Source organism: Equus asinus, chromosome 14 (genome assembly GCF_041296235.1).
Source record: "Equus asinus isolate D_3611 breed Donkey chromosome 14, EquAss-T2T_v2, whole genome shotgun sequence".
Lineage (NCBI taxonomy): Eukaryota > Metazoa > Chordata > Mammalia > Perissodactyla > Equidae > Equus > Equus asinus.
In genome coordinates this window covers 24813896-24918769 of record NC_091803.1, presented here as the reverse complement: position 1 = coordinate 24918769, position 104874 = coordinate 24813896, and the positions used below count along the sequence as shown (strand labels likewise).

General features: G+C 48.8%; 6 protein-coding genes, 1 long non-coding RNA gene and 1 other non-coding gene across 17 annotated transcripts; 6 read left to right on the top strand and 2 right to left on the bottom strand.

Moving 5' to 3' along the window:
- The first annotated feature begins 3209 nt into the window (after positions 1-3209).
- SRCAP (Snf2 related CREBBP activator protein) lies at positions 3210-35362 on the top strand. 4 transcript variants are annotated; one of them, XM_014842377.3, is made up of 34 exons: positions 3210-3533; positions 4988-5061; positions 5665-5927; positions 7133-7384; positions 9225-9410; positions 9646-9786; positions 10803-11025; positions 11141-11418; positions 12063-12156; positions 12296-12385; positions 12884-13072; positions 13163-13491; positions 13598-13775; positions 14337-14473; positions 14681-14850; positions 14965-15157; positions 16507-16643; positions 16733-16919; positions 18881-19050; positions 19443-19708; positions 19921-20208; positions 20737-20901; positions 21179-21364; positions 21583-21849; positions 22199-23700; positions 27223-27488; positions 27621-27823; positions 29734-29903; positions 30055-30251; positions 30347-30461; positions 30665-30784; positions 31776-31970; positions 32126-32209; positions 32316-35362. In XM_014842377.3, exons 3-34 carry the CDS (start codon positions 5874-5876, stop codon positions 34968-34970), a joined length of 9687 nt encoding a protein of 3228 aa, XP_014697863.2. In that variant the 5' UTR covers positions 3210-3533; positions 4988-5061; positions 5665-5873; the 3' UTR covers positions 34971-35362. The 4 variants fall into 4 exon arrangements, with proteins under 4 accessions (XP_014697863.2, XP_044602294.1, XP_014697864.2 ...); XM_014842378.3 differs by having other exon boundaries at positions 3231-3307; XM_014842376.3 differs by lacking the exon at positions 3210-3533 and adding an exon at positions 3654-3828.
- Positions 11844-11972, top strand: LOC123277052 (small nucleolar RNA SNORA30/SNORA37 family). Its single transcript, XR_006513727.1, has one exon. It is a non-coding gene; the product is annotated as a small nucleolar RNA SNORA30/SNORA37 family (small nucleolar RNA).
- Positions 35363-35365: 3 nt separating the features above from the next.
- Positions 35366-40207, top strand: TMEM265 (transmembrane protein 265). Its single transcript, XM_014842388.3, has 3 exons — positions 35366-35953; positions 37016-37186; positions 38447-40207. The coding sequence occupies exons 2-3, from the start codon at positions 37019-37021 to the stop codon at positions 38606-38608; spliced, it is 330 nt and encodes a 109-aa protein (XP_014697874.1). The 5' UTR covers positions 35366-35953; positions 37016-37018; the 3' UTR covers positions 38609-40207.
- A 3070-nt stretch (positions 40208-43277) lies between these two features.
- On the top strand, positions 43278-53789 carry PHKG2 (phosphorylase kinase catalytic subunit gamma 2). Of its 2 annotated transcripts, none has more exons than XM_014842385.3 (10): positions 43278-43498; positions 43899-44011; positions 48830-49005; positions 49283-49337; positions 50426-50491; positions 50574-50737; positions 52575-52665; positions 52764-52917; positions 52990-53115; positions 53216-53789. In XM_014842385.3, exons 2-10 carry the CDS (start codon positions 43917-43919, stop codon positions 53507-53509), a joined length of 1221 nt encoding a protein of 406 aa, XP_014697871.1. In that variant the 5' UTR covers positions 43278-43498; positions 43899-43916; the 3' UTR covers positions 53510-53789. The 2 variants fall into 2 exon arrangements, with proteins under 2 accessions (XP_014697871.1, XP_014697869.1); XM_014842383.3 differs by having other exon boundaries at positions 43446-43571.
- Positions 53790-53902: 113 nt separating this feature from the next.
- CFAP119 (cilia and flagella associated protein 119) lies at positions 53903-57656 on the bottom strand. 2 transcript variants are annotated; one of them, XM_014842386.3, is made up of 9 exons: positions 57306-57656; positions 56944-56975; positions 56304-56369; positions 55986-56155; positions 55333-55403; positions 55020-55136; positions 54856-54925; positions 54669-54752; positions 53903-54081 (listed from the first exon to the last, which is right to left on the bottom strand). In XM_014842386.3, exons 1-9 carry the CDS (start codon positions 57507-57509, stop codon positions 53903-53905), a joined length of 993 nt encoding a protein of 330 aa, XP_014697872.1. In that variant the 5' UTR covers positions 57510-57656. The 2 variants fall into 2 exon arrangements, with proteins under 2 accessions (XP_014697872.1, XP_014697873.1); XM_014842387.3 differs by lacking the exon at positions 54669-54752 and having other exon boundaries at positions 57306-57637.
- A 274-nt stretch (positions 57657-57930) lies between these two features.
- Positions 57931-70588, top strand: RNF40 (ring finger protein 40). Of its 2 annotated transcripts, XM_014842380.3 has the most exons (20): positions 57931-58070; positions 58199-58395; positions 58814-58981; positions 59115-59256; positions 60164-60370; positions 60927-61048; positions 61172-61318; positions 61418-61492; positions 62259-62378; positions 62476-62655; positions 62848-62983; positions 63842-63963; positions 64052-64479; positions 64566-64683; positions 64806-64955; positions 65124-65336; positions 65427-65552; positions 66793-66933; positions 67055-67156; positions 69327-70588. In XM_014842380.3, the coding sequence occupies exons 2-20, from the start codon at positions 58264-58266 to the stop codon at positions 69501-69503; spliced, it is 3006 nt and encodes a 1001-aa protein (XP_014697866.1). In that variant the 5' UTR covers positions 57931-58070; positions 58199-58263; the 3' UTR covers positions 69504-70588. The 2 variants fall into 2 exon arrangements, with proteins under 2 accessions (XP_014697866.1, XP_070340681.1); XM_070484580.1 differs by lacking the exon at positions 58199-58395 and having other exon boundaries at positions 57942-58070.
- Positions 70589-73890: 3302 nt separating this feature from the next.
- ZNF629 (zinc finger protein 629) lies at positions 73891-104512 on the bottom strand. Of its 3 annotated transcripts, none has more exons than XM_044746360.2 (3): positions 104241-104512; positions 79972-80079; positions 73891-79816 (listed from the first exon to the last, which is right to left on the bottom strand). In XM_044746360.2, exons 2-3 carry the CDS (start codon positions 80042-80044, stop codon positions 77283-77285), a joined length of 2607 nt encoding a protein of 868 aa, XP_044602295.2. In that variant the 5' UTR covers positions 80045-80079; positions 104241-104512; the 3' UTR covers positions 73891-77282. The 3 variants fall into 3 exon arrangements, with proteins under 3 accessions (XP_044602295.2, XP_014697861.2, XP_070340682.1); XM_014842375.3 differs by lacking the exon at positions 104241-104512 and adding an exon at positions 82658-82849; XM_070484581.1 differs by lacking the exon at positions 104241-104512 and adding an exon at positions 80879-80992.
- Positions 81824-90347, top strand: LOC123276678 (uncharacterized). 2 transcript variants are annotated; one of them, XR_006513175.2, is made up of 4 exons: positions 81829-81944; positions 86851-86958; positions 87102-87564; positions 89308-90347. It is a non-coding gene; the product is annotated as an uncharacterized lncRNA (long non-coding RNA). The 2 variants fall into 2 exon arrangements; XR_011494189.1 differs by lacking the exon at positions 89308-90347 and having other exon boundaries at positions 81824-81944; positions 87102-87667.
- Positions 104513-104874: the final 362 nt, after the last annotated feature.

Below are 104874 nucleotides of genomic sequence, written 5' to 3'. Positions count from 1 at the left end.
TCCAGGAGCTTTATAGTTTTGAGCTTTGCATTTAGGTCTGTGATCCATGTTGAATTAAGTTCTGTGAAGGGCGTAAGGTCCGGGTCTAGATTCACTTTTTTGCATGTGGCTGTCCCGTTGTTCCAGCACCATTTGTTGAAAAGACTATCTTTGCTCCATTGTATTGTTTTTGCTCCTTTGTCAAAGACCAGTTGACCATATTTATGTGGGTCTATTTCTGGGCTCTCTATTCTGTTCCATTGATCTCTTTGTCTATTTCAACGGTATCACACTGTCTTGATTACTGCTGCTTTACAGCAAGTCTTAAAGTCAGGTAGCGTCACTTTTCCAATTTTATTCTTCTCCTTCAATATCGTGTTGGCTATCCTGGGTGTTTTGCCTCTCCATATAAACTTTAGCATCAGTTTGTTGATATTCACAAAATAACTTGCTGGGGTTTTGATTGGGATTGCGTTGAATCTACAGATCAACTTGGAAAGAACTGGCATTTTGACGATCTTGAGTTTTCATCCACTTTTCATTCAACCAAAATTTCATTCATAAAATGGAACCAACAATCTCTTCTTCACAGCATTGTTTGAAATGTTTTTCATTCATTCAGTAATTATCTAGAGAGCACTGTGAACCCTGTGACAATGTCCCTACTCTCAGGGAGCTTTTCTTTTAGTAGGGAGGGGGGCAGACAATAAACAAACATACAAATAAATTAATAATTTCAGGTAAGCGTTGCCAGAGAGTGACTGGCAGTGAAAGTGCTCTTTAACGTCAGGGAACTTCTCTGAGGAGGCAATGTTTGAAATAAGACTTTCATGAAAAGGGAGCGTTAGCCATGAGAAAAAATTTCAGACTGAGGGAACAACAAAGATGAAGGCTCTGGAAGCAGAAAGGAACTTGATGCATGGTTTGGAGAAGGGCATGATGGCTATAGTATAGTAAGCAATGGATAAATGAGGTAAAAAAAACTAGACAGGGGTCGTATCCTGTAGGGTTGTTTTGTTTTTAAAATTTAAGTATAAAACACATGCTGTGAGGTAGGTAAAGTGTACAAATTTTAAGTGCACAGCTCAGTGAATGTTTGCATGTTTATATCTATGGTTGTGACCTCATCCAGATCAAGATTTAGAACAGGGATCAGCAAACTTTTTTTTTTTTTGCTGAGGAATATTTGCCCTGAGCTAATATCCACTGCCCATCTTCCTCTTTTTGTATGTGAGCTGCCACCACAGCATGGCCACTGACAGTGGAGTGGTGTAGGTCCATGGCTGGGGACCCAAACCCAGTTGCCAAAGCAGAGTGTGCCAAATTTAACCACTAGGCCACCGGGACTGGCCCAGCAAACTTTTTTGCAAAGTGTCAGACAGAAAATAGTTCAGGCTTTGTGGGCCTATGGACTCTGTTGCAACTACTCAGCTCTGCTCTTGTAGCAGGAAAGCAGCCATAGATGCTATGTAAATGAATGGACATGGTTGGGCGTCAATAAACCTTTAGTTATGGACACTGAAATTTGAATTACATATAATTTTCACATATCACAAAATATTCTTCTTGTTTTGATTTTATGTGTGTGTGGCTCTTGAGCTGGATTTCAAAGGACAAATAGTTGAGAAAGGATGAAAGTGTATATGGAAGGGCCAAGAGGCAAAAGATCTCTTGGGAGCTCAGCGTGGTTCTACGATGGGGTTTTCAGAAATATGTAAGCTTGGCCTGAAAAAAAGCCCTGAACTGGGCCTAAATGGATGGGCATCCATCCACTTATTCAATCAATCTGTCCTGGGAGCTTCTATATGCCTTGAGGCTCCAGCAGAGGCCAGAGGTAGCAAATTGGGAGCTTGTGGGCTGAATCTCACCCTTAGACCTTCCTGTAAGGTGACCACTGGAATAGGGGTTTGAACAGTGGCTGTTCCTTTTGGACAGAGCATATGGCCTCCTGTTCCTCACTCTCCTCACCTGCCCTTTTTGCTTTATTTACATTACCTTCCTAGCCCATTTAGGTTTTTGAGTTTTCAACACCTGGTCGTTGCTGTAAGGAAAACAAGACTTTACATCAATGACACACAGAGACAATGATCAACTCTTGGAGTAGAACAGGGAAGAGCTAAACTGAGTGGATGATGAGAGCTTTATTAGGGCTTTTTTTTTAGGAAGATTAGCCCTGAGCCAACTGCTGCCTATCCTTCTCTTTTTGCTGAGGAAGACTGGCCCTGAGCTAACATCAAGCCCGTCTTCCTCTACTTTATATGTGGGACGCCTACCACAGCATGGCGTGCCAAGGGGTGCCAGGTCCACACCCGGGGATCCAAACCAGCGAACCCTGGGCCACCAAAGTGCAATGTGCGCACTTAACTGCTGCACCACCGAGCTGGCCTATTAGGGCTTTTTAACCTGGCTCCTGGGGTGGGCTGAGGTGGCAAATTTTGTGAGAGTGTGTATCCTTGGGACTTAGACGGCTTTGCTAGGAATCTTGGCTTTGGGTTCTGTCAGTAGCTAATCTATGAGCCTCAATTCATTTGTAAAATGGAGCATTGTTCTGATTAAAAGAGATAACCAGTGCACAAAGTCGCCTCAGTACAGGTGTCTGTTACTCTTATCCTATTCTGGGGTGATGGTATCAGATTCTCAAAGGGTTTTCTTTCTTTCTTTTTTTTCTGAGGAAGATTAGCCCTGAGCTAACATCTGCGCCAATCTTCCTCCACTTTATATGCTGGTCACAGCCACAGCATGGCTGATGAGCAGTGTAGGTCCCTGCCTGGGATCCTGACTGGGAACCCAGGCCTCCAAAGCAAAGCGTGCTCAACTTAACCACTATTCCACAGGGCAGGCCCCTCAAAGGGGTTCTTAACCTAGAAGGTTAGCCAACAGATGGCATAGGTGCTTGGGAGCTATCGAGAATACCACCCTCACGTAAAACGAAGCATCTCTAAGTGGACTGCTGTGGGAATCCAGAGGCCCAGGCTCCAATGCTAATTTGCTGAAAGTATCTAACAAATTTCTTCAGCTCTCTGGGTGATCTACTAAAAGAGGAGGGACTGGTCCGAGTTGGCAGCCGCAACGCAGCCTCAGCGGCAGCTTCTGTGTCGCAGGATAACGATGCTCTGCCTCGGGGCAGCCGCGGAGCCTCCGGCTGACTACATCTCCCAGCCTGCCTTGCCGTTTGGGCAGCGCCCTACGCTAGCACGCGAGCTTTCCCGCTCCCCCAACCTCCAGCTACTGTCTCTCGCGAGAGGACGGGCCGCGCCGGCGGTAGCGATAGTGAGCTGTGGTGGTGGTGGTGCTGGTGGTGGCGGCCGAGACGGCGGCGGCCATTTTGGTGAGGCCTCGGAAGCGGCGGCGGCGGTTCGCTGGGAGTAGCGTCTCTCATTTTTCCCACCCACCGCCCGCATCTCTGTGCCGTGAGAGGAGGCAGTGGAAGCAAGGCGGTGGCAGTAGCCACGGGCCCCAGGGGAATTTAAAGGCCGCGAAGGCGGCAGCCAAGAGGGGGCCCTCCCCGCTCCTCGGCGGGAGGGGGGGTGGTGCCCACGCCCCCGAGGACGCAGGTAAGGAGAGGGAGACAAGATGGCGGACGCTCCACAGTTCCCCCCTCCCCTGACGGGTGACTGCGCGCGCATCTTTCCGCCACCGCCTCCCCTCCCACCTTCCCGGGGTGCTGCGCGCGCACCTTCGGCCGGGGCCCCGGGGCCGGTGCGCGAGGCTGTCGGCGCGCGCCCATAGAGACTGGCTGAGAGGGGCCAGGCCGGCCGGCACTGGGCCCAGGCGCGTCTCCTCTCCCCTCCCGCCCATCTGCGCACGCGTGCCTGAGCGAGCGAGCGAGCCCTGAGAGGACAGACCCAGGTGCGCTCTTGCCCGCCCACCAACCCCAGCACCCCCCCTCCCCCGTCAGGGACGCGCGGGAAGAGGAGTGGGGGGCGTGGGTCAAGTAGTCGGGGCGCGTGCCCACCATATCCAGTCAGGGACCAGGACCTGGCGGCACAAACCCTCCCTTATCTCAGCTTTTCTCGGTCTGGTGGTGGTGGGGGGGCTCCCTGACGGGCAGGCTTTTCAGCCCTGCGACCCTCGTGTGCGTGGGTTTGGGTTCTGGCGGGAGCCCCCAGGCGGTGCGCGCAGCCGGCTCACTCCGCCTCCAGCCGCGCACGCGCGGGCCCCTCCCCCCAGCCTGTCGCACACGTTGGGTGGGGTGGGAGTCTAGGAGGGGGCGGGGCTATCTTAGGGCTGGTGGCAACTTGGGACAGAGGTCAGGGGTCACGCTGGGTCAGTCTGTTGGGAGGAGTTGGGAGACAGTAATGAAGCCTGGGGTCAAGAGTTCAGGCTTCTTGGATTCTGGTTAGCTTGGGTCCTGGGAATCTGTTGTGGAGGAGGGAGTGAATCAAAGGCAGCACCGTGGTTAAGGAATTTCCTTAAACTGAGGAAACACTTCCGGGCCTTGTGTGGATTTACTCTACCTGTTTCCGGGGTCTGGTGCTTGGCTGTGCTCCCTTCCTCATATCTGAGTGCTCCTCTAGTCTCTTGCTGTAGTTCTTGTGCTTGGGGAAGTGTCTTACGGTCCAGGTACAGCAGGCACAGGGCCCTGCCCTGAGGAAGGGTGGATTCTCCTGTGACTGTGTTCAGCTCTCACTGGAAAGGTGAGCAGGCTCCCAGGCAGCCAGCGCCTTTTGAGCTTCTGGATGTGACAGCTTTTTTTGCATTATTTGCCCTCCACTGAGTAGTTGGAGCCTTTTACACTTAAGCTTTTTAAACTTTTTTTTCTTCACTTCCCTCTTCTCCCCCCCAGCCAGAATTTTATGTCCCTAAGGAATTGTGTTTTCACAAAGTGTACTTTGCTTTCGTTTTTCCGAAATGTGAACTTTTCCTACTACTATAACTCTTGTCAGTCTTTAGACTGATTTGGGTATATTTAAAAGCCTTCAAAGCTGGTGTAAAGAAGGCTTTGATGGATGTTGGTAAATATGGATTGGTTCCTCACTGTTGCTGTCTCCCCTTCTGTTTGTTTCAGGCGTGATTCCCCTCAGTACGGCGGCACCGTGGAAGTACAGACTTTCACAGGGAGTGTGGTCTCAGCTCACACAGGTGAGGATGCAGATACCGTTTTGTGTATTGGTGCTAATGGGAGAAGTGTTTGAGGTAATTAGAGAAATTTTAGGTTAATGACTTGTGGTTTGAAAATAGTGGTGCAACAACACAATTGGGACTATGGTTAGAGAAAGATCTGATCATCCTGACTCTACCAAGGAGAGTAGCACCCTCGCCATCATTTTGGCATCAGATCACCTAGGTTTAAGGTCTCTTTCTACCACTTCCTTACTATGTGATCTTATGCAAACCATTTGACCTTTTTATGTTCTGATCTTCTCCCTTATAAAATAAAGGAAATATTAGAGTGTAAGCTCCATTTAGGTCAGGGGTCTTTTCTGTATGGTTCTATCCTCAGTATGTAGAAGGAACTAAATAAACATTTATTATAGCATGAAAAGTATCTGGTTCATAGGGTAGATGTGAGGATTATAGAACACATCAAGTAAGCACTTAGTATTTGACACATAGTAGATGCTCAAGAAATGTAGGGTATAATCACTATGTTCATTTATCTTTATTCTTTATGTGATTCGTAGTTTTTTAAAAGATTCTTTAATCTTTTAAAATCTAATTTCTACTGTTTTTACCTTACTTAAGGTGCTCCAGAGGCCAGTGGACCTGAGCGGAGACTGGGACGCCCTAGTGGGCCCCGGGCCCTGGAAGGCGGGTCCCGGTGGCCGGTGGCCCAGAATGAGGCCAGCTCCCAGCATGCCCTGCAGCCGGACGCCAGCCCCTCGGCCAGCAGCAGTGGTGACAACGACCCAGTCATTCTACAGGCATCCAAAGAGGAGCCTGGGAGTGGGACCATGCAGAGCAGCCCCTCCCCTGCTCACCCTCAGCTCCCAATCCTGCATTCACAGGTTTGAAAGTGGAGAGGGCTCCTCTGTTTCTGCTTCTCTGTTTCTGTTTCAGAGGGCTACTGGCTCTGAGGCAGAAGAAATGTGGCAGGTCTTAGTAATATTGCCATGATCCTGGCTCCCTAGGTAGCTGACTTTGGAGAAAGTTTGCTGTTAAAGTGGGCCGTCAGGCCTGTTGCATGCTCACATTTTACTTGATGGTAGTGGAACATCGATCTCTAAGAGTGTGGGAACTCCTTATTACCTGAAAAAGGTTGAATTAGGCCACATTGGAAATGGAGGTTGGGACAACATGCTTCTAAGACTGTGCTTTGAGAACAGCTCAGTTTGTTTCAGAACTGGAACAAGGTAAGCGTTGTGGATGATGCGTAGTGTTCATTTTTTTCCTCATAGGGAAATAAAGGGGATGGGGAAAAAAATCATGGCTTTTGAAACTGAGTAGACCTCAGTTTGCATTACGTCAGACTTTTGACGGTTATGGATTTTATATTTATAATTTTCCTGAGCAGCTGGGAAATTTTGCAACATGTAGTCTTTTGTTATTTAGCTGAGGTAGGAATTTGACTGGCATACTTTGAGGCTTGTGTGCTAAAGTGAATTTCGTGAGTTCCCTCTCACTGTCCACATTTAAGTAGGATTTTGTTCTCTACTTTTTATTGCTTGTGCAGTACCTTGTAAAGTAGTAGGTGGGTGTTTGAAAACAATGACCAACCCCCTTTCCCACCTCCCACCTCTCTAGTAAAGGAAACTACCAAGGCTTGTCATGATTGTAGAGGTTTAGGTGATTTTGTTTTTTTTGATGCCCTTTGAATTTAGTGGTAGCTCACATTTATTTGCATAGGTGAATCTGCCATGCTTGCTCTGAAAAGGAGGGAAAAATAGGGAGTTGTTTATGTGAGTGAAATCATTGAGGTTCTGAAAGGATCATTAAAAATATGAAATCATACGCTATAGTAGTATTCTTGGATTTGGGAACTGCATAAATGTCAGGCTATAACTTCTCTTGCATGCCAAGCATCTGCCATAAACTTGGCTCTGCCATATTGAGCCCCTTATTAAAACTTTATTCCAAATGTTTGTGTTTATAAAAATAAGGTTGATGTCTTACTCCAGAGGTTTTTTTTGTGAAGATAGAAGGAAATAGTGTACTTAAAACTCGTGGTACAGTGCTAAGGATTCATTTTATCTATCATTTTCCCCTTTTCTAGATGGTGTCGGACGGCATGACAGGCAGCAATCCTGTGTCCCCTGCCTCATCCAGTTCCCCAGCCTCTAGTGGGGCAGGTGGCATCTCCCCCCAGCATATAGCTCAAGATTCCTCTCTGGATGGACCTCCAGGGCCCCCAGATGGTGCCACAGTGCCCCTGGAGGGGCTTAGCTTACCCCAGGCTGCTGACCTGGCTAACAAGGGCCCAAAATGGGAGAAGAGCCATGCTGAGATTGCAGAGCAGGCCAAGCATGTACGTATTGGGAAGACCCGTGAGAATTCTTGGGAGTCTTCTTCCCTGAACTCCTATGTCCCATGGGTATTTTACATTTCTTTCCTGTCGTGGATTTAGAGTATAGGCTCTGCCTTAACTTATATGATCTTGAGCAAGTCACTTGAACTCTGAGCGTCATTTCCTTTTCTATAAAATAGGGATGGTTTAATAGTTTATAGGTTGGTAAGAGGTTTAAATTAAAGGAGAAAATAGACATGCAAGTGCTTTGTAAACTGTAAGGTTCTTAAGATGTACTGGTTTCTACTTCTCATTTCTATCCTGTAGCCTCTTTTACACTTTTCCAGTGGTAAGTGTGGTTTCTAAGCCAGCAGCAGCAGCATCACCTGGCAATTTGTTAGAACTGCAAATTCTTGGTACCCCTCTTCCCCCTACCCATTTAAACTGTAGGGGTGGGGGCCGGCTTGGTGGCGCAGCGGTTAAGTGCACACGTTGTGCTTCTTGGCGGCCCAGCGTTCGCTGGTTCGGATCCTGGGTGAGAACATGGCACTGCTTGGCAAAAGCCATACCGTGGTAGGCGTCCCACATGTAAAGTAGAGGAGGATGGGCACGGATGTTAGCTCAGGGCCAGTCTTCCTCAGCAAAAAGAGGAGGATTGGCAGCAGTTAGCTCAGGGCTAACCTTCCTTAAAAAAAAATAAATAAATAAACTGTAGGGGTGGGCCCCAGCAATCTGTCTGAAAAAGCCCTCCAGATGGTTCTGATGCATACTCAAATTTGAGGGCCATTAGTCTAATACCCATGTCTCTTGATGTTTCCTTCACCATCAGGCCATTTAGTTCCCTGTCTCATTTCTGGCTGTCATTTCCTCTGATTTAGGGTTTGCTTTTTTTTTTGATGTCCACACCCGGGATCCGAACTGACGAACCCCAGGCCGCCGAAGTGGTGATTTAGTTTTTGTCAGGAGAGGACAAGAATATTGAGGGCCGTTGTCCTGAGTTTTTTAGTCACCTCCGTTAAAGAAAATTTCAAATGCTTTCATTTTTTTCCTTATGAAATATAATCAGTGTAGAAACAGTGTTACCTTTTTGTCATACTAACCATTATTAATCTTTTTGTGTGTAACTTTTCAGTATTTTCCAAAGAAAAATAGATTTTTACAAAAATAGCATTTTTTTTAAAGATTTTATTTTTTTCCATTTTCTCCCCAAAGCCCCCTGGCACATGGTTGTATATTGTTCATTGTGGGTCCTTCTAGTTGTGGCATGTGGGACATTGCCTCAGCGTGGTTTGATGAGCAGTGCCATGTCTGTGCCCAGGATTCGAACCAACGAAACACTGGGCCGCCTGCAGCAGAGCGCGTGAACTTAACCACTCGGCCACGGGGCCAGCCCCCAAAAATAGCATTTTTTAAAAACAAAGGATTGTGTAAATTGGGTTGTATAGTGTATTTCTAAGTATCAATATACTGTTGCGTAAGTAGAATTCTACAGTGATGAAGATCCCTTGTATCTAGAATCAGTAAAGAAGCCTGTACTTCTTGTGTCTCTGTGAAACTACCCTTGGGATATGTTTTCCCAAGTCTCATCTATATTCATGGGGCATGGAGATTGTGTGATATAATGGAAAGAGCATGAAGTCTGATGTCTAGAGTCATTAGACCTATTTTTAATTTCTAGCTCTTACACTTCCTGGCTGTGTGATCTCAAGTAAATCACTTAATCTCCCTGATACTCTTACTTACCTGTAGAGAGTAGAATATCTCTCTGCAGAATATCTCTACTCAGAGAGTAGAATATTCAGCCATGGTCATGAAGTGGAGTATATGTCTAGTAAGTTGGTTGACCTAGCTCTCTCCTTAGGAGGCTGAGATTGAGACTCGGATTGCGGAGCTGCGGAAGGAGGGTTTCTGGTCACTGAAGAGGCTGCCTAAAGTACCTGAGCCTCCCCGCCCCAAAGGCCACTGGGACTATCTATGTGAGGAGATGCAGTGGCTCTCTGCTGACTTTGCTCAGGAGCGTCGTTGGAAACGGGGTGTGGCCCGTAAGGTATATCCTCAACTGGGCCTACCTTCCATTTCAGGTTTGCTTTTCCTTAACAGGTGGGTTGGTTGGAAGGGAATCAAACATAACAGTGGTAGGGTGCTTATTAATGCACATAATGTCGAGGCAAGCGCTGACTTCCCAGATTTTTTGGCCTTGATTATTCTCTTTGCTTTTGACTTTGGGAGGGGGCAGGAGTCTGGCCTTGGAGTATTTTCACGTTGGTCCCTCGTTCCCACAGGTGGTGCGCATGGTGATCCGGCACCACGAGGAGCAGCGGCAGAAAGAGGAACGGGCCCGGAGGGAGGAGCAGGCCAAGCTGCGCCGAATTGCCTCCACCATGGCCAAGGATGTCAGGCAGTTCTGGAGCAGCGTGGAGAAGGTAGGCAGCAAGGATTGGGAAAGGGAAACACATTGGGTTTGTTGGGTAGCATGGTAACAGGAATGGTCAAAATTTCTCTTTGAGAAAGTGAATATTACAATTTCAAGCAATTCTGATGACATTGCTGTTGTGCATTGGACCTTTCTAGCATTGAGTGCTTTGAAGAAGAAAGAAGTACAGTGGGAAAATATGGGCCCTGCCTTTGGGGGTTGTTAATAGGTCTTCTGGACCCCACTACGCCATCTGTCCTTTGCAGCACATTAAGCATGCTTTTTTTTTTTTTTTAAAGATTTTATTTTTTTCCTTTTTCTCCCCAAAGCCCCCTGGTACATAGTTGTATATTCTTTGTTGTGGGTCCTTCTAGTTGTGGCATGTGGGACGCTGTCTCAGCGTGGTCTGATGAGCAGTGCCATGTCCGCGCCCAGGATTCAAACCAACGAAACACTGGGCCGCCTGCAGCGGAGCTCGCGAACTTAACCACTTGGCCACGGGGCCAGCCCCTAAGCATGCTTTTTTCTAAAACCTGCCAGTGCCATTTACCTACTTACATACTGTCAAAGTTCTCATTAATTAAGCTGTTGCCGTATATTAAGTTGAATTGTTTCCTAAGTACTATGTGGCTTCTGTCTACATTTTCAGTTTTATCTCTGCCAGTTCCTTTCCTCTCTTTTCCACTTCAGACATACTTTCTTTAGCACGTCCCTGGCTATTTACGCATGCTCTTTCTGTTGCTGAGAATGCCTTTCTCCTCATTTCCACTTAGGGAACACCTACTTAATCTTTTTAAGATTCAGTTCCAAACACGTTTGCAAATCTTTCTCTGCTGCCTAAAGTTAAGCTGGCTCTTTCCCTGTGCCCTCTTTGTGCTTTCCTCAGAAGCACCTTTAAGGTCATTTAACTCTTCCTGAAAAATCAACCCAGAGCCTAGCATACAGGAGGCTTCCCTAAATGTTGAGTGAAAGAGTACATGAATAAAAGATTATCTTGGTGACCTGTCCATTTCATGTTTGTGGCAGGTGGTGCAATTCAAGCAACAGTCCCGACTCGAGGAAAAGCGCAAAAAAGCTCTGGACTTGCACCTGGACTTCATTGTGGGGCAAACTGAAAAGTACTCAGACCTTCTGTCTCAGAGCCTCAACCAGCCACTAGCCTCCAGCAAAGCTGGCTCTTCTCCTTGCCTTGGCTCTTCCTCAGCTGCCTCTAGTCCTCCACCCCCAGTTGCCCGGCTGGATGATGAAGGTTTGTGTCCTCTTTGGCTCTGTTACTCTTCCTCATGTACCCTTTCCAGAGCTGAAAACCCACCCTGTGGCTTGCAGGGCCCCGTGGACTTTGTGACCTTGTTCTCCTGCTATAGATGGGGACTTCCAGCCCCAAGAGGACGAGGAAGAGGATGATGAGGAGACAATTGAGGTTGAAGAACAGCAGGAAGGCAATGATGCAGAGACCCAGAGACGTGAGATTGAGCTGCTTCGACGTGAGGGAGAACTGCCACTGGAAGAGCTGCTCCGTTCCCTCCCCCCTCAGCTGCTAGGAGGGCCTTCCAGCCCCTCGAGAACCCCCTCATCTCGTGATAGTGACACCCGAGATGGGCCTGAAGAAGGTGGTGAAGAAGAGCCTTCTCAGGTGTTGAAGGTATAGGCAGAAAGGGTAGAGGGAAGGCTCAGAGTGGGAGCAGAGGGAGAGGTTAAAGGATTGAGTTCTGGTCTGTAAGATTGGTCCTGCTTTTCAGAAGTCCTCCCTGGTTAAGGGCAATTGAGCTCTCATTTGGGCATGGATAGGGAAGAATCTAGGTTTGGGGCAAGTTATAGTCTGAAATGAACAGAGTTTCTGCTGCTGTACAAGAGTGTACTGTATTAGAATTGCTTTGTGACCTTGAAAAAATTCTTATTCTGGCCCTTGCTACTTCCATGAAATGGAGTACTAATACTAATACTCCGTTACTGCTTTGTAGGTTTGGAGCTGGGATGGTAACCGTGAAGTCTGTTTTGGACCTGAGCTCTCTGTTTCTCCATAAATCTGAGTGCATGCGGATGGTGTTGGGGGCTTGTATTTCTTATCTAGCACTTTCACAGGTCCTCCCCCAGACAGTTGGGCCAGGATTTGGTAGCTCGTGCTGAAAGAAAACCCTTGATTGCATCCTTGCCCTGGGACTGTGCCAGTGGCAGCTGTCACTCAATGGGACAGGGAGATTGTTTTCTGACATCTTACTTAACATTGTGACTTTCTCTTGCTGCTCTAACCTTGGGCCCTTTCCCTTTTCATCCTTTGCCATACAGGTAAAGCCCACACCCTCCTCTGTCACACAGTGCAACAAAAAACCTTGGCATGCAGATGAGGATGACGAAGAGTTTACTGCCAATGAGGATGAAGGTCAGGCCTGTTCTCTTTATCGTGTTGCCCCTTACTCTTGAATTGTCTGGACCTAATGTTTCAGGTTTTCTCACCTCTTCTATTTGGACTGTGTCCTATGCCTCTGTCCCCACTGATCTTGCTTCATTCTCTTTCCTAGCGGAGGATGAAGAGGACACCATCGCAGCTGAGGAGCAGTTGGAAGGGGAGGTGGATCATGCCATGGAGCTGAGCGAGTTGGCTCGAGAAGGTGACACTCGCCTGACCTTTTACTGAGCATCCACTTGGTATCTCCTCTGTGCAGAATGTCAGGGATAAAGCGATGAATAAGACACTTTTTATCCCCCCGGAGGGACTCCAGATCTGAAGACAAAGGTTTAAAAATGAATAATTATAAATACATTATGATGACTGGTTATGATGGAAGTTTGAACAAAGTGATGTGAGAGCTCGGTGGAGAGGAGAGCCGTTGGAAGATGATAGTGGCTATGTTTGACTTGTACCTTAAAAGGGGGGTTCATGAGACTGATACTGTCCTTCCCAGCAGAAGGCAGCACTATCCATGGTTCTAGCCCAGGTTGTAGGGCTTGGCTTTAGTAGCTGGTGCTGAAAGTAAACTCTTAGCTCCCCTCGGACCTGGGCCTAGCAGTGACTACAGAAACCTAGGTAAAATGAACTGGCACCACTTAGACTTCCTCTTCTCCCTTCTCTTCGAAGTACCCAAAAGCTTACTTCGTTTCTCTTCCAGGTGAGCTGTCTGTGGAGGAGCTACTGCAGCAGTATGCAGGAGCCTATGCTTCTGATGCCTCTGCACCAGGTTCTGGGAGTAGTGAAGAGGAAGATGAAGATGAGGTTGAGGCTAACAGCTCTGACTTTGAACCAGAGGGGGCCACAGAAGCTGAAGAGGCTCCTCAAGAGGATAGTAGCAGTCAGTCAGGTGACTGTGTGGTCATAAGGCAGGAGCTGGGGAGGGCAGACACTAGAGAAGCAGGTATGGTGAGCACTAAGCCTTGGTCTTGTGCTTTAGACTCTGCTGAGGAGCAGAGCGAGGATGAGGAAGATGAGCATTCAGAGGAGGAGGAAACAAGTGGAAGTTCAGAATCAGAAGAATCTGAATCTGATGAATCTGAGGAGTCCCAGTCACAGAGCCAAGCAGATGAGGAAGAGGAGGAAGATGATGACTTTGGGGTGGAGTACTTGCTTGCCCGGGATGAAGAACGGAGTGAGGTAGATGGTGGCAGTGGACCTCCCACCCCTGGGCCCACCACCACTCTAGGCCCTAAGAAAGAAATTACTGACATCGCTGCAGCAGCTGAAAGTCTCCAGCCCAAGGGTTACACCTTGGCCACTACCCAGGTATCCCCAAGCCTCAGCTTTTGCTTTCTCATATCTTGACTTTTCTGTTTCTCAGTGATGACAGATGCCTCAGTTCCACAGTGACACGTCTTTTCCTCCCTACCAGGTGAAGACACCCATCCCCCTGCTCTTGCGGGGCCAGCTCCGGGAGTACCAACACATTGGGCTGGACTGGCTGGTTACTATGTATGAGAAGAAGCTTAATGGCATTCTTGCTGATGAGATGGGGCTAGGCAAAACAATCCAGACCATCTCCCTGCTTGCCCACTTGGCTTGTGAGAAAGGTAACTAGGCAGGGCCCTTTCTCTTGGGTCTCCTTGGCCAGCTCCCTGAGAAGCTTGTTTAATGGTGACTCTAGCTGCAGGATGGTGAAACACTCACTCTTTTCTTGCTCTCTTAGTACCTTCATTGACTCTGGACCGTAACTGTAGAGAGAGACCAGCATAGGTGCTAAGATTCTTAGAAAGGGCCATTAGGATAGAGTGGTCAGGGTTAGACCTGGGGAACCAGAACTCCAAGGTTTATATTTCCTTATCTCTCATTCTTTTTTTTTTTTTTTAAATTTCTCTGTTTAAAATCTTTCTGAACCTTATTTTTTTTTAACTGAGGTATAATTGACACACAGCATTATATTGGTTTGAGGCGTACAACGTAATGATTCCAAATTTGTATACATTGCTAAATGATTGGCAAAATAAGTTAATTAACATCATCACCATACACAGTTATAGAAAAATTCTTGTGTTGAGAACTTTTAAGATCTACTCTTAGCAACTTTCCATTGCAATACACTATTATTAACTATAATCACCATGTTGTACATCTCTCATCCTTTTGCTAAACAGGTAACTGGGGTCCCCATTTGATCATTGTTCCCACCAGTGTGATGTTGAACTGGGAAATGGAGCTGAAACGTTGGTGCCCTAGCTTTAAAATCCTCACTTACTATGGAGCCCAGAAAGAGAGGAAGCTCAAGCGGCAGGTTCGTTCCACCATGTGATCCTCCCATCAGTGCCTCTTTTACTGTTAGGCCCTTTCCTCAGATGAGTTCCTTTCCCTCCTGTTTCTGTTGCTCTGTTCTGTACTTGGGACTTTTCTGATTTCTGTCCCTTGAAAACCTTAGCATGTCTTCCTTTGCCGTTTCTTTTCTTTTCACCCCACTATCTCCTGCTTTCTCCTGATACTTCAGGGCTGGACCAAGCCCAATGCCTTCCATGTGTGTATCACGTCTTACAAGCTGGTGCTGCAGGACCACCAGGCCTTCCGCCGCAAGAATTGGCGCTATCTCATTCTGGATGAGGCTCAGAACATCAAGAACTTCAAGTCACAGCGCTGGCAATCACTGCTCAATTTCAACAGGTGGAGATGGAGATGGGAATTTGTGGGAGGGTTGACTAGGCCTGAAAGTTAGGATGCTTGGAAGGTTGGGCCTTGCTGACCATCCTCCCTCTAAATCCCTCTGTCTCTTTGCAGCCAGAGACGCCTGCTCCTGACAGGAACTCCCTTGCAGAACAGTCTTATGGAGCTGTGGTCCTTGATGCACTTTTTGATGCCCCATGTCTTCCAGTCTCATCGGGAGTTCAAAGAATGGTTCTCTAACCCCCTAACTGGCATGATTGAGGGCAGCCAAGAGTACAATGAAGGTCTAGTCAAACGCCTCCACAAGGTAGGGCCTGTGACAGTTTGTCAACAGTATTGGAAATAGTGAGGAACTAAAGGCAATACCCAGAAAACCCTTAGGGAGAGAGAAGTCAGTGCTAGGCTTATTTCACCAATTGTCATGCTGCGGTGTTCTAGTGACTAACCCTGGAAATTGAGTGACCTCAACTTAGTCATCATTCTACTTGTCTCTCCTTATTCTCTGAGTAGAATAATACTGTTGCTTGGTCCCTGCTTAGATTTCTCTTTACCTGGCTTTCCTCAGCTTCATATTTTTGTTTTGTTCTCTTTTCTTGTTTGTTTGTTTTCTCTGGCTCCTTTTCTTTTGTCCAGCTTTTAAATAACATCTCTCAGCATTCTGATCTTTACTTTTTTTTTGAAGAAGAAGATTAGCCCTGAGCTAACATCTGCTGCCAATCGTCCTCTTTTTTATATATGGGGCACCTACCACAGCATAGCTTGCCAAGCGGTGCGATGTCCACACCCGGGATCCGAACCAGCCAACCCCGGGCCCGCCAAAGCGGAAGGTGCACACTTAACTGCTGTGCCACCGGGCTGGCCCCTGATCTTTACTTTTTTGTTTCCCAATTTACATATCTTACAGGTTTACTCATTCATGAGGCTTTAAAGACTCTCCAGTTTGTATTTTTAATCTCTTGACTCTAGATCACTTGACTTGTATTTCAGTTTCTGACTTGATGTCTTTAATTGAAAGTTCCTCTTGAACTCACTCTGTTCTAAGTCAAACATCTCAAGCCTTATAGCCTATTATTTCGACTCCATTTTGGTCAGTCACACCATCATTTTGGTAAATCAAACTAGAAACCAAGAAGTCTTCCTTAACTATACCTCTTCCTTCCTCTTCTCTCCCTTCTTTCACTTCTTCCACGTCAACTTGATCACTGTGTCCTATCAGATTTTACCTCCTGAGATCTCAGATTTGCCTTTTGTTATCTATGCTGCTGTGACTGCCACAATTTTTGTTCTTAGCTTCTATCCTGGATTTGTTTTTGTAATCTCGTAAATTTACACTTACTCCTTGAAATGTAATTTGAGTCATCCCTCTTGCATAGTTAGTTGCTCTGCCCTCAGTGCTTCCTTTTATTGCTTCTTATGTTGTGGTATCATCATCTTTATATCTGTCTCCTTCAGCAGACAGTAAATTCCCCGAGAGGAGGGCTGTCATCTGATTTATCTGTGTGATTGGTTGCTGGCATGCTGCATGGCTCCATGAATGTTTACTGATGGACTAAGCCAGTGCTCAGCCAGTCATGGGGCCAAGACCCAGCTAAAGGGGCTAGGCTGGGTCTCAGTGCCCGCTGATCTCCTGTCAGCCTCCTGCTTATTTGCTTTTAGGTTTTGCGGCCTTTTTTGCTGCGCCGAGTTAAGGTGGATGTTGAGAAGCAGATGCCTAAAAAGTATGAGCATGTTATCCGCTGCCGGCTCTCCAAGCGCCAACGCTGTCTCTATGATGACTTCATGGCACAGACTACGTAAGGGAGGACTGAGGGTGGGCCCTGGGACCCTAGATTAGAGCAGAGGTGACTGTCAGGATGCCTTATTTATTTTCCCTCTCTCCCAGAACTAAGGAGACACTAGCCACGGGCCATTTCATGAGCGTCATCAACATTTTGATGCAGCTGCGAAAAGTCTGCAATCATCCAAACCTGTTTGACCCTCGACCTGTTACCTCCTCTTTCATCACCCCAGGCATCTGCTTCAGCACCGCCTCTCTGGTGCTAAGGGCCACTGATGTCCACCCCCTCCAGGTAAGTAGGTGCCCCCAGGGTTAGGGGCCCTACCTCAACCCTGCCTGCCCCTCTTTTCTTTAGGCTAGAGTCTGACCTTTTGTATCTTTACTTCTCCTGTCTTCTTAGAACTATTCCCCTAGTTTCTTTGTTTTCTAGCTGTGTGTACTTTAGGCAAACTAATTACTAACCTCTAACCCTGAATTTGCTTGGCCTTCAAAACAGGGATTATAAGGCCTATTCTGCAGTGTGTTTTTGAGAGTTGTGTTAATGTTTTTGGAAGTGCCTGGCATATTAATAATACTTAAATATTATTTTGTTTTCCTACTTCTTCTTTTTGGCTACCCCCCCCAATTTTTGTTTTTATTGTGGTAAAATGCACATAACAAATTTTACCATTTTAACCACTTTTAAGCATGTAGTTCGTTGGCATTAAGTACATTCACATTGTTCTGCAACCATCACCACCATCCATCTTCAGAACTTTTTTCATCTTTCCAAACTGAAGCTCCATACCCATTAAATAATAACTCCCCATTCTTGCCTTCCCCTTCAGCCCTTTCTGTCTCTATAAATTTGACTACTCTAGGTACTTCATGTCAATGGATCGTATAGTATTTGTCCTTTTGTGCCTGGCTTATTTTGCTTTGCTGAATGTCTTCAAGGTTCGTCCATGTTGTAGCATTGTATCAGGATCTCCTTTTTAATATTGGGTAATATTCTGTTTTGTGCGTGTGTGTGTGTGTATATGTACATACATACATACGTGCACGTATTTCACATTTTGTTTATCCCTTCGTCTGTCAGTGGACACTTGGGTTGCTTCCACCTTTTGGCTGTCATGAGTAATACCACTGTGAACATAGGTGTACAAATATCTGTTCGAGTCCCTGCTTTAAATTCTTTTGGGTCTGTACTCAGAAGTGGAATTGCTGGATTGTATGGTAATTCTGTGTTTAATTTTTTGAGTAACTGCCATACTGTTTTCTGTAGTGGCTACATCATTTTACATTCCCACCAACAGTTCACAAGGGTTATAATTTCTTTATATCATTGACCACACCTCTTATTTTGTTTTTTGTTTTTTTAAGGATTGCCACCTGGGCTAACAACTGTTGCCAATTTTTTTTTTTTTTCCCTGCTTTATCTCCCCAACTCCCCCTCCCCCCGTATATAGTTGTATATCTTAGTTGCAGGTCCTTTAGTTGTGGGATGTGGGACGCCGCCTCAACGTGGCCTGACAAGCAGTGCCATGTCTGCACCCAGGATCAGAACCCTGGGCCACCGCAGCGGAACGCGCGAACTTAACCACTTGGCCACGGAGCCGGCCCCTTATTTTTTTTTTAGGATTTTATTTTTTTTCCCCAAAGCCCCCCGGTACATAGTTGTATATTCTTTGTTGTGGGTCCTTCTAGTTGTGGCATATGGCATGCTGCCTCAGCGTGGCTTGATGAGCAGTGCCATGTCCGTGCCCAGGATTCGAACCAATGAAACACTGGGCCACCTGCGGCAGAGCGCGCGAACTTAACCACTCAGCCGTGGGGCCAGCCCCTTATTTTGGTTTTCTGCTAATAGCTATCTCGAGTATTAGGTGGTATCTCACTGATTTTGATTTTCGTTTCCCTAATGATTAGTGATATTGAGCATCTTTTCATGTACTTATTATATATTTTCTTCAGAGAAATGACTATTCAAGACTTTTGCTGATTTTTTCATTGGGTTGTTTGTGTTTTTGTTGTTGAGTTGTAGAAGTTCTTTGTATAGTCTGGATGTTAACCCCTTACCGGATACATGATTTGCAAATACTGTCTTGTTCCACTCTGTGGGTTGCCTTTTCACTCTGTACATAGTGTCCTTTAATGCAGCCTAATTTATAGGTTTGTTATTGTTGTTGTTGCCTTTGCTTTTGGTGTCATATCCAAGAAATCATTGCCACACTGGCCCCTTTGACATCATGCTTTTGTGTTCCTTTTTTGTGCCAGCGGATAGACATGGGTCGCTTTGATCTTATTGGCCTGGAGGGTCGTGTCTCTAGATATGAGGCTGACACATTTCTACCCCGACACCGCCTCTCCCGCCGGGCACTGCTCGAGGTTGCTACTGCTCCTGACCCCCCACCCCGGCCCAAGCCAGTCAAGATGAAGGTCAACAGGTACTAGGGCTGAGGAATAAGGGGATGGGTGCCTAGAAAAAGTGGCTACAGCTGCCTGGGGGGAATTGGGGTGAAAAGGAAAGAGTTGGAGCCTAGGCCAGAATGTTTGTATGGAATGGATGCAAAATACTGAGGATGGATTGGGGGAGAGAATAAGTAGAAGTGGGTCCTACGCCTTTGTATTTGTCACTGATTTTTTTTTTTCCCCTCCCTCTGTTTGGTGCTTTTTGGTTATCTTGAATTTCTTTCCCTCTTTCTCCTTTGTGTCTTTTTCCTCTCCTCACTTTGCTTTTATAATCTCTGTCTGTCTGCATCATCTTCCTTATTCCTTTCTTTTCCTAATCCTTATTCTCCCTTTACCCCCTACCCACTCCCTTGTTTTTTGCTCACAGGATGCTGCAGCCAGTGCCCAAGCAAGAAGGCCGGACAGTGGTGGTGGTGAACAGCCCACGGACCCCCCTGGGCCCTGTCCCAGTTCGACCCCCTCCAGGCCCTGAGCTCTCAGCCCCGCCTACCCCTGGCCCGACCCCCCCAGTGCTGCCAGCACCACTGATGGTGTCGGCCTCACCTGCTGGGCCCCCGCTTATTCCAGCATCCCGGCCTCCTGGCCCTGTTCTGTTGCCCCCACTGCAACCAAACAGTGGTCCTCTACCCCAGGGTGAGTTGCAAAGGAGCCAGGATACTGGGGGGGGTGCTTCAGGCGATTGTTCAGATTGGGAAAGAAGTAATGAAATTAGTGTTTGAGCAGCTGGGTTGGAGTCAGGGGTGTGGTGTTTGACGGGCTGGAAAGGAGTATGTATGGAGCCTTCTGGGAGCAGGCTAAGGCTCTAGTCAGGGTATATCTGACAGGTGTTTGCTTTGTGTCTACAGTGTTGCCATCCCCCCTGGGGGTCCTGAGTGGGACCTCACGGCCTCCCACGCCAACCCTGTCCCTGAAGCCGGCCCCACCTGCCCCTGTTCGCCTGAGCCCTGCCCCACCCCCAGGCTCTTCCAGCCTTTTGAAGCCCCTGACAGTACCACCAGGCTATACCTTCCCTTCTGCTGCTGCCACCACCACCTCTACCACCATAGCCACTGCTCCCACCACAGCAGTGCCAGCTCCTACTCCTGCATCACAGCGCCTCATCCTGTCTCCTGATATGCAGGCTCGCCTGCCCTGTAAGTTCCCAGGGCTCTGTGAGGGTGAGAGACTTGAGATGGAGGAAGGCTTATATGCCATGGAGCTGTAGAAGAAAAGCTTGGGAATATGAGAGTATCAAATTCTAGGTAGCTAACATATGTTAGGTATTTTGCCACACATTGGTAACTCATAATCAAGTAAGAGCCCTTGAGGAGTTCACAGTCTAGTGGAGGAGATGACACATGGATAAATAAATAGTGGTAAGCCTAGCAAGAGAAAATTGTTTGGGATAAAAGGGCAGTGTAGAGGAGGGGGTGGTGATTAGCTCAGTATGGTAGCAGGCCATTAGAGGATGTGAAGGAGATGGTTAGGCAGACAAGTGGGATTGGAAGGAGTAAGTAGCATGTCAAAAGTTCAAAGGCTGTAGATTAAGACCAAGTTTGTTGGAATATGGTAAATTGAGGGGATGGGTCGGAGGAACTGGAGACGTGTGCCTCATGAGGGTCTGAGAAGTGGTGTTGAACAGAGTGAGCGCTGTGTACATTAAGCTCCTTCTTTGTTCATAGCAGGTGAAGTGGTCAGCATCGGGCAGTTGGCCTCACTGGCACAACGTCCAGTGGCTAGTGCAGGGGGAAGCAAACCTCTCACCTTCCAAATCCAGGGCAACAAGCTGACTTTGACTGGTGCCCAGGTGCGCCAGCTTGCTGTGGGGCAGCCCCGCCCGCTGCAAAGTAGGTAAAACCCACCCCCGTCCTGCCTTTTTCCTCCTCTTCCTTGTCCCCTTGTTTTTGTGGCTCTTCAGATGTCAGCCTTTATGTTTCTTTCCCTAGCTTTTGGTGGGTGGGGCCAAGGGGAATGGTTGGAGGGGGTCTTTTAATAAAGGTAGGGATGAGGTCATTCTAGAAAAGTTATCTTCTCTCTATTCTTTCTTTCTCCTCTTGCCCTTGCCTCTGTCCTCCTCCAGCTGATGGCTGCTTCTCTCTCTCTTTCTCTCTTCCCTTAACCCAGGGAATGTGGTGCACCTGGTGTCAGCAGGGGGGCAGCACCACCTCATCAGCCAGCCTGCCCATGTGGCCCTCATCCAGGCCGTGGCCCCGACCCCTGGCCCTACCCCTGTCTCTGTGCTGCCTTCTTCGACCCCCAGCACCACCCCTGCCCCTACTGGCCTCAGCCTTCCGCTTGCTGCTAACCAGGGTGAGGCTCCTGGCCTTCCTACTTACTTAGCCCTTGCTGGCCTTGGTCTTTCCAGGCATACCGTGGGCTACTGTCTGTCCAGCCTTCCCTCAGTGTTGCTTTCCCTAGCCAGTATCTTGGATATCTTTCTGCTACCCTTTCCTGCCCCTGGACTACTTCTATCCTTTGGGTCTCTTGTTTCTTTTCTACCTTCCCCTCAATGTAGCTTCCTCTTGCAGTGCCACCAACCATGGTGAATAATACAGGCGTGGTGAAGATTGTAGTGAGACAGGCCCCTCGGGATGGACTGACTCCTGTTCCTCCGTTGGCCCCAGCACCCCGACCTCCAAGCTCTGGGCTTCCAGCTGTGTTGACTCCACGCCCCACATTAACCCCTGGCCGACTACCCACACCTACTCTGGGTACTGCCCGGGCCCCCATACCCACGTCCACTCTGGTGAGGCCCCTTCTCAAGCTGGTCCACAGTCCTTCGCCCGAAGTCAGTGGTGAGTCCAGGTGGCTGAGGCCAGAAATTTTTGTCAGGAATGGAGATAGGCTGGCCCTGAGGGTTTCTTAGTCACAACAGATCTCTTAATTATCAGCATACTGATTCATTTTGCAGTGAGCCCCAGAACTGGGCTGTGGAGCCCTTGCCTAATTCCAAGATACATTTCTTGGATCCTTGGAAAGAAAGGAAATGTTAAGTTGTCAGATTCTTTGGATCTTTGACCTCATGGTGTGGGAGTGAAGGTTTTTTGGGAAACAGGTGAAGCTGGGCGGGTAGGGTAAGGGAAAGGGTGGGACAGGGTAATAGAGGGAGTAACTCTGGGGCTAACTCATCCTCTGTCTCCACAGCTTCAGCACCCGGAGCTGCTCCCTTGGCCATCTCTTCTCCTGTCCCTGTGCCATCCTCACTCCCTGGGCCAGCCTCACTCCCTGGGCCAGCCTCTTCTCCAGTGCCAGTTCCCAACTCCTCTACCCTTGCTAGTCCTGTGTCCTCTACAGTCTCACTTCCAGTGTCATCTTCACTCCCCATCTCTATCTCCTCCACACTTCCTGCCCCAGCCTCCGCTCCAGTCACCATCCCCATATCAACCCCCTTGCCTGTTTCGCCTTCGGGTCCAGCTCTGTTGACCAATGTGACTCCAGCACTGGCACCTGTTGTCTCAGCGGCTCCTGGACCTCCCTCTTTGGCACCAGCTGGGGCTTCCCCGTCAGCGTCAGCCTTGACTCTAGGTTTGGCCACAACTCCATCCCTGTCCCCATCTCAGGCACCGGGTCACCCTCTGTTGTTGGCTCCAACCTCTTCACATGTTCCAGGGTTGAACTCAGCCATGGCCCCAGCATGTTCACCTGTCCTGGTGCCAGCTTCTGCTCTGGCCAATCCTTTTCCGGCAGCACCAAATCCAGCTCCAGCTCAGGCTTCCCTTCTGGCTCCAGCACCTTCTGCATCTCAGGCTCTAGCCACCTCTCTGGCTCCCGTGGTGGCTCCACAGACAGCAATCCTGGCTCCTTCTCCAGCTCCTTCCCTGGCTCCTCTTCCAGTCCTGGCTCCATCGCCAGGTCCCGCTCCTGTACTGGCTCCATCGCAGACTCCAGTTCTGGCTTCATCATCTACTCCGGGAACTCCTTTAGCCTCAGCTTCTTCACTGGTGCCAGCCCCACCTCCTGTGTTGGCTCCATCATCAACTCAAACTATGGTACCAGCCCCAGTTCCGTCACCTCTTCCGAGCCCGGCTTCTACACAGACACTGGCCTTAGCTCCAGCTTTAGCATCCACTCTTGGTGGCTCGTCTCCTTCTCAGACACTCTCTTTGGGAGCAGGGAACTCCCAGGGGCCCTTTCCAGCTCAGACATTGTCATTGACTCCAGCATCATCACTAGTACCAGCTCCAGCCCAGACACTGTCTTTGGCACCAGGACCACCACTGGGTCCATCTCAGACGCTGTCTCTGGCTCCAGCTTCTCCGATGGGCCTGGCCCCAGCTCACACGCTGACTTTGGCTCCAGTATCATCATCTGCTTCACTCCTGGCCCCAGCTTCAGTGCAAACACTGACCTTGAACCCAGCCCCAGTTCCAGTGCCCACCTTGGGCCCAACTGCAGCTCAGACTCTGGCACTGGCCCCAGCCTCAACACAGGCCCCAGCTTCCCAGGCATCCTCCCTTGTGGTTTCAGCATCTGGCGCCGCTCCCTTGCCTGTCACCATGGTATCCCGGCTGCCTGTTTCCAAGGATGAGCCTGAGACACTGACATTGCTCTCTGGTCCCCCCAGCCCTCCCTCCACTGCTACCTCGTTCAGTGGTTCCCGGCCTCGACGCCAACCCCCACCACCACCTCGTTCCCCTTTCTACCTGGTAAGTTTTACTGCCTCACAGGAGAGGGAAAGGAAGTTGAGTTTCTTTGGAGTGTTGGTAGAGTAGATGGAACAGAATGTCACTTTTGTCTTGGTAAATTACAAAGCCTAGTTTTGTGGACCTAATACTTGAGTACCATTGGACAAGTCCCTTCTGTTCCCTGAACCTGTACTCTTACCTGTAAAATGGGAGTAATAATCCATGTTGTATGTTTCTCAGAGGGGAGTTGAGGACCTAATGTGCTTTTATTTTTTGTGAGGAAGATTGTCCCTGAACTAACATCTGTGCCAGTCTTCCTCTACTTTGTGTATGGGACACCGCCACAGGGTGGCTTGATGAGCGGGATACAAACCTGCAAACCCCGGGCTGGTGAAGCGGAGCACATGAACCTAACCAGTACACCACTGGGCTGGCCCCCTAATGTGCTTTTAAAACTATTTATTACTGATGTGTTCAAGGCTTCCTTGTTACTGTTGGCCTCTTTGGTTCTTGCTTACTCTTTTGAGTGTTAGCATCTAATTGCCTCATTTTACAAGTGAAGAAACTAGCCCACTAAATGATGTTACAGAGGTTACGCAACTTTTGAGAACAAAGTTGGGCTGACTCCATTCCCCACGAGGGGCAGTCCTCAGAGACAGGAAGACTTTTCTCAGTTGTTAAAACCACCACTATTGTCAAATATTTTAACTTCTAGGGCGGGGTGACACCATGGACTACAGTTCCCTAAAGATCATGAGCCTCTAACTTTGCCTCTCATCTCTTGTAGTTTTTTACCTCCATGGTGATTAAGTGGGCAGTAAGAACTCTCTTCCCTGTCCCTTGATGAACTGTGAAACATTTTTTTCTGTCATATATATATTCTGTATGTGTTTGGTTAAGTTAAACTTAAAACTCAGAGTAAATAACCCCAGGAACAAATAAGGAGAAGGTCTAGTGAGTCCCTCCAGGCCCTCTTGTCTTTTTCTTACTCTTATTAGAGCTGCTGCTTATTCTTTGCTCAGTCCCTCACACTCCATCGGTGCCACCGACTCTACCTTTGATCTGTTTCTAATGCTGCATGGTTGGTCTGGCTTGTTGGAAGTAGAAGAGAGCCTAGATCTAGCCCAAGGGTGATAACTTCATGGTTTGCTAAATTTTGTTGCTCTGCATGTAGGTAGCAGCTTCTTGAGTTCTTTTTCTTTAAACAGCTTGAGGTATAAATCACATACCATGCAGTTCACCCATCTAAAGTGTGTACAATTCAGTGGCTTTTAGTATTTTTACAGAGTTGTGCAACCATCACCACAATCAACTTTAGAACATTTTCATGGCCCTAAAAAGAAACCCCCACACCCTTAGCCATCATCCCCTAACCCCTCCATCCCTCCTTGCTCTAGGTAACCACTGTCTGCTCTGTCTATAGATTTGCCTGTGGAGTCATATAATACATGGTCTTTTGTGACCGGCTTTTTTCACTTAGCGTAATGTTTCTGAGGTTCATCCATGTTATAGCATACATCAATACTTTATTTCTTTTTATTGCTGAATAATATTCCATTGTATAGATATATACCACATTTTATATATCTATTCCTCAGTTGATGGGGACATCTGGATTATTTTTGGCTGTTATCAATAATGTTACTATGAACATTCATGTATAAGATTTTGTGTCTTTTCATTTGTTTTCAGTTGTATTGGATGTGTACCTAGGTGTGGAATTGCTCAGTCATATGGCAACTATGTTTAACCTTTTGAGGAACTGCCAAACTGTTTTTCCAAAGTGGGTGTACCATTACATTCCCACCAACAGCCTGTAAGGGGTCCAGGTTCTCTACATCTTTGTTAACACTTGTTAATGTCTTTTATTAATTATAGCCATCTTAGTGGGTGTGAATCTTGTGGCTTTGATTTGCATTTTCCTGCTGGCTAATGATGTTGAGGATCTTTTCAGTGGTTGTTGGTCATTTGTCTTCTTTCAAGAAATGCTTGTTCAGATTTTTTTCTCTTTTTAGTTGGGTTATTTTTTGTTATTGAATTGTAAGAGTTCTTTATTCTGGTTACAAGTCCCTTTTGAAATACATGATTTACAAATATTTTCTCCCTTGCCAGTACGTTTTTTTTTAAGTTTTTATTTATTATTTTTTTATTTTTCCTTCTTCTCCCCAAGCCCCCCGGTACACAGTTGCATATTTTTAGTTGTGGATCCTTCTAGTTGTGGCATGTGGGATGCCGCCTCAGCATGGCTTGATGAGCGGTGCAGTGTCCATGCCCAGGATCCGAACTGGCGAAACCCTGGGCCACCTAAGGGAAGTGCGCAAACTTAACCATTCGGCCACGGGGCCAGCCCCTCTTGCTACTACTTTTGAGAGCTGGCCTGTATTGATTTTTCGCTCTGCTAGGATGCTTTTTGGCTTAGATCAACAGGACCCAAGAGGCCAAGTTTAAGGTAGCAGTCAAGAAGGGAGATTTAGGACACTGCTGTTTTTTAGGACTATCTACTGGAGTCCTTCATTATTTGTTCATTCTAATAACAGATATTTATTGAGAGCCTACTTTATGCCAAGTACTGAGCTAGATACTGGTGATTATAGTGAGCAAAATCAGATATGGCTCATGTTACATGGGGCTTATAGTTTAGTAGGTAGAAGACATTAATCAAAGAATTATACAAATGTAACACTACAAGTATTATAAATGCTACAAAAAAAAAGAGTTTGGTGGAGTTTTTTGTTTTTCCTTCGCCCTGAGGCTCCCCCAGTACATAGTTGTAGATTCTGGTTGTAAGTGCCTCTGGTTGTGCTATGTGGAACAACACTTCAGTATGGCTTGATGAGTGGTGCCATGTCTGCCCCCAGGATCTGAACTGGCAACACACTGGGTTTCTGAAGCAGAGCATGCGAACTTAACCACTTGGCCAACGGGCAGGCCCGAGTTTGGTGGTTTTATGGTCTGTGAAACTGGAAGCACAGAGATGGGAATGGATTGGGTCAAAGTCATACAGATTTCCTGTCTGCTAAGGCACCCCCCTTTTCTCTTTGAGGGTGATGATACCTAAATGTCTGGTTAGCTGTTCCCATCTCACCCCATTCCATTCTGGCCCCTGGCAGAAACCTTCCTGCTATGGATTTCATTAGCCCCTCTGTATCCTGGTCAGTGATTTGGGGAAGGCTTTTAATAATTGTTTTGGATCCACTGCAAGAAGAGAAATTAACTTGGGTGTTCTGGAGTTAAGTGTTACATAGGAAAATTCCCACAAATCATGCATTCTATAAGCTTATTGGGTTTGTGAATCCTAATTTTGAATATTTAAGCATTCTGTTTTGGTGGTGTGGAAAGATTAGTTTTCTCTTGCAGAGAAGTTTCATTTGACATTGTGAAAGGAGTAACTCCCATTACTGACAACTTGGGAAAGCACTAAAAGCATAGTGTATTTTTTAGTCTTATGGTTTCCGTATATTATGTTTAACTCTGGGAGGAATTGTCAGGTTTTCTTTGAGGACACTGATTACTTTTTCTGTTTTTTTTCCTTCTCATCCCCAGGACTCTTTGGAGGAAAAGCGGAAGCGGCAGCGGTCTGAACGCCTGGAACGGATTTTCCAACTTAGTGAGGCTCATGGGGCCCTGGCACCAGTGTATGGGACTGAAGTCTTGGATTTCTGTACCCTGCCCCAACCTGTTGCCAGCCCTATCGGCCCTCATTCTCCTGGTCCCAGCCATCCCACCTTTTGGACTTATACCGAGGCTGCCCGCCAGGCTGTACTGTTTCCCCAGCAACGACTAGACCAGCTGTCAGAAATCATTGAGAGGTTGGCAGGGCTAAGTGCTAATGGGAAGAGGGTCTTGGGGCCTCTGAGTGCATGTGTTGATAAGGGCTGGTGAAGGTGATGGGGCCTTTTAGAGTTCCATCTTTTATACTGCTTGCCTTCTTCCTTTCTCAGGTTCATCTTTGTCATGCCTCCTGTGGAGGCACCTCCCCCTTCCCTACATGCCTGCCACCCACCTCCTTGGCTGGCCCCACGTCAGGCAGCCTTCCAGGAGCAGTTGGCCTGTGAGCTCTGGCCCCGGGCTCGTCCTCTGCACCGTATTGTATGTAACATGCGCACCCAGTTCCCTGACTTGAGGCTCATCCAGTATGATTGTGGTGAGTTCATTGGCCAGTGAGGATCCCTTGACCTTTTTTCCTGTCTTAGTAGCAAGACTGTTATATGAGAGGGATGCTATATGTAAGGTCTCTGTGGATTTCACTAAACATTAGAGAGTTTTAGGTTATGCTTATGGACCAGGTAGAGAAATGTAGGCCTTATGGATTCTTGGCATTTATGGATTTGATGAAAGCTGACAATGTGTGCTAACTCATTTATTCATTCAGTGATTTATTTTGTGAACATGTATTATATTTTACTAATCATTTGAGATGCAATGGCGAATGAGATAACAGCATAGAGTTCTTAGATTTATGGAAAAAGGTGTGTGGTATATAAGACTATACATTAAATAGTAAATTTTCTTTTGGGAAAAGACAAGGAATCCTGTCTTTTGGTTAGAATCCTATTGGTTAGAATCCTATTGGTTAGTGGCAGGTAACAGATAACCAACCAACAGTGGCTTAAACTACAGGAGCATTTATTGTTTACTTAATGAGAAATGCTGAGAATAGTGGAGTATGGCCAGTTCAGCAGCTTAGTGGTATCTTCATGGATCTAGGATCTGCTGGTCTTTCTACCTTGTCTACCATCCTTAGCTTTTATCTTTTTATTCTTATGCTTATTTCTGCATGGTCTTAGATGGCTGTCATAACTCCAGGGAGCACACCAGTCCTCCAAGCAGGAAGCAAGGGTTTGAGACAAAACACTCCTAGCAAGTCGTCTTTTTTTTCTGGGAAAGAAAGCACTCCCAGTTGACTTTGCTTCACAGTCCATTGGCTCAAAGTGAGCCACGAGCCCTTCCCTAGACCAGTCACTGACAAAGGGAAATGGCAAAGAAGAACTATGTCTTATTTGGATCAGTCAGGATTCATTTTCTGGGATTGAGTTGGGGCTTGCCTTCCCTGAGATCAAGGGATCTGTGCCAGGTATCCCTCGTGTTAATCAGGTTCTGTTAACCAAGAATGGCTGTTGGACAGTAGCGAATAGTTTCTGTCACAACCCTGCACAGATATTTCTATAGTAACATGTTTGGAGAGTTCCTAAATGTCTTAGGATGTAAGAAAGCAGAATTTTTTTTCTTTTTTTTTTCGAGGAAGATTAGCCCTGAGCTAACTACTGCCAGTCCTCCTCTTTTTTGCTGAGGAAGCCTGGCCCTGAGCTAACATCTGTGCCCATCATCCTCTACTTTTTATATGTGGGATGCCTACCACAGCATGGTGTTCCAAGCGGTGCCCTGTCCACACCTGGGATCCGAACCGGCGAACCCCGGGCCACTGAGAAGCAGAACATGCAAACTTAACCGCTGTGCCACCGGGCCAGCCCTGAAAGCAGAATTTTTATTAATATGTGCTCAATACATATTTTAGTAAAAAAGTAATTTTATAATGTTTGAAACCATTTGGAGTACATGAATTGAAAGTCTTTGTTAAAAGTGTTTGAATCGACTTATCAGAAATGTTACAGAAGTTATTTCTGTGTTTGATGGAAAGTTGAGATCCTGTCTCTATAGTTCTGAGCTCAGTGACCTTCAGTCCTTGTCTGTAAGCCATGCCATCAACAGATCTGTTGATGTCTATCCTATGAATCAGTTCTGTGTTTCAGCTAGTTTAACTCAGTGTGGTACTTAAACATCTCTTGCTCACACACCATTGAGGATTCCTTTTTTCACATTCAGGGTCTGTGTTACCCTATCCCTGGTTCTACTCAGGGAGGTTAGATCTAAGATGAGAACAGACTGAAGAGGGGAGCCCTTCAGGGGAGAAAACGTGAAGTTAAATATTTTTGATCTGCTAGGCTAATCGAAACCCTGGCCTAAAGCTTTGATTATTTTTCGACTACAGCCTTCTAGTGCTGAGCCCCATTCCAGCTTATAGCTAGCTTCCTTTACCCCTTCGTATCTCTTCAGGAAAGTTGCAAACATTGGCAGTGCTCTTGCGACAGCTGAAGGCGGAGGGCCACCGGGTGCTCATATTCACCCAGATGACCCGAATGCTGGATGTATTGGAGCAGTTTCTCACCTACCACGGCCACCTCTACTTGCGTCTGGATGGGTCTACTAGAGTTGAACAGAGACAGGTAACACAGGCATCTGCAGCCCTTAGCGGCTCACCTAAGCTCCGTCTCCCTTTTCCAGGCCTTGGGGGTCCCAGGAGGGGCCCCACTAAGCCTTGGGTCTGTTTTTGGGGATATGTCTCCCAATACTATTCTTTTTTCCCTTTCCCTCTAGGCCTTGATGGAACGATTCAATGCAGACAAACGCATCTTCTGCTTCATCCTTTCAACTCGGAGTGGGGGTGTGGGTGTGAATCTAACAGGAGCAGACACTGTTGTGTTTTATGACAGCGACTGGAATCCCACCATGGATGCTCAGGCCCAGGATCGCTGTCACCGAATTGGCCAGACTCGAGATGTCCACATTTATAGGTATTGCCTAGTCTCCCCTCACCTTGCTTCCCCTTTGATGATAGGGTTTTATTGATGTATTTGGCTGTTTACACATGGCCTTGATCACCCTATAGGCTTATCAGTGAACGGACAGTGGAGGAGAACATCCTAAAAAAGGCAAATCAGAAGAGAATGTTGGGAGACATGGCCATTGAGGGAGGCAACTTCACCACTGCCTATTTTAAACAGGTACTAAGCTCTTCCAGCCTGTGCAGGAGTGAGCTCTTATGCCTGTAGGAGTCACTCTTATTAAAGAGGGTGCTTTGGCCTCCACAGACCTGCCCTTTCAACCACTGGTGCTTCTGATACTTCTAAGAGCTGTCAGCCTCATAGCTGTAGACTTCAGACCGGCATTCCATTGGCTCTGACACTTTTCTCTGTTCTCTCCAAAGCAGACCATCCGAGAGCTGTTTGATATGCCCCTGGAGGAGCCATCTGGCTCATCTCTACCCTCTGCTGCTGAAGAGGAGGAAGAGACTGTGGCTAGCAAGCAGACCCATATCTTGGAGCAGGTGATAAAAGAATGGGCTATCCATAGAGCTAATGGTCACAGTGTGTATTGTCTCAGTCTGTTGAGCTTGTCCAGGGGGAAAGAGCTGTTTCCCAGATTACAGTTGGCCTTTGGTAGTTGTGATTAGGTTGTTTATTTGTTCACATGGTTTCATAGAAAAAAGACAGGATTAGGAGTCCTCAGTTCTAGGTTTAAATTCCAACAGTGCTTCTTGATAATTGTGTTTGTTAAACCAAGTCTGTTTAATCTTCTGAGCCTCTTTTCCACTTTTCTGAAATGCTAATGACAAAGAAGTAACTGAGGATTAAATGGCGTAGGATGTAAGAAGTGCTTTGTACATGGTGAAAAACTCGTATTTTCCAAATGTTGATGCATAATAGAATCACTTGGAAAGCTTTTAAAAGGATTCATTCCTGAGCTCCCTGTTAACTAAATCATGATTTTGGAGGGTGAGATTTAGGCATTGTATTTTTTCAGAAGTAGACAGATGTTTAGGAACTACAGGTGTAGAGTATCACGGGTATGTTTTTCTCGACCAAGTGCCATTCCCTCTTGGCTGAGCATGCTCTAGGCTACTTCTGGAACCCAGTGACTTTGGTGTGAGCTCTCTGGACATTCATCTCAAGGGAAAGATCAGATGTGGTTAGTCTGTCATGAGTCGTCTCAGTGCAGAAAAGACTTAGGGATTTTTTTGTATTCAGAACTTTCTGGGACTGCTTTTCTAAAGAGATCTAAAGGCTAACTCGAACAGAAAGGCAGTAGAGCTAGGGGTCTAAAACAGTTATTTTCTCCCTTGTGGGAATCCTAGTCAAATCCATTCCATCCTATGTGGACCACTGAGTTGCTTTGGTAGCTTTGAGGGCGCAGAAGAGAATTGAGTTCTGTTGTAAACCTGGTTTGGTATAAACTTGGCCTCAGATTTTTGCTGGAATCAAGTCATAAGATGTAAAGTTCTTTAATTTTCATGGTTTTTTTTACCCACACCCTTGCAGGCATTGTGTCGGGCAGAGGATGAAGAGGATATTCGTGCGGCCACCCAGGCCAAGGCTGAACAGGTGGCTGAGCTTGCAGAATTCAATGAGAATGATGTGTTTCCTGCTGGTGATGGAGAGGAGGCTGGTCGGCCTGGGGCTGAGGATGAGGAAATGTCCCGGGCTGAGCAGGAAATTGCTGCCCTTGTAGAACAGGTCAGTGTTGGACCCACTAGTTCTAACCTCACCCTGCGCAACTCCTTCCTCTAGACTCCATGACCCTCCTCTTATTTTCCCTGGTGAATGTAATCAAGGGTGATGGGCCTTGGGCACCAGCTCCCTATGTTCATTACCACTGCTCCTCCCCACAGTTGACCCCCATTGAGCGTTATGCCATGAAATTCCTGGAAGCCTCACTGGAGGAGGTGAGCCGAGAGGAACTCAAGCAGGCAGAAGTGAGTATTTCTAGGGTAGGGATGCAAGTGGGAAGCTGCTCCTTTTTACCTACTCCCCACCCTGCCTGCCTCCCTCTGACCACCCTTTGGGCTCTGTTGTTGGTAGGAGCAAGTGGAAGCTGCCCGCAAGGACCTGGACCAAGCCAAGGAGGAGGTGTTCCGCCTACCCCAAGAGGAGGAGGAGGGGCCAGGGGTTGGGGATGAGGTTTCCTCTGGGACTAGTGGAGGCAGCCACCGGCGCAGTAAGAAAGCCAAGGCCCCTGAAAGGCCAGGGACTCGCGTCAGTGAGCGTCTACGTGGAGCCCGGGCTGAGACTCAAGGGGCAAACCACACTCCTGTCACATCCACCCATCACACCCGCAGCACCTCCACACCTCCCCGCTGCAGTCCTGCCAGGGAGCGAGTTCCCCGGCCAGTGCCTAGGCCTCGACCCACTCCAGCCTCAGCTCCTGCTACAATCCCTGCCCCAATCCCCATTTCAGCCCCAAATCCAATAACCATGCTTCCTGTCCATATCTTGCCTTCTCCCCCACTTCTTCCTTCTCAGATTCCTCCCTCTTGTTCTTCTGCCTGTACCCCTCCTCCTGCCTGTACCCCTCCACCAGCTCATACCCCACCTCCAGCCCAAACCTCTCTCTTAACTCCTTCTTCCCCTCTCCTGCTTGGTTTACCTTCTGTGCCCGTCTCCCCGCCAGTCACCAACCTCCCTTTGGGCTTGGAGCCTGAGGCAGAGCTGTGTGCACAAACATTGGCATCTACTGAGTCCCTGGAGCTGGCTGATATGGCCAGTTCTGAGACGCTTACTCTTGTGCCCGCTAAGGATCTGTTGCCAGTTGCTGTTGAGATCCTGCCTATGTCAGAGAAGAACATTTCTCTCACCTCTACTGCACCTAGCCCAACTCTGGAGGCTGGCAGTGTCCCCAACGGTCAAGAGCAAGAGGTGCCAGAGCCTGCCGAGGGGACCATCCTCACAGTGCTGCCTGATGGTGAGGAGGTGCCTACGTGTCTGAGTGAGAGCAATGGGCTGGAGCTCCCACCCTCAGTGGCATCTGATGAGCTGCTTCAGGAGCCGTTGGAAGCTGACAAGAACTCAGAAGAGCTGGTGGAGTCCCAGACCGCAACCTCCAGCCCTGAGAAGCCACAGGACCGTGTTTCAGCTGAGGTGGCAGCCCCATCAACCTCATCTTCGGCCACCTCCTCACCTGAGGGTTCTTCACCTGTCCGGCCCCCTCGGCGTCGCACCAGTGCCGATGTAGAAATTAGGGGTCAGGGGGCTGGTCGGCCAGGACAGCCTCCAGGCCCCAAAGTGCTTCGCAAGCTGCCAGGACGGCTAGTGACTGTTGTAGAGGAAAAGGAACTGGTGAGGCGACGGCGACAGCAGCGGGGAACTGCCAGCACCCTAGTGCCTGGGGTCTCTGAGACTGGTGCCAGCCCGGGAAGCCCATCTACCCGCAGCATGTCAGGGCCGGAATCCTCACCTTCCACCAGTGGTCCCTGTGAAGCTGCTCCCCCATCCTCACTGTCCACCCCAACTCAGCAGCCCTTCATAGCTCGCCGTCGCATTGAGCTGGGGGTGACTGGTGGGGGCAGCCCAGAGAATGGAGAAGGGGCACTGCTTGCCATCACACCTCCTGCTGTGAAACGTCGGAGGGGGAGGCCCCCCAAGAAGAACAGGTCTCCAGCAGATGCTGGGCGCGGGGTGGATGAGGTGCCTTCATCCATCTCTAAGGGAAAAACCAATGGGGCTGACCCAGACCCTGGGGCTGAAACCCTTATTGTTGCGGAGCCTGTTCTGGGACCCCAGGTTATTCCTGGGCCCCAACCTCTTGGACCCCAGCCAATTCATAGACCCGAGCCCATCCTGTCACCTGTGGAGAAAAGAAGGCGTGGGCGACCCCCTAAGGCACGAGATTTGCCCATTCCTGGGACCATTTCCTCTCCAGGGGATGGCAACTTAGAGAGCCGGACACAGCCACTCCCACTACCACCACCCCTGCCACCACTTCCACCACTCCTAGCCTGTCCCACTGCTACTGTCGCCAACACTGTCTCTACTCTCACCATTTCAACATCCCCCCCCAAGCGGAAGCGGGGCCGACCTCCCAAGAATCCACCATCACCTCGGCCCAGTCAACTGCCTGTCTTGGACCGTGATAGCTCTTCTATCCTTGAGAGCTGTGGCTTGGGGAGGCGGCGGCAACCCCAGGTTCAAGGGGAGAGTGAGGGTAGTTCCTCTGATGAGGATGGAAGCCGCCCCCTCACCCGCCTTGCCCGCTTGCGGCTTGAAGCAGAGGGAATGCGGGGACGAAAGAGTGAAGGGTCCATGGTGGTGGCTGTAATTCAGGATGACCTGGATCTAGATAGTGGGCCTGGTGGGTTAGAATTGACAGCTCCCATGGTCTCATTAGCTCCAAAATTGCGCTCAACCCGGCTGCGTCCAGGGTCTCTAGTCCCCCCGCTAGAGACTGAGAAGGTGCCTCGCAAACGGGCAGGGGCCCCAGTTGGTGGGGGTCCTGCCTTGGCAAAGCGTGGCCGCCTACAGCCCCCAAGTCCCCTGGGGCCTGAGGGTTCAGTAGAGGAGTCTGAGGCCGAAGTCTCAGGTGAGGAAGAGGAAGAGGATGGGACCCTACGCCGCCGACCTGCCCCTCGCCGGCTTGGTGGGGCTACCAACCAAGGGGACCAGCGAATCCTGCGCAGCAGTGCCCCTCCCCACCTGGCTGGCCCTACCATTAGCCACAGAGGCCGCAAGGCCAAGACGTGAATGTGCTGCCCCTCCACCTGGGCTTTCTACCATGGCCCCTCTCCCTCTACAACCAGGCCTGACTCTGTTAACCACTACTTGAAGTCTTTTGAGGAGGAAAGCCTCCAGGGAGACATAGGGGCCTTCTCCCTTCTTTCCACCAAAGTAGGGGGTAGGCAACTGGTTGTCATGAAAATGGGGCTCTTCACATATCCCCTTCCCTTCCACCCCACATGGCTGGGCAGTGTTAAGGGTGGCAAGATAGTCTCTGTCCCCACCCCCTTGTACTTGATTCCCCAGCTATCATTCACAGCCCCCAACCCTTAGGGGAAGGGAGAGGGGCTTCGCTAAATGAGTTTTTTTTTTCTTTTTTTTTTTAAGAAGAAAAAATAATAAACTTAGTTTCTGTATGAGCATCCGCGTAAGGAGGCTTCTGATTTTCTGGTCTGGTGGAGGGTTGGATGGGAAGTTGGGCATCATTTTTCTCCTGTCTCTTGCTGTTGCCAAGACCCTGGTACCTGATCTCTAACCCAGAAATATGTATCTTTGAGGCACAAATCTCAACCCAAGGAGAGGGAAGATTGGCAAGTCCTCTTAGGGTGCCTTTCCCTAAAGTTTCAGTTTTAAGTCCCTCAGACTCGTACTTTTCCTCTCTTCCTTTCTATTCTCTTAGTTCTCTGACTTTGTCTCAGAGCTCTCTGATGCCTCAAGACTTTTCCCCGCTGTTAGCCCTCTTGCTCAGGCGCTTTCATTCCTTTTCCAGAAGGCAGATATCCTACCTCCAGTTGCTCCATCCTTTCCCCTTCCTTGTTTTCCTCCATCTAGCCAAACTGGTTTGAGTCAGCCACACCCCTTCCGAGCTCCTGGGGCTCTTCAGGTGGTGGCTGACCACCCAACCCCACCCCTGGGCTTGGCTTGGAGCCCTGACTCAGCTCCATCTCCACCCAAGCCAAAGCAAACGTGAGGCAGGAGCGAAAACTGAGTCCTTCAAGGCCTATAGCCAGGTAAGAGCCCCTGTTTTTTTTACATTTTCTTTGATCTTAGCTCCCTGGATCCTCTTGTTGTGTTGTGTTCCCCTGATAAATGTATCTGTTTACTTAGCATATGAGTTCTTTGCTCATACTCACTCTGGCAGCTTTGTGGCACATATCATTCTTTGCTGCTTATCTTGCCTCTTTTTCGCCATTTCTGTCCTTTGTTACTTGTGTTCAGACAAGTGCAAATGGTTCTGTTTTGTCTACAATGTAGGAGATTGGTTGGAAATGAGGTTGGAAAGGTGGTGTCATGCCAGAACTCAGAGGACTTGAGAAATAGGGAGATGAGAAATGATTAAGTAGAGCATCATTATGCAGGTTTCCATGTGGGCTATGAGGTCATTTGGACTCGGTATTAATCTGATTTTGTTGTGTGGCCTGGGCTAAAAAGAAGAGAGGAGGTGGCAGGGAGTCAGCTTAGCAAAGGAGGTCCCAATTTGGGGAGGTAAACCTTGTTTTTCTGATGTTCAGTTTTCCTCAGCTATCAAGAGAGCTTAGATGGGTACTTTTCCCCTCCTTTCTCCCATCTCCAGAACCATGTTTTCAGATGAAATGGTTGCTTTGCTTACAGTGGGGTACAGGGCCATACTTTGACCCCTCAATATTTAGGGGCAGCCTCTGAGGAACTCCAGGGAATTTTAGGGCCCTTTGAAATACAGTTTAAAATCACTGACTTGGATAATCTCAGATTCCTAGCAGCTTTTGAGATTCTGTGCTGCTCTCCTGCTTCTCAGCATGCACCTGTTATTTTGCTTTTCCTCACTTGTCAAAACAGTAAGTAATACAGATAATGCTATGTTCACACTGGCTTGCCTTTAAAGACTCAGAATCTTAGGCTGAGGGAAAAGGATTACAGCCACACATTTCCTCTCTTGGTTCATGAGTCACTAGAGGAATTCCCCAGTAAGGCAGCGTTCCTGAGAGTTGGGCTGGGCCACGAGGTTATGATCAGAGAGAGGGGTAGAGTCTGAGAAAGCCAGGCCAAGGGCTCAGTTGCTGGGCTTACAAGTACCTTGACTGTATCGCCCACAGGTGATGGAGGACGAGGAGAAGGCAGTGGACATCTTGGTGAGCAACACGGAAGCTGCTCATTCTCCGTCCCCTATCCGCTGCTGCTGGCTCCGCCTCCGCTACTTGGCAGCTACTAGCATTATCTGTGGCTGCTCTTGCTTGGGAGTCGTGGCCCTTGTGTTTGCCATCAAGGTGAGGAATGCAATTCCTATGGGAGCCAGGGGAGGTGGGTGTAGTAAGGCAGTGGTTTCATATATTTGATCTAGCTACCTTGATGAAACAGTTACTAAGTACTTGCCAGAGCTTGGCTCTGGGCCTGGTGCTAGAAATAAGAATAAGACAGTTCCTGCCATCTAAAGGCCCACAGTCTAATGAAAGAAATGGCTGTGAAAATGGACAATTATTAATGGAACTCAGCTCATCAATACTATGATAGAGGAAGCATAGGGTTTTCTAGGAGCTAGGAAGAATATATGTGTGGTTACATATGTTTGTATAGCAGAGTAGGTAGCAGGAAAGGCAACAAGAAAGTAACCTTAAAAGATGAGTGAATAAGGGTGAAAGGACATTTCCAGGTAAAGGGAGCGGTGTATACAAAGGCCTGGGCTACTAATTCAGCATGACTGGACCAGTGAGGAATAGTGAGAGATGATGTCAGAGGGCTTAGATTCCCAAGGGCCTCCAGTGCTGTGCTTAGGAGTTTTAACTTTATCTTGAAAGTACTGGGGAGCCATTTAAGGGTTTTTGTAGAGGAGAGTGACGTGGTCAGATTTGTGTTTCAGTAAGATTCGTTCTCCAGGCCTACATGGAGGACAAATTGGGAGGGGCAAGACTCGAGGCATCTGAACAGAGATTAGAGCAATCTGTAGGAGTCTGGAAGAAGCTATGGGGTTTTTGAGAGGACCTCACCATTTTAAAACACCTAACAGAAACTCACATGTACCTTTTGAAAGGCCACACAGGCTAACTTAAACTTCCTGCTGGAATTTTCTCAACCCAAGTTTTATTTTAACAATCAGAAACTGTATTCCTATTGTCATAAGAATTTCTGAGATTCATTAGGGCAAAATCATAAGAATCCTTAATAATAAAAAAGATGAGGCCCATTGGGCTAATGAGAATGGGGTATTGTTTTGGCATGAGTAAAATACTCCAAGATAGCTCAGTTTCTTGCCAAGAATTCCAAATTCTGAGTGAATCTGGGATGAGTAGAAAAGGATGGGGAATAGAAAGATTGAAAAGTACTTTCCCAATGGCCACCCTGAAAAGTAGGCAGAGCCAAGTGGGTACCTTTCTTTGCAGGTGAGGCATGAGAGATAGAAACTGGAAAGGGAGGTATAGGGTTTGGGTGTGAGGTTTTAAGCTGTGACAAGGATGGAGGATTGGAGTTGGGCAGTGGGCACTTTGGGGCAGAAGCAGGGGGAGAACCTAACCAAAAACCTGCCCCCACAGGCTGAAGAGCGGCATAAGGCAGGCCGGTCCGAGGAAGCAGTGCACTGGGGGGCCCGGGCCCAGAGGTTCATCCTGGCCAGCTTTGCTGTCTGGCTTGCTGTCCTCGTTCTGGGCCCCCTGCTTCTGTGGCTGCTCTCCTACACCATCGCCCAGGCTGAGTGACCCTGGGTGGCCTCTGCTGAGAGTCAGCCGAGACCTCCTGGATCCTGCAATGCGGTATTGCTAGGGTCCGGTACCAGCACTGGTCCTTCTGGCTGGAAGGATGGTGCCCCTCTCAAAGGGCTTTGGAGGAGCTCTTCTAGCCCTTTCTAAAAGGAGGCAGCAGCTGAGACTGATGAGGGGAGGTCAGCCTGCTCTGTTCTTTCAGTGCCCACCATCCCCTATTCCCTGCAACCTACCCTGTCCAAGGGGCCTCTACCCAGAGGTGGGGTTGAAGACCAGGCCTGGTTTTATTAGAATTTGTTTTGTAATAAAAACCTTTTTTAGTGGTGAAAAGCTCCTGTCTAGTTGTTCTTCCCCTGCTGTTTCCTGGGCCCTTGGTGAGAGCCAGACTGGACATCTGATGATGGCAAAAGTCTGCATCTCCCTTTACCTCCAAGAGAAGGAAAGGATTTTTTTTTTTTTCATTCTTCTGACAGTTTTCCTTCTTGGAAAGACCCCAGCTTCTCCCTTACATATCAACAGAGACCCTGAGGCCAGGGAGGAAGAGTAGTAGCAGCAGCTACTATTCATTGAGTGCTTGCTGTATTCCAGGCTATGTTCTAACCACTTTATATTTCTTAACTCCTCAGTACTCACAGTCAGTCAGTAGTAGATAGCATTGTTTTCATTTTATAGTTGAGGAAACAGGCACAGATTACCCAAGGTCACACAGCTAGTAAGTGGCAGAGCTGGAATTGAACCCTGACAGTTTGGTTTCAGAGTTGAGAAAAGAGCGAAAGGGTTGGATCAGAGCAACCCACCAGCCTATATGTGGAGATTTGTATGATTATAATGAATTTCCATATCCTTTATCTTGGGCCTCATGATAGTATTTTAAACATTTTTTTTAAAGATTTTACTTTTCCTTTTTCTCCCCAAACCACTTCTTGTACATAGTCGTATATTTTTAGTTGCGGGTCCTTCTAGTTGTGGCATGTGGGGTGCCACCTCAGCATGGCTTAGATGAGCAGTGCCATGTCTGCGCCCAGGATCTGAACCGGCAAAACCCTGGGCTGCTGAAGCAGAGCACGCGAACTTAACCACTTGGCCACGGGGCCGGCCCCTTAAACATTTTTTAAATTGTGAAGTATTTCACACATACAGGGAAATAACCAAAACAAGTACACAGCTTAATAAGTTAACACAAAGCAAACATCTGAAAAATCACCATTCAGTCAAGAAATCGAATATTGCCAGCACTCCAAAGCCTCCTTTATACCCCTCCCAATCACTATTCCTCACTTTTTCCCACAGGTAACTACCATACTGACTCCTAACAATGATGCAGTTTAATTTTGCCTGCATTTGAACATTATATAAATGGAATCATATGTATTCTTTTTATGTCTGGTTTCTTTTACTTAACATGGTGAGATTCATCAATATTTGGTGTAGCTGTAGTTTTCATTACTGTATAATATTTCATTATATGAAAACATTACAATTTATTCATTTTCTGTTGGTGGACTTTTTGGATGTTTCCACTTTTGGGATACTATGACTCATGCTGCTGTGGACATTATTGTATGTGTCTCTTGGAATACATGTGGCCTGGGAATGGAATTTTTTGGTTATTTCACCACAATTCAGAGACGAGCAGAACACCTAGAGGAATTAGAGTTGTTGCACACTGAAGAGAGAAGATTAAAGGGGAAGGAGAGGCACATAATGGTTTTCTTCAGTGTTCCAAAGTGCTCCAGGAAGAAAAAGTGAAGAGAACCCATTCTTGGTCCCAGAGGTTAGAATTACAACAATGGGTAGAAGCCATACATAGGGCACTGGTTCTCAACCTTGGCTTCACAACGGAACCACTTGGGCAGCCCTAAAAAGTACTTCTGCCTGGACTTTACCCCTAAAGATGCTGATTTAATTGGTGTGAGGTGCTGCCAGAGCATCAGGATAACACACAGTAGAGAGATTTTTACGGAAACCTTAAAAAAAAAGCTAATATTTGATTAATCAGCTTCAGTTTCTATACTAGAAGAGAAACTGACTAAATGAGGTCTTGCTATTTTTAACTATTTTGAAAAAATTTCAAACCTACAGAACAATAAAAGAATAGTACAATGAACTCATGTATACTCTTCACCTAGATTTAGAATTTTTAACATTTTAAAATAATTTTTAACATTTCACCACATTTACTTTATATCTTTCTAAATATACATATTGTTATTGCTGAACCATTTAAGGTAAGTTTAAGGCCCTTCATCCCTAAATACTTCATGATCTATCTCCTAAGAACAATGATATTCTCACATAACTACACTACAATTATACAATTCTGAGAAGTTAACATCAATACCATATTATCCTCTAATATATAGGCCATATTCAAATTTGCTAGTTGTCCTAATAATGTCTTTTATAGCAATTTCTTTTCTGCTTTAGGGTCCAGTGTGAGAACACTCATTGCATTTAGTTGTTGTATCTGCTTAGTCTCCTTCAATTTTCAGTTTGTCTTCATTCTTTCTTTTTTGTCTCTCATGACTCCCCGCCCCCTGCCCCGAGGAAGAGTCAACCTGAGCTAACATGTGTTACCAATCTTCCTCTTTTTTGCTGAGGAAGATTCTCCCTGTGCTAACATCTGTCGCCAATCTTCCTCTTTTTGTTTGTGAGCTGTCACCACAGCATGGCCACTGACGAGTGGTGTAGGTCTGCACCTGGGAACTGAACCTGGGCTGCTGAAGCGGAGTGCCGAACTTAACCACTAGGCCACCAGGGCTGGCCCTGTCTTGCAGGACATTTTTGAGGCGAGGCCAGTTCATAGTTTGGGTTCTTATGATTGGATTCAGGTTATGCATTTTTGGCAGAAATACTGCATAAGTTGTGTGTCCTCAGTATGTCACATCAAAAGGCATATGATCTCAATTTGCCCTCTTAGTGGTGATGGTAACATCGGCAACTTGGTTAAGGTAGTGTCTATCAGATTTCTGCAAAGTAAAGATACCTTTTTCCTTTGTCATTAATAAGTAATCTGTAATTAATATCCTGTTGCCCAGCAAATTTTCACCAATAATTTTAAGGCCTCTTTTACCCAAGTCAGTTGTTATGTGGCTTACAAAATACTGATGTTTTGCCTTTATCATTCTTTCTACTTTTATTAGTTGGCATTCTACTCTGAAGAAGGTCTTTTTCTCCAATTTATTTACAATTTTTGCTGTTAGTATGGTCTCAGATTGTTTTTTAGTTCAATTTGTTATATCCATTACTGTCATTATCCTTCATAAAATGTTTTGAGGTATAATACAGTAAAGTGCACAGATCATACGTGTGCAGCTTGGTGAATGTTTTTACTTAAACACACTCGTATAATCACCACCTGAGTGAATAGAACATTTCTAGCACATCAGAAGGTTCCCTCATGGCCCTCTCGGTCTCCCTAATTTTGACCCGTGGAAACCCCTTCAAACTGGTTTTTGTGTCCTGATAAGTCCTCATCTTTCTTACTTTCTGGCACAAATTTATTCTAGGCTCACCTTGTACTTCCTCTGCTCCAGCTGGGAATTGGCCATTTCTCCCAAGGAGCCCTGGTTCCTTTTAATGGGGACTATTACTTTGAAATCAGTATCTAGACACTAGTTGTGCTCATTCTACTGGGAGGTTATTGCTAGAAAATACCTAATCTTATCTATTTTAAATGCAATTTTTAAAATGATACCTCCAATTTCAATCAGTCATAAGGTTCTTTCTCTCCTTTCCCTATTCCAAATTCCATATTCCCACAAAAAACCTTGGCTGCCAACTACATCAATATGTTTATTCACTTACCCAATTTCAGAATAACTATCCCATTATCCTACCAAACAAGTTCAAGATTTCTTTGTGATTATTTTGTCTTTAGGTTGATGGTATAAAGTCAAAGGACTCAGTTAAAGTTACTTGGATTCGTCTTTCTCTTATATGGTTATCTCAAAGTGACATTTCTAAGATAGTTGTTAGAAGATTAAATGAATTCATTCTGTACCTCTTTCGCGGGAACATAATCTCTACAAGGCTAGGGACTTTTTTTTTTCCCCTATTGTTGTTAGTCTTGCGCTTAGACACTCAACAAGTGTTTGTTGAATGAGTAAATGAATGCCAGGGTCGAACTGTGCACTGAAAAGGCTTATGAAGTAAGTCGCTCCTGATAGAATCTTACAACTGGTAGACTTAGAACGGAGGGTGATACTCCCCAAGGCCTTTGGGAGGAGATAGCAGAAGACTGGGAAAATGTATGCTCACCCCAGATGGTGAGCACTAGGGCTTGGCGGGTATTCAAGAGGAGTCGGGGCAAGCCACAGGACAAGGAAGCCTCTTCTGGCTGACGGGCCATGGCTCGTCTAAGTCCGCACTAACTGTCCCGCCTAGTGGGTCAAGCTGCGTGTTCCGAACGTTTTAAGGGCTGGAGTCTGCCCCTCAAGGCAGGTGCTTTGGACCAGGCTGCTCATATTAAAAGCCGAATTCAGATTGGGATGCTGGGAGGAGACTGAGGGGCCGTGCCCAAACCCGGGAATCAGAAGAGCAGGGAGTCCCGCGTCTCCGCCACCCAGCGACCACGCTTCCCGATAAACAACTTCCCGGTCCCGTCCCAGGCCCCCCAACCACACTAGTCAACAAGCTCCGCCCTCTGCTGTCCCTAGCAGGTGCCGTGTGCTGACTGGCCGCATCTGGAGCTCCGCCTTAGCGTCGCAGACTCGGGTAACTCGGAGCTCCAATGCCGGTTCCAACTTCGAGACTCTCGGCTTCTTATTGGAGTACCAATTTCCAATCCGAAGAGTTTTTGAAACCCAGTCTTCAGGCGGCGCCAGCCATTGGCAGACAGGATGGGGGCGGGGCCTGAGGTCGTTGCCGGCGCCGCGCGAGAATAAGGTAAGGGACTAGAGGCGAAACCCGCGACCGAACGGCCTCGCGTCGACCCTGGCTTCTCTCTCCGCCCCGACGGGTGAGCCTCCGCTAGACCCCGCGCCCCGTCCCAGGGTCCGCCCAAGTGCGCCTGCGCAGCAACAGCCGCCTGCCCGTGTGCCTCTTCCCTTCTTCCTTCACGCTTCCCCCACCCCCCCCCCCGCCCCGTCCCCTTCCCTGCCACCCTCCCGCCCCCCAGGCCCTTTCGCCGAGTCTCCTTAGTCCCAGTCCTTCCCCCACCCCATCCCCATCCCCCAGGATCCTGGCGCCCCAACCGCAAGGACTGCGCCTCCGCGAGCCGCGATGTGCGTCCTTTCAGAGCCCGTGGGCTTCCCTGCCCTCACTGCCCTCCGTCTCCTCCACACAGGCCCCCACCTCCTTCAGGATGACGCTGGACGTGGGGCCGGAAGATGAGTTGCCTGACTGGGCCGCAGCCAAGGAGTTTTACCAGAAGTATGACCCTAAGGACGTCATTGGCAGGTGAGGCCACTGCCAGGGAAACGGAGATCCAGAGAGGTCGGGTCCTAGCCAGGATACACAGTTCCATCTGAGAGCTGGATAGTTCTAAATGGGAAGGGTCGGTGGTTAGTGGAGGAACATTGATGACTAGACTCTTATTCTGGGTCATCCCCATTTTTACACAGATTTATTCACTTACGTGTTCAGCAAACATCGTTGAAGCACCTACACGTGTGCCAGACACAAAGCTAAACACGTAGAGGGTAGAAAAGATGTTTATTGCCTTGGAGGTTCTCCAAGTGAAGTGACTAAAAGAAACGCATGAACATTCAAAAAAGTATCGGGCTGTGTAAAAAGTGCTATAGGGGCTCAGAAAATCATAGCTTCCCAGAAGAGGTGGTATTTGAGTCTTGAAGGATGAGTAAGAAGTTCAGCATAGGGAGAATAGAAGGAATGCCTCAGCTGTCCAGGCAGTGGCAGATACATTTACTCGTCAAAGGTACAGTGTGCTGGGTGCACTGTGCTAGGCACCGGGGGTACAAGACCCACAAGGTTTCTGTTTTCCTGAAGTTTGTATTTTAGTGGTAGAAACAGACGATAAACATGTAAACAAGGTAAAGCTCAACACAACTGCTAGGGAGAAAATAGGTGATGGAACAAGAGTAATTAATGGAACTGAGACTTGAAGGATGAGAATGAACAGGTCAGGAGCTGAGGAAGGATATATTAGGGGCAGAGGGAGCAGCAAGAGCAAAGGCGTAAGGCAGGAAACGACCTATTCCAGCCATAGCTAGAGGATCATAGTGGCTTGAATGTGTAAGGGTGGGAAGAGGTGGAGGAAATGAAGTTGGAGATGTAAATAGAGGTTAGAATATGTAGAGGCTTAGGCCGTGATAAGGAATTTAAGTTATATTCTAGTGAAACTGGTGGTCTTAAACAGGGTAGTAACATGATCTGATTTACATTTCTGATTTGTGGGCTAGGAACTTAACCTTTCTGTGCATCACTTTCTCCGTTGTAAATTGGGAATAAAAATAGATCCTACCTTGTAGGTTGCTGTGAGGATGGAAAGAGTTAATATGATTCTCTTAGAACACTTCCTGGCACATGGTAAGTGCTCAATACGGGTGTGTTACTACATTTAAAAAAAGATCATTCGACTCTTGTGTAAAGAATGGATTTTGAGAGGGGCAAGAATGGAAGCACAGAGGCCTAATTCATTCAGGTTAGAGATGTTGATGGTTTAGAGTGGTGGTGGTAGAGAGAGAGAGAACTGGATCGATTTAGATGATAGTTTGAAGGGAGACTTGATACAGTTTCCTGAAGGTTTGGATATGGACCACGAGGGAAAGGAAGGAAAACAAGATTAAGTTCTGATGTTTGGATTTGAGTGCTTGAGTAGCCTTTACTGAAAAGAAGAAGACTGAGGGAGGATCAGGTTGGGGATGGGGGGCGCGGGGCAGGCAGCAAGCAAGTCAAGAATTCCATTTTGGAGATGTTAAGTTTGAGGTACCCAACTGGAGCTGTCAAGTGGGTATAAGAGTCTGGAACTCAAGGGAGAGAGCTGGGCTAGAGCTATAAATTTGAGCAGCAGTGGCATATAGATAGTTAGGGAGAGAATATAGACAGAGAAGTGAAAGGGGCCTAGACTCAGGCCCTGGGGCATGTCACCATTAAGGTGTTAGAGAAGGAAGAGACAGCCATGGAGACTAAGGAGCTGCCATCTGTGAATTAGAAAGAAAAACACAAGAAGAATGTGCTTCTGGAAGGTTGGCACGGTCTGCTGCAACAAATCTGCTAAGGCTGGGAAAGCAGTCAGGGGTGTGACCATTAGATTTGTTCAGACTCCTTTTAGATATCACATGGAGATGTCAAAAAGGCAGTTGGAATCAGGAATTCTGGAGAGAAATCAACGCCTGAGACAGTGTAACAGGAGTCATTTGCACATAGTTGGCATTTACAACCCCTGGGCCTGGATGGAGGTCACAGGGAGAGAGAGTATTGGGAAGTGGAGAGAGCTGAGATCCAAGTCCTGAGATGCTGTGGGATTTCGGGACTAGATAAGGGAGGATTCACCAGGGACCCTAAGAACCCTTACGGAAGAACAGTGGTTCCACTGCCGAGGGCCACAGAAAGGCCAGTTTGGGAGAAGGCAGATCAGAGGGTAGGGTCCTTATCTCATTCTGTGATTACTGTGGTAGCATCTTCCCTTGTCTCGCTCGTCTGTCTTTTTCCTGCACAGTACATTACCTGCACGCTCCCACTAAATTATTTTTCCCAGAGTACCAGTTTCTTGTGTCAAGGCCTGAAGCTTTAAAGATTTTTTTTTTTAATTTTTCCTTTTTCTCCTCAAAGACCCCCGGTACACAGTTGCATATTTTTAGTCGTGGGTCCTTCTAGTTGTGGCATGTGGGATGCCACCTCAGCATGGCTTGATGAGCAGTGCCATGTCCACGCCCAGGATTCGAACCGGGGAAACCCTGGGCCATGAAGCAGAGCACACGAACTTAACCACTCACCCACAGGGCTGGCCCCTAGGCCTGAAGCTTTAAAAGAGCTTGGCACATTCTGGAATTTGGTGATAAGTTGTGTGTCACTGAAACAAAAATTGAATAGCAGGGTTATAGCCAGAGATGAGGCTGAAAAAAGACCATTTGGTGAAGGCCTTGAATGATAGGTGAAGAAATTGAGATTTGATTTTTATCCTGTAGGTAATAGGGATGCAGTATGGAAAGAAAACAAAAATTTTGAGTGCATTCCAGTTAACTGTAAGGTTGAAAGTATTAGGTGTCATTTAAAAGTAGACATTTGCTCTAGGGGACCTACTGAGGAATGAGGGAGCACTTAGAACTTAGTAGAGAATTTAAGCTGGAAGTTTTTAAGCAGTAAATGACATGATGGGCACTGTTTGAAGAAGCTAATTCTAGAAGCAGTGTAGTGGATGGGTTGCAGTGACTGAGATTGGCAGCAGGGAGATCAGTGAGGAGGCTATTGTGGTTGTGGGAGTGGAGTAGTAGGAAACACATTTGAGAGGTATAAAGAATGGACTGGACTGGTAGGATGTGGTGGATTGTGAAGGAGAGGGAGAAACCAAAAATGGTACCAAGGTTTCTAGTTTGGGAGTCTGATTGAATGGCATTGCCATTAATTGAGGTTGAGAATATAGATTGCGGAGCTAGTTTCAGGGGAAGAAGAGATGTTCAGTGGTTATGATGAATGTGAGATGTCTCTAGGAACCTCAGGAAATGATTTTCAGTAAGACATGTTGGCCTGACACTTAAGAGAGACATCTGAGCATGAAGTTTGAAGTTATGGAGGTGGATAAGATTACTGAGGGAGAGTATATATAGCCTGAGAACAGGGCCAAGGGTGGGATCCTGGGGAAGTCTTAACATTTAAGGGGTGGTCAGAGAACAATGTACTGGGGTGTATCAGTAGAAAGAATTTGGACTTTGAGTCCAAAGACCTGGGTTTCCCACATAGATAGTCATGATACATAGTAGGAAGGCTTAACTGAGAGTGAATGCTCTTACAGGTAAAATGCTGTGGGACGCCAGAGAAGGGAGTGGCCCCTTCCTGCTGGAGAATAAACAGAGCTGGTGGAGGTAGCATTTACTTTGGGCCTTAAAGCAAGAATTCTTTGCTGGATGGCTTCAAAGGGTCTTTGAACCCCCTGAAATTGTAAAATGTTGTATGCATGTGGCAGAGGTCTCCTGCTTGCAACAGAGTCTCAGGTTTGTTAAAAGATGAGTAATAATTAGACCAGGGGCCTCAAACTGAAATGCCCTTAGTGGTTGGGCAGGAAATTAAAATTGAGAAGTGGCCAAAAGTAGGACAGTAGGAAGTGGTGAGTATCGTGGCAGTTGGAGGGTTCAGATTTGTAAAGAACAATGCACTGACCAAAATGTAACACATCTGTGGGCTGTGTTTGGCCAGAGGGTCAATAGTTTGCATCCCTTGATTGAACCAGAGATGTGGGCTACAGGCATTCCAGAGGGCAAAGAGGCCTCAAGGGCACAGCAGTAAGGTTATGTGAAAGGCAGCCAGGAAACCAGCCTACAAAATGTTGTGTGAAGCCAGATCCGGAAGAGATTTGCACCTTAGCTTGACCTTACTTGTAGGGTCATATAGAGTTGGTGACAGAGTCCAAGCAAGGAAATCCCTGTCTAGGCCTTTCTCTTTATGATGCCAAGTGGGCTTTCCCATGTTTACTTCATTAATGTCTTTCAACATCCCTTCAGGATTTTTTTGACCACATTTCAGAGCTGGCAAAGTGGAAGCCCAGAGACCTTATGTCAGTGGGTCACTTGGAGGTTAATTAGTGGCAAATTTGGCGACTATATCAAGGTCTCCTAATTCTCAACTTTGGTCTTTCAGCCAACGGCTCAGTATTTATTTGGAGCCTTCTACACTTGAGGTATTGTAGGAGAATTTGGGAATTTGGGTGGGGTAATTAGGGAAGCGTGAGTAAATATGCAGGGAGCCTTAGATCACTTCTGCCCACATTCTCCTTGTGGGGTTCCAGGGCAAGGAACAGGTTCTGGGACTCAATGTGGAAAAGACTTGGCTAGGCTTATCTATGGAGGAGGTGGCAGAAACTGGATTTGAATCCTGACCCCTCCCTGCCTTCCCTGTGAGCTTTGTGTTGCACCTTGCTAGATACCCAGGTTGCTTGCTGAGGTTACTGTGAAGCTACTGTAGGCCAGGGTAAGCTCCTTGGAAGGTTGCCTCATTGTCCAGATGGGCCTGGCACAGTGGGTATAAGGATCCTGAGGCTCCACTCTGCATAGAAATGAGAGAGCAGGAGGCCCTGACTCATGTGTTTTCTAACTCTGGCAGAGGAGTGAGCTCTGTGGTCCGCCGTTGTGTTCATCGAGCTACTGGCCATGAGTTTGCAGTGAAGATCATGGAGGTGACAGCTGAGCGACTGAGTCCTGAGCAGCTGGAGGAGGTGCGAGAAGCCACGCGGCGAGAGACGCACATCCTTCGTCAGGTCGCCGGCCACCCCCACATCAGTGAGGCTGCATTCCCTGCTCCTTTTAGCTGACAGCCACCTCCTGCTGGCCCTGCCCACAGCCCATTTCCCCCAACACTGCCTCTGCGACTCTGCTCCCTTCCTCCTGGCTCTGCTCCACCTCAAAGTGTGGTCAGCTTTTGGTAGGAGGCAGTAACTTACTGCCTCCTTTGGTTTTCCTTCCTTCCCAGTAACAGCCCACTGCTGTCTTAGGGTGGAAAGCCCCTTTAATATGCATCTGCTCTTTTCCATCTCTGTCTTTCTGCCTCTTTCCCCAGTCACTCTCATCGATTCCTATGAGTCTTCTAGCTTCATGTTCCTGGTGTTTGACCTGTGAGTATCACCCTGCCCCGATCTGAGAAGACTCCTCCTCACCTCCCTGCATGGCCCCAGCCTTACACCACAGTGGGCTGAAGACCACCTTGCTCACACCTTCCTCTGCTCCAGCTAGGGCCTGCCTGCTAGCCCATGGCTCTGACCCCTCTCACTAGGTGCCCTGATTGAGACAAGTTCTTCAAGAGTAATAGTGACCAGCCAAATACAAAGGGTTTTCGTGACCCAAGGGGTCATTGTCCCAGTTCCCTATGGTTATAAGTTTAACAGGGAAGAAAAGGCTGTTTAAGAGGGAGTGTTCATCCACAAGCTGACCACTTATAACAGATTTTCACTCACCAGTCTCCCATTGTTGAACACCCTATACATGGGTGTCTGTCTCTGCCCATCAATTTTTTTTCTGGCCAGTGTGAACCTGAATGCCATATGTTATACAATAGAATACAAACCAGTTGCAAAGGAACTTCAAAGGAGAATGGGTCAAATACTGAATATTTAAGAGAGGTCCTTGGAAAAAATTCACAAAGTGAATACAGAAATGACCCTCTGCAAAAGTCAGAGAGGAGGGAGGGAGTGTCTGTTACACCATCACACAACTTTGCAGAACAATCATACTCCCTAAAACAACGTGTTATTTCAAGGATTGACTCAGAGTTGCAATCATAACCTCACTTTTTAAAGGCAAGATAAAATAAGCAAAATTCAAAATAAAGTCCTATGCAACGTTTTTGGCCACTATTAACTGCGAAATTTTGGCCCATAGTCTAAGTAGATTCACTTAAAAAGGGCTTTTTTGAGTAGTTATTCTCAGAAAACAAGGACCTCCTGTAAGAAGGCACTTATTCTTGCTAAACTAGCCCCCCTCATGGTACAATGCAGATATTTCAACTACTGAGCCAGTCCACTGGGCAAAACTGCCTCTGGCATCCAGTTCACTCTTGGAGTGCTCTGTCTTGAGACCCTTTAGTTTGTCTACAGAGGAATCTCTCTTTACTGGCCTCTTCCATGGTATTTTCTGCGAGCACTGGCTTATTTTCTCAGCCCCTACTGTGAGGTGCACCTACCTCCCAACCCCTCCTATCCCTTAGGATGCGGAAGGGAGAGCTGTTTGACTATCTCACAGAGAAGGTGGCCCTCTCAGAAAAGGAAACCAGGTAATGGCTGAGCCTGCAGCCCTGGGGTGAGTAGGGAGTGGGGCTGGGCAGGGAGAAGCAGAGAAGACTGCGCCTCCCCCAGGTCCATCATGAGGTCTCTGCTGGAAGCAGTGCGCTTTCTCCATGCCAACAACATTGTGCACCGAGACCTGAAGCCTGAGAATATTCTCCTAGATGACAATATGCAGATCCGACTTTCAGATTTTGGGTTCTCCTGCCACTTGGAACCTGGCGAGAAGCTTCGAGGTGAGGGGACTTGGTGCCCTAAGAGGCTTGGGAGGGAAGGAGACACAGGTCTGAGGCTGGTTGGCTCTGTCTGAGAACTGAGTCCCAGGTACCATGGAAAGGGGAGAAGTCAGTGAGCACTTGCCAAGTACCCTCTGGGTACAAAGCCTTGTGTGCAATTTAGAGTAGGCTTCCTGACCTGGAGAGGATGGCGACAGACAAACGAGCAGTTAGTGGCACACAGCAGGCAAAGAGCCATGCTGGGGAAGCCAGGAGAAAGGAGCGAGCACCTGATTTAACCAGGGGAATCCACAGAGGAGGGGGCTCCAGGGCCTTGGGAATTGGGCTTGTCCCAGGAGGAAAAAGAGGGAGCGGGGGGGATAGCAGGGCTCAGCTGCATGTTTGGGGTCTGGCAGAGAGAGGACCACAGAGAGGACTTACGTGCTATGAGGAGCCTGATGTGGCTAGACAGCACTTCTCACCTGGTGTCCTGGGACTCAGGCTCACCCAATGTTAATACCTTTGTCATGGCAGAAATATTTCTAGTGCAAACTGAAAACTAAACAAAGTTCAACTGTCAGACTCCTCAGAGCCTTTAATATGCTACTTTGTATTTACTAATAGCTAACATTTACTAGGCACTTACTATGAGCTAGCCATCACACTGAGTCTTTACATGGCTTATTTCTCTCAGATCCTTTCAACAGCTCTTTGAGATAGATAGTATTTCTGTGTCCATTTTATAGATGGGCTTAAAGAGGTGGGGTGACTTGCCCAAGGTCATGTAGCTGGGCATTCTGACTCCAGAACTCATGCTCTCAACCTGTGGACTTACACATCTTGTGGATGCTGTGCTTTGTTTCCCTTTGGGCTTCCACATACACTTTTCCCCATTCTGGAATCATCTTTGCCTCTGCCCACTCCACCCTTTCCCATGGCTTAGGTAATTCAAGTTTCACTTTAAAGCTCCAAGTCACATTAGATCCCCTGCTTTTTGTTATTTACTCCCTTTATGACACGTGTCTTACTCTATTTAATTTCTCGTTTGCTTTCTGGTAGACAAGTGAGCTTGGTAAGGGCACATCTAATTCACCACTGTGTCTAGTACACAGTAGGCATTCAATAAATAACTTGCTGTAGGAATGAATTTCCCAAGAGTCATTTTCAATTCAGGCATGTTAAGATCGCCTGGGGAAGTATGCCATGGAACACAGTTGTTTGGGAACTGCTGGGATGGAAGAATCGGTGCCTGAAGTGGCAGAAGAAACTAAAAATAGAGGCTTGGATCAAGTCATGGAGGGCTCTGTGCTATAGGAATCTAGACTTGATCCTGAGGCCACAATCGGGAGCCAGGAAATGGTTTTAAACAAGGGACTTAGTATGTGCTTTAAGAAATCCCATATTCCCACTCATTCCTCTTGGTTTGAGTGGCGGTTCCACTGACCAGAGTAGAGATTATAGGAGGAGGAATAGATTTTGGGCAGAAAGGAATGCAGAAAAGATTTATGTTTTTGTCTTCCATGTGTGTTATGTATGTGAAAATGTTGTAACAAGTTGTGTGAGGAGTGGGTAGGTTGGCTTGGCTGGAGGGTTGGAGAAGGCAAATGATAACAGTTGGGTAGGCTCTTGAAGTCAATCCAAAAATCAGGTTTCCCCAGGAAGGCCACCAGGAGCCTTGGTGGGTATTTGAGTTGTTCAGCAGGGCTAGGGGCTGGTACTGAGACTCAGCCAAGGGCAGGAAGGAGCAGAAAGGGAACCCTTGTGGCCCTGGCAGTGTTGAGGCTCTAGCAGGGGTCTGGTGTTAAGGGTCCTCAAGGGGGCTGGTGGCATCCCATCAATCTCAGCCCTCTCTCCCCAGAGTTGTGTGGGACCCCAGGGTATCTAGCACCAGAGATCCTTAAATGCTCCATGGATGAAACTCACCCAGGCTACGGCAAGGAGGTCGACCTGTGAGTTTCTGGTCTCCCCATGCCCTCCTCCTTTGTGTGCTGTCCTTCAATGCATTTGCCCATTTCCTAGTCCTGCCTGACTCTGGTCTCTTTCCCAGCTGGGCCTGTGGGGTGATCTTGTTCACACTCCTGGCGGGCTCACCACCATTCTGGCACCGACGCCAGATCCTGATGTTACGCATGATCATGGAGGGCCAGTACCAGTTTAGTTCACCCGAGTGGGACGACCGTTCAGACACCGTCAAAGACCTGGTGAGCTGGGCCCATGAGCAGACAAGGAGGGAGGCCCAAGGGCTGCCCCTCACAATCTGGGGTTTGCCCTAGATCTCGAGGCTGCTGCAGGTGGATCCTGAGGAGCGTCTGACAGCTGAGCAAGCCCTCCAGCACCCCTTCTTTGAGCGTTGTGAAGGCAGCCAACCCTGGAACCTCACCCCCCGCCAGCGGTTCCGGGTAAGCCTGACAGCATCAGGGTCTGGGCCCGCTCCTCTGTTTCATGATCTTTTTCCTGTAGTGGATGCTCCACTGGAGCTCATACTGCCCCCCTTCCCAGGTGGCAGTGTGGACAGTGCTGGCTGCTGGACGAGTGGCCTTAAGCACCCAGCGTGTACGGCTGCTGACCAAAAGTGCACTGTTGAGGGACCCTTACGCACTGCGGCCAGTGCGGCGTCTCATTGACAGCTGTGCCTTCCGGCTCTATGGGCACTGGGTGAAGAAGGGTGAGCAGCAGAACCGAGCAGCCCTCTTCCAGCACCAGCCGCCTGGGTCTTTTCCCATCGTGGGCCCTGAAGAAGAGGGGGACTCTGCTCCTATCACCGAGGATGAGGCCACGCTCATGCTGGGCTAGCATCTCAGCCCTGGAGGATCCCAGAAAGCAAGACTCTGCAGGAGCAGGATTTTTATCATTCTAGTCTCTCTAGGCTCTGGCCTCAGGCCCCCCTCCCCAGCCAGGCCCATCACTGATCATACTACCATATGGACCAGTCCTATACACCTCCCCCCGCTGGCCAGGGCTTTTCAGTCAGAGTTGAGGTGGAAAGGAGCCACTCAGAATGCCACGCCTGGCCTTGTCAGGGCTGCCTGTGCTGTATATGCAATAAAATCTGCTACATGCCAGGGAGAGCCAATGCCCTGTGTCTGGTGTCTGGCTTCAGCAGGGAATCCCAGAAGGTGCTCAGGATGGGTGGGGCGGGGATGGGGCCACTCTGGCCCAGGCCTTTATTGGGGAAAACACTGGGGATCACTTGGTCTTGTTCTTGCCTTTGCTTGCAGGTAGCTGGAAAGGCTGCTCCAGTGTGGTCAGCTTGCTGCTGAGCCTTTCCTCGCTGGCCTTGAGCCGTTCCTCCACCAGCTTTTGGAGCTGTCCCAACTCCTTGTTCAGCTGGGTTTTGATGTAGGCTCGGAGGGCGGAGACCTGGCCTGCAGGGGCAGGGAAGAAGGGACAGGTCAGGAGAGGTGCTGGACCTGAGGGATTGTCCCTAACTGGGCAAACATAACTGTCAAGGTGCCCTTGGGGGCTACACAGGTGGCAATGTTGCTTCAATTCAGGAAATGTCTGCCAGCCCTTCTTTGAGAAGAGGGGTGGGCTGGAATTTCTAGATTGCTACTTAGTAGCTGTGGGACCTTAGGCAGGTGATTTAACCTTTCCGTGCCTCAGTGTCCTCCTGTGTAAAATGTAGATAATCATAGCATCTAGCACCTAGGATTGAAGGAAGATTAAATGGGTTAGTATATGTAAAATGCTTAAAGCAGGGCCTGGCAATAGTATTGCTAAGTATGTGCTGGTTATTATTGTCATTGCTTTTATAATCATCCTTTTCTGGAACTCCTGCCTCACCCCAGTGGCTGTGCTTTTATGTTTGTCATCTTGGACTTCTGCATAAGTAATCATGTGGAGAAAGGACACCATGACTAAAACAAAAAGTGTGAAGTCTCGATGTGGTCTAAACCCTTCATTTTACACCTGCCCAAAGTCACAGGGGACCCTAACCCCTTCAGGTCCTCACTTGGCTCTTCCTGGAACACTGTTTTGGGTTCTTCCTCCTGTGGGGTGACTGCCTGCTCCTCCACTTCCTCACCACCTTCTTTCTCTGCAAGCCAGAAGCAGGAAGAGGCTTTGGCCTTGGCCCCGGCCCCAGCCCCAGCCCCAGCCCCAGCCCCAGCCCCAGCCCCAGCCCCAGCCTTCTCCCTTACCCATCTCATCCTCTGGCTGGAGCTTGGGTGGCTCTAGCCCCAAGTAAGTCAAAGATAGATCCAGCCGTACCTGGGAAGAGGAAGAGGGGGACTGAGAGGAGGGCATCTGCACTGAGGGAAAGGGGAAGATGTGGGGTAGCCTTTTGTAGCCCATGGCCCAGTACCTGGGGTGTAAAGACATATTTGTAGAGCTTGAAGTGGCGAAAGTAGGTGTTGACCACATAATCTACCAGGGCCAGCAGCTGTTCCTCCTTAAAGAGGTCGATACTGAAGGGAGGCCGCTGTGGGAATGATTGGGAGTTAGAGGACTGACCGCCTCCTGAAGCCCTGGCCTTTTCTCTGAGTGCCCGGCAATCCAGGAGCAGGGAGAGCCCACTGTGGCCTTCAGAGGAAGATGACGGTGATGAGTGTAAGAGAGGGCAGGAGATTGGGCTAGACTTTGGGGGAGAGTGAAGTTCCTGTTCCAGGGGAACTGACCCTGACTCCATGGCAGAAAAGAACACTGGTAAAGTAGCGGTAACATTCCTCCACGTTGCCCAGGGGGGTTGCTGGGAGGGGAAGCAAGATGTGACAGTGAGTCCCCTCCTTGATAATCAGTCATTCACTTCACTCACTCAACAGCCACTTATTGAGCATGAGCCTTAGAAGTGGACACACCTAGATTTAAGTACTGGCTCAATTTGTTAATTCACTTGAAAAATATTGAGTACCCATTATGTACTGTTCTAGGCACTGAACAAGACAGACATGGTCCTGCCCTTATGAAGCTTATATTTTAGTGGAAATGACATACAATAAACCAACAGTACGTAATTTCAGCTCTTGTTAAACATTCTGAAGATCAGTTCCGAGAAGAAAGCGGGGAACTATTTTATTGAGCGCTGTGCGTATGTTTACCTATATTATATATTTCTCAGAATAGTCTCAAAGTTAGTGCTGTATTCTTATTTTATAGATAAGTAAATGGAGGATTTCAAAGGAGAAATAACTTGTGTGTGATAATAGTGCTAGTAATGACAGAACAAAGATTCCCGGTGGTAATCTCTCTACTTCTGCTTCCCATGGTCATTTGTGCCAGCCCAGCCTGCTCTCCCCTGGGCTTAAATCCTCTGGTAGCCGCCTTGTCTCACCAACACAGGCCTTGTGAAGATCTTGGAGCAGGGCACAAGCTGTTGATGTCTGCTCCAGTGAGAAGCCCTGCTGGCGGCAGAAAATAAGTGCATGGGAGAAGAGGTCCAGGGTGATGGCATCCCGCAGGCTCTGCTCAGGAGCCCCTAGCCTCAATAATTGGGCCAGCACACTTGAGGAGGAGAGAGGGAGGGAGTGAGTGACAACAGGAGCCTCACTTCAGCACCTCACACTAGTGCACCACATGCTTTGGAGCCAAACATTCCTCATGCCTTCCCACCCACACTCAGCCTTCCCATGAGCTCTCCCCCCGCCCATACTCCCTCATCTCCTCAACATTGGCCGTCTTCTCCAGCCTGTTCATGGAATGGATGTCCAGGTACTTCCTATCACAGGAAAAGAGGAAAAAAGGTGTTGGTGGTCATTATACATTAGTCTTATGACCAAGCATTGGGCTGGGAACCAGGAGACCTGAGTTTGAGGTTTGGCCCTTCCGCTAACTTGCTGTGTAACCTTAGGCAATTGTGCCACTTCCCTCTCTGGGTCTCACTTTCTCCATCTTTAAATAAGGGGTATGGCCTAAATGAACTCATGATCCTCTTCATTTATTAAGCTTAGGGTTAGGAAAATTTTCTTGTCTCTGCCTTGCCACTCCCTTGCTGTATGACCTTGGGCAAGTTCCCCCTGTGGGCCTCAGTGTCTGTAGTTGTACAATGCTCCATAGTGGCTATGATATTCCATTTACATCCTCAGTCTTTGGCTCCCTTCTTCCCACACTCCCTCTTTGGAGTGGGGAGGCAGGAGAGCTGGCTTCTAGTCCCTTGGCTAATTGCATCTCTCTGCCTTGGTCTTATCTGTAAAATGGGGATGCCCTGGCTGTCTGACAGGACTGTTGGGGAGGCACTAAAGGAATAATGCAAGTGTGAAGTGTAACTTTCCCCCAGAGTTCTTCACACTCACCACATGCAGATCCGGGGTTGGGGCAGCGGCGGCTGTGGAGAGAAAGCTGATTGGGGAAGGCAGAGCTTTGTTGTCCCTGGCCCCTAGTCCATGGCCCGTCGCGAATCTCCAGCGGCCCTGAGAACGTGCTAACTTGCCTTCTCATCTTAAGGACCATGTATGAGCAAGACTGGCGGGCCGGGCTTCAGCAGGACGTATGTACTACTCATGAACATATTGACAATCGGGGTCACACACCCCTGCCTCTTCACGAAGGCAGCCAGGAAAACGTCTCGAACGTTAGTAAACATAACGACTGGTGACGCCCTGAGGGGAGCCCTTTTACAAACATTCATGAGCGGACCACTCTGTCCCGCCCTCACCGGGAACAAGTTGGCTGCAGGATCATGATCCGCTTCCAGCGAGGCCGCAGTCCCTGACTCGGTCCGCACAATTGTTCCCATCCGCGTAGCCGATTCATCCACTGAGCTGAGGTCCTTGTCGGGTTCCCGCCGCACTTCGGAGGGCTCTTCCAGCTCCGACTGCATTCTGAGTCCCAGGAATTGGCTGGACTTCTGGCGGATCATCTCGTCGCTCCTCCCGCGATCCCGCCTCCGTTCTCGTACAGCCGGTTCTAGAGCAGCGACTGCCGGGGCCTGGCCCTGTAGCGACGCTTCAGCCAATCTACGCTGCCGGGAGGCCGAGGACAAGCCAATCCGCGAGAGGCGTCTTTCCCGTCTCAACGGTGACCGTTGCTAAGGAAGCTCGTGGAGGAAGGTTGAAAGTATAAGGCCCTAGCCAATCAGTGAAAAGAGTGAGCATGCGTAATAAGTTGCAAGCCCCGCCCTGCTGCCCTTTCTTCAAAATGGCTAATAGGAGGCAGACGATGCCGTCAGGGCTAGGGAGAGGAAATGTAGTATCAGTTACCATGGGAACTGTTTACGGGCCAATCACCGAGAGATAGAGGAGGTGTTCCGGAACAAACCAAACGGGACGCGACAGGCGGGACAAAGAGCGACCAATAGAAACCGGAAATGGAGAAGTTTCGCCACTTCCGGCACTGCCTCTGGCGCCTGCGCTCTTTGTTGGGGAAGCCGGTGACGTCCGGTGAAGTCCAAGATGGCGGGGCGAGGCTGATCCTTCTGCAGGTGAGGCCCCAGAGAGGGGGCGGTGGGTTAACGGGGGCGGGATCCAGCATTTGTGTGCGGGGCAGTCTCGGGGCTGCAGAGCACCAGCTGCTTCCACATCTCAGCGCTCTGTTTTCTGCATGTGACAGAAGTGCCGCCTCTGCCTGCCTGACGTCCCTCGGGAGACCCTGAGCCGCTCTTCGCCGCCGCGGCCATGTCTGGGCCGGGCAACAAACGCGCCGCCGGTGACGGGGGCTCGGGGCCCCCAGAGAAGAAGCTGAGCCGTGAGGAGAAGACCACAACCACGCTTATAGAGCCCATTCGTCTTGGGGGCATCTCTTCCACGGTTCGTGGGCTCCTGCCCCAGGCGTCACAACTTGCCAGAGTCCCAATTTCTGTTCTCCGCCCAAGTAGTCCGGAAACTTACTCCCAGTCTTCCAAGCTTAGCAGGGTCCCCTTTACAGAACACTCTGTTGAAGGAAACCAAGGACACGATGTCTGCCTTCCCTTTACAGATAGGAAAACAGGTTCCCCGAGGGCGTGTGACTTGTCAAAGACTTCAGAGTTAGAAAGAGGCAGAAGCAGAACGTGACCCTTCTCACAACCAAGACGCTTTCTCTGTGGGTGTCTGAGCCTCTTTAAATCCTGTTAGCAGTCTGGGGATACTCCCCGCTCCCATCCATTCCATTTGCTTTTCTCTGTCTCTCTGTGGTTGGCTTCTTGGGCCCTACTCGATCCTCTCATTGGCTTTGTTTCCTTGGTAGGAGGAGATGGACCTGAAGGTGCTGCAGTTCAAGAACAAGAAACTAGCAGAGCGATTGGAACAGCGACAGGCTTGTGAAGATGAACTCCGAGAACGAATTGAGAAGCTGGAGAAGCGTCAGGCCACAGATGATGCCACCCTCCTCATTGTCAATCGCTACTGGGCCCAGGTGGATGCCCTTCTGCTTTCCAAGACCTGGCCTTATCCAGCTGCCAATGCTCAGACTCCATTGTTGGGAAAGCAGTGTCATGCTGGGAAGCACCTGAGGGATTCATAACATTTTTGGTGCTTTCTCCCTTCAGTTGGATGAAACTGTGGAAGCCCTTCTCCGACACCATGAGAGCCAAGGGGAGCTGTCTTCAGGGACAGAGGCACCTGGGACCCAGGAGGGGCCAACACGTGATGAGACCCCTCTCACAGAGCCAGGGACGTCGGAGCTGAGGGGTAGGGCCAGAGCCCTAGGGTCTGGGGAGCTTAATTAAGTTCTGGGAAAGGTCCTGGAGAGGAGGGGACTTTGATATTAGGCTCCTGAATTCCCCACCTCCCCGCTCACACACACACAATTGATTTCCTGTTTGGGTGGCAAAGTGCAGTAGGTAAGAACACAGGCTTTGGAATCTGAGTGACTTGGTTCATAGTGCAGTTCATGATTTGGCACTTAGTTCAAAAAAATACTGTTATTGAGTGTTGACCATGTATTTTGCACTATTCTGGACTTGGAGGAGACAAAAATAAGCAACAAGAAATACTACTACTGCCATCAGGGAGGAAGTAATTATAAGCCTTACCTTAAAAGTACAGGGGCCCCGGGGGCTGGCCTGGTGGCTCAGCAGTTAAGTGCGCATGTTCCACTTTGGCGGCCCGGGGTTCACCAGTTCGGATCCCGGGTGCGGACGTGGCACTGCTCGGCAAGCCATGCTGTGGTAGGCATCCCACATATAAAGTAGAGGAAGATGGGCACGATGTTAGCTCAGGGCCAGTCTTCCTCAGCAAAAAGAGGAGGATTGGCAGCAGATGTTAGCTCAGGGCTAATCTTCCTCAAAAAAAAAAAGTATAGGGGCCCCTAAATGGGAATTAGTGTGTGTGCACATGTGTGTGTTTCTCATTTGGATTGGAAAGGCAGAGAAGGCTTCCCTGAGGAAGTGATTTGGGAGTTCTCTGGCATTGAGGAAATTGCTTTACCTCCCTGAACCTCAGTTGTTTCACTTTCAAGATGGGGATAACTGTACTAAAGGCGTTGGTTGTGTGATTCAGTGAGCCATAGGGTGTTAAAGGACTCGGCCTGGAACTTGTTACAGAGTGGTGGTAACTGCTGCTTTTCTCCTTATGAGAGTCTGTCCATCCCTCCCAGAGCCTCTGCTAATGCAGCTGCGGCCCCCTCTCAGTGAGCCAGCCTTGGCTTTTGTGGTGGCACTGGGTGCCAGCAGTAGTGAGGAGGTGGAGCTGCAGCTGCAGGGCCGTATGGAGTTCTCCAAAGCAGCCGTGTCCCGTGTCGTAGAGGCCTCAGACTGCCTACAGCGCCGGGTGGAGGAACTCTGTCAGCGAGCATACAGCCGAGGTTAGTTCTTTGTGCCCCTACCCTAGAGGTGTCCATCCCCATTTGCAGTTTTATGATATCCCATCTTCAATGCTCCTAGCCCAAAAGCAGCCAGAATTCCCTAAAGACTAAATCAGCATGTTCTCAGGGGAAGGGTCAGGTTGTAGATAGGGGCTCTGGCTTTGAATCCTGGAGTTGATCTCTAGGATATGGCTTGGAGGAGCTGGTGCTGGTGGGGCCACTGTTTTCTGGCTAGAAACCTCTTTGGAGCTCTTTACACAAATCTTGGTGGCAGTTGCTGATCACAAGGGATAGCAGCAAGTGTGCACCCTTTGCAGTCAGACAGCTTCTCCCAGCCTTAGTTCTGTCACTCTGGCCTGGGCATTCTGAGCAGATGGCTCTCCTCTCTGAGCTGGTTTCCTCCTTTGTACAGTGGGGATAAAGACTCCTGGCTTTGTCATGAGAAATTGGCAAGACAGCTGGTGGATCACACTGGGCACATAGCAGACTCCAGAATGAGTTAGTACTTTGCCCCATTGCCCTGGACTTCGCTCTTAACTGAGCCCTGACTTCTCAGGGGACAGTGAGCCCCCCGGTGAGGTGGCTCGGGCACGCACCCGGGAACTGGGCCGTGAGAACCGGCGGCTACAGGACTTGGCCACCCAGCTACAGGAGAAGCACCATCGCATCTCTTTGGAGGTGGGAGTTGGGCTTTTGGAGATGGGATTAGAACCAGGGCAGGATTTGGGTTAGATGGGTACCCGAGGATCTCAAGGAGCCAAGTCCCCTCATCTAAGCGTCTGCCCCCTTCATTGTTCCCAGTACTCTGAGCTCCAGGATAAAGTAACATCAGCAGAGACCAAGGTGCTGGAGATGGAGACAACAGTAGAGGACCTGCAGTGGGACATTGAGAAGCTGCGCAAGCGTGAGCAAAAGCTCAATAAACACCTGGCAGAGGCTTTGGAGCAGGTGGGACTCTGGTGCTAGGTCAGCCGGAGACAGGGCTGGTACCTGGGGTCCTTACTTCTCCACTCCACTCCCACCTGTCTGTCTCTCTTCTCTCCACAGCTCAACTCTGGCTACTATGTGTCTGGGAGCTCCTCTGGCTTCCAGGGGGGCCAGATCACACTCAGCATGCAGAAGGTGAGTCGGCTTCATTCTTCCTAATCCCTCCCATAACCTTTAGTCTATCCCACCCTTGAAATTTCCCTTAGAATTAAGGACAGACATTCAACTATAGTCTCTGATGTCCTTCCCTGTCTTTCACACTGCTCTTTGTTTCATGCAGTCATGTTATTCAGTAAGTAATTGCTGATCACTAAGTGCTAGGCACTGTGCCGGGAAGCAGGCGTGTTAGAGAAAAAAATAGACAAAAATCAAAGCATTCATAGAACTTAGGTTCTAGTTGGGGGAACTGACAAGAAGTAAGTATATCAGTTGGTTGTAAGTACCACAAAGAAAAAGCATAGAAAATAGATAAATGGAAGTATGTTGGAGTTCATTGGCATTCTCAGCGGGGTGGCTAAGGAACGGCCTTGCTGAGAAGGTACGGTTAATCACTCTCATGCCTCCTCCTGCCTTTGCCCTCTCACCTGTTGATCATTGCACATTTTCTTGGTGCTGTGGAGGTCACTGTGCCCTGTTTCCCTTTACTTCAGCTTGCTCTTCAGGGCTTCCAGGAATGCTGCCCTAACTCCCTGTCAGTTACAAGCCTTGATTCCCAGCACTGACTATGCAGTGTTGAATTTTCTCCCACTTCCCTGGGAGCCATTAGCAGAGTGGTTGGGTCTGGCTTGTCCCTGGGGCTTCAGAATCCATCATTGCCCTGTCTAGGGGATCTTGGTGGGGATGTGAGGGAACCGGACCTCCTGCTTTGGCCCTGCCTCTTATAGCCCTTCTCAATCCACAGTTTGAGATGCTGAATGCAGAGTTGGAGGAAAACCAGGAATTGGCCAACAGCCGCATGGCAGAGCTAGAGAAGCTACAGGCCGAACTTCAGGGGGCTGTGCGGACCAATGAACGCCTCAAGGTGGGCTGTGTTTGGGGTTGGGAGGGCCTGAGCCTGCAAGGGAGGGACTGAGCCCTGAGTCCTCTTCCTGATCACTTTTGGGCATCCCTGCCCCTAGGTGGCCTTGCGGAGCCTTCCTGAGGAGGTGGTACGTGAGACAGGGGAGTACCGAATGCTGCAGGCCCAATTCTCACTGCTCTACAACGAGTCTCTGCAAGTGAAGACCCAGCTGGACGAGGCCCGGGGGCTGCTGCTGGCCACCAAGAACTCCCACCTGAGACACATTGAGCACATGGAGGTATGGCCATGGAACATGGGTAAGGGCCAGACCCTTAGGGTCAAGGAATTTCTGGGTCAAGGGTGTCAGAGGCTCTGTGTGCCTGCCAGGGGTCCCTAGGGAATAAATTCTTCCTAAGCCACTGAGGCTTGAGGTGGAGGGCTTGCCAGGAGGTTGAGGGGTTGTGCAGGTTTTTAACACCTTAATCCACAGAGTGATGAGCTGGGCCTGCAGAAGAAACTGCGCACAGAGGTTATCCAGCTGGAGGACACGTTGGCCCAGGTACGCAAGGAATACGAGATGCTACGCATCGAGTTTGAACAGAACCTGGCGGCCAACGAGCAGGCGGGTATGTAGTGAGGACAGGGTGGAGGTGGGGCCTTATCTGGAATTGCTGGGCCCTGGTGTGGGGCTTTATCCAGACGCACTAGGTTAAGCCCCTTCCTTTCGCAGAGCTTCATCTCCCTGTGGAAAACAGGGACCACAGGACCTGGCTCAAAGGCGTAGTGAGGATCACAGCCAGCTGAGGTGGCTGATGGAGCAGGCTCAGCCAGAACATGAGCTGTTGGCCCCATCTCTGGTTCTCTGGCCTTATGTTGTCTCCTTGAGATATTCTTTCATAATATGGAGATTTGTTGAATACCACCTATCAGCCAGGCTCTGTTCTTGGCTTTGAGATTATACCAGTGAACAAAAGTCAAAGAATCTCTGCTCTTGTGGAGTAGTGTTGTAGTTGGGGTAGACAGACATCAAAGAAGAAGAAAGTAGAACGTGTATGTTAGAGAGCAACAAATATACCAAGAAAAATAAAGCAGGGAAGGAAGATAAGAAGTATTAGGAGAAAGGGTGTTGCAATTTTGGATAAGGAACTCAGGGAAATGTAACTGAGAAGGTGACATTTGTTTAAAAATCTTAAAGAAGCGGACTAACGTTTCTGTGAATGTTAGTTATATGTTTCTTGGAAGGAAAGTTGGGACTATTAAAAAACTACATTAGCAGAAATACATAGGCAGTGTCAAGTTACTTTTGGGTCAGTTTCTTTCAAGTTTACTTTATTTGCTTTGAGGAAATCACACTGTATAGAAGGCTTCAGTTTTCCTCTTCTCCATAATGGGCATGATGGCTTTAGTTCCACCTCCTCCCCCACTGAGGAGCAGGGCCCCTAACCCAGGGGCCAGTTCAACCTTAGTTCCTGACCCTCCCCCAGGGCCCATCAACCGTGAGATGCGCCACCTGATCAGCAGCCTCCAAAACCACAACCACCAGCTAAAGGGGGATGCACAACGATATAAGCGGAAGCTGCGGGAAGTACAGGCTGAGATTGGCAAGGTGAGAAGGGGGCTGCCTGGGAAAAGCCTTGAGTAGACCCCACTGAGTACTGTCTCACTTCAGCCTTGTTCTCTCTCCATTTTTGCAGCTCCGGGCCCAGGCCAGTGGTTCTACCCACTCCATCCCCAACCTGGGCCACCCAGAGGACTCTGGCCTCAGTGCCCCAGCCCCAGGGAAAGAAGAGTGTGGGCCAGGCCCCGTTGGTGCCCCTGATGGCAGAAAGGAGATGATGTCAGTGCCTGGCAGTGCCACCACTACCACCTCAGTGAAAAAGGAGGAGCTGGTCCCCTCTGAGGAAGATCCCCAGGCTGTAACCCCTGGGTCCCAAGGCCCCTCCTCCCGGGGCCGAGAACCAGAGGCCAGGCCCAAGCGGGAGCTTCGAGAGCGGGAAGGGCCTGGCCTGGGACCCCCATCTGTAGCCTCAGCTCTCTCAAGGGCTGATCGGGAGAAGGCCAAGGTGGAGGAGGCCAAGAGGAAGGAGTCAGAACTTCTCAAAGGTCTCCGAGCAGAGCTCAAGTGAGGCCCTATTCCTGTCTCCTTCCCACCCCTGCCATGTGGCCTCCAGCCCTACTCACCAAGCCTTCCTCCTGTGCCTCCCCCAGGAAGGCCCAGGAAAGCCAGAAGGAGATGAAGCTGCTGCTGGACATGTACAAGTCAGCGCCCAAGGAGCAGCGGGATAAGGTGCAGCTCATGGCAGCCGAACGTAAGGCCAAGGCTGAGGTGAGGGCAGGTAGGGCCTGTGGGGCATGCAGAGAGGCTGCCCCAGAGGGTTCTGACCAAACCAGAACCCTATGTCAGCAGGAAGCAATGACAAGAGGACTCCTTCCTTCTGGTGGCCATAGGTGGATGAACTACGGAGCCGCATCCGGGAATTGGAGGAGAGGGATCGAAGGGAGAGCAAGAAGATTGCGGATGAGGATGCCCTGCGGCGCATTCGGCAGGCAGAGGAGCAGATAGAACATCTGCAGCGCAAGTTGGGTGCCACCAAGCAGGTGCAACCCCGTCGTGGTCCCCTTGATTGTTGGTATTCTGTTAACCCCCTGTGGGTGCTTCTAGCAGATGGCCCAGGTCCACTCTGTCATTCTTTGCTCAGCCATGTTTTCCAGCGGGCATCCTGGCCATCTGCCACTTTCCATCTTGTTCCTGCGCATTTCCTGCAGGAGGAAGAGGCTCTGCTGTCGGAGATGGATGTGACAGGTCAGGCTTTTGAGGACATGCAGGAGCAGAATGGGCGGCTGCTACAGCAGTTGCGGGAAAAGGATGATGCCAACTTTAAACTGATGTCAGAGCGGATCAAAGCCAACCAGATTCACAAGCTACTGCGGGAGGAGAAGGATGAGCTGGGCGAGCAGGTTCTTGGCCTCAAGTCCCAGGTATGGCTGTCCTGGGCCTATAGGGTGAAGCTGGTGAAGCAGAGGCTCCCCACCACTAAGTATCCCACCCCACTCCATCCCATCCCTCAGGTGGATGCCCAGCTGCTGACTGTGCAGAAGCTGGAGGAAAAAGAGCGGGCCTTGCAGGGCAGCCTCGGAGGTGTGGAGAAGGAGCTGACACTGCGCAGCCAGGCCCTGGAGCTCAACAAGAGGAAGGTGAGGCTGGGCTGGAGGGGAAAGCAACGTAGGATGCCAGCTTACAGCTGAAGCCTGGCTCTTTCTCCTCTCGGAGCCCAGCTCATCTCTCAAACACTTACTATATTCCAGACCCTATACTGAGGACTTCCTGTTCTTGGTCACGCTTTAGTCTCACAATAATCTTATGATGGTTTTTTTGTTTTGTTTTGTTTTTATTTTTTCCTTTTTCTCCCCAAAGCCCCCCGGTACATAGTTGTATATTCTTCGTTGTGGGTCCTTCTAGTTGTGGCATGTGAGACGCTGCCTCAGCGTGGTCTGATGAGCAGTGCCATGTCCACGCCCAAGATTCGAACCAACGAAACACTGGGCCGCCTGCAGCGGAGCGCGCGAACTTAACCCCTCGGCCACGGGGCCAGCCCCATGATGGTTTTTATTGTTACCTGCCTTTCATAAGTGAATAAACTGAGGCTCAAGGAGGTCAACTGACTTGCTCAAGAAAGAGTGGAACTGGGATTTGGGCCTGGGTCTCCTTGACTTCAGGACCACTGCATTGATTAGCTGTAAATGTGAGTGGTAGGCCCTGTTATGTAGTTGTATTAAACCTAAGAAATGTTTAGCTCATGGTAAAAGCTTGAGATTAACGTTGATTTTTATCTTCTTTGTCCTACTGGGTTTTTTCTTCTCCAGTTCATTCATTCATTTAAGCAGTATTATTCATGCCCTTGCTATATACTAGCCTATATACTAGGCTCTGCACTGCGGGCTGGGTAGACCGTAGGAACAGAAGGGTCCTACTAGGAGTGGGAACTTCCAGTATTGAGGGGCACATAGCATGCCAATAACCCCACAGATAAAATAATTGTTATTAGAGATCACAGTAAGTCTTATGAAGGAAACCAAGGTGCTGGGAAAGAAAACCAGGAGAATCTCCCTCAGGAGGTGGCATTTGAGCTGAGAAAGTTGCAGGGAAAATGTACATGTGTGTTGGGAAGTTGACAGGAGCAGAAAGAAGAGCCCTGTGAAGCCTCAGAGAGGAGAAAGCATATGCAGGTGAGGAACTGAAAGTGTCGGGAATGAGGGAGAGTAGGCGCTGGTGAGGTTTGAGAGGGCAGGAGGCGGGGTTAGCTCCAGTGAAGATATTGGACTTGATCCCAAGAGCAAGAATCACTGGAACGTTTGACACAAGCATCTGTGGCTCCACATGCCTCACTCCCAAGGCTCAGGTGAATGTTACCCCTCCCTGTCCTGACCACTTCAGGCTGTGGAAGCTGCCCAGCTGGCCGAAGACCTGAAGGTACAGCTGGAGCATGTGCAGACACGGCTGCGAGAGATCCAGCCTTGCCTGGCAGAGAGCCGGGCTGCTCGTGAGAAAGAGAGCTTCAACCTCAAGAGGGCTCAGGTGTGCTTGGGGGTGGCTGGGGGAGGGGAGGCAGTGTGGTCCAGGGTCACTGATGTGGCCTAGGAGTGGGTGGTTCAGGATGAAGACCGTTGCACTTAGCCTAGCCTCTCTCCTGCCCCAGGAGGACATCTCACGGCTGCGTCGCAAGCTGGAGAAGCAGAGGAAGGTGGAGGTTTACGCAGATGCTGACGAAATCCTCCAGGAGGAGATCAAGGAGTACAAGGTGGGGCTGTGGGGCTGAGTTGTACTATGTCAACCTAGGAATCTTAGATGGGGGGTTGATGAGAGCTATAGTGGGTAGTTTGGGGACCCTAGAAATAAGTTAGGATAGCAAAAAGTGGATGGAATCTATTGTGGAGAATCAGACAATTGACCGAGTATTGCACACATACTGCATGTTAGGCAGAGTGCCTGGCTAGGTATGAGAGGGCTAGGAACTAGACCTGGTCTCAGATCTCTTGAAACTAACAGTCCGTTGGAAGAGGCAGCCAAGTAATTCTCCTGTCTGAGTGATGAACAATGTGATGGCAGAGGCCAGAAGGGCTGTGGGAATTCATGGGAGGCCCTGAAACCAGCCCTGGGGGTCAACAGGCTTCCTGCAAAGAATATTATCCGAGAAAAACCTGAAGAATGAGTCAGGGTTGGCTATGAGGAATGAGGACAAGAGGGTTCCAGCAAAGGGAAAGGCAGAGGTGGAGGCCCCTAGCTGAGAGAGGCGTGCTGGAGGTCAGAACGTGGGTTTTGTGGTAAGTGGGAAGCCTGGGGGCGTTGGGCAGTGTTGCTCCCGAAGGGTGTGGTAAGCCAGCTTGAGATGCTTGGCTTATCCTTTAGGCAGCATGGAGACATCAAAGGGTTTTAAACCAGAGAGTGACATGGTCTGATTTCCTGTTGGATTTGGGCTAGAGGAGCTAAAGACTAGAGGGAGGGAAATGCATTAAACTATTGTAGTCACTGAGGCAAAAACTGATAGTGATCTAGCCTATGGTATCAGAGACAAGTCGATGGGTTCTGGAGATGGATAGGAGGCAGAAGCAGTTGGCCTCAGGGATAGATTGAATGCATGGAGTGAGGGAGAGGGAGATACTTAGGAGAACCCCTGAGTTCCTGATTTGAGAAACTGGCTGGATAACAAGTAGCACTTAGGAGGACTGTGGAGGACAGTGTTCAAGGATGTTGAGAACGAGGTGCCTATGGGACCTCTTGGGAGGCTGTCTGGGAAGGCACTCAAAGCAAAAGGGCTGGTCTGCAGAACAGGGATTTGGGGGGCTGGGCGGTGTCAGCAGAGGTGGAAGCCACATATAACTGGTCCCCCACAGAGGGTCTGTGGCATGAGGAAGGACAGGGGTTATTTTTCTCCCTTAGAAACCTCAGAGCTTAAATGATGGAGGAGAAGCCTGTGGTTTGGGAGGAAGGAGAGTGATGTAGAGGGAGTTGATGAGGGAAGAGTTTCAAGGAGGTGAGGGTGAGCTGAGTCAGAGCTGCCAAGAAGCCAAATGAAGCAAGTGATGAGAGATGCCCCTTGGATTTGGCAGTCTGGGTGGGAATGGTTCTTGGGCAAGGGTGGAGGTGGAGGTCAGACCACCTGCACTGGAGTGAGGAGAGGATGGAGGGTGTGTCAGTGAATAGAAACCTTTTGAAGCATTTTGGGCTTGAAGGAGCAGAGGCAGCCGTGGCGGAGAAGGGAAGGGTTTCTTGAGAAGAGACAGACTTTGGAGCCTGTCACATGCTGATGGGTAGGGTTCTGAGAGCTAGGAAAGAGGTGATGCTGGTGGGGGCACTGCTGAGGCAGCAAGCCGGGCTGGGATTTCAAGCAGGGCAGAGGAGGAGTGTTGGGGAATGCTGAGTTGAGGGAATTCCTATCTGGAGTTGGAGTTTAGACCTGGTGGCAGATGGCAGGTTTCAGGATAGGAAAGGAGATTTGTAAAACCTCTGTTGAGAGGAGGCAATCCAGGGACCCATGGCAGGATCTTTGGGCAGCACAAGGGTTCAGCCCAGTTGAGGGTAGAGACAGCAGATTTCCAGTTGCACTGAGAAGGTAGACAGTTGGCCTAAACCAGGATTAGGATTTGGCCGAAGAGGCTGGAGATGAAGCCCCAGGGCAGAGGAGCCCAGGCTGAGCCTGTAGGTCATTGGCCTTGAAAGGGGACACGTGACCACTGGCCATCACTGCCCAGGTTAAAGAGTCCAGACTGCTACTTTCTAGTTTGGAGACCTCGGCCTCTGAGCGTCAGTTTTTTCCTTTGGAGAGTGTTCATCCCCGCCTCCCAGGGTTATGATGAGAGTTAGTTGCAGTTTGCTGTGTGGTAGACTTAGCCTGGACCACCTCCTGCTGTCAGCCTCGGGTGTGGGCACCATCACAACTGTTCCCAAGCTGATGCCTTTACCTGGCCCAGGCGCGGTTGACCTGCCCCTGCTGTAACACCCGCAAGAAGGATGCAGTCCTTACCAAGTGCTTCCACGTTTTCTGCTTCGAGTGCGTGCGGGGCCGCTATGAGGCCCGCCAGAGGAAGTGCCCCAAGTGCAACGCGGCCTTTGGTGCCCACGACTTCCACCGTGTCTACATCAGCTGAACCTGTAGCTCAGGACTTTGGAACACCATGGACCCTGGGGGCTGTGCCCCCAGCCTCCACCCCCCACCCCCCGCATCGAGTGGCCCCCACCCTCCATTCCAGTCCCTGTGGGCCCAGCCCCTCCCCACCTGGTTTGGGGGCCCCAGAGCATGCTAGTGGGTTTGGGATCAGCTAAACTCAGTTCCACCTTTTCCCCAAGGTCAGAGCTGTAGCCTAGGGGGCACCCACCCTGCGGGAAAAGTCTGCTGTGAGAGGCCTGAGGGACCCAGAGCACTCAATTGAGCTTCTTGAAAGCTGGCCCTAACCCTTCTCCAACTGTCTCTGTGGGCTTATCCCAGCCCTAAGGGGGAGATTCCCCAGCTGTGACCTTCCATGCAAGAGGAGGCTCACTACCTGCTTAGACACCCTCAAGTGAGGACCAGGGGTGGGCCAAGTCTCCAGCCCCTTGCTCTGAGACTGGCCCCTGGGGCCCAGGGAGACTTTCTTTACCCCGTTGTCCCCCAGGCCTGGGCAAGGCTTCCCTCCTGTGCAGTTCCCTGGGCTCTTTTGTCTGCCTCTTGTGCTCACGGCTGAAGGAGGTATGGGGGGGGGGGGGCACTCTCCTCTTCCTTTGGGAAGCTCTGTGGTTGCTGCAGTCACCTTGCCCTCATCTTGGGAGTGCTGAACCAACATCGTCAGTTTCTGTTCTAATCAGGCCCCTCCCAATCTCCCAAGCCCACTTACCCTCACCACATGCTTCCCAAGGCTCCACTGGGTCCCCAGCCCTGACCCTGCTTTCATCCTAGTGGCCTTAACTGCAGTGGAGGTGGAACTTCCCAGGAGGGGAAGGGACAGACTAGCCGCTGGGCCAACTTCCGATCATTCCAGGTAGAGCGTCATTTAATATCCTGTGACTGAGCCTGTACCCACATGCTTCCTTTGTTGCCTGCCCAAACAAACTCCGTGGGCTGTGAGGACAGCACGCAGGGGCCTGGAAGGTGGAGCTGCTGACAGGTCCAAGGGTCCATTCTGACCCACAGCCTCTGCTCTAGAAATTACTTGTATAGGCTGTTGTTACGAATAAAGAAAGAAACGTCCAACTTTCAGCTTATGGTCTGAGTAGCCGGGCTTCCTGCCCTAAACATGCTGCCGGATTTTAGCTGCTACACCTGTTCTGGCCGCTGCCCTGGCTGGCCTGCACAGATGAGACCCCGCTCCTGCCTACCCCCAACCCCGAGTTACACTTAGACCCAGCTGCCGTCTGGGATCCTGGACTGAGCTCCCAGGAGGAGCGTGTCTGCAGGGAGAAAGGTCCGTGGTCAGTCTTCTGCCGCCAGCCCAGCCTTCTTGCTCCCACGGGGAAGGGCTGAAGTTCACCGGAACTGCAGCCCGGCCGGCCCCTCCCTCGTGCGTTCGCCACGCCCACCGCAGTCGTTGGCCAATGGGGTCCTGGGAGGATTTTGGGAAAATGTAGTCCCTTATTGGCACCCGGCGACAAGGTCCTCCGAGGAGGGAGCCGGTCCCCGGTTGTGCTGGCCATAGGCGGGCCTGGGCCAATCTGAGGGCCATCCCTCCCCGACGGCTTTACCCGCCCCTTCCCCTCAGGCGGATAGATTGGGACACTTGAGCTGGTGACTTCCTTCATTGCAACTTGCGCCTAGGGCCGTGTCTTCGGGAACTTTGCGCCGAGTCAAGTGGCGCTTGCTGGTTCAGCGCGCCGTCTGGTCCTCCGACGGAGCCGCCTTCGAGGCTGTACTGGAACTCGCGCTAGGGCCGGTGCTGACCGGGGTTGGTGCCGGAGCTAGAGTTGGCGCCATGGCCACGGTAGCAGCAGCGGGCTTGTCAGCGGTCACGCCTTCGCGGGGGCTCGCAGCCTTGTCTGCCCTCGGGCCCCAGTTGGCCCCCAGGGTTTCGGCGGGGCCGCAGCGGCTGGACCAGGTCGGACCGGAGACCGCGACGCGGGCAACAGTGATTTCCGGCGCAGGGCTCGTGGCCATGGGGACGCTCGCCGAGGCACGGGGCGCGGCGGGGGATGGCATAGGGCCGCCGAAGAAATGTGCGCGGTGTGCGGGCAGCGGAGACCAGGGTGGGGAAAACGCAACATATTGCATCATAGAGACGCAGCCGGGCTCTGAGAGGAACTCTCCGCCTGGGAGCGCGTGGAGGTCAGCCAATCTTCTGTGATGCTATCCTCTTTCCCAGGAATCACCTCCACGTAGGCTCCTTAAGTAGATGCAAGTAACTACACATCATCTCCCCTAGGCCGTTCTCCATATCCAGAGGGGCTAAAAACATCTTGTGTGTCCTCGAACCTAATAAACTAGGCATCAAACCACTTTCTCAAGCTCAAGCCCAAGAGGCTGGGATAAGGATCACAGAATTTCAGTGGGAGGAGCAAGCACTGATGCTGCAGGAAGAACAGTAAACTCGCCATAAACGTTGGTCTGCAATGAGCGTGTCCAGTGCTGGGAGGATCTGCCTGAGGGGCTGGCCAGGCCCCTCCACCCAGGATGTTTGACTCCTTACTAGCCCCAGTGGCCTCAGTGACTGTGATACCCTGGGCCTCTGGGAAAGGCAGACCAAAACTTCTGGACCAGCCCTGACCTCAGCTGGCCGCCTGGGGATGAGATGTTGGCCTCAGTGGTGAAGTTGCCTGTGTTAGTCAGAACGAGGGCTACTGTCTGTGATTGGCCACAGGGTCCAGTGGAGCATTTGACATTGATTACTCTCTAAAACTTCCCTTGGGCCCTGTGGTGCTACACTCTCCTAGGTTTTCCTCATACACACTGTCTTCCTCCACACCTCTCCTTTCTACCCTACCACTCTCCATGAGTGTTGTTTATCCATGGCTGTGGCTACAGCTAAGCTGCTAAGACTCAACTCCTTATCCAGCCCAGTTTCCCTTCCTGAGTTCCAGACCTGGCAAGTCACCACCATTTGTGAGAGAGGGTGTAAGGTCATGTCACTCTCCTTAAAAATCCCCCAGTGGTGCCCTATCCCCAAGTTCCTCAAACAAGAAGCTCCAGACTCTGGTCTCTGCTCTCTACCTTCCCTCAGTCCCTACCCCTCTATGGTCTAACCCCACACCTAACTGTTATGCACCCTCTATCTCCCACCACCTGGCCCCTACACGTACTATTTCCTGTTCCTGCAACCCTCATCCCTCACATCACTTCCTCCAGCCAGTTTTCTGATCCTCTGCTGTGGCAGCCACCATGTCTGGGTCTACAGCCCCTTCTGCCAAGTCTCTAAACCAATCACTGTGCTCTAGTGTCTGTGCTTTCCCTGTGGTCCCCTCACTTTACTGAGGACCCCTCCTGTGCTAGGACCAGTTCTGATGTACCTCAGTATCCCCAGGGCTAGGAACACAAGGAATATAGAATAGCCTTCATTACTCACCTCTATGTGAAAGGCAAGTCCCTCCTCCCTCCCCCCTGCCCCACCCCTTGCTTTCCAGATGGGGAAGAGGAAGGAGAGACACAGGGTAGGTGGGGAGACAGCTTCCTAATTCGGGCAGGAGGCCCCCAACAGACTGGGGCAGAGGCAGGTGACAGGTTAGAGCAAATGTTGACCTCAGGCAGCCACTCAGGGACCATGGCCAGGCCTCGGCCCAGGAGATAGCACTGAGGCAAGCCTGGCTGAGGATTCATCAGAGCAGCCCTGCCTGGCCCGGACAGTGTGGAACCCTGGCTAGGCCCAGGTCCGGCGATGGGGGAGGAGAGTCTTGGTTGGCTGGAGAGCCTGCTCCTGGCCATTCCGGTTTCCCTCACTGCCTTGCTGTGGATCTTGGGCAAATGGCTGCCCTTCTCTAGGCCTCACCCCCTCCACACAGTGCGGGCTTATGGGCTACCTCCTGACAGTGAGATGACAAGCCAGGTCTCCATCCACCTCTCCTCAAGGGTCTAGGAGGCTCCAGAACAGAGGAAGGGCTGGGCCATGCCCAGGACCCAGGTGAACCAAGGGAAGTGGCTGCCTGCTTCTGGAACTAGATCTTAGGAGCTGTCCCTGTGGCAGCCTGGCGGGGCGGGGGGGGGGGGGGGGGGGGTGCAGGTGTTGTGGCCAGAGAGGCCTCCCTGGGGCTGCACAGCTGGGCCTGAGCCAGCCAGTGCCAGAGTCACCAGGCAGCCACCCAGCAGTCTGGTGCTGAAGTCAGGCACCAACAAAAGCTGCTTGGCTCTGCCACCATGCTAGCACATTCCCCCCCTCCCCCGGCCAGGGTGTGGATTGTAAAACTCTATAAAGCTTCAGGCTCCCACTAGCAAGCACTGGATAGAGATTTTAGTGCCTCTGGGGAAAGGGTGCCAGGGCAGCCTGAGGCTAGGCTGAGCTTTTGTGGCCCCTGGCTCTAGGAGGGGACAAGCGCTTTCAGCTTGCTCTAGGCTTGAAAGACAAGACAGAAAACACCTGGGAAATCTTATTCCCTTTATTCTCTTCAACTAATCAACATGACCACTGGTGACACAACACTGTTATTGACACACAACACTCAAAAGTGGGGCCTCTCCTCACTCCAGGGGGGACAAGTCAGGTGAGTGGGACTTCCCTAATGGGGGCAAAGGAGTCTAAGAGCTGCTCACCTCAGGGGCGAGTGTCATAGAACCCCACCTCTTGGTTGTGATGGTTTCAAGTTTCCCCACCATTCAGGATTCACGCCCAGTTCTTTTGAGTTCCCATCTGACCTCCATATCCATAGCAGTTTCAAGTTTCACCCTAAGCTCAGATGACTTTCTGCTCTTTCCTCTGCTTTCATCATGGCTTTGTGACCCTGTCTGTTGGGTTCCTCCACCAGGGGACTTCTGAAGAGTCAGGCCTACATGGAGTTGGACAAGAGGGTTTGGCTACACTATGCCTTCTAGACTCAGTTTTGGTGGGCAAGGCCACAATCCTGGGCCATTGCCTGAGCTGGTCAGAGGGACTCGACACTGCCACCTCCCCCAAGCCAGCTCCCTGCTTAGTTCTTGCCAGAAGTAGCCTGCTCTGGGAGGGAAGCATCTGGTTAAAGGAGTTTGGAGAGGTGGGCAAGAGAGAACAGTTCACACCCCAGAGGTCTCCGACTCTGCTCCTTTCCTGCTATGAAACCCCAGACCCTGACTGATCGTGTCCACATCATCCATTCAGTACTGGAGCTGAGACCCCTGGCCCTCACCCATCCCTACAACATGCGAGCATCCTACTACGTATGCTACATTCTAGTCCTCAATAGGCCTACAGTCAGCCTTTGACCACACTGACCACCTCCTCTCGGAATGGCCCCTGAGCTCCAGAGGCTGCTCCCTAGGATTCTTTTCTGGAGACACATTCCTCAGGCCTGTTTCCGAGGGGATCTGCTTCTAACTTTACAAGCAGTTTGTCTCTACAATTGAACTTTCTTTCTGCTACCATCTTAGAGGGAAAAACAATCTGCTTTGTCTTAGAGGATTGTCTCTTCTTCCTCAGTCTCGTAGGGAGACCCCCTTTGTTGACACTTCCGTCAGTAGAGATTCAGCAGGCAGGCTCCTTCTCCCCTCTCAGTAGTGCTTTCCAACCTGGCACTTGGGTGGGGTGGGGCTTTATGTAGATGATAACAAATGTCTTCCCACAATCATATGAGGCCTGCATTTTCCTTCTCCCCAGCAGGCCTGGGTTTTTCCTCCTACAATAGTATAGATTTTTGATCCTTTAAATTGGAGGGTCATCCCTTTGGCGGCAGGGTAGATGGACTTTCACCTTCTGAACTTTTAGGTAATGGAATTAGAGGTCTCTTCCACAGCTTTGTAGGAATCCGAGTCACCCTCTCCAGGGATGTGATTCCTGAGAGTCCACTTCATCTAGCATCTCAGTTCTCTTCCTCCAGAACCACAGTGCATTACTGGTGCCAGTGTGGGGTCAGTGGGCACTTCCTTTGGACCCAGTACTGCATGGAGTTCTCTCCTTTAAGAGTCTCCCGGGTTAGGGGGTGGGATTCTTGTTACAGATGTTTCCATTTCCTCTCTTCAACCATTTTAGAGGGCAACAGTCTCTTTCCCCTGCCACACACACACCCAGTCACGTTAGCAGGTTTTGCTGGGTTAATGAAAGTAACTGTGTGTGGTGTGTGAGGACATATGAGCCTAGCCGGGGAGTGTGCTTCTCATCCTTTCGTTTCCCTCTGAAGGTTTCTGGCAAAGGAGGAGAGGTGCCAAGTGGGTGGAATCTGTCCCTTTCCAAGACCATGATTGGGCTGGATCATCACAAACTCAGAGGGCTCCAGGTACCAGGGTGGGGAAGGTGGTTAAGCCTCCGTAGACTCTTCAGGGACCCATGATCCAGTCTGGGGGGTTTGGACAACCCCCACTATGTGCAGGCTGGCTCATCCTGCCAGCAGCCTTGCTAACAACTCAGATGAAAGAGTGAGGTTTAAAAGCAAGTTGCTGGCTAATCAGAGCTCTCCATTCTGTTGACTTGCTGCACTCATGCCATAGGGCACACACACACACGGCTTTCGCTGACTTGGAGAAGAGAAGTCTAGGGAGGATTTAACCACACACAGCCCTTGAGTCTCTGAAGGGCTTTATTCTTTGGAGGTTGACTAGCAGTGTTTCTCCTTCTCCAACCAAGGACAGGATTTGAGGAAATTGGCTGCCACTGCAGCAAGACTGGTGGCAGTTAGAGTTCAGGAGAAACCTCCTGACAGTGAGACCTGAGAATGTGGCAGGAGGGACCCCCCACCCCTGGAGGCCCCTCAGCAGAGAAGTCCCCAGCTGGGCTGGGCTGGGGTCATCCTGCCGGGCTGGGGAGAACCCTGTGGCCTGAGCTGGGATCTGCTTGCACTTGCAGTTTAACAAGCTCCCGCAAACAGGGAGGCCTGGGCAGCCTGGAGTCGCTAGGTTCCATATGAACACAGTTTCTCCACCTTGATTTGCTTCCCTCAAAGCACTCTAACAGAAATCCCCCACTCTTCCCCCTAATTTTTGTGGTAGTTTCCCAGTATTCTTAAAAGTTTTTATGCACCCTAAACTTCAGCCTTTAAAAAGGCTTGACATCATTTTTTTTCTCTTTCCCATTTGTTGGTTCTTTTGATAAGGAATTCCATGGGCCTCTTCCTCTAACACATGCAGTTCATCTACGATTGGGCCCACACCCTGAGGAAGCCCCAGTGCAAGGAGCTCTCTCTCCCTAGTTCCTGGGTCGTTTCTCCTCTGTGGGTCTGCGGGCTCCTCATCATTTGTTTTCCTCCTATCTTTGTCCTTTTCCTTTCCCAGTTCCACCCAAACCCCACACTACTGCCCAGCTGAGCATTTTCCTCAGTGTAATTGTCCGAGGCTTCCGGGAGAGACGCTCCCTCCCATACTCCAGTGGGAGAGAAGACTGTGGAGCAAGTTCATGGGAGGTTCTTCTGTACCTTCTGAGGGTCACACCTCCCAAGTCAATGCCATTGTTGTATTCCCTGCACTTCCCTGACCTTAGAGTTTTATAAGGATTTTAATACAGTTTTATAGGGGTGTCTAGAGACATATTGAGACCTCTTCCTACAATTAATAGGGCTTTTATCCACTAGGGTTTATAGGGGTTTTCTGCTACAGACTTAAAGGGCTTTTTTTTTTTCCTACATATTTATAGGGTTTCTAACCCAACAGTTTTTCTCTACTGCCTTATAAGTGGTTCCCACCAAGAATTTCATAGGGTTTCTCATCACTGATGTAAAAGTATTATTTTTACCCAGGGTTCTTTATCCTCCACTTCTCTACAATCTGATAGGGTTTTCCTCCTTTCCCCATCTAATTTTTGGGGAGATCCAGTGTTCCTCTCAGGAGAGAAAGGCCCCTGGTCTCCAGACCCATTTCACAGGGAGACCCCTGGGTGGCAGCTCCTATGAAGGAGAAGGGCTGCGACTTCCGTGAAGCCGTCTCCACACTCAGGACATAAATAGGGCTTTTCCTCCAAGAGGGCTTTAGGGTTTTCCCCATCCCCATGGCTGTTACTCCCTGTGGGAGTGGGGGCTTCTCCCTCACCTTCCTGGCTTGTGGACAAGGTGGCTGGCTCTGGAAGGGGGTCCTCGGGTTTGGGGGACTTTTCTTGGGTGTGAGTCTCCTGGTGCCGGATGAGGGCCAGGCGATCCAGGAAGGAGGCCCCACAATCTGAACAGCTGTAGGGTCTGGGCCCCAGGGGGCTCCTGAGATGCTCAAGGAGGACAGAAGAGCTCTTCCCCAGCTCGGGACTCTTCTGGGGTTTCCCACCTGCATGGACTTTCTGGTGCAGCAGTAGCTCAGAGCTGAGGCCAAAGCTTTTTTTGCATTCAGGGCATTTAAAAGGCTTTCCACTTAGGAAGGGACTGGGCCCTGCCCCCTCCCCTAGGCCAATCCTGTAATCAGGAAAGAGAAAGGGCTTTTCACTGCCATGAGTGAGCTGATGTTGGAGGAGCACGGCACGATCCAGAAAGCTTTCCCCACAGTGGGAACAAATGTAGGACTTGGAGGAGAGCAGCCCCAGCCTTTGGCCAAAGCTCTCCTGCCCCTCAGGCGTTTTAAAGGGCTGGCCTGGGGGGTCAGCTCTGCCCTCTGCAGCACCTGGATAGGAATTCCCTCCAAAAGGGAGCCTGGGGGGTCTGAACTGAGGAGGTTTGGGGGCTGGGTGTGCGATGAGGCCATCTGAATTTTTGTAGGGGTTTTCTCCAATATGGATCCTCTGATGCTGCATGAAAATGCCCTCATCATTGAATCCTTTTCCGCAGACGAGACACTTGTGTGGTTTGGCTCCGGGGGGTGGGGTCAGCAGGGCGGGGTCCCCAAGCCCCAGAAGGCTGTCACCCTGAGCTCTTCGAGCTGGGGTCTTCCCTCTTTCGTGGATCACCCGATGCTGCTCCAGCTCGTGCGCCTCCAGGAAGGCCTTCCCGCAGTCGGAGCACACGAAGAGGTTCTCATCCATGTGGGTGCGCACATGAGTGATGAGGTTCGAGCTCTGGCTGAAGCTCTTGCCACATTCGGGGCACTTGTAGGGCTTCTCGCCTGTGTGGGTGCGTCGGTGCTGGATGAGGTGGGAGCTGCGGATGAAGCTCTTGCCACAGTCAGAGCACTTGTAGGGCTTCTCACCCGTGTGGATGCGCTGGTGGCGGATGAGGGTGGAGCTCATGATGAAGCTCTTGCCGCAGTCGGCACAGATGTAGGGCCGCTCGCCGCGGTGGATGCGCTGGTGGTTGATGAGGTTGGAGCTGACGCTGAAGCTCTTGCCGCACTCAGGACACTTGTAGGGCCGCTCCCCCGTGTGCGTGCGCTGATGCCGCAGCAGCGTGGCGCTCAGCGTGAAGGTCTTGCCGCACACCGGGCACTTGAAGGGGTCCTCGCGCAGGTGAGTCCGCTGGTGCTTGATGAGGGTGGAGCTGTGGCCAAAGCTCTTGCCGCACTCGAGGCACTCGTAGGGCTTCTCGCCGGTGTGCGTGCGCTGGTGCTGGGTCAGCTCCGAGCTCTGGATGAAGCTCTTGCCGCACTCGGTGCAGCGGTAGGGCTTCTCGCCAGCGTGGATCTTCTGGTGCTTTAGGAGGTTGTGGTTCTGGCCGAAGCGCTTGCCGCACTCGGAGCACTTGTAGGGCTTCTCACCCGTGTGGGTGGCCTGGTGTTGGATGAGGTCCGAGCTGCGGTAGAAAGCCCGCCGGCACTCGCCGCACTTGTATGGCTTCTCGCCTGTGTGGGAGCGCTGGTGCTTGATGAGGTTGGTGCTCTGGGTGAAGGCCTTCTCGCACTCGGTGCACTTGTAGGGCTTCTCGCCCGTGTGCGTGCGCTGGTGTTGCACCAGGTTGGAGCTCCAGCTGAAGCACTTGCCACAGTCAGGGCACTTGTAGGGCTTCTCGCCGGTGTGTGTGCGCTGGTGCTGCACCAGGTGCGAGCTCTGCGTGAAGCTCTTGCCGCACTCCGAGCAGGTGTTGGGCCGCTCGCCCGTGTGGATGCGCTGGTGCCGCAGCAGCTTGGACCACTGGCTGAAGCTCTTGCCGCACTCATTGCAGATGTAGGGCTTCTCAGCCCCAGATGGGCGGCCTTGCACCAGCTCCCGCAGGCTAGGCTCATTGGCTGGGACCACCGCCGGGCTGTTCCATGTGGTCAGAGTCCCCCACTGCCAACTGGCCTCACAGGCCTTGGTCCAGTCAGATGGGGTTGGGACTACCTCGGGGGCAGGGGAGTCCAAAGGGGTCTGGTGGTCCAAGGGGTTGGGGTGACCCAGTGGGGTTTGGGGGTTCTGGGGGACAGAGGGATCCTGGGAGGGTCTTTCCAGGGGCATCTCTGGTGGGTCCTTGAATTCTGGACTCTGAGCTGGATCTCCCAAGATGATCTCTTCCCCAGAACTTTCCTGGTGGGGGCTCTCCTCTTCATTCCCACTCTTGGTACCTACAGAGAGAAAGGGAGTCTCCAGCCCCCATCTCCTTTCAGAACACGGGGTCAGGCCTCTCTTCCCTCCCCTGGGTTTCCCCCAGAGTCTGGGTCCCTCCCTGAACTGGGGCTACTGTCTTGTCAGGACTGCAGTCCCTTCTTGTGCCCCTCACCTCTGTGAGCATCGCTGGGGCTCTGTTCAGGACCCTGCAGATCTGGGCCCCACAGTGCTGCTTCAGGCTCCATCCCAGAGCTCAGGACTGCCCAGTATTCCGGGGACCCTGGGGGAGAAGAGAGAAGTGAGCACACAGTGGGAGCTGATCTCTCCCTTTTCTTTACTCTCCGAGCCCCACTCCCCAACCTGCCCATCCCACAGTCCTTATTCCTCCTTATGTGAATTTCAGTTTCCTACCTCCCCATTTTTCTGTGCATCAGTTCTCACCTGCTCCCCCAACCCCCCTGCAGGCCTGATTCCTGCTCCAGATCTTAAGATCACAACTAAGCAAGTAGGTGAATTTAAGAGTGTAATTAAAAGCTCATCAGTCATAACCCTTTGAACCCAGATTGGGGGCTGGAGAGGTATCTGACACCCACAGGAGAAGGAGGCTCTCATCCCAACCCTCTGATGCCCAGAGGCTGGGAAACCTGTTATTTTGCTAATCAGAGGAAGCTCATTAAGACTCTAATTTTCCTCCTTAATGGGGCTGCTAATTGGGGCCAATAAACTTTCCTTATGAGCCCCATAGAGAACTGAGACTACCTGGAACACTTGAAGAGTTAAAAAAAAAAAAAAAGAAAAGAAAAGAAAAGAAAGAAAGAAAAGAAAAAGAAAAGAAGGAAAAAGAAACCACGCCAATTTCCCCGAGGGGGCAGGGGCCCTTCAAAAGGACTGGGGCACTTTCCCCGTTATCCAAGCGGAAGAAGGTCATGCCAGAGGTAGGGGAAGGGGGCAGTTTAAAGCCATCAGGGGCTTCTGCATGAACTACCTTGAGAGGGAAATGGAAAAGAGAGAAGCCACAAGTGTGTGGGGACCACCCAGCAGCTGACACAGTGCCTGCTGTGGTGTCCTCATTAGCTTACCCAGTCCTCCCCACAATCTTGTGAAGAGACCTGGGAATCAGGCTGTCCATTTTACAGATTAGGAAATCAACGCCCAGGGAGATTTCTCCAAGGTCACAGGCTGGAAGTGGCAGAGCTAAGACCAGAAGAGCAAGGTTCTGTGTCTGGCTTCCCTCGGCCTCTGAGAGAGGGAGATGACCTTGGGAGTCATGTGAAACCCAAGCGTGGCGACAGGCAGGAGACGGGTGATGAGGAAAGCTCAGACAGAGCCTGCTGGCCATGAGAATGGGATGGAGAAACTCCTGGGATTAAGAGGTTTCCCTGGGTGTAAAAGGATGGGTTGGATCCAGTGACTGGGCCTGATGATCTGCATCTATGAACCCAAAACTCCCCACTTAAGCCTTCCATTATCACTCCCAGCCTGGTCCCCCTTTTTCTGTTCCCTTTGTTCTCTTCTGTCACTACTACATCCCATGCCTAACACATAACAGGTGCTCAATAAATTTTGTTAAACAAATGAAAGATGAATAAATGAGATGCCCCTTGCTCCTGGAAAACCTGTTTGGTCGAATGCTTTTAAAAATCAGTTTGCAAGGAGACAGAGCAAAGGAACAGGAGTTCAGAGTGGCCTCCTGTTAAAACAGAGAGAGCTGTCACTCCAAAAAGGGTGATATGACCCCAGGATGAGGGAGCAGGGCCACAGGAGCTAAGTGCTAGAACTTCCCACAATGTTTAGACCCTTAAGAGAGTCCCTGGGGAGGGCCTGGGTTTTGGGTGGCCGTGTGGGATGGGCATGGTGTGCCTGGTGGCAGTGGTGCAAGGAGACATGGCAAAGACTCATGAGGAGGCAGCTGGGAAGTAAGCAAAGTGAAGCAGAAGCTGGCTGAACCCTGCCAAACAGCAATAAGAGAGACAGGAGTTAGATTTTAGGAAGCAAATTAATTTCTTCATCTCTGCACTCCTTAGGCTATGAGAATTCCCCCTCCCCCATCTCTAAGAGTCTTTGGGGAGGTGGAAGCAGGGACCTCTGCCAATCTGGGGGCTTCCTGGCTATTTTGAAGAGGCCTGCTGCGTTTGCTGAGCACAGGTAAGAGCTTAGTACCTTGATTGTCTCGAGAAATTAAAACTCAGTGGGTCAGGGTAGAAGGAAAAGGGTTAATGACAAGGCGGACATGGAGATGAAAGCGGGGAGACCGAGACCGAGGAAGGCGAGCAGTGCTTGGAGCCAACCCAGGCCCAGGCCTGAGAGCACCCGGACCTCGGCGAGCCCCACTGCGGAGGGAGCGGGGGAGGGAGGAAAGGAGACTGCCTCACTGAGAGGTGTGGAGAGCGGCCCAGGGTGACCCTGACATGGAGGCAGCAGCGGGAATGCAGCCACCCTGGCCCCTAGCCCCCCACGCCCGCACTAGCCTAGACCCTGGATTTCTGCTTCAGCTGGTCCCCGCGACCCTCTTTCGGGTTCCCAATCCCGAGCCCGACATCCAAGCCCTCCCGCGCCCGCAGGACCCCAGGGTTCCCGGCTCCCGCGGCGCCCCAGCCCCCTGCCCGCCCGGCCGAATTCCCTCTTCCCAGAATGCTCACGCCCTCCCCTCCCCCACAGCCAGACCCTCGCGCTCTTCCCAGAATCCTCGCGGCCCTCGGCGGCCCCTGCCCGGCGCGCCCCCCCCCACCCCTGCGGCCCCGGGGCGGGGGAAGGGGCTCAGGCCCGGGCCCAGCCCCGCCTCCCGCGCCCCATTGTTCCCCGGTGGCCGTCCCGGGCCCTCGGGGCCACCCCCAGGAACCCAGGCGTCCCCAACTCACGGCTCTGGGGTCTGGGAAAGGCCGGACGGCAGAATCCAGCCCCAGGGGACTTAACCCCTTGAATGCCCTGCCTCGGGCGACAGGCTAGATGCCGAGGACTCCGGGGTCCTTCTCAAGGGGTGATCCCAGGCTGAGGACCCAGGGACCAGTTCAGGGTGACTGGGACGGAGCAGGAAGTGACCCCAGCTTCCCGGGCCCCTCTAGCCTGGAGTCAGAGCATCAGCTCTATGGGATTTAACCCTTTGCTTCCCGCAGCCTGGGGAAAAAAGAGGACGGGGGAGCAGGGAGGTGGCTGAGACGACATCCCTCTCTCTGTCTCCAGTGGGAGTAGGTTCTCGGGAGAGCCTAGATGCCAGTGAGGGTCTCTGGGTTTCTGGCCGCACTCCATCTCACAGGAGCTGTCAGCGGCTCCCGGAAAGCCCTAGCTCCGATTGGGTGGCTGTTGGTCCCCTGGGGCCTGCCTTTGTTGGGACTCAGACCCATGGATGGGGCTCGAATGCCTGGCTTGCGGGGTGGGAGCAGGGGCTGGCAGGGCAGACCAGGAGAGGACACATCCGACAGACTAAAACTGGCTTAAGTGAAATGATCAGTCAGGGCAACAAGAGTTTGGACTGAGGAGACAAGCACAGCCAGAGGGATTTGTGGCAGCCTATGCTCCTGGCCCCAGCCTCACTGGCAAGCTGTGCTGGCCCCTCTTCCCCCATTAGCTCCCCTCAGAGGAGAGGACAGAAGGCCCCATGATGGCAGTAGGGAAGTTAGTGGGGGTTCCTTGACCAAGCAGGGCAAGAACCTTTCGTAGTAGCTCAGGGGGCACTCAGCTCCTAGCAGGAGAAACTTTTAAAAACCTGGGAACACCCCCAAGCCTAGGTTATCTGGGCTCCCACTTTTTATAGCTTTTATCTCATTTCCTCCTCACAACAATCTGTTGAGGTGGGACCATGTATTCTCCCCATTTTACAGGAGAGGAAACTAAGGTGTGAAAAGTGAGGGAAGGTGCGTAAGGCCATGTCATTATTTCAGTTTAACATATTTGTATATTGAAGCCTACTATTCGTGGGCACTGTGGGGAACATAGAGGTGGGGAGACCTCAGACTTGAACAAGAGTCAAGCTTTCTACCCTGAAGAAGTTTGATTGTGTGTGTGTTATAAACACAAAGGAATTACAGGAGCATATATCTGTCCAGAGATGTGAGGGAGCTAGGGGCGGTACTAACCATAGGGCAGAAATTGCTAAAAAGGATGCAGCTCCTCTGCGTCTCCATCTGGGCTTCGGAGAGTGTGGCCACCAGGAGAAGAGGGCCTCGCTAGGCTTGCCTTTGCTCACTTCTCAGCACTGTCTCCTTCACCCACATTCTCAGCTGGGCACATCTCCATCTTATCCCTGGCTTCCATCACCTTGGATACCTCCCTCTCACCTCAGAGCCTTCACCCCTCCTGGTCCCCCTTACCCTGCTCTGCTTCTCACAGCACATATCGCCACTAACTGAATATTTGCGTGTTTACCACCTGTCTCTAGCTGCCCCTTCCGCACAGTCGCATTAACGTCCACTCCACCAGGGAAGGGGCTTGGTCTCCTATACTCGCTGCTGTCTCCCAGCAACCAAAACAATGACTTGCATATAGTAGTGCTCAGTTTGCTCAATGCGTGGAATGAAGTCAACCTCCCGCCTCTCCCATCTGTTTCCAGATCAGTCCCCAGGCTGGATAGATGGGGCAAAATTGGGTACAGTGTCCACCACTGGGCTCCAGCTGCACAATCCCGTGGGTTCACAGACACCCCCACTCTCCCACCCCTCCCTCCGTGAGACAGGTGAGGAGAAGGCTGACTAGGGATTAGAGACCTGGGGGCAGGTTCAGCCCTCTCTCTCCCCTGCCCTCCAAGGGCTGCAAAGGCCTTCCCTTGCCCTGGGGCTGTGAGTCTGCAGGAAAGGTGCACCCTGGAGGCTCGCAGAAGAGTTGAATTTGGCCTACTCAGTTTTTTAGTTTTGGGGGTTTTTAAAAACGGAATTAATTGCCACATTTAAAAATCAGTACATTTCACATAAAAATCCAAATTTCCACCTTTTTTGGAAAATCCACAGATGTGGCAACATGACCCAAATTTTCACAAGACAACAACTGTTTGGGCAGTCGGTTCCTTCTGGAGAGGGGCACTGGCTCTCCAGTTTGTCATGGTCCCTATCACTCTTATTTCGTCCCCAGCCGTGAGGCTGATTTCAGTATATCAATGATCTTTCACAGTTGATGTTCCAACAGCTGTTTAACTGCAGGCATTGGTTCTGTACCCCTTGGTCTGTGTCCCCCAGGGTCAGAGCAATAACTCTGAGAATGGCGTCTTCTGACGTGGTTACAGACTGAGTATTCACCCCGTGCCAGGCACTGTTCCACGGGTCTGCATGTAGTAATGCCTTGCACCTTCATGACAACATGCATATTATTATTATCTCGAGGATAGAGAAAGTCACTTGTCACACAGCTTACTAGTGACAGAGCTGGATTCAAACCCAGGCACGCCAACTTCAGAGCCACCAGGGTTCCTAACCATGACATTCACATTGGCTCATGTGTGTCTGGGACCACAGGATAAGCCCCTCAGCCCTGCCATTCTCTTCCTCATCTTGCTCCAGCAGCTGGAGAGAGAAGTTGCAAAGGGCAAGTCACTCCTGTTGGGACCAAGCCATTCTCCAGGAACAGTTTGGAGGCAGAGGGTGCTCTGACTGTAGGTAACAGTGTGCTGTCCTGTTGCTTACCGTCAGCTGGCACAGTGGCCATAAAGGAGACCCTCCTGGCAGGGGAACTCCTAGAAGGATGAGGATGACCCCCTGTGCCTTTCATAGACAACCCACCATGCTTTCCTTGGCCGCAGCTCACATGCAAGAACTAGGAGGACTTGCAACTACGATTGGGGAGGGGGGCAAAAAAAGAGAGAGGAAGATTGGCAGCAGATGTTAGCTCAGGGTGAATCTTTCCCAGAAAAAAAATTATTATTACTGTTAAAAAAAATTCAGAACTGACCAACTCTAGCCAGGTCTGCCTCACTCTTCCTTGTCAGAGCACACAGCCCTTGGCCTGGTGGACAGCAGAGCCAGGAGTCTGGAAACCATGTCCTGAGACATATCGGGAGTATGTAACCTGGGAGGACTTGGGGTCACGACCAGACACTCCAACCCTGTGCTCTATGATGAGGATGCTTTCAGGGCAGGAGGCAACAAAGGTGGAGAAGTTGGAGCCAGAGGAGGCTGCTCACGTCACCACCCAAGGTGCCCTCCTACCAGGACAGCTGTCTAACCACAGGCAGGGGAGGCTGCCAGATGCCACCAGGAAAGGATGAGGCCTTCTTCCCTGGAGATGTGCATGATTACAGGGTGTATTGGGGGCTGCTTTTCAGGAATGTGGTCCTCAAATGTGGGACAAGAGCTGGGTCCGAGGACCTGCCTCTGAGAGTTTGGGATTCCAGGATCAGTCACTCCCCTGCTCAAGAACCTGCAGTAGCTTCCTAGGATTTCTCACATAAAGTCCTACCCTCCTGGCGCCTTCTAACCACCACATTCCCTAAGGCTCAGAACCAAATCCTTCCTTTATGTTCTCTTCCTCAAAAATCTCATGTTAGCTGCCCAGCCCTGCTCTGTGCTTGAGGCCTTGATCTTTCTCTCCGTTTGCCTAATAGATCTTTTCAATTCAAAGTCACTGCCCCGTTTCCCTGCGTGATACCTGATCATCCTGCTCCCCAAGGCCTCTGCACCCCCTTAGCCCGTAGGTCCTCAGGCCTCCAGCGCCTCTGCTGAGTCTAGCCCCACCCCAGGCCACTGTAGCCTCCTGACTCTTATTCCTGAATTACTGCAGGACTGCCCCATTCCTGAAAGCACCACTGTGTTCACCCTCAGAACGCCTCCATGGTCTTCATTATCAATAGAGAGTCGGGTTTTTTAAATTTTTGGAAATTACAGACTTTTATATTTCTTAAAAGTCAAAATAACTTTGATTAAGCTATAGAAAACCATATGTAATTGGGCAAATACAATAAATTTATATATTAAGTAAATGTATATATATTAAAAAAATAATAAAATATATGTACACTGTTTTGTAACCAAATACTGCATTAAGGTGTGATTTGGAATTAGTCAACAACCTTTCTCAGTTTCCTCATCTGCAAAATGACATGGTCAGATCATACGTTCTCCAACCACAGGCGTCTGACTCTCTGGATAACTTTTGTGTATATTTGGACTGTTTGAGGAAGATACATAAGTGCCTGGAGACAACAGTCGCTTCTAGGAAGGAGGACTGAGGATCTGGGGTAAGAGAGAGACAATTTTGTAAGCTTTTGTTCTGTTTGATGATTTCCAATTAAAAAACACACTCGTAAACAGTAAATGGTTAGAGTATAAGATTGGGAATGGAGACTGTGGGATTAAAACAATATGTTGATTTTTTTTTCAGGTCTGTAGTGATCCAAGTCACACTAAGTCAAATTCAACTGATTTCCTACCCATATGTGACACATATATGAACCTTCTGGAGAGGGCCCCATCACCCCTGGGAACAAATGCTTAAGGATGGGAAAGGAGGTTGAAGACAGATGGAGGAGAGTATTATATTGTCACACACATTAAAATACCTAAAAATTCAGTAAGCTCTCAAAACACTTGAAGCCTGATTCTGCCATTAGCATACCCCAAGGAACCTCCACTCCACACTCGAACAGTCCACTCCAAACTCCCGGAGGCCTGGCCCCGTCCAAAACCAAGCTTTCTGCTTCCCTGCACAGCGCTGTCTCTCACGCAGCACCAAGTGCTCAATCCCAACGCTCTTCCAACACAGTAAGGACTGTCTCTTCTGGGCCTTTCACCAAGCCCTGACTCCCTCTGCCTCCTCTAGACAACCACCCCTTCTCTCCACTTAGGTAAGTCTTATCTGTCTTCAGGATCCTGCTCAAATGCCAACCAACTTAAGTCTAGGCCCTGATGTTAACTTCCAGCAATTAAATGTTTTCAGCTTATACTTTCATTCGCATTAAGGTGTTTGTTTCTCTTAATACCTCTGAGAGGCAGGTATTATTGCCCTCTTTTGACTCATTCAGACAGTCAGATAACGTGTTCCGAGCACAGAGCGACTGTGAGACCTCGGGATCTGGGGTCTCGGATTTGCACTCCAGGTCTGGGGCTTTCCGCCTTCAAAATCCAGCTAAATCCTACCTCTTTCTTCCCTGATTACAATGTCTCCTAGCTAACTGCTCTCACCTTTGTCCTGGATTTCCAAGTTTTACTCACCATCTTTGTCACATCTGGGTACCCTCTGTACTGTTATTTGATATTTTTCTTCAATTTGACTCATTTTTCTTAACTGAAAGAAACATATCTAAGAAGGAAACTCAATGTCAGTGTGATAAATAGAAAATTTCTTTTTCTTTTTTTTTTTTCCGAGGAAGATTAGCCCTGAGCTAACATCCACCAATCCTCCTCTTTTTGCTGAGGAAGACTGGCCCTGAGCTAACATCTGTGCCCATCTTCCTCTACTTTATACGTGGGACGCCTACCACAGCGTGGCGTGCCAAGCGGTGCCATGTCTGCACCCGGGATCCGAACCGGTGAACCCCGGGCTGCTGAAGCAGAATGTGCACACTTAACCGCTGCACCACCGGGCCAGCCCAGAAAATTTCTTGTTATAAATTATAAGTATAAAAATAAATACAATGCAATATTAACTCAAAATGTTCAAAGACCTAAATTTAAGACATAAAATTATAAAACTTTTAGAAGAAAAATAGGAGTAAATCTTCAAGACCTTGGATTTGGCAATGGTTTCTTAGATATGATACCAAAATTAAAAGCAACAAAAGAAAAAAAGAAAAAAGTAGGTAAATTGGACTTCATAAAAATTTTAAAATTTTGTACATCAAAAGAAACTGTCAAGAAAGTGAAGTCAACCCACAGAATGGGAGGAAATATTAGGAAAGCATATATCTGATAAGGGACTTGTATCCAGAGTATATAAAGAACTGTTACAGTTCAACAGGAAAGACATATAACCCAGTTAAAAAATGGGCAAAGAACTTGCATGGACATTTCTTCAAAGAAGATATACAAGTGACCAAGAAATACATGAAAAGATGTTAGTCGTTAGGGAAATGCAAATCAAAACCACAATGTGATACCACTTCACACCCACTAGGATGGTTATGGTAATAATAATTTTTTAAAACCTGAAAATAACCCGTGTTGTAAGGATGTGGAGAAATTGGAACCCTTGTACCTTGCTGGTGGGAATGTAAAGTGGTGTAGCCACCTGGAAAACAATTTAGCAGTTCCTCAAAAAGTCAGAGAGAATTACCATATGACCCAGCAATTCCAGACGTATACCCAAGAGAAATGAAAACATATGTCCACACAAAAACCTGTACACAAATGTTCATAGCAGCACTATTCATAATTGTCAAAAAGTGGAAACAACCCAAATGTCCATCAACTTGAATGGGTAAACAAAATGTGGAGTGTATGCATATAATGGAATATTGTGAAATTATGAATGTTAGGTACTTTTGCCACAATTAAAAAATACAATCAATATTATGTTAATAAATGCCACTATATATTTTTGCCTAATTAAGGTGAAAGCTCTGGGTCTAAGGGGCTTGTTTTGTGTGTAGGTGTGAGAAAGAGAGAGAGTGAGAGAGACAGAGACAGAGACACAGAGAGAGCGGAGAGGTGTTAAAGGCCTGGCACCAAGCGAGACTCTCCCGTGGGTGGAATCAAAAGGAGATTGAAGGAATCTTCAGGAGATCTTCGTGAAGGAGAATGAGAAGGAGCACCTTTCGTGTGGTGCTATCTCAGTTTTCTGGCAGAGACAGGCCAAGATCACCTGGGGACCACGTGGGCCTCAGGTGTGGGTGCCAGTGCGGTTTATGTCCTGCACAAAGGTGCTGGCTATGGGAACAGATATGGTTGCATTTTAAGCCAGGCTTAATCCAAAAGCCAAAGGCTGTGGTGCAGGGGCCTCTTCTGCCCAGAGGAGGGGCCCTTCCAAAGTTTGTCTGCCCTGAGGGGCACCTGTCTATAAATCGCCCAAAAGCACCATAGATTTGCAGCCCCTCTCTATATTGGGGGAAACCTGGTAGCAAAAGGGTATGAACTCGAAAGTCAATCAGACTTTGTCGCAATTCTTGTTTCCACCATATTCCAGCTGCGAGACCTTGTTCTAATTATTGGACTTTCTCTAAATCTCCATTTCCTCATCTGTAAAACGGGGAAAACATCTACTCATGAGAGTGTGAAGATTAGATGAGGCGTGTGAGCATGTTGACCATTAACTTTCTTCCCTCCTTTCTTCCCCTGTTTCTCCCATTAATTAGCATCATCTTTCATCTCTGGCTTAAATACATGTGTTTTTTGCACTAGAAAAGTAATACAACCATATTAAAGAAAATATTAAAAAATTAAATCACCCATTTTTCATCTGCTCCTAGTTCAACCATTTTGCATGTTATTGTATTTCCTTCCTATATTTCTACTAAGCTTTTTTTTTTCAAACGTAGTTGTAAATTTTTGTTGCTCCAATGGCTGTATGTAAAGTTCCTTCCACATATATATCATGTTTTGCTGAGTCATTTCCCTGTTGTTGAATATTTACACTACCTCAATTTTTTGCTCTTATAAATAAAACTTGAATGAATATCTCTGAGAATATATGGCTCCCAAATTTTGACTGTTTTCTTAAACCACAGTCCCAGTAATAGAAATATTGGGTCAAATCTATGAGTGTTTCCCTGGCTTTGGCAGTGCATAATGTTGTAATTAGTTGTGACTCTAAATACTGGATGGACAGCCCGTATCTGTCCATCTTGTCTAAAGGATATGAGGAGAGATTTGATTACATGCCTTGCTGAAATCCGTATAAACTAGATCTAGATAATTTCCTTGGTCTATGAACCTAGTAACCTTATAACCATAGAAAATAGTTCCTACTTCATAGGGTGGATATGAGGATTAAATGTGTTAGTGCCTGACAGCTTTTAGACCAGGGTCCCACATGAGCGATCATTCAGTCACTGTCACTGCCTATTCTTGTTTTCACTGTATAAATGACGCAAAAGTCATCTGGTTCTTTGTGGGCTCCTAGTGACCACCACTTTCCTTATTGGGGTCTTCAGGGTTGAGTTTTGTAAGGTTATTATCATTGACTAATGGCTTCTGACTGCTAAGAGGTTCTTTTTTGCTTGGTACATTTGTTTATTTCCAAATACAGGTTTATAAGAAGAACTATGAGGTCAAAGCTGTGCAGCCTTTCTCTAATACGGAGGCCTCGGATATTAAAAAGACACCTTTAAGTGGGTACCAGAGGGTGATGAGGGAATCTGGCACTTGTGTTTGTTTGCTTCTTTATTTATACATTGCTTGGTTTCAAAAAGGACTTGAGGCATTTATAGACCCACATAATATACAACAGGTGCCTGGCATCTGGTAAGACTCCTGGCCGCTAAATGCTGGCCAATATTACTGATAGTAGTGGTAGGAGAGTATCATTAACAAGATAAAAACTAAAATGGCAAGGGGCAAATGAGAACATGAATCCAGGGTTGGTGCACAAAACATAGGGTCTAAAGTTCTGTTTATACAATTGCTAAAAGTGCCCTTACAGATTTGCTGAGCTTTTTAGAGGCCCAAGCTAATACTGGTTTCATAATTCACCTGAGGCTTGGGAGAAAGTTCTGTGAGTCCTCATCAAGATGACATTTTGTGATGCAGAGGGCCATGTCTTCAAACTCATCCCCTAATTCTGGATCCAGTCCAACACAGAGACAGATGGGCAAAGCCTCAGTGGGGTACGACCCAGAGCATGGCTGCCATAAAGTCAGCCAGTCATGCTTTTAAAGCCACTGTTACAAATCACACATCCCAGCTAGGAACAATTCTAGTAAGGGGATTAGCTACAACATGTATCTTTCTGCTCTGTGGGGTTGGTATACAGTATTTCTTCCTTGACAGCTCCAGGGGCTATTAACAAACAATGAAACATGGTGGCCCTAGAAATACCCAACTGATAAGAAGATAGTTTTGTTTCACACTGAAAGGGGGACAGTATTTGGAGGTTTTGTTGTTTTTCTGGTTTTTCACCCTTGAGATCTGACCACAAGGTTGAGAGCAAACCTGCCTTGTACAGGCACAATCAAGCTCTTCTGGCTTCCAGCTGTTCTATCTCCAGGTCATCTGTCCAGCCTCCTCCCCTTTTTCTCATTGGTCTAGGGCCTATAACCCCAAAGGGCTTGGAGGTGACCTTCCTTCCATTGTAACCAACATCTTTTGTGCCAAGCATTTTACGTGAGTTATTTTAGTTTTTGCCATAACTCTGGAAGGTGTTTATTGTGGCCCCTATTTTATGCTGAAGAAATAGAAGTTCAGAAATACATGAAAGGGGTCACCCTGCTAGTAAAAACTTAAAATTTAATGCAGTCCTGTAGGGCTCGAGGCCCTTCTTCTTCTCCACACCATGCCATCTTACTCATAAAGCATCCTTTTGATGGTCTAATTTAGAATTCCAGTTGAGTTAAACATCAAGTTTCCTGGCCTTTGGTTTGTATGATTAATATCTTTCCATTTTTTTGAAAATTGGGACTTCATTTGTCCATCTTCAGTCTTTTGTATCTCTTCTCCAAGGAGTCAGGCGGCTTGGAGCACTCGTTGGCAAATTTTCTCATTTTACTTGTGCAAGTCAGATCAGAAGATGAGGGTTGATTCAAAGTAGCAAGATACTTTCTTAAAATTTCACACCTCCAATGTTAAGATTTCCATTTCCTCTTACTAGCGTTTGTTATTTAAAAAAAAAAATCTCATAATGCAAATAAAAACAACCATGAAATACTATTTAACCTAAGAGGTTATCGAACATAAATAGTCTGGTTATGTACTATGTGGAGAAGCAGGCACTCTCAGATATTACTGGTAAGAGTGTTTCTCTGCACTGCCTCTGTGGAGGAAGGAAAATTTGGCTACACTGACCAAAATTCAAAATGTCCACACCCTTTGACCCAAGTCCACTTCTAGCTCCTACAGGCATGGTGGCACATGTGCACAGAGGTGTGCGCACAGTGCTATGCGTGAGAATGTTGTTTCTATAGCAAAAGACTGAAAATAACCTACATGTCCACCAATAGGGGAGTTGATTAAATAAATTATGGCATATCCATATAATGGAATACTCAGCAACTGTGAAAATAAATGAAGCAGATATGTACAAACTGACATGAAACCTTCTCCGAAATATGTTGTTATGTGAAAAAAACAAATATCTACAATGTGCTAGCATTTTTATGTTTTTCTAAAAGGAGATGTTTGCATATGTGTATACTCTCTTGAGAAAGATACACAGGAAAGTGGTAACAGTGCTCACCTCGGGTGATGATGACAGGGGATGGGGCAGAGGCAGGAGGGCAGCTTGCTTTTCATTTTTATCTTTTTACACTATTTGCATTTATTTTCAAAATATAAAAAGAAGTTAAAAAGAAAACTGTAGAGGGTCGGCCCCGTGGCCGAGTGGTTAAGTTCGCGCGCTCTGCTTTGGCGGCCCAGGGTTTCGCCAGTTCGGATCCTGGGTGCGGACATGGCACCGCTTATCAAGCCATGCTGAGGCGGCGTGCCACATGCCACAACTAGAAGGACCTACAACTAAAATATACACAACTATGTACTGGGGGCTTTGGAGAGAGGAAGGAAAAATAAAATCTTAAAAAATGTAAAAGAAATCTCGTTAGAAAACACCTGCCCTGTATTGTATGGCCACAATGTTCCTTGCTAGAGAAAGTGTGTATGGTCTTTGATCCAGGGCGGCCTCACTCCTCTATGTGCCCTTGGGGACATTCTGGGAGATATTCAGTGCCCTGTTCTGACTGACCAGTCCTGACTAAACCACTGACTTGTGGAGTGATCTTGGAGGAGCCTCACATTTTCTCCGTATTAGGGTACAGAAACCATAAGATAGACAATGTCTTGCCCTCTCCAAGTTTAAGCCAGGCAGAAGGAGCAGCGTGGCCAAGGGCATGGAGGTGAGAAAGTCTGGGCCCACCAACTCCAGTTCCTCATCTCCCATTGCCCCCACCCCTTTCACTCACAGCTTCCACACCCACATTCTTCTTGGCTGCTCTCTTGCATGACTGTCTAGTTGCTAATTCCTTAGGGAATGAAAGGAAGAAAGGACAGCCTGACTGTGTTCTCCAAGCCTCCACAAACTCTAAGGACCTTCAGTACTAAACATTGGAGCTGAGTAGAAAGTGCCCAGAATGACCTGAGTAGTGGAAGCAGGAAGAAATGGCCAGTCAGACTGGCCTCTGAGGTTTCCACAGGTTGTGTGAAAGGTCAAGTTGGATGGTGATCATTTCACACATAAAAACATGGTTTTAGGGGCCGGCCCGGTGGCGCAGCGCTTAAGTTCGCATGTTCCGCTTTGGTGGCCCGGGGTTTGCCAGTTCAGATCCCGGGTGCGGATGTGGCACCGCTTGGCACGCCATGCTGTGGTAGGCGTCCCACATATAAAGTGGAGGAAGATGGGCACAGATGTTAGCTCAGGGCGAGTCTTCCTCAGCGAAAAGAGGAGGATTGGCAGCAGATGTTAGCTCAGGACTAATCTTCCTCAAAAAAAAACCCAAAACACAAAAAAAGCCATGGTTTTATTTTATCCTTAAAACATACGCTCAGTGCCTTTTTCTTTTGGATGTCTGCAACTTGCTTCTTTTTAAGGTCACAAGATCTTTAAGCAGTGATGTCCACTCTGTGGCAGCGCCGTTCATTATTTTGATCCTGTTGTGGGATTAGGTGATTCTGCACAGCCTCCCCACCTCTGGACTAATCAGGAATCCATGGCTGGGGCAGCACCATGGCTTTTGATGCTTTAGTTCGGAATTCCCAGAAAAAGTTTCTAAAATCAGAGCCGCAGTGTGGAGAAGAGGAGAAGGCACACTCCCTGAAACCAGAGGGTCTGGAGTTCACATCAGATGCTGACATACACTCAAACCCCAGATCTTCATCCATAAAATGGGAAGAATAATAAAATGGGAGTAATAATAACACTCCCTTCACAGACTTGCCCGAAGGTCATAGAGATAGGTATGTAAGGGATCTAGCCTGAAGAAGGCCCTCAATAAACAGCAGCTCTCACCGTCATTTCTTTCGTGTTCCTCATTCTCACGTCACAAAACTGACCCTCCCGCCACAGTCCTTTTTTACCAGGTAGCAGTGAAAACAATCGCGGTAACTACCACTTACTGAGCACTTATTTTGCCTCAGGAACTCTTCTGAGTGCTTTACATGTGTTAGTTCATTGAATCCTACAGCAGAGCTTTGAGGTTACATACGGTTACTTTACAGATAAGCAAGCAGAGGCACAGAGGGGTTAAACAACCTGTCTGAGGTCGCTCAGCATCTTAGCCCAGCTGGGATACAAACGCAGGCGGTAGGGCTCTGCCCTCTTGATCTTCGCACCAGAATCATTAAAACGTTCCCCAGGGTGAACACAAGACAACTGAGCCCTTCTCAGGGAGAAAGTGAGCGAATCCCTCCAGGTATGGATTTAGCGTCCTGGAGCCGAAGGGGTTATTCCCACGGAGACGCCAGTACCCCGGGCTCCTAGAGAGGCCCCATCGTGGGCGGGAGGAAGATGCATTTCCGGCCTGGGTCGGGAGGCCGGGAGTCCGACCGGCTGGCTCCAGGCTCGGGGCGCTCGGGCCCCGCTCGGCCCCCGCCTCCCTGCGGGGAGGAGGGGAAGGGTTCCCCCAAAGGCATCCCTGCCTCCTGAATTCCAGAAAGGGTGGACTGATTGCTGAGGAGGGGAGGGCCGGCCCGCGCAACCAGGGGCGCCCGGGGTGGGGGTGGGGTTGCCCCTGGGGTGCCCCCGGGGTGTCTCTGAACTTGGCCAGCCCGTGGCTTCTGGTCCTCGTCCCCCAGGCTGATCGGGGGAGGCCCGAGGCGGGCGGGCGTTTCTTCGGGAAGGACCTGCAGTTTGGTCCCCGGCCGAGGCCCCCTGCCTCCCTTCCCTGAGACCTCCAACCCTCCAGAGCCCGGGGAGAGAGCCCCCGCTCATTTCTCCCCCTCCCGAGAGCTGGCCTGTCCACCTCGTCCTTAATCTTCACCACCGCCGTGATCAGTGGGCGGCATCATCTCCATTTTACAGGTCACTTGCTTATAAAGTCAGTTTTATAAACGGTCTTATCTGACGCTCAGCCGGCCAGTAGGGGAGGTAGGACTGCCCTTGCTGGTTAGGCCCTTAGGCTCGTTCCCTCTTCCGTGTTGGGGTGATGTCTAGATCACAAGCTAACTTCTCCAACTCAGCAGGCCTAAACCAACCTGGCAGGCCTTTCTCTTTCTGTCAAGAGAGATGGTTCATTCTCAGAAAGGTTGGGACCTCTGTTATCTTTTCTCCTGCCCTCCCCTCCACTTTCCACATCCTTTCCTTACCATCTTTTTAGTCTTCCTCTTTTTCAGTCCAGTCTATCTTTCCAGTCCCACTGCCACCATCTTTTAACCTCATTGTCACAAACCTGTGTTACTGCAGTAATCTGCAGTCCTGACTACTTCCCCTGGTATTTCAAAGGCTTGCCACGCCACTCCGCCAGCCCCCAAATCCTTGTATTAAACCATCCCCCTGTTCAAAGAACCCTTGTAGTCTATAAAACTAAAGCTGTCTATAAGCTCAAGGTAAAACTCTAGCATGGCATTCAAGGCCATCTTTCTAACCTAATCTCTCTTAGTTCCTAAGGAGAGTTTACAGACTGGTAGCTACAACTGGAAAATCTGTTTCAACTGGCCAGTAGAGTTTCTTTTTAAAATTTGTCTTGACATTTTCTTTAAAATCAGGAGATTTCATTAAAAAAACAAACAGATTTCCAGCTTTCGATACATCAGCAGAGCTGGAGACAGCCTATGTTCTTGCATTCAGCAACTGGTTGAAGTGAGAAGTGGCTGTCCCTTTTCCATAGGGCTGTGTCCCCCAGTTCACCTTGGTCCCCTCCATTCCATAGTACGCCCTGTCTCTAAGCCTGAGGATCAGCGGTGTGCTTCCATTGACATCTCTCCTATAGTAGAGAAACAGGTTTTTTGTTCCTGCGTCTCTATTGAAAATGCACAAACAGAAGGTAGACCAAAAGGGATGCACATGTAGAGATGACAGAGGGAGGAAGTACCCAGCCTCCTTCACACATTTCCTTTTCTTTCATGGACCTTATAGCCATTAGAGGTTTCCACTCAGGCCCTACAGGAACCCTCACATACAGCTAGAATAATGGCCTCACAGCCTGTCAAATGAACCTGAAGACCGTATATTTGTATCATCTTCTCCAGTGAGTAAATTCTATTCAGCAAAGTCCACGGCTAGTTCTATTTTGTGAAACCTTCCCTGAGAACCAACTGTGCAACCAACTCCATCCATCTCATCAGCATTTCTGGAGGCCAGGCACTGAGTTAGATGGGTATGACCAATCCACCATCATTTCTCCCTCCTCTGGACTTCTGTGGCTGTGCCTAAATCAATGTCTTATACAATGTCTTGCACATGGTATGTGATCAATAAGTAATCATCAACTGGGTAAATGGCACAGTCACACACATCTTATTCCCCTAGTTAGATTGTAAGATCTTTGAGGGCGAGGTCCAAATTGTATCTATCTTTGCACCACCCTGGCAACTAGCCCAGCGCCTGACACATAGCAGTCACTCAGTAATGTCTGAGGAAAGATGTGCCATAGGAAGTGGCACAGATGAGCAATAGATACCGAGTTTCAGTCTGGTCCCATGGTTGGAAGCATCTCTCCCCACTCCCCCAAATCTTAGTGGTGCAGAAGAACAGAGAGGCAGCCCCAGAGAACAGAGAGCAGAGGCTTTACACAGTCCTGAAAGCCAGAAGCCCTTTACAGACCTCTCAACCTGAAGCGTCTGCTGAAAATTCAGCCGAAGCTACATCTAGGACCCAGCTGTGTCCATATGACCTTGTGCATGAAACCCAACCTGATTCTGATTCTGAATTCCAAGCTCCAGAATAACAACAGTGGTTAACATGTACTGAGGCACTCTCTGAGCCAAGCACTGCCAAGTACTTCCTACCCAGGGCCTCCTTCCAGCCTCACCAGCACAGAGGAGCCAATACTGTGAGTATGTCCTCTTTGCAGATGAGAAGGCTGAGGCTCCAGTGCCTGAGTAACCCTCCTAAGGCCACATAGTAACAGGCCGAGCCAGGAGTTCAAGTCCGCATGGGCTGATTGAAAGGCTCCCGCACTTAGCACTGTGCTCCTTCCAAACTTAGAGGCTGCAGTAGTACCATTGAACTGCACACTTAAAAATGGTTAAGATGGATTATAACATTAAAGATAAAGGGAAAGAAAACATCAAATATAAATATAATCTAATCATTTGAACCACAAACTCACAGCACAAGATGGAGTAAGTTGTGACAATAACAACTTAGAAGGGGAAGAGGATAGGGGTGAAATTGTCTTAGTCAAAGGAAATAAGAGGCCATCAGAAAATGGACTATTACATCTATGAGATTTTTTATTCAAACCTCATGGTAACCACTAAACAAATAATCAGAACAGACACACAAATTATAAGTAAAGAGAAAACTAAGAAAACCATCATAGAGAACTACCAAACTGAATTGGTAGTCTGAAATACACGGGATGAGAAACAAGGGAAAAGGAGAAGAACCAGAAGACAAGTGATAAAATGGCAGCATTAAGCCCTCGTATATCAGTAATCACTCTAAATGTAAATGGATTGAACTCTCCAATCAAAAGACACAGAGTGGTGGGATGGATTAAAAAACAAGACCCAACAATATGCTGCCTCCACGAAACACATCTCAGTTAAAGACAAACTCAGGCTCAGAGTGAAGGGATGGAAGATGATACTCCAAGCTAACAGCAAACAAAAGAAAGCAGGTGTTGCCATACTTACATCAGACAAAGTAGACCTCAAGATAAAAAAGGCAATGAGAGACAAAGAGGGGCAGTATATAATGATAAAAGGGACACTTCACCAAGAAGACAGAACACTTATAAATATATATACACCCCACACAGGAAAACCAAAGTACACAAAGCAACTATTAACAAACCTAAAAGGAGATATTAACAACAACACAATAACAGTAGGGGACCTTAACACCCCACTTATATTAATGGATAGATCATCCAGACAGAAAGTCAACAAGGAAATAGTGGATTTAAGTGAAAAACTAGACCAGATGGACTTAATAGATATATGTAGAACACTCCATCCAAAAACAGCAGAATACACATTCTTCTCAAGTGCACATGGGACATTCTCAAGGACAGACCACACACTGGGGAACCAGGCAAGCCTCAATAAATTTAAGAAGACTGAAATCACATCAAGCATCTTTTCTGACTATAATGCTATGAAACTAGAAATCAACTACAATAAAAAAGCTGGGAAAATGACAAATATGTGGAGACTAAACAACATGCTACTGAACAACCAATGGATCATTGAAGAAATTAAAGGAGAAATAAAAAAACATCTGGAGACAAATGAAAATGAAAATACACCATACCAACTCATATGGGATGCAGCAGAAGTGGTCTTAAGGGGGAAATTCATAGCAATACAGGCCCACCTTAACAAATAAGAAAAATCTCAAATAAGCAATCTTAAACTACACCTAACAGAATTAGAGAAAGAAGAACAAACAAAGCCCAAAGTCAGAAGGAGGGAAATAATAAAAATTAGAGCAGAAATAAATGAAATTGAAATAACCAAAAACAGTAGAAAGGATCAATGAAACAAAGAACTGGTTCTTTGAGAAGACAAACAAAATTGACAAACTTACATAGCTCAACTCACTAAGAAAAAAAGAGAGAAGACTCAAATAAGTAAAATTAGAAAGGAAAGAGGAGAAATTACAATGGATGCCACAGAAATACAAAGAGAATACTATGAAAAACTATATGCCAACAAATTGGACAATCTAAAAGAAATGGATAATTTCTTAGACTCATACAACCTCCCAAAACCGAATGAAGAAGAAAGAGAATCTGAATAGACCAATCACAAGTACACAGATTGAAACAGTAATCAAAAACCTCCCCAAAAATAAAGTCCAGGACCAGATGGCTTCTCTGGAGAATTCTACCAAACATTCAAAGAAGATTTAATGCCTATCCTTCTCAAACTATTATAAAAAATTGAGGAAGATGGAACACTTCCTAACACATTCTATGAGGGCAACATCACCCTGATACCAAAGCCAGACAAAGAAAGAAAATTACAGGCCAATATCGCTGATGAACATAGATGCAAAAATGCTCAACAAAATATTGGCAAACCGAATATCATAAAATATTAAAAAGATCATACACCATGATCAAGTGGGATTTATACTAGGGACAGAGGGATGGTTCAATATCCGCAAATCAATCAGTGTGATACATCACATTAACAAAAGGAGGAACACAAACCACATGATCATCTCAATAGATGCAGTGAAAGCATCTGACAATCTAACATCCATTTACAATAAAAACTCTCAATAAAATAGGTATAGAAGCGGGGCTGGCCCCATGGCCAAGTGGTTAAGTTCATGCGCTCTGCTTCAGCGGCCCAGGGTTTCACCGGTTCGAATCCTGGGCGTGGACATGGCATTGCTCATCAGGCCATGCTGAGGTGGTGTCCCACATGCCACGACTGGAAGGACCCACAACTAAAAATACGCAACTATGTACCAGGGGACTTTGGGGAGAAAAAGGAAAAATAAAATCTTTAAAAGAAAAAAAAAAGGTATAGAAGGAAAGTACCTCAACATAATAAAGGCCATATATGACAAACCCACAGCCAACATCATACTCAATGGGGAAAAACTGAAAGCCATCCCTCTGAGAACAGGAATAAGACAAGAATGCCCACTCTTCTCACTCTTATTCAACATAGTACTGGAGGTTTGAGCCAGAGCAATTAGGCAAGAGAAAGAAATAAAAGGAATCCAAATAGGGAGTGAGGAAGTGAAACTCTTGCTGTTTGCAGATGACATGATACTATGTATAGAAAACCCTAAGGAATCCATCAGAAAACTATTAGAAATAATCAACAACTACAGCAAAGTTGCAGGGTACACAATCAACTTTCAAAAACCAGTTGCATTTCTATACTCTAATAATGAACTAACAGAAAGAGAACTCAAGAATACAATACCATTTACAATCACGACAAAAAGAATAAAATATCTAGGAATAAATTTAACCAAGGAGGTGAAAGACCAATGAAAACTATAAGACAGTATTGAAAGAAATCAATGATGACATAAAGAAATGGAAAGATATTCCATGTACATTGATTGGAAGAATAAATATAATTAAAATGTCCACACGACCTAAAGCAATCTACAGGTTCAATGCAATCCCAATCAGAATCCCAATGACATTCTTCATGGAAATAGAACAAAGAATTCTAAAGTTCACAGGGGGCAACAAAAGACCCTGAATAGCAAATGCAATCCTGAGAAAAAAGAACAAAGCTGGAGGCATCACAACCCCTGACTTCAACATGTACTACAAAGCCATAGTAATCAAAACAGCAGGATACTGGTACAAAAACAGACACACAGATCAATGGAACAGAACTGAAAGCCCAGAAGTAAAGCCACACATCTACGGACAGCTAAAGGACATAGGAGCTAAGAACATACAGTGGAGAAAGGAAAGTCTCTTCAATAAATGGTGTTGGGAAAACTGGACAGCCACATGCAAAAGAATAAAAGTAGACCATTATCTTTCCCCATGCACAAAAATAGACTCAAAATGGACAAAGACTTGAATGTAAGACCTGAAACCATAAAACTTCTGGAAGAGAATATAGGCGGTACACTCTTTGACATCAGACTTAAAAGGATCTTTTTGAACACCATGTCTACTTAGACAAGGGAAACAAAAGAAAAAATAAACAAGTGGGACTTCATCAGACTTAAGAGCTTCTGGAAGGCAAAGGAAACCAGGAACAAAATGAAAAGACGACTCACCAACTGGGAGAAAATATCTGCAAATCATATATCTGACAATGGGTTAATCTCCACAATATATAAAGAACTCACACAACTCAACAAAAAAAAAACCAAACAACCCGATAAAAAAATGGGCAGAGGATATGAACAGATATTCTTCCAAAGAAGATATACAGATGGCCAAGAGGCACATGAAAAGATGTTCAGCATCACTAATCATCAGGGGAATACACATCAAAATTACACTAAGATATCACCTCACCCCTGTTAGAATGGCTATAATCACCAAGACAAAAAATAACAAATGTTGGAGAGGGTGTGGAGAAAAAGAAACCCTCATACACTGCTGGTGGGAATGCAAACTGGTGCAGCCACTATAGAAAACAGTATGGAGATTTCTCAAAAAATTAAAAGTAGAAATACCATATGACCTACCTATTCCACTACTGGATATTTATCCAAAGAACTTGAAATAACAATTCAAAGAGACTCATGCACCCCTCTGTTCACTGCAGCATTATTCACAATAGGCAAGATGTGGAAGCAACCCAAGTGCCCATCAACTGATGACTGGATAAAGAAGATGTACACGGGTATATATATACATACACACACACAATGGACTCAGCCATAAGAAAAGACAAAATCGTCTCATTTACAACCACATGGATGGACCTTGAGGGTATAATGTTAAGTGAAATAAGCCAGACAGAGAAAGACGAACACTGTATGATTTCACTCATATGTGGAAGATAAAATAACACACACACAAAGAGAACAGTTAAGTCGTTACCAGAGGGGAAGTGGGTTAGGAGGTGGGCACAAGGGCCTGAAGGGGCACATATATATGGTGACTGACAAAAAATAATGTACGACTGAAAGTTCACAAGGTTATAAACTATTGCGACCTCAATAAAATTAAAAAGACAATGCTTACGATGGTAAACTTTGTGTTATGTGTATTTTAACTCAATTTTAAAAAAGCAAACAAAAAAAAATCTAAGGCTGAAGAGGGACATTGGGCAGGACCCTGGGGGGCACTCAGCTGTCAGCTTATTCGGGTTCTGGGTTATATGCCAAGTAGTGAACCTAAAGTAAATGCCAATCCATAACTCCTCGTCACTAATTTTTTCTCACATCCTTCTTTAACTACCTACCTAAGGAATTAAAACATATATCTTCAGAACCAATAAACTCTTTAAAAGTCCAAAGAGAAAACTTCAGATTTTTTTTTTTAAGTCAAACTGACAGTGTGGCTTCAAACTCTTGAGTAACAAACTTGTATTCACAGGAGGAAATCACAAGAGGGAGAAGTAGCTTCCCCACATCAGGGCAGAGAGGGGAAGCAATAATTAATTGCACCTACTGTGTGCCAGGAACTGACAGCTGCTGTCATATTTTATCTTACTGAATCCTTCAAATATGAAAGTATTATCATCCTATTGTGCAGAAGAGGGAAGTGAAGCTTTAAAATGTTATGTAATTTTGCAAAAGTTAAACTGATACTGAGAGCTAGAGCTTGGATCAGAAACCAGTCCTGGTCATCAAAAAGGCGTCTGGAGTTCATCCTCCCTTCCGTGTCTCTCTGGAATGGTCCAGTTAACTTCTGAGCTATGAATCCATCACCCTAGTCCCTCACTGCCCAAATGTCATTCTAGACTTCTCTCTTCTTGTACTCCAGAGGTTTTTAAAAATGACTTGTAGGAGAAAAAAAGGCCTCTTTTTCTCCCTTGCCTCCTAGCTATGTATCTGTCAGGTTTACAAAACAGTCTTTTCAAACTTTCCCTCTGTATTACAAAAGTACCCAGCACATAATATGTCCATTCATTCATTCAATAAATACTTATTGATGGCTTACTCTGGGTTCTTCTAGACACTGTAGATACAGTTGTGAACAAAACAGATAAGACCTAAAACAGGGGCTGGCCCCGTGGCTGAGTGGTGAAGTGCACGCGCTCCGCTTTGGTGATCCAGGGTTTCACCGGTTCGGATCCTGGGCGCAGACATGTCACCGCTCATCAGGCCACGCTGAGGCGGCGTCCCACATGGCACAACCAGAAGGACCCACAACTAAAATATACAACTATGTACTGGTGGGGCTTTGGGGAGGAGAAGAAGAAGAAGAAGAAGAAGAAGAAAGAAGAAGATGGGCAACAGATGTTAGCGCAGGTGCCAATCTTTAAAGAAAAAAAAAAAAAATTCCTGCCCTTACAGAGGTTAAAGTCTAAGGAAGGTAGATGAACAAAATAACAAGAAAAAATAAAGCAGGAAAGGGGGCCAGGAAGTCTTGGGTCAGGGAAGGTGCTGAAGTTTTGGACAACAAGGCCAGGGGAGACTTCTCTGAGAAGGCGAACCTTTAGTAAAGTCTTAAAGGAAGGAGATGTGTAACAGCCAAGTGCGTGATGCTCCCTCCGAGAGCTCCACCAGGACGAAGACAGCACAGACCATGAGGAAAGCTACTCAAACACCATCTGCCATCCCTGAAGTAGTCCAGGAGGGAAAAAAATCTCCAAGAGTTGAAGTTGGTTTTGTTCTTCCTGATTTTCCCCTAGCCAGTTTCTCACTTCTCCAATCTCCCACCAGACTCACCTCTATTCTGCCATGATTATCTTTTCCTTCTTTATCCCAATTCCATCCAGGGTAGCCAAGAAACGAGGTGGCAGCTGAGGCAGGTGAGCAGGGGAACTAGCATGCTTCCTTCAATTACATGGAGCTGGGCAAAGTGTAAAGCGGCGGCCAGAGCAGGAGGTGGGCAACCTTGGGGGTGACACACTTGGGGATTCAGGGAGCGTCTGCAGGGGCAGATGGCCAGAACAGCTGCCCAGATCTCCTAAGAGTGAGAGGATGTAAACACACAGAACCTAGGGAAGAAACAAAGGCATGTGTTGATTTGTTTTTGCTTTTGGGTATGATTCTTTTGTTGTGAAGCTTTGTTGAGATAAAATTCACATACCATAAACTCCACTTAAAGTGTACGAGTCTATGCTTTTTAGTCTGGTCACAGAGTTGTGCAACCATCACCATAATTTTAGAACATTTTCATCACCCCCAGAATAAACTTCGTATCTATTAGGAGTCACTTCTTGTTTCCCCTCAATGACCACCCCCCCCCCCCCCCGCCCGCCCCTCCGGCAACCACTAATGGACTTTCTGTCTCAGTAACAGGATTTACTTGGTCTGGACATTTCATACAAGTGGCACATTTTGGTTTTGGCTTTATTTG

Bases quoted from the DNA above. Each gene is read 5' to 3' on its own strand.
- SRCAP (XM_014842377.3), top strand. From the start codon at position 5,874: ATGCAGAGCAGCCCCTCCCCTGCTCACCCTCAGCTCCCAATCCTGCAT. The intron at 11,026-11,140 runs GTTTGTGTCCTC...CTCCTGCTATAG, and splicing joins TGCCCGGCTGGATGATGAAG to ATGGGGACTTCCAGCCCCAA. The intron at 21,365-21,582 runs GTGAGGCTCCTG...TTCCTCTTGCAG, and splicing joins TCCGCTTGCTGCTAACCAGG to TGCCACCAACCATGGTGAAT.
- TMEM265 (XM_014842388.3), top strand. From the start codon at position 37,019: ATGGAGGACGAGGAGAAGGCAGTGGACATCTTGGTGAGCAACACGGAA. The intron at 37,187-38,446 runs GTGAGGAATGCA...CTGCCCCCACAG, and splicing joins CCCTTGTGTTTGCCATCAAG to GCTGAAGAGCGGCATAAGGC.
- PHKG2 (XM_014842385.3), top strand. From the start codon at position 43,917: ATGACGCTGGACGTGGGGCCGGAAGATGAGTTGCCTGACTGGGCCGCA. The intron at 44,012-48,829 runs GTGAGGCCACTG...TAACTCTGGCAG, and splicing joins CCTAAGGACGTCATTGGCAG to AGGAGTGAGCTCTGTGGTCC. The intron at 50,738-52,574 runs GTGAGGGGACTT...CTCTCTCCCCAG, and splicing joins ACCTGGCGAGAAGCTTCGAG to AGTTGTGTGGGACCCCAGGG.
- CFAP119 (XM_014842386.3), bottom strand. From the start codon at position 57,509: ATGATCCGCCAGAAGTCCAGCCAATTCCTGGGACTCAGAATGCAGTCG. The intron at 55,137-55,332 runs GTCAGTTCCCCT...TCATTCCCACAG, and splicing joins TTTTCTGCCATGGAGTCAGG to CGGCCTCCCTTCAGTATCGA. The intron at 54,753-54,855 runs GTAAGGGAGAAG...TCTGGCTTGCAG, and splicing joins CCAGCCAGAGGATGAGATGG to AGAAAGAAGGTGGTGAGGAA.
- RNF40 (XM_014842380.3), top strand. From the start codon at position 58,264: ATGTCTGGGCCGGGCAACAAACGCGCCGCCGGTGACGGGGGCTCGGGG. The intron at 61,319-61,417 runs GTGGGACTCTGG...TTCTCTCCACAG, and splicing joins TGGCAGAGGCTTTGGAGCAG to CTCAACTCTGGCTACTATGT. The intron at 64,480-64,565 runs GTGAGGCCCTAT...TGCCTCCCCCAG, and splicing joins GGTCTCCGAGCAGAGCTCAA to GAAGGCCCAGGAAAGCCAGA.
- ZNF629 (XM_044746360.2), bottom strand. From the start codon at position 80,044: ATGGAGCCTGAAGCAGCACTGTGGGGCCCAGATCTGCAGGGTCCTGAA. The intron at 79,817-79,971 runs GTGAGGGGCACA...TTCTCTCTGTAG, and splicing joins CCCCAGCGATGCTCACAGAG to GTACCAAGAGTGGGAATGAA.